Source organism: Giraffa tippelskirchi, chromosome 3 (genome assembly GCF_054371585.1).
Source record: "Giraffa tippelskirchi isolate mGirTip1 chromosome 3, T2T-mGirTip1v1.2.pri, whole genome shotgun sequence".
NCBI lineage: Eukaryota > Metazoa > Chordata > Mammalia > Artiodactyla > Giraffidae > Giraffa > Giraffa tippelskirchi.
Genome location: NC_137277.1, coordinates 19,020,530 through 19,162,513, shown reverse-complemented (window position 1 = coordinate 19,162,513; position 141,984 = coordinate 19,020,530). Strand labels below are relative to the sequence as shown.

General features: G+C 47.4%; 4 protein-coding genes and 3 long non-coding RNA genes across 10 annotated transcripts; 3 read left to right on the top strand and 4 right to left on the bottom strand.

Annotated features, from left to right (window-relative positions):
• Positions 1-20,297: 20,297 nt before the first annotated feature.
• Positions 20,298-34,496, bottom strand: LOC145541283 (uncharacterized). The gene is made up of 4 exons (XR_014078917.1): positions 34,402-34,496; positions 30,783-30,946; positions 24,052-24,367; positions 20,298-20,560 (listed from the first exon to the last, which is right to left on the bottom strand). It is a non-coding gene; the product is annotated as an uncharacterized LOC145541283 (long non-coding RNA).
• A 50-nt stretch (positions 34,497-34,546) lies between these two features.
• Positions 34,547-37,741, top strand: LOC145541282 (uncharacterized). Its single transcript, XR_014078916.1, has 2 exons — positions 34,547-34,748; positions 37,118-37,741. It is a non-coding gene; the product is annotated as an uncharacterized LOC145541282 (long non-coding RNA).
• A 22,014-nt stretch (positions 37,742-59,755) lies between these two features.
• SOST (sclerostin) lies at positions 59,756-65,215 on the bottom strand. The gene is made up of 2 exons (XM_081577326.1): positions 64,387-65,215; positions 59,756-61,739 (listed from the first exon to the last, which is right to left on the bottom strand). The coding sequence occupies exons 1-2, from the start codon at positions 64,601-64,603 to the stop codon at positions 61,318-61,320; spliced, it is 639 nt and encodes a 212-aa protein (XP_081433452.1). The 5' UTR covers positions 64,604-65,215; the 3' UTR covers positions 59,756-61,317.
• A 7,829-nt stretch (positions 65,216-73,044) lies between these two features.
• On the bottom strand, positions 73,045-87,761 carry DUSP3 (dual specificity phosphatase 3). Of its 2 annotated transcripts, XR_014078914.1 has the most exons (7): positions 87,601-87,761; positions 87,358-87,404; positions 86,176-86,315; positions 82,811-83,037; positions 76,216-76,735; positions 74,368-76,043; positions 73,045-73,677 (listed from the first exon to the last, which is right to left on the bottom strand). XR_014078914.1 is itself a non-coding variant. In XM_081577321.1 (5 exons), the coding sequence occupies exons 1-5, from the start codon at positions 87,668-87,670 to the stop codon at positions 76,530-76,532; spliced, it is 690 nt and encodes a 229-aa protein (XP_081433447.1). In that variant the 5' UTR covers positions 87,671-87,761; the 3' UTR covers positions 73,045-76,529. The 2 variants fall into 2 exon arrangements, 1 of the variants encoding a protein (XP_081433447.1); XM_081577321.1 differs by having other exon boundaries at positions 73,045-76,735.
• LOC145541280 (uncharacterized) lies at positions 76,675-78,573 on the top strand. Its single transcript, XR_014078915.1, has 2 exons — positions 76,675-76,755; positions 78,123-78,573. It is a non-coding gene; the product is annotated as an uncharacterized LOC145541280 (long non-coding RNA).
• A 76-nt stretch (positions 87,762-87,837) lies between the features above and the next one.
• On the top strand, positions 87,838-91,266 carry CFAP97D1 (CFAP97 domain containing 1). Of its 3 annotated transcripts, none has more exons than XM_081577322.1 (6): positions 87,838-87,989; positions 88,538-88,608; positions 88,868-88,986; positions 89,949-90,072; positions 90,579-90,635; positions 91,143-91,266. In XM_081577322.1, exons 1-5 carry the CDS (start codon positions 87,866-87,868, stop codon positions 90,633-90,635), a joined length of 495 nt encoding a protein of 164 aa, XP_081433448.1. In that variant the 5' UTR covers positions 87,838-87,865; the 3' UTR covers positions 91,143-91,266. The 3 variants fall into 3 exon arrangements, with proteins under 3 accessions (XP_081433448.1, XP_081433450.1, XP_081433451.1); XM_081577324.1 differs by having other exon boundaries at positions 89,949-90,076; XM_081577325.1 differs by lacking the exon at positions 89,949-90,072.
• A 9,711-nt stretch (positions 91,267-100,977) lies between these two features.
• On the bottom strand, positions 100,978-127,754 carry MPP3 (MAGUK p55 scaffold protein 3). The gene is made up of 19 exons (XM_081577320.1): positions 127,579-127,754; positions 126,708-126,764; positions 126,349-126,467; positions 126,107-126,184; positions 125,129-125,209; positions 124,746-124,883; positions 121,117-121,198; positions 119,544-119,629; positions 117,763-117,837; positions 114,176-114,372; positions 112,046-112,110; positions 110,423-110,443; positions 109,814-109,855; positions 108,207-108,371; positions 108,034-108,114; positions 106,578-106,671; positions 105,915-106,023; positions 104,172-104,294; positions 100,978-102,064 (listed from the first exon to the last, which is right to left on the bottom strand). Exons 2-19 carry the CDS (start codon positions 126,730-126,732, stop codon positions 101,888-101,890), a joined length of 1,758 nt encoding a protein of 585 aa, XP_081433446.1. The 5' UTR covers positions 126,733-126,764; positions 127,579-127,754; the 3' UTR covers positions 100,978-101,887.
• Positions 127,755-141,984: the final 14,230 nt, after the last annotated feature.

Genomic DNA, 141,984 nt, shown 5'->3' with positions numbered 1-141,984 from the left:
CTTTGTTGGAGGAACTAAGGAGATGGGGCAAGAGACAGTGCTGGTTAAGGGTGATTTCAGATGGAGGGGGTTTGGCATCCAGAGAAATGGGATTATTGGAGTTGGGAGTTCAGTTCAGCTCGCTGGCAGGCAGATGCTCAGATCTAAGAAAGGAAAGTGTGGGGACCACAGTGGGTTTCTTCCAGCCAGCCCCTCCTTGTCCTTCCAGGCCACAGCACAGCCCAAGGCCCTGCACTGACTTTTCCTGGTCTGGTCTAACCTGATCTCCACACTGAGACCCAAGGAGAATTCACTTCCTTGCTGCCAGACCCTGTTCTAGGGCTCATCTCCACCTGGAGTCCCCCAGAGACTCCTTGCCAACCTGAGAGAAGGAATCAGGGCAAGTTGTTTATTTGAGAGTTGTGTGTGTGTGTGTATGTTAGTCACTCAAGCATGTCCCACTTTTTGCGACCCCATAGACTGTAGCCTGCCAGTCTCCTCTGTCCATAGAGTTCTCCAGGCAGGAATACTGGAGTAGGTAGCTATTCCCTTCTCCAGAGAATCTTCCCAACCCAGGGATTGAACCTAGGCCTCCTGAGTTGTAGGCAGATTTACCGTCTGAGCTACCAGGGAAGCCCTTATCTGAGAGGTGCTCACAGCCGCCCTTATCTGAGAGGTGCTCACAGCCAACTCCAGCAGGAGAGTGGGGAAGAGAGGCAGGGAAGGGAAGGCAGCTTACAAGTGCTGTGTTATCAGCCTGGAGAATGTTATCACGCGTGGGTGATGGGGGTTTAATCTCACTGGGGGACTCAGGGAGCCAGTGGGGGAGCCATACCTCAGAGAGATCTGCCTGAAGGACAAGGGAGCTGGAGTATTTATACACCAAGTCCATTCTGTCCTTGGATGAATGTGCTAAGGGAGCTGGGAGCATTCATGCTGTGGCACTTCTGGGCCCTCAGACAGTCACAAGTTAGGTCCTTTGGGGCTTCCCTGGTGGTTTAATGATAAAGAGTCAGCCTGCTGATGCAGGAGACACAGGTTCAATCCCTGGTCCTGGAAGACTCCACGTGCCTTGGCGCCCCTAAGCCCGTGTGTCACAACTTTTGAGCCTGTGCTCTAGAGCCCGCGTGTTGCAGCTACTGAAGCCCTCATGCCTTGATTACTTACTGCTCCGCAACAAGAGGGGCCGCTGCGATAAGTCCTTGCACCGCAACTAGCCGGTGCAACAACAAAGACCTAGCACAGCCTAAAACAATTTTTAAGTTTTCTAAAAATTATTAGGTCCTTTGGGCTCCAAGATGGTGAGACGCCGAGGGATATGGGCAGGGTGCCCACAGACTCTGCCTCCGTGCTTTATGTGTGTATATCAATCCTCAGCATTCCCATTATGTGCAAATCAGAGCCCCCACTTTATGGCAGGGACACTGGGGCATGGACAGGTCATATAACTTCCCCAAACTGGTAAGGCTCAGCTTGGAGTGGCTGAGCTCATGCCTTTTCCTTAATAAAAAAGAGAAGAGTCCAGGGATAAGCTGCCAGGCAGGCTAGGCAGGCCACCAGCTAGACTTCGAGGATGGCTGCCACAGCCACTGCTCACCTCTTTTTCACAAATTTTCACTTTCCCTCTTCCCCTCAATTTGGATCTGTTTCCCAGGAGCTCTCCTGGGAGCTCCCTGAGCCACCTCCCTGTCCCTGAGGACCCAGGATGGAGAGAGGAGTCACTAGACTGGAGCAGGACCCCAAAGAGCCATCGAGAAGAAGCCTTCTGGCTCTGTGGCTCCTGAAGCCAGGAGGGGTGGCGGGGGCTGGTGGCTGAGAACAGGAGACCCTGTGGGGGGGGGTATTTGGGGGGGTCCCCTCGCAAACAGTCGCTGTTTCCTTAGTTTCTCAGAAAAGAGGAGGGGGTAGGGGGCGTGTAGTGATAACCCTTGGAGGAGAGTGGCTTCTTTTCCTGACTGAGGTGGGTTTGTGATGGCTGTTGTTTGGTCACTTGATCATAAAGAATACACCTGCAATGCAGGAGACGCATGAGATGTTAAGTTCAATTGCTGGGTCAGGAAGATCCCCTGAAGGAGGAAATGGCAACCCGCTGCAGTATTCTCGCCTGGGAAATTCCATGGAGAGAGGAGTCTGGCAGGCACAGTCCACGGGGCCGCAGAGTCGGACACGACTGAGCAACTGAGCCCACATGGAGAATGATGAAGGCATAGAATGGAATCTCTAGTCAACCCGTGATGATCACATACCATGAGTGAGAAATAAACCTTGGTTATTCAAAAAAAAAGAAAAAAGCCTTTACTCCCTTGCCTTTTCTGGCTTCTAGAAGCCGCTGCACTATTCTAACCTCTGTTCTCTTCTTACTTCTCTTGACTCTCCTGCCTCCCTCTTTCATTTACGAGGACCCTTTGGATATTGCACCCGTTGAGGATAATCTCCCCATCCTTTGTTTAATCACGCCTGGAAAGTCTCTCTTCCCGTGTAGTAAGTAATATATTCTCATTAGGGCAATGAGAGGATTAGGGCATCTTTTGAACTTCATTTTTTTTTTCAGCCACCCATGCTGCTTGCGTGGGGAAGCCTGATGTGAAGAACTGACTCATTGGAAAAGATCCTGATGCTGGGAAAGATTGAAGGCAGGAGGAGAAGGGGATGACAGAGGATGGATGGCATCACCGACTCGAGGGACATGAGTTTGAGCAAGCTCTGGGAATTGGTGATGAACAGGGAAGCCTGGCGTGCTGCAGTCCATGGGGTCACTAAGAGTCAGACATGACTGAGCGACTGAACTGAACTGATGCGGCTTGCATGTCTCCCAACGTGATCTTAGTTTCGCAACCAGGAATCGAACCCACACCCTTGGCAGTGAAAAAGTGGAGTCCTAACCTTTGGATGGTTAGGACTAACCTAGGTTAGGTTAGTCCTAACCTCTCAGTGGTTAGTTCCTGGGATGTGGACATCTTTTAGGGGTTGGAATAAAGACCAGAGTTTCTTGTCTCATTTATTGGCCTTGGGCCGATTTTGGTGACTGTGACCAGGAGTAAGGCATGTCCCCTCTCTGGGCCTTGGTTTCCCCACCTGATTGCAATGAAGATGGACCTCTCTAGCTCCTTCAATCTGCTTTTTTCACTGGGGGAGTACCTTGGGTGCCAGGGTATAGTCATTCTATTTCAAGACCTGCCAAAGGCCCACGGCGGTGTGTGCTATGCCATGTGTGTATATGTTTAATTTTTTACATTTGGATGTGGTCCTAATCCAATAAATGCTTAGGAGGTTTCTACAGAAGAGATTAATTTTTACTAGAAAAAATATAATTGGTGGATGTTAAGGCGACTGCCCTGACAAATCCACCTTGGCCATATATCTGAAAAAGTAAAAGACCCGATATGCTTGCACATAAATATGCCATCCTCCCCTCAGGCCCCGGCAAAGCACTCCAGGGAGGTTTCCCTTGGTGATTTATTCTTCATTAATAAGCTCAATGCTATATTAGGATCAGATTTATGACTTTGCCTTTCCAATATTTCTGACACTTCATCAGCCAAGAATTACAAATGAAATCTTGAAGCTTTGTCGCTTCTTCCAGCTGGTGTCCAGGATGGGGAGGTCTGAGGAACAGGGCACAGAGGCAAGTTTTAGAAGAAGGGACAGTCAGCTTGACTTTGGATGACTTTACTTTGTTTTTAACTAATTAATTGTGGGCTGTGCTGAGTCTTCATTGCTGCGCATGGGCTTTCTCTAGTTGCGGCAAGCAGGGGCTACTCTTGGTTACAGTGCATGGGCTTCTCATTGCGGAGCATGGTCTCTAGGATGCAGGTTCAGTAGTTGTGGCACATGGGCTTAGTTGCCCCACAGCATGTGGACTCTTCCCTGACCAGGGATCAAACCCATGCCCCTTGCATTAGCTGGCAGATTCTTAACCACTGGACTACCAGGGAAGTCCTGGGTGGCTTCAGGATTGGATGCAGCTTGAGACGTGAGCAGATTCAGGCTGGAAAGTTGTGATCACAACCACAGCAGTTGCAGTGATGCCAGTGACGTTTAGTAGAGGCCAGCCTTGGTGCCAGGCACAGTGATTCATTCATTCATTCGACAAATACTTATTGGGCCTTTACTGTGTGCCAAGTGCTATGTGAGTTGCTTGATGACTGAGATCCAGCAAAAGACAAAATGAAGCAAAGACGAAGATCCTGGCCCTGATGTGGACGATGCCTAGCGGAGGTAGGGGATGCTAATCAGAAAAGTGTAAACATGATAATAGTATGTTTGCAGATGATAAGGGCTTTGCCTTAAGACAGAGTAAAGGGAGCCAAGCATGCAGGTCATGGTGTTAATTAAGGAAACGCTTCAACTCATCGACTCAGGGGACTGGGATCATTCCCATCTCACAGATGAGGAAAGAAGTGGCTCAGGTGGACAAGGAGCCATGCGGTGAGATGTAGGGACAGTTTGCAAAGTGCTGTCTCAGTCCTCAGTGTCCATTCTTCCCTTGGCTGCACACCGGAATCCCCTGGCGACCTGAAAAATATTGTCACCTGGGTCCCACCTACAGAGGGTCTGGGTGCAGAGTGGGACTTGGAAGTGTTTAAAGGGCCCACTCGTGATGCTATTGCACCACGAGGACTGAGAAGCACCAGCCTCAGGGTCAAGTTCAGGTGTTAAAGGCAGAAAGGACTGCCATTGAATTTCATTGCTGCCTCTCCACTCTCCATTTTCTCACCTGTAAGATGTAAGATGTGGGTAAAAATATTTGGTTCCAGGACTTCCCTAGTGATCCAGTGGTTAAGACACCACACTTCCATTGCATGGGGCATGGGTTCTATCCCTGGTCAGGGGACTAGGGTCCCACGTGCTTCAGGGTGCAGCCAAAAAAGAAAAACATTACTTTCATGCCCTGAGGATGGCATGAGAGTGGCATGTGGTCACAGTGCTCCAGTCCCCTTGGCCTCTCCTCCATGTCAGCCCTCCACTCAAGGTGGCCCTCCTGACCCTAGAGTGACTCTGTTATTTCACTCCTGGAGCCAGAAAGCAGACCCATGGTCACTCTGTAGTGCTGACCAGTGAGCGCCTTTAGCAGTCACAGTAGCCCGCAGTGATTTCTGCTGATGCCCCCCAGCATGTAAGGTGGCAGGAGGGGCCTCTGTCAGTCACCCCCATTCTGTTCATAAACTCACAGTGGGTTCCAGCATGGATGGTGGCACCCTCTTATCTACCCACCCCCTCCTGTGACAGAAGGGATGAACAGATATATCTCAAAAAGTTTAAGGTGCTGGGCAGAAAGGGCAAAATGGTGGGTGTATGTGTGAGATATGTGTAGGGAAGGGCAGATAGAAGGCAGTGACAGTCTGTGACTGTACTGCTGGGCAGTGGCTATTCAACCATGGCCAGGGAGGCTTCCTGGAGGAGGAGGTACTGGTAGAGGCTGAAGAAGTGAGGCTGGCTATGGGAGTTTGGAGGGTGTTGTGAAGGGGACTCACTGCCAGCATCCCCCACCCCAAAGAGGACTCCTTCTATTCCTCCCCTCGTTCTTTTTCCTCCAGGGGGTGCTCGCTCTGCAGGGGAACAGCTCAAATACCAGCAGGGAGGCGGGAAGGGTAAGATAGAGCCCAGCTAGGAAGAGCCAGGGAATACAGGTGGAAAGAGAAGATGGTTCCAGGCTGTGTGGGCCTGGATACCAGGCCTATGTGCACTTGGACTTGATTGCTGGGAAGCCAGAGAAGCTTCCTGAATAGGGGAAAGGGCAGAATGACAGTCCCAACTAGGGGGTGAGGGAGGAACTGAGTGGCAGCTTGTCACATGAGAATACTACACAGATGTTCCTGCTAACGTGCTTTGTGGCTTGAGGTGTCATAACGGCCCAAGCCTCAGACTCAGGCTTATTTGTTTAAAGGGAGGTTATGGTGATTGGGAAGAACTAATTAGGTAAATAACATGAAAAGTGCTTTGGAAAGCATAAACCACAGTGTGAGTTCTGTTGTTGCTAGTGTTTGAGGGACTCATCGAGCTAGTCTCTGCTGGTTGAGAACCACTGCAGTAAAAAAGAAAGAAAAGAAAGATGTTTGTGTCTTCTGCTCATGGACTAAAATTCATTGACATTGATCTAAAATGACCAATTCCATATGAACATTTTCTTTATCAGCTGCGACTAAATATGATATATATATATGTATACACACACACACACACACACACACACATATTTGACTGCACTAGGTTTCTTAGTTGTGGCATGTGGGACCTAGTTCCCTGACCAGGGATCAAACCCAGGCCCCCTGCATTGGGAGTGCAGGGTCTTACCCACTGGACCAATAGGGAGTGCCTATTAGCTGCCATTTTATTTTCTAATCATGGACTCAATGGATGTAAGTTTGAGCAAACTCCGGGAGACAGTGAAGGACAGGGAAGCCTGGCGTGCTGCAGTCCATGAGTTCCCAAAGAGTCGGACATGACGTAGCAACTGAACAACAACAACAAATCAAATTTAAGGTGCAGGTAGATTTACTTTTGTAAATAGGACCTAATAGATTTAGTTTTGCCAGCAGCCTAAAAAGTTCCACTGGCTCAGACAGGAGCAAGACACCAGCTGGAGGTGCTGCAATGGACAAGGTCTTCTGACCAGCACTCTGGCACCTGTTTGTTTCTCAGCTAGACTGCTGTAGAATTCCCTGAGCTTAAAAACCAGATTCCCCCCTCTCTCACTCTGAGGTTCTATTTCTCTAAGTCTTGTATGAGGCCCTGAAGCCTGTGTTTTAAAAACTTTACAAAGATCTTAGATGACCATCTAAATCTAATATTTACAATATTTCCCCTCATTCTTCATTGTCCTCTTAAACCACCCTGGAAATTGTCCTGCTTGGGTGCAGTTCTAAACCTGGCCACAAGATGTCGCTTTTCAGCCACAATTCCCCACCGTGTGACCGGGCAGGGAGGCAGGTGCCTTCTGCGGAGAAACGGTGGTCTTCCCCGAAGGACCAAGGCCTCCATGTCCTGGTTCCTTCTCGAAGTACAGCTTCTCCATGGATGTGAACTGTCCTCGCTGCCAGCCTGCCTTGCCTCAAACAAAGACTCTCAGCAGACAAGAGCTGGGAGCAACCAACCGAGCTATTACTAGTTCCTGTTGTTTGTTTGGGCTGGAGAAAGGAACGGCAACCCACTCAAGTATTCTTGCCTGGAGAATTCCAAGGACAGAGGAGTCTAAAGGGCTACAGTCCATGGGGGGGCAAAGAATCGATCACGACTGAGTGACTAACACTTCACTTCATCTCATCGTGTTTGAGGCTTCCCTAGGGGTTTGGTGGTAAAGAGTCCACCTGCCAGTGCAAGACTCTTGGGTTCGATCCCTGGGTCGGGACGGTCCCCTGGAGAACGGCATGGCAACCCACTCCAGTATTCTTGCTTGAGAAATCCCATGGACAGAGGAGCCTGGTAGGCTACAGTGCATGGAGTCGCAAGAGAGTCAGACACAATGACTAAACAAGAACAAAATTGTGTTCGGAGCCACCAAAGACAAAAATATTAGAGCTAAAAGGGACCTCAGAGCAGTGCAGGGTTTTCAACTTAAAAAAAAAGATGTGGTCTTGAACAATATACTTAGTTGTATATTGTTGTATCTCTGCCTTAATTTCTTCTGTAAAATGGGATAAGAATATACACTGTGTGTATAGTTGATATGAGGACAAAGAGAATGAATACATGTAAAGCACACGGTCATGGCCTCCGTCAATGGAAGCTTTTGTCGTCACTATAGTTTTACATATGGGTTCCCCGAAGCTCCATGAAGGGAAGTGACTTGCCCAAGGTAATATAGTCAGGGCGTGTTGGATCTGGGGGCTCCAGCTCAGAATTCCTGCTTCTCATTCTACCACTATCCTCAGTGCTCTGATTCTTCCTTTAAGGAAAAGTCAAAACCCCAGAAGATTGTGATTCTTTGCCACCCCATGGACTGTAGCCCGCCCACCAGGTTCCTCTGTCCATGGGATTCTCCAGGCAAAAATACTGGAGCATGTAGCCATTCCCTTCTCCAGGGGATCTTCCTGACTCAGGGATCAAACCTGTGTCTCTTGCATCTCCTGCATTGGCAGGTGGGTTCTTTACCACTGAGCCACCAGGGAAGCCCAGAAGATAGCACAAATGATAATAAAAGATGGCTTTTGAGGAAGTTGAGTTCTGCCTGAAGAGGGGAAACGGCCTGATCATGGCTTGAGGACAGGGTGGTGAGTTCCCCTCTGGCCTTTCTCTGGTTTGTGGATGAGAATGAAACCCCATCTATGGGACCATGAGAAGCATAGTGGCTGCGCCATCCAGGAGTGCAGTGAGGATCAGACCAGAACATCAAAAAGACTTGTCAACGTTCAGTGTGATCAGAGAGCCACCAACCCTTAGACTGCAACCCCCCCATCCCTAAGAGAGGTGGACCCTCTCAGGAGGCCATGAACCCAAGATGTGGCACCAAACTGGGATCCCAGAGACCTCAGCCTAAATCTGGTTCTACTGCAATTTGCTCTTTGTCAAATCATTTCCTTTTTGTCAGCTGGGGGAGTTGAATGAAATTATTTAGGGGGTTTCCCTCTGGCTCTAATAATCCTTATGTGCTCACCACATTCTCTTCGATTTAGTCCAAGAAAAGGTTAAGTCTTGGCAGTCCCCTCCCAGTGGTGGCAGCCCCTCTCCCTCTTTGGGCAGGAAGGTCAGGGGTGAGGCCAATACAAGAGGCAGCCACTGTTGCTGGAAATGATAACATTGACTTCCTAGACTCACACTTGTCCCCTCTGCCTGGAGCCTTGCCTGTGGTACCCTCATGAAGACGTTGGCTAGGAGCAGGAGAGCATCTCAGCCCTTCTCTGAAATGGATACTCTGGTCGTACCCGCTCCAGGCTGGTCTCATTTGCCTTCTTCATTTTTAGACACATTCCAAACTTTTCAGCAAATTACAGTGTTTGCCAACTGGCCGTCTGGAGCCCAGGAGAGATGCTATTTATAGGGCACTGGGACGCCATCCCAGAGCAGCCTGTAAGAAATTGGGCCAGAGTGGCTGGGGGTGGCGTCCTGCTCCCTAGGGACAGGCTGGAGCTCTTGGAGTAGACTGGCAAAGCTGAGAAGCCCATGGCAAGGCCCACTGGCACAAGTCCATACTAGGGCCCTGGGGTCTTCCCTCTGTGCCTTGCACATCCAAGGGCTCTTTGGAGACTCCTGAGAGACTTGGAGAGACAGAGGTACTGCTATGACTGCTGGGCAAAGTCAAGGTTAAATCTCATTATGGATCCACTCTTGTTCATGCTGATCGCTGCCCCATTTCATTCCATTCACTCCCTCTCTCCCCCATCCCTCAGGGCCTGGGCATCAGCTCTGTCGCCACCTGGGAGTGTCAGGTCACCTTGGTGAACCTTGATTTTCCCCATCTGTGCAGAAGGTGGATCTGAGCTCCAAGTGTCCTTCTAGCTATCCATGTGAGACAATGGCAGGTGTCTAGTACACAGCAGGTGCATAATGAATGTGTTTGTGTTCCCACCCTCTCCAGTGCTGGGCATGAGGGCACACAGAGAAGAAATATGAATAAATGTGGTTGTTGTCTTTGAGAGGTGGGGCACAGGTCAGCTGGACATGCACAGGACACAGCATGCCCTCATGTTTGTCCTGGACCTTGTGAATCGCAGAGGGATTTGTGCCACATGCTGCTCCCTATGAAGTGTGGCCATGCCCTTTCTTGCTTTCCTTCTTTGGCTGCATCGGGTCTTAGTTGTGGCATGCGAGATCTTTGTTGCAGCGCAAAGACTCTTTAGCTGCAGCACATGGGGGCCATGCCCAGTCTCACGGGAAGCACTGCATCTCAGAGAGGGTGAGGATTGGCAAGTGGGGAGGTAAGTGGGGAAGGAGCTGAGACCTCCTGGTGCCTTTTGGAGGCTCTGCTCTCCATTTTAACATGCTTTCTTGGAACTTCTGCATGCTGGGTCTCTCCTCTGTGGGGCCCCCCGCTTTCCAATAAGAACTCAATTTTCCTATGCTCTTTCTTCTCTCTTCTCACCCTTGGAAAACTCTTCCCGCTCCCAGGAAAGGATTTGGTTTGGTTGTTTGCACCATAGCTCACGCCCAAATTACTGTGGGGTCCCAGGTGCTCAAGAGACTTGGCATGGTGCGGGAGAAGACTTTGAGAGTCCCTTGGACAGCAGAGAGATCAAACCTAAAGGAGATCCTAAAGGAGATCAATCCTGAATATTCACTGGAAGGACTGACGCTGAAGCTGAAGCTCCAGTATTTTGGCCACCTGATGCGAAGAGCCAACTCATCGGAAAAGATCCTGATGCTGGCAAAGATTGAGGGCAGGAGGAGAAGGGGGGACAGAGGATGAGATGGTTGGATGGCATCACTGACTCAATGGACATGAGTTTGAGCAGACTCCGGGAGATGGTGAAGGACAGGGAAGCCTGGCTGCTGCAGTCCGTGGGGTCGCAAAGAGTGGGACGCGACTGAACAACTGAACAACAACCCAGGTGCTGGCTCCATTTCCCACTGGGGAAATCAAGGCTGCCCTTCTCTGCTAGGAAGGGGTGTGGAAAGCCAACTGTTAAAGACCTTTTTTGTTCCAGATAATCTGATTTTTTTTTTAACCACACCATACGGTATGTGGGATCTTAGTTCCCTGACCAAGGATCAAACCCGTGCCCCCTGCATTCGGAGCCTGGGTCTTAACCACCAGAACGCCAAGGAAGTCAACATCTGTTTTAAAGGGAAGCTTTAACTGTTCTTACATTATAAGATTTTTTCTTCTATCTTTTCTGTGTTTTCCATTTTTCCATGATGAGTATGCATTATTTATTTATTTTGCCAACAAACTTGACAACTTAATTAAGGTGAATGATATCAAAGACAAATTATAAAAATCAACTCAAAGGATAAAATCTGAATAACCTAATATCAATTAAGGAAATTTAATCAGTAACTAAAAACTTTTAAACAACGTAAAAGCATACATTACTTTTACAATTAAGAAGAAAAAGGAAATTTTCATCTAAAAGAACAATCAGACCCAAGGCAAGATATACTTAAGTGCCAAGCAGCCAAGTGGCAGGAGAGGCCACTTGGTCACTGAGGCTCTGAGTGGCCCCACCTGGAGGGAGTGGTGGGAAGGAAAAGATCAGGGAGGGTGATGGGGGCCCCCTGGGGGGCTCCAGGGGCTGTAGGCTCCAAGAAGACGGAGGTGGAGTCTGCTGCATACCTCGCTGCTCCTCAGCACCCTGGACAATGGCTTGCTCGCAGTAGGCCCCCAGTAAATACCTGTTGAGCTCAAGGCAAGGTGAAGACGGAGGTGAAAATGTGCCGGCGGTCATGGCAGAGGAGAGGGTCCCATTAAGCTGGAGGGGAGGGTCTACCCAGGGGACGAAGGTGACCTGAGACCCAGCTGGAGAGGCTCTTCAATGCTGGCCCCAGGAGTGTTTCTCCGTCTCCAGGAGAGAGCAGCCACCCAAGGTGGGGGCTAAGGAGTGCCGTTTTGAAATTGGCATTTTATCAAAATGGAACTGGTGGCCCAGGGATGCAGACCTGTGAACTTGAATGGACTCTGGTCATGGGGAGGGAATCTACAGATCTCCTGGGTCTCAGACAGCCTCTAAGAGCCCCTCCCCTGGGGATGGCCTTAGTTTAGGCCAAGTCTGGAGTGTGAGGCTGCCTTGGGGAACACGGCTAAGAAGGGAGCTCGTGACGGAATGCCAGGGTCCCAGAGAGAAGATGGGGCTGGAGAGCTGGGAGTCATTCCCACCTTGAGAGTTGACTGAGGGGAGCAGGAAGTGGAGGGGTGGGTGTCAGGAAGGCCCAGTGAAGGGCTGGGGGAGCAGAGAAGGCACTGGGGGTGTTGGAGACACAGGAGGGGAATAAGTGTAGGGAAGGGTCACCGAGGCAAAGGGTGGGGAGAGCCTCACAGAAAAGCAGGAAGATGAAGCTGGGAGAAGGCCCCTGGACACTGGCCGGATTGTGGCCCACAATGGTCCTCTCCTTGCAGGTCTCAAAGCAGGGGGCTCAGCCTGGGACCTCCCCACCCCTCTGCCTTTGCACGTGTTCTTGAGCTCTTTCATCAGACAGCTTACGAGTTATACTAGATGATGAGAATAAAAGTCCACATCCTTCCCACAGAGTCTGGCCCCAGCACCCTTCCTGAGCCGTCTTGTGTCACCCCTCCCCTTCCACTGGCTCCTGCTCCTCCAGCCTCAGACTTGCTCCTCCAGGAAGCTCATTCCTGCCTCAGGACCTATGCACTTGCCATTTCCTATGACCAAAATTCCCTTCCCTAGATAAAACCACATGACTCGTCCCCACTTCCTTCCCCCAGCCCCCTTATCAGAGAGTATTCCCTGGCTGCCCTAGCTCAGCGGCACCCACTGCCCTCTTCCTCTTCTCCAACGTTCCTTTTCTTCCTGTCTCTATCACCCCCCGACATGGTGCATTTACTTGTTGGCTGGTTTCTGTTGTCGCTGCCCATCTTAGTCAGCTTTTACTGAAGCAATGCTGTGTAACAAACCACCCCAGGACTCAGGGGCTTAAAACAACAGCATTTCTTTTTCTTGTTTGTGAGTCTGTGGGGCCGCTGGGCAGCACAGCTCTAGGCTGTAGATCCGGTGCAGATCCAAGTAATTCTTCATTGTCCTTGGGCCAGTGGGACTTAGCCTTTCCATGGTGGTGAATGGCAGGAACTTAAAAGCCAAGTTAAATGTCACAGCACATTTAGAGATGCTCATAGTGGTGTTGTTGTTCAGTTGCTTAGTCGTGTCTGACTCTTTTCAACTCCATGGACTGCAGCACATCAGGCTTCCCTGTCCTTTATTATCTCCCGGAGCTTGCTCAAACTCATGCCCATTGTGTTGATGATGCCATCCAACCATCTCATCCTCCGTCACCCCTTTCTCCTGCCCTCAGTCTTTCCCAGCATCTTTTCCAATGAGTCAGCTCTTCGCATCAGATGGCCAAAGTATTGGGGCTTCAGCTTTAGCATAAGTCCTTCCAATGAATAGTCAGGGTTGATTTCCTTTAGGATTGACTGGTTTGATCTCCTTGCTGTCTAAGGGACTCTCAAGAGTCTTCTCCAGCACCACAGTTAGAAAGCATCAATTCTCTGGCACTCAGCCTTCTTTATGGTCCAACTCTCATATCCATACATGACTACTGGAAAAACCATAGCTTTGACTAGACGGACCTTTTTTGGCAAAGTGATGTCTCTGCTTTTTAATATGCTGTCTAGGTTGGTCATAGCTTTTCTTCCAAGGAGAAAGCTGCTAACATTCTACTGGCTAAAGAAACATCATGGCTAAGTCTAATATCAGCAGAGTGAGGAAATATATACCCCTCACAAGTGTGTGGATGTATGGGTGGGGTGGGTGGCAGGGTGGGAGGGGAGTGACTCTTTCCACAACCGCAATCCAAACTATCACATCCCCTGGGAACTTCCCTGGTAGTCCACTGGCTAAGACTCCAAGATCCCAGTGCAGGGAGCCCAGGTTTGATCCCTGGTCAGGGAACTAGATCCTGTCTGCCACAATAAAGATCCCATGTGCTACAACCAAGACCAGTACAGCCAAATAAATATATTTTAAAAACTCCTAAACTGTCACATCTTTCAATAGAACATATACAGGGGCTGGAGCTGGGGCCCTATCCAAGTTTTATCCCCAGCATCTAGAATAGTTCTCAGCACATAGTGAGGGTGCAATAAACACTTGTTGAAGAAATGTATAAACTAGCCACTTAGCATTCAGATGACAAAGCTGCCCCTCTCCTCCCAGCTCCTGTGCCCAAAAGGTTGGTTGTCTCCCCATCTCCCTAACATAGCTCCCCTCCCCCCACCAATCTGGGCCCAGGGATTGGTGCTGTCACAGGAGGCATGGGAGCCTCTTGTCTCCCTTGGGCTCCCAATACCTTTCAGAACCAGTATTCTCCGCCTGCAACGCACCTGGACTCCATCCTCTGGGATCCCCTGGAAGAAGTTTTCAGGGCTCCCTAAGCTTAGCCAGATCTTACATCTGCCTTCACTTGCCCTCCCAAGCTTGGCCTTGTTTTCTGATCATAGCTTCATTCCTCCTATATGACTGCTGGTCCTGGCCAGCCGTGAGGCAAGGGGCAAAGGGGACCTGTTTCCTGAGACCTTGACTATTGAAGAGTTTGTCCAGCTGGATTGAAACAAAGAGCTGCTATAAAGGATGGTATTGGACAATCAGTGGAATTAGAAAATGGACTGGAAATTAGATCATAGTATTGTGTTGGTATTCAACTTCTTGAGATTGAGCATTTCCCCATAGGTATGTAGAAAAATATCCTTGGAGTATTTGAGGAGGGGGCAGATCATGATCTCTGCAACTTACTCTTAAATGGCTTAGCAAAATAAAAGACTAAGAATAGCGGTGTATTTTATTATATTAGATACATGTATGCACAGCGAGAAAGAATGAAAGCAAATATGGCGAATTGCTAAGAATGGGAGAATTTAGGTGACAGGAGTTTGGACATTTTACAACATTGTTGCAACTTTTCTGTAGGACTGAACATTTTCAAAGTAAGTTTGATAATAAAAACAAAAGCTGACAGGTGGAGCTTTTCAAACATTCTCGGAGGGAGCTGGTTCCCCCTTTTTCTGTCCTGTCCTTTTCTCTCAAGCATTCCTACTCCCCACCCAAGGGCTCAGGCTTTTGTTTACTAAACACCTCAGCAATGAGCTCTCACCCCCTGATTCCATCAATTATAAATGTGCTTGCAACTCACCACAGGGCAATTTGTGATGGACTGTGGTTTGTGGTGAGAGTAGCACCATCCAAGTTCACCGCAGCCTCGAGTAGAGGTGAGGGTTGGGGCCAGACACAGGGCTGTGGGGGTGGCAGGGGCACCCAGGTAGCCCTGCCACCTTCCTGTTTGTCAGCCGAGAGAGGCTGAGGAGGGCAATGAGCAAGTGGGTCGCTGCTCAGGCTGGCTACTGCTGCCAGGCCAGTCTGGGCAGGTCTGTGCCGCCAGAGCCAGAGGCTTCTCCAGAACCTTCTGAGGTGTCCTGGCTGCTGGGAACCACGGAAACACTCCCTCCTTCATGTATCAATCTGTTTAATCTGCACAACAAACCTAGGAAGAGCTATTGTTATTATATCCATTTTGCTGACGAGGAAACTGAGGCATAGAGAAGTTAAGAAACTTCCTCAAAGTCATTGGTAAGTGACAAAACCAGGTTTTATTCTCTTAGCCATTATGCCATATTTGCTAAGTGGTTTACATTAATAGATACTATGTATGTTTAACAGACACCTAATGATTCTAAGTCATGAGTAGCAACAATTTCACTGCTGCTACTCATGATTTATAATCAGGAGGGACTCACCTCCCTGCTGATAATGTCTTTTCCCAGGTCAAAGCATCTATTAGCTCCTACCGTCACTTTATAAAGTAGAAATCCGTAATCTGTCATACAAAGCCCTCTTTCCTATCTAATTTCCTATTTCTTCTTTCCCCTTTCTGGTAATAGCCTTTTCCCTACCAGCCTTACAGGTAGTGCAAAGGAAGCTGACCTCACTTTGCCATGCTGCAGACCAGTTACATGACCAGGCTTGGCCAATCAGGTCACAGAATCCCCCAGCCATAGTGGCTGGTGTAAGGAGGGACACATGACCTGCCAGAGCCAATGAGGATCTATTCTGGGACTTCTCTCTGAACTCTTAGGAAAAGAAAACCTCTCCTAAAGATGGAGGGTCTGGGAGACTGAATGTGAGCCAAGAGTTCCCACAGCCACTGTTCGTTCCAACCTCCAAACAGTTTTCACTCTTTCGAACAATTCCAAATCTTAGTTTTTCCCTACATTCTTCCTTTCACCAATACTATCATGGCACTGAAGGGCTTACGTGGTTTCTCAGATTTATAGAATTTCACCTTCTGGCTTCCCTGGTCACAGTGACAGTCTGAGCCCTGCTTGCTTTCTGCTGATGGTGGAGAAGCCTTTAGCCCACCTGCCCTCCTTCCTCGGTTAGTTCTCAGACTGCAGTGCACTGCCTCGCTCTTCTCCCACACAGGTAACAAAAGAGAGAATCAGATCATGCCCCTAAATATTGCAGAGGCTGGTGGTGAGGCGGAGAGAGCCCAAAATTAGGGTTAGAAGACTTTGGTTCAAGTCTAAACTTTGTGATTTATGAACGGAGTGTTATTATGCATGATAGTTAATCTCCCTGAGGCTCAGTTTTCCCATCAGTAAAATGGGAAGTGCCAAAGGTTAAAAGAGATGTGGTCTTTTGAAGTATTCTCTAAACTACAGGGCACTATGCTTCCTGATTGTTGCCTCAACAAGATAGAGATGGGTTTTCCCTCACTCTGGGTGTTTTCTAACTTCTGGTCATTGTGAGATGCGTGGCTGAGTGCAGGTCTTTCAACACCCAATTGAGGCTGTCTTCTGTGTTTCTGGAGCATTCCCAGCCAGTGCCAACCACATATGGACCCTGGACCAGAGTTTGCAGAATGAGTGAGTACGTGAGAATGTGTCAGAAGACAGATGTAGACACTGTCTTGTTTTAGTTAACATTACTCTAAGGGGCCATTCTTGCTACAGTAATATTGCACAGAACCCAGAAATTCCAGCATGTGAACTGAGACCATGTTTGTGACTTAAAGTGACCTTAGAATTCTCTCTTACCTTAAGAGTGGACAGAAAAATCATGGGTCTTCAAGGTTTTTATTCAGAAAGAAGGGAGATTCTCTTATGAGAGAAAATTGAAAGGAAAATGAGGGACAAAAATCAAGTCGTATTTTGATGATACTAGGAATTGTGCTTGTTCAGTGTGTCATTTACACCTGCCATCACAGAAGTTAGGAGGGCACCTGGGAGTCTAAAAATTATATTCATAAGCCTCTGAGGCCATGGGAGCAGGAGGCGAGGGGGTCCCTTGGCTAAAATTGTGTCTGAAACCCCAAGAGTCTTCCTAGCCTCTCGGCCCCTGTCTCTAGGGACCCCGTCCTTCAGTCTCACTGCTTCTCCCATGGACTGCTCAAAGTCTGAATTGGTCCCCCCCAAGCCCCTCCCCCAGGCCCCAGTTGTGGGAAGGGGAGCCCCTGAGCAGTAGGCCAAGCCCTGTTCGGCCTGGACCCAGATTCCCATCCATGGGGTGGTCTTGGCAGTGGCCAGCCCAAGAGTGCTAATTACTGCCAAGGTACGAGGGAGCTGAGGTGGATCCCCCAGGCCCCCACCTCCATGTGGGCAGTGAATGGCCCTGGCCCCAGATAAGATGGTGTCAGCAGGTGCCTGCCCAAACCCTGCTGGGTTCCCAGGCCCCTGGAGCCCTCTCATAATAGAAGCCATTTGCCCCACAACCAGTGGGTGACCAGGTTTTTAATCTTGGAGGCCCCTTGCATCTCAGCTGGGAAGTGGATTTGTCATTCGGGGAGGGGAGGGCCCGTCTGGGAAGAGGGCTTCTCAGCAGAAGGGGGTCGTCCTGGAGCAACATGTCTCCATTCCAGATCAGTCCCCCCACGTCCCTCCAACCTTCTCCAAACCCAGAAGACAGCTCTGCACCTCCTCGGTGTCTCTGACACACCCAGCAAATGCCTGAGTTCAAAATCAGGGCGGCTTATTTTGTACTAACTCTGATACATGTCAGATTGGGCTGCTTCTTGGCTAAATCCTCACTCTGCCTTCCTTGAAACTCTAACCTTCTGCCTGTCAGCAACTGCCCTGTAAAGACCCTCTCCCAGGCCACTGAGAACCTGCCTCCCAGCTGTCAGGAAAGGTGAGAAGAACACCAGGCCCAAACCTGCCTACTCTCTGCCACAACTTGCTGTGTGATCTTGGGCAAGTCACTTCCCCTCTCTGGGCCTAAGTTTTTAAAAGCAGGGGCACGGGGACTTCCCTGGTGGTATAGTGGCTAAGAATCCACCTGCCAATGCAAGAGACACGGGTTCGATGCCTGGTCCAGGAAGATTCCACATGACATAGGCAACTAAAGCCTGAGTGCCACAGCTACTGGAGCCCATGTTCTAGAGCCTGTGCTCCATATCAAGAGAAGCCACTGCAACGAGAATCCCACGCACCACAACGAAGAGTAGCCCCCACTCGCTGCAACTAGAGAAAGCCCACGAGCAGTAGCACAAACCCAGCTCAGCAAGAAGTAAATAAATAAATAATTAAAAAAAAAATACGGGGACGGACTTGGAACTTCTTAAGTGTCCAGTATGTACCGTGTTCTCGACATGCATGATCCCACACAAGCCCTTGCTAGTGACCTTGTGACACAGCCTTCTTGTTCTCAGCTTATAGGGGAGTGGATGCTGCCTGGCAGAGATGAAGCAGTGGTCACGGGCCACACAGCTAGTTGGGCGGTGAGGGCCAGGATCTGAAGCCAGATCTTTCAGACTCCACTGCCTGAGCACTTTTTCGTCCTCAGTGACCTCCAGGTGATCCTGAGGACACCTTCCAGCTGAGATTTCAGCACCTCGGGTCCTTGCCACCTCTCCGTGGCCTTTGCAGTCTGACTACCTAGTTCCTTTTCACTAAGAAATTGCTCCTCCCATCTCCTCTTTCCCAAATTTGGGGGGATGTCCAAGCCACCCAGGGTTTCACCTCTAAGCCTCCGTTTCTTAATCTGTAAACTCAGCTTTCTAGGGAGGGTTGGTAACCTCAGATACCACCTCCTCAGTGAGGTCTTCCCTGACTACACTGTGTGAACCCAAGCCATCATTCTTGCAGGGGTCGGATTGTTTTATCTTTATTTGCTCCCCACCAGCTGTCTTCTCACTACAATGGAAGTTACACAAGGGCAGGCACTTGACCTGGTACTTTCACTGTTATATCCTGTGTGTTTGTGTGCTCAGTCGTGTCTGACTCTTGGCAACTCCATGAACTGTAGCCTGCCAGGCTCCTCTGTCCATGGGCTTTTACAGGCAAGAATACTGGAGCAGGTTGCCTTTTCCTATTCCAGGGGAATCTTCTTGTTCCAGGGATTGAACCCGAGTCTCTTGCATCTCCAGCATAGGCAGGTGGATTCTTTACCACTGCACCACCTGGGAAGACCAGTTATATCCTATATTAGCACCTAAACCATGCCTGGCACCTATAGAGCTCAGCATGTATGTTGAGTGGACAAATGAATGAATTTATAACAATACAGCTACCAGTTCTGGAAGGTTTACTATGAGCCAGATGCCATGTCAGTCTTCACAACAGCCCCATAAGGAAGGTCAATTATACCCATTTTACAGATCCGGAACCTAAGTCACTCAGAGGGTAAATAACTTGTCCCACATCTTATGGTCTGGCTTTGAACCTCTGCCTGTCTGACTCTGGTGCTCATCAGGTTGCTTTGTCAACTCAAAAGTGCCCTAAAGCTCAAATGACTTATATCAACAGAGCTTCCCCCAGCCTGCTAAGACCTGGGCCTCTGATATCCATGGAGCCCTGTGTGTACCTGGCCCTGTCCTAGGCCTCTTGCTCTTGCCAAAGGAACAAGCACTGAGACCCCACAGAAGTCCCGAGTACAGCGACCTGGATCTTTTCCCTCTCGTGGGCAACGGTCCAAAATTGAAAACAAACACTTTAAAATAAAAGCCATATTAAAAAACAACCCCAAATTTCTGCCTTAAAATATGGTGAGCCAGGGGGCAATTAGCAATTATGCTGTATTTTATTATGAGAAGATGAAATTCTAATTGGACTGATTTGAATTCCACACACCTCCACAGATTGTTTTGGGAATTAAGGTATCAGTTGTATCAGTAATTATGGTTTACCATTAAATTACCCCCCCACAGAAAACTGTTAAATTGTCTGTGACAGGGTTTAAATTTAGCCCAGACCCATGTCCAATGAAGACTGCGCGAGTCAATACAAGCCACCCGGAAACCACTGGGTGCCCTGTGCCAGGTGGTAATTAAGGGTTGAGGTTTCCAAAGTTTTACCTGAGACAGCAGGGACAAGCCCCGGGCTGCAGGACACTCACGTGGAGGGCTTGGCCGCCCCCCCTAGAGCAATGTTCTAGGAGCATGCCAAGCTCTGCAGGGCCAATACCTGAGCTGCAGTAGGCATTCTGGAAAGCAATGTAGTTTCAGCTGATGGGTAATATCGATACTTTGGTGAGGTATACCAGCACAGAAAGAGCCCAGGAGCAGTGGAGGACAGTGTATGGCATAGAGACATTGCAATCAGACACTCTGGGATTGAGTCCCTGCTCTACCTTTTAGGGAGGAAACTCAGGATAGCCACTTCATCTCTTTGAGCCTCTGTTTCTTCATCTGTCTAATGGGTATACTCCCCTGCCTCATGCTTGGGTTATTATGGAGATAAACTGAGAATAGCATGGTGACAACAACCATCTATGGTCCCCTTGTGATGTGCCAGCCATGTGCATTCATCTTTAATCTCTATGACAAACTTATGAGTTGGATAAAAGTGCTGTGTTGGGAGGATTGTTTGACTGAAAGTCATTGACCTGGGATCCAGTGAACTTAACCAAACTAGGGACTTGTTGGAGGGGCAAAAGGGAGCTCACAGAATGGAGAGGGAAGTTGAGAAGAGGCTCCAAGCAGTCAGATCCAGTGAGTGCCATGGGCCTCAGGACTTGGAACTGCTCATTATATCCTCCTGAGTGCCCTAGAGGAACCAAAAAACTCTAGTCACCTCCCCCATCCCCGGGCTCCCATTCAAGACCCCAGTTGAGCTGTAGAGGCCCCTTGACCCTACAGGGGCTGGGACAGCAAGAAGAAGTTTCCAAGGGCAGGCACCTGGGTTTCCCACTCCTCAAGACAATACAAAGAGCACGAGGGCACACTGGGGTGCTGGGGAATGGACACTGGGCACAATTCTTACCATCCCCATTTTATAGACACATAAACCAAGGCTCAGAGCTGTGAAGCCACTTGCTTAAGTTCACACGAACAGTGAGGAGAAGAGTGGAGACTTGGATCCATGGCTCTCCTAGGAAATGGCTTCCTCCCTTCAGTCCCCAGTCTGGACTTTTCCAGGGCAGGACTGGACATTAGCGTCCTTGTTCAGTACTGTGAAGTCTCACGCAGATGTCAGCCTGGGTAAGAAATCCTCGGAATGGAGGGGCTGCTACCCTCACGCAACTCATAAGACCAGCCTGTCAATGAAAGAAACTTCTCTCTGATATTTCCATGTTCAAACACACAGCTGTCAGGAAGCATCGGGAAGAAAGAGATTTAGAGGCTTTCAGATGATCAGGGCTTATTTTGAGGTGCAAAAGGGCTCTCCCCTCTCTCCCCTCCAGCCCTTGATATCTGCTGTTTCTTCCACCTGAACTGATGTTTCCCCATCAGAATTTTACAGTCCTACATGTTCTTGAAAGCTGGGCCCAAATTCTACTTTATTGAAGAAATTTTCCTGATTCCTCAACGAGGGCAGACCTGTCCTTCTTCTGGCCTTTACAGATTTGCTGTCATGGCTCTGGCCATGCTCTACACAGAAGTAACAACATTGGATGTGCATTAAATTGTACTGAGTCTGTTTTATATTCTGTTCTATAAATGAGGAAATTGGGGCACAGAGGTTAAGTCCACTTGCCTATGGTCATAATACTATTAAATGAGGTGGCTGGGTTAGCACAAAACCAGCATGATAGATGCCCTCTGCATCTGTCCCTCTGTCTGGAAGTGCCATGAAAGGACCCAACCAAAGAAGGAGGCTGTATTTTCTCCTTTCAAGAATCCCCCCTCCCCACAAAAGATTCTGTGGGCAGTTCCTCTCCCTTGAATACAGAACTAAGAAGTGGTAATAGGAAAGTGACTTTTTAATACCACGATGCAAAGGAATGAGTTCTGCTGGAGCCTCCTTGATGTGACCTGATAGAGCAAAGGGTAAGACAAGCCACACCCAATGAACTATGGATGGGGTGGGAAGATGGAGTAGACAGGGAATCCCACAAGTCCTTGCAGAAGATAATCACTGGCAGGACAGGACATGCATGCTACTTCTGGCAGCTTCGGTGGTGGATACATGGGCTCTGGTTCAAGTCCTGATTCTACCAATTTCCTAGCTGTGTGACCTTGAGCAAATCACTTAACTTCTCTGATCCTCAGTTTCTTCAAGCAATCGTGATGATTCAAGGAGATAATAAATATGAAGTGAAAAGTGAAAGTGTTAGTCGTTCAGTTGTGTCCGATTCTTTGTGACCCCATGAACTGTAGCCTACCAGGCTTCTTTGTCCGTGGAATTCTCCAGGCAAGAATACTGGAGCGGGTAGCCATTCCCTTCTTCAGGAGATCTTCCCAACCCAGAGATCAAACCTGGGTTTTCTGCACTGCAGGCAGATTCTTTACTGTCTAAACCACCAGGGAAGAACCAATAAATATGAAGGGTCCTGTATAAAGGTTGTCATTTCCTAAGTTTTTGAGAAAGAGTGGCTATTTTTACTGCCATACGATTTGAGGCTTCTTCATCTCTGACACAGCCCCCAGCCCACTTGTGTGCCCTTTATCCCTACCACACCAGGCAGCCATGATGACCTGAGCATGCTCTGACTTTGTCGTGCCTCCGTGCTTTAGCACATGCTGTTCCTTCTGCCTAGAATGCCTTTCCCTTTTTTCTCCCTGTCTTGAGTCCACCTACTGTATCTTAGACCCAGCTAGATGGTAGCTTCTCTGTGATGCTGTCGTAACAACTTGGCCAGCCTACTGCTCCCTTGGCCGTTAGCCCCTTTAGTTGAGCTCTGACCACAGGGAGGATTAAATGGGATGATGTCTGAGAAAGCCCGTGGACAGTGCCTGGCATGGAGTGGGTGCCCATAAATGACAAACAGATCTGGGATTGCTTTCCCACCAGCCTCCCTGCCTGGCTGGTGCCTGGCTTCCTCATGTCCATATTCTAGCACCAGAGTAACACTTGGCAGATTCTCAGTAACTTGAAGTGAAAGTTACTCAGTTGTGTCTGATTCTTTGTGACCCCAAGGACTATACAGTCCATGGAATTTTCCAGGCCAGAACACTGGAGTGGGTAGCCTTTCCCTTCTCCAAGGGATCTTCCCAACCCAGGGATCAAACCCAGGTCTCCCACATTGCAGGCGGATTCTTTACCAGCTGAGCCACAAGGGAAACCCTTAGTAACTTAGACATTTGTCATTTGGCGTGCTGTTCAGCATCCCACATTGGTGTGTGGAGTCTCCTGTGGAGTAGGCCTGGTAGGGTGAATTGGGGATCCCGCCCTAGAAGCTGGGGAGGCCACATCCCTCTGCTTCTGTCTGGGGTTGAACATGCGACCCAGGTTTAGCCAATCGAACCCCCTCCGACCTGCCATTTTGCCCAGAATTCACACTTGGTAGTGACTTCGATAGTGGTGACAGGAGTGGCCAGTGGGGGTGGTAACTGGGCAGTACCCTCCTAACCCCAGTTCCTGAGGTGTGATGCTGACTTGTTTCCTCTGGCCTCCCTTGCCCATTCTATCCTGGTATCCAGCCTTCCTGAGCCTCCCGTGCTCACTAATATTCCTCCAATCAACTCCTTGGCTGCTTCTTAGCCAGTATCAGTTTCTCTCAGTTGTAATCAAGACCCAAGTCAGGTTCAGAAGGCGATGGATATACAATTGAAATGGATCAATATGTATTTCTGCGCATGCTCCAGGAAGCAGGCCCTGGGCTGGGTGATGGATACACAGTTGAAATGGATCAATATGCATTTCTGCGCATGCTCCAGGAAGCAGGCCCTGGGCTGGGGAGCACCATGTTCAAGTGATGCGTAAGACACCGGCAGCACCCCCAGGGGTCCTGATGTCCCAGGGAGACAGATGATGCACGAGACCGTGAACAAGGCATGAAGTGAAGCTGGGTTTCACTGGGCCTTTCAGACATTTGGAGGAGGGACGTTGAGTCCTCACCGGGTGGTGCCATCACAGAGTAGAAAATGAGTTAGACTCTGAGAACTGGAGGCACTGGGACAATGTTCCAGATTAGGGACTTGAGCTGAAGGGACTGAAAACAGCTGAGTAAGATGGAGGGGGAGGGATGCCTGCTAGCAGGTGGTGCTTGTGGGGAAACAGCCCACAGCAGGAAAGGACTGACCTAAAAGTGAGCACCCAGGTTCCCTATTTACACCCATTTTCACCCAGCAGGGACTAAAGGTGAGCCCCATTACCAGTCTGTGGAGCCCGCCTGTCTGTGAGCTTCTGCTTTGCTGAGGATTGTCAGGGAAGGAGCCGTGCTGGGATTCCATGAGGTACCAGCAGCGTGATCTCCAGGTAGCTGGAGTAATAATGGCTTCCCTCTGTCCTCTCAGGCAGGGCAGCCCATGAGCAAGAACTTCACCTGAGGAGATGGGGATCAGAGGCACAGCTGGATCTTGGCATCTTGGGATGGACAAGTCTGATTCTGAGCGTGACACCCTCCGGGATAGTGTGGTGACTCTCCAGCGGTCCTTCAGGAAGCAGGCCCTGAAGACAGGAGCTGTGGACCTGCGGGGTCAGAGCAAAGCACAGTGTTACCTGGATCTGGGCTCTCCCTGGCAGGTAACAGTGTATCCCAGGAGTTTTCTGACTCCCTGTCCTGCCCTCTCCCTCCCCCGTCAGGTGTTCAGATCTGTGTCACTTCCAAGCCTCTGCCTCACTGTCACCGCAGGGTCCCTCCCTCCTGCCAGGGCCACTTTCTGTCCATGTCTCCATGGTGCAGCCACGGGAGGAAGACGTGGGAGCATAAACCATACTTTGTTGAGGACTTTAGGGTTTTAAGGACAGTAACGATGTGGCTGATCCGTCCAGAATTTGGTCTTGGTCTTGTCAGAAAAGTTGGGACCCACGTTCTCTGAGTGGATTGTCCCAAGAATACATGGGTTACTACAGAGGAGAAGAAATCAAGTCTGTCTTCCCTTTGTCCAGCTGGCCCCTACAAGTGCTTTCTTCTCACAGTGTTGCCAGGAATATAATAAAACAGTGCAAGGATGTCAGGTGGGATGACACCAAGAGTGACTATGGGAGAAATGACTTCAGTAAATCGGAGAGTTGGGGTGGAGACAACATGTTTTGTCTTCCTCTCTTTGTCTTTGTAAACACAGAAATTTCCACCATCACTGAACCCAGCAAGGACCTGGATGGTCTGTGAGATAGGAGGTTTCTCCTACAAACTCTGCTGCACCCCCCCTCCCACCCCAGACTGTCACAGAGGCATTATCTCTGCGGCACAGAAAACAAAGATGCCAAGAAGCCAAAGGTGCAAACAGCTCCCATCTCATGATAAAGCTGCCTCAGCAAATCCTGCTGATTCAGGGCCAAAACTGGGCCAGTTCCCAGGTGGCCCTGGCAGGAGGAACTCTGAGGATGGACACTGAGGGCTTGGGAGTGACAGCTCTGAACAGCTGACAGAGGGAACAGACGAAGCAGGAGAGAAGGTCCAAAATCCAGGAAATGTGCCCTTCCTGAAACTACCGACACTGACACTCGGGTGAGGCTCTCCTACCCCTCACTCCTCATCTGTACTTCTACCCCACCCCCACCTGCAGCTGCCCCTAGGGACCTGCTTCCTGACCCCCAAGGTCATGTCCTTTTTATGTGGCTAAGGAAGCACAGTGTACACCTTTGGTGAGCTCCTCCTTTTGAACTTATAAATCATCAGACACAACCCTTTTGGAAATCAATTTGGCAATAACATCAAGTGACATAAAAATGTTCATCGCCTTTGGCCCAATAATCTTCCTCCTGGGAATTAAGCCTAAGGAAATAATTCACCAGGAAGCAAGAACAATTCTGTATCTACAGAGACATTTACTGTGATGTTATTTATGATAGGGAAAATTGGCGCCAACATAGGGGGATGGTGCTATAAATGATGTCGCATCCATCCAATGAACTATTCCGCTACCAGTAAGGATGGTACATGGGAAAATTGTGTAACCACAAGAAGCACTGTTTAGAAATGAAAAGCAGGTGGGAAAAGGAGCATAGGATTGTATACATGCCATGATTATTCCAAAGCTGACAAGTGTATATGTAGGGGTGAAGATTCACCCCAAGCTAGAGACATCACAGTAGCTGTTGAGGGACTTCCCTGGTGGCTAAGACTCGATGCTCTCAATGCAGAGGGCCCTGATTTCATCCCTGGTCAGGGAACTAGATCTCAAAGGAGACAACTAAGAGTTCTCCAGCTGCAACTAAAGATCCGCATGCGCAACTAAGACCAGTGCAGCCAAATAAATAAATAAATAAATATTAAATAAATAAATATTTTATTTAGTTTTAGTAGCTTTTGTGTTGCATATAGGGGAGGGGACGGCAGGTGTAACGGTATTTCCGTTGCCCTCTTCCATGGATGTAGAGTCCTATTGAGAAGTCATTTTTGGAAAAATTGTAATTTGTCACTTCGGGTTTTGGCTTTCTTTCTTGCCTCATGGGAGATATTCGAAGAACCCCATCTCAGACCAAGTCTTGTTTTCCGGCCCTTCCTCCATCCCCCTTTCCTCCCCCAAAGGAAGATTTTGTAGCCGCCCCCCCACCCCAAGTCTCCGTTTGCAGTCTCCCACTTTGCTCTGAGCTGTCGGTGGCAGACAGAGCCTCGAGGCACTTTTTCATGATCATAATTCAAATTACCCGTTTAAGTCGGTCAAATGAAAAAATAGCCGCTCCGCCCGCACGCGGGCCCTGGCGGGGGCGCCGGGAGCGCCGGGGCGGCTGCAGCGCGCTCCCCGCGGCGGCCCGGCCCTGAGCTCATTTCCTGGGGCGCGCGCGCCGGGCTATTTCAGCCTGGCGCTGTGCAAACAGGACAATTTACTGCGGCCAAAAGGCGCCCAAATTACAATCGTATCACAGACAAATATCCGCCACGCCAGGCCTCCAGAAGCCGGGAGGGGCCTCTCTCCCAGCGCGGGGGCCGGGGAGGTGGGGGGTGGCGCGGGGTCAAGCGGGTCCGCGGGGCTCAGCCGGGCCGGGACCGCGGTCCCCACTGCGCCCTGGTAGCATTCGCCAGCAAGTGTGCCCCCTCTCTGGCAGCAGGAAAGGAGACCCGGAGAGATCGTTCCTAGCTGGGCTCCAGTACAGAAAACCTTGTCTCTTGGATGGGTGGGTGGGAGTGGGTGGTGTTCTCCCTGATTTAGGGCAGCTTTTTCTTTGGCTGCTTCTCTGCCCTTAGGATGAAAGCATCCTTCCATACAGCCACACGAAGGTTCAAAATCGTATCTCCAGGACTTCCTTGGTAATGCAGTGGTTACAGCTCTGCGCTTCCACTGCAGCAGGCACATGTTCAATCCCTGAATGGGGAAGTAAGATCGCGGATGCCACACAGCACAGCCCCCTCAAACAAAACGAAACTCCAGAATCGTTATCTCCTTGCTCAGTACTTCTCTATCACTCTTGGAGAAAAGTTCCTAATCTCTATCGTGATGGTCAAAGTGGATCCCTGTCCCCTGCCCAGTTCACCTGTGCAGTTAGCAACCTCCATCCCCTCCCCTGCCACCGCCCCCCCAGCAGGCTTTTCCACAATCCCATGCCTTATCATTTCCCTTTCCACTCTGCCAAATGTTTCCTGTTTTCTCTGCCAGGTGAACTCTTGCACATTCTTCAAGATCCAGCTCATAGGTCACCTCCTCCAGGAAGTTTTCCTTGTCCTCCAGGCAGAGTCAGCCCCTTTCCCTTGCTAGCTGTGTAGAAGTATATGCTACTTCTCCCAGCCTGTAATTATCTGCTTGCTGGCCTGGGCTCCACTGTCCTGTTGTTCACAAATATTCCCTCCTCCTCTCTGGAGAAGAAAACTACTTCTCTGACTCACTGGCCTCACTCAGGCTTGACCATGTGACTTGCCCTGAGCTGTGAAGTGGGACTCATGAGTCAGTGAGGAACAGAAGCTTCCAAGGCTAAGTATGGTTCACCATGCTCTCTTTTCCCTCTGCTGCAAAGGATGGCAATGCCCCATCCAGAAACCGCGCTGCCATCCTGGCACTGGAGTAAAGGAAAGTGGAACTGACTCATAACATACATGAAGCATGAGAGAGAAATGAACTTGACTGTGATGCACGAGGCCTCTGGGACCGTGGAATCATGTGTTACTGCAGCATAAACCAGCTGATCTTGGCTTCTCCGACCTTTGCCTCTCTGCCCCGGCTTTACCAGCACAAAATCAGGAATCTCATCTTACTCGTATTACAGGGCGGACCTTCAGCCCATGTTCTTTGAGTGCCTGATAATATTAATAGGTAAGGTTTGCTGAGCACTGATCATGTGCTCGGCACTGTGCTGTCCTCTTGCCAAATGTCACCCCATTTCATCCTTTCAATAGCACTAGGTAACTACTCTTACATAGAATTTGCAAAAGAGAAGAGGAGTGGGACTTCCCTGGAGGTCTAGTGGTTAAGAGTCAGTACTTTCTGATGTGGATGAACCTAGAGTCTGTCACACAGAGTGAAGTAAGTCAGAAAGAGAAAAACAAATATCGCATATAAATGCATATACGTGGAATCTAGAAAAATGATACTGACAAAACCTATATGCAGGGCAGAAATAGAGACACAGACATAGAGAACAGACTTGTGGACAGAGAGTGGGAAGAGGAGGGTGGGACGAATAGAGGGAGTAGCACTGACATATATACACTACCATGTGTAAAATAGCTAGCTAGTGGGAAGCTGCTGTATATAGCACAGGGAGCTCAGCTTGGTGCTCTGTGATGACCTACAGGGGTGAGATGGGGGTAGGGGTGGGAGCGGGAGGGAGGCTCAAGAGGAAGGAGATATATGTTTACATATAGTTGATTTATGTTGTTGTGCAGCAGAAACTAACACAACAGTGTAAAGAAAGCAATTATATTGAAATTTAAAAAAAGAAAAATGCTGCCAAAAAAGGACTTCCAATGCAGGGGGCACCCATCCAATCCTTGTTCAGGGAACTAAGAGCCCTCATGCCATGGGGCACAGTGGGATCTAAGAGTCTAAGGTGCACGATTTAATCCACTGTAGGGTTCCAGTTTGCAGCCCCAATGGGAACCAATACCCAGGACACATTCCGTTCTCTCTCCTCCCCATGGGTACCACACCATACAATCCTTTGCTGAGATGTGACAGAGGAAACACAATCATTGATGCAACCCCCCTGCTAGCTGCTGCAAAGTCCTGGCAGAAAGACAAGATTGGCCTCAGAACAAGAGGAGAATAATGTGGGGCAGCTGGGCGGCAGCTGCCCCCTGAGATGGATGGGCATAACTTTAATTTATGGATGCATCTTGTTTGGAGAGTCCCCCCCCTGCCCTCTTGGCTGCCCCTACCCTCTACCCCTCCTCTTTGGCTAATAATGAATGACAAGCAGTGGACATTATTAATTAAACTGCCCCAGTATCCAGTGTAAAACCCAAGGCCACATGCAGAGAAGGCATTCAAAGTATTTTTGCTGCCCCCGCTCAGGGCACAGGCCACAGACTCGTTCCTGCCCTGGCTAGAGCAGGCCCTGGAGGCCGCAGCCTCTCACAACAGGACTTCCTAGGAACTCTCTGGGCTCTGCTTGGTCAAATAGAAATCAGCAAGACAGGCCACACAGTAATTAAACTCTTGGCATTCTTTTGACAAAAATGATTTCTCTTGGGATATTCCCACAGGCCACTGAAGGACTGTCTGGGGCCTGCAAGCTCCCAGCTGATTACCAAGGGATTTTTGAAGTTGGCCTTGACTGGGGATCAAAAGGGGATGGGGAGTTCAGGCTGTGAATATGAGGGTGGGAAATGCTTATAATTAAATTTATCATCTGGTCATTCAGCTCAAAGCACCAGCTCCTGCTTTGTCAGGACCAAGATAAAAAAGAGGCCTTCAAGGCCCATTCATTTATATTCCTATTGTTTGTTCACTGATGTTTCTTTAGCATCTAAGAGCCTGGCATATAGTAGGTGTTCAATAAATACTTGTTGACTGATCAGCCAGTGATGTGTTGATGCCAATTCTTCACAAAAGCAGCAATCAGGAGCATTTCATAATGAAGGTCCTAGAGCCAGCGGCTTCTGTGTTTGAAGCTACAAGATTATAAATGTGTTGAAGATGAGGCCTGTGTCTTATTCAACTGGCTGTCCCCAGAACGAGGCATGATGCCCAGCCCAGGACTTGCATGCAGTGGCTTCTTTCTTTTTTCAAATTTTATTGAAGTATAGCTGATTTACAACATTGTGTTTAATTTCTGCCATACAGCAACATAATTCAGTTATACATATTCTTTTTCATATTCTTTTCCATCATGGTTTATCACAGGATATTAAAGATAGTTCCCTGTGCTATATAGTGGGACCTTGTTGTTTATCCATTCTACATATAATAGTTTGTATCTGCTAATCCCAAACTTCCAGTCCTTCCCTCCTGCATACCCCCTCCCCCTTGGCAGCCACAAGTCTGTTCTCTATATCTGTAAGTCTGTTTTTGTTTTGTAAATATGTTTGTGTCCACATTTAAAGTTCACATATAAGTGCTATCACATAGTCTTTGTCTTTCTTGTTTTTTGAGGAACCTCCATATCATTTTCATAGTGGCACACAGTGGTTTCTTAACAGGATCTATTGGCTGAAGGGCTCACATTCCAGATCTGGTCTGGCAAAAGTCCATTAGACATGCCCTGTGTTTCTCTAAGTAGTTCCTTGAGCTGTAGCAGCAGTAGCAGCTACAAAGTCAAGAAGTCTGGGAGGTCAGATCCATAGTGAATGTGCTAGTTGGAAAGGCCCGAGACCTCAACCAGCTCCTGATTGAAGAGAAAGAAGAAATGAACTAGTTATAATTGGGGGCAGGGGGAGGATGCTTCTAAAAACACAACTTTATTTTCCTATATCTCTCTTTGAGAGCCCATCCCACCCGGTAGCAGCAAATTTAAGTTACTTGTAATCAATTTCAGCTGAACTCAGAAATTTAAGATTTAAGTTTACCTGTTCAGGATTTTCTCATCTGTCTCCCCAGAGCAGCTCCTTAGTTCCAAGGGCTTCTGTGGCTTGGGACAGGGAGCTGGAGGACAGAAGGTGCTGAGCCACGGCCTTTGGTATGTGTCTTCATCAGCTCCAGGGGCATGGTCACTCCACCTCATTGGTGTCTGCTAAATCCACATCCTTTTTTCAGTGACCATCAGTCCATGAACTCTGCCTCCTCCTCATCCTGCCCACAAGACTCTCCAGGACCACTGCCTTGCCCAGCATCTCCCATGGCCTCCTTGGGACCTTGGGAAAGCCAGGTGACCCCTTATTACCCCCAAGGCCCAGGGAGGCTCCCATTGCCTCTGGATGCCATGATAAAGAAGGGTTCCCAACAGATAGTGGATGCACAGTCCCCTCTGCTCTGGTAGTTTCCAAACTGGTTGGTGCCCACACTCCATTTTGACCTTTGTCTCTGTTGTGAGCTGTGGCTGCACATAAAAGGGAGGGTCACCAGCAACACAAAAGGGAAGAAATTTGATACTGTAGGCTTTTATACCCTGAATGTCACATGGGGAAATGGAAGATTTAAAAAAGTAGAAAAGACTCACACTGATTCCGTGTAATGTGAGTGAGTAGCGGTATCAGGCCAAGATCCTGGGACTTGGTAAACCACTTCTGAACCCTCCTCCTAAACCAAGCCCCATCCCAGGTTCTATCACAAGCTACTGCAACTGATGGGATATGCACAACAGTCTTAAAAACATGGCCACAAATTCTTTGACATTCTTCCTCTTGAGATGTAGGGTCTATGTCTCCTTTCCTTGAATATTGGCAAGCTTGTGATTGCTTCAGCCAAGAGTACAGAGAAGCGATGCTATGTAATTTCCAAGTCTAGGTCATCACAAGCCATCAGCTTCTGGCTTGTTAACTGGGGAAGGGAATCCTTGTGTTTGTAGTCCTGAGACTTCGTGTAAGTTCAGTTATCCCAAGGCCACCATGTTGTGAGGAAGCCCAAACCATATAAAGAGGCCATATGCATCCTAGCCCAGGCACCAGACGTGTGAGAGAAGCCCCCAGATGACTTCAGACCTCAGACTTTCGAGCCACCTCCAGCCATTTGAGTCTTCCCAACTAAGGCCACTGGCATTGTAGAGCCAAGACAAGCCACCCCATTGGGCTGGAATCCAGTTCCTAACCCTCTGAATCTGTGAGCCTAATAAAATGGGTACTGTTTTATGCCACCAAGTTTGGGAGCTTTTGTATGTAGCCATTAGATAACTAGAACAGCGTAGGATCCCCTAGTCTCTGAAATCTATGCCTCTGCCACCCATTAAGCCAGCCTGCCACAAGACCACTAAGAAGGCCAGTGAGTGTGTGGTGGTGACCCTTGTTCTAGGGAACTTGAGTGAATGAAGTTGTTACTGTGTATGGCTGGTAACAAAGGAATGTATATTCTAGATGGAATATATATTTGGAGAAGAGACCCTAGAAGTATCTTAGGGAAGTAAAGGAAAGGAATAATGACTCACTGACAACAAACTCCATTCCTAGTCCTGGCCATCCTCATATCATTTATTCAACAAAGGACAACTGCTAAGTGCTAGGCCCCACTGGGCTCTACGACATGAACATAGACTTGGAGCCTCACAGTTCTCACAGTCCAGCAAGAGACAAACATTAAACAATTATTTAATGCATGCACTTTGGGTGAAAAGTGTGGGGTGTCCTGAGAGTTGGGCAGAGATTTGTTTCATCCTCATAAAATCCTTCTGAAGTGGCCACTATCAGCTCTTTTTTGCAAAGGGAGGCTGAGACTCAGAGAGGTTAAGTGACCTTCCCAAGGCTAATCAGCAAAGGCGATATCAGCCTGAAGAGAAGCCTGAGTAAATCCCTCAAGTGCAGCCAGAAAAGCACAGGCACAAATTACCAAGGCAGCTGGCTAAGTGGGAGAGATCTGGGCCAGTGCCCTCAGACTGGCAACCCCTAAAGGAACAGTAATAACCCTGGGAAGGCAGGGGTGCCTCTGAAGCCAGCAGAGTCACTCCCATCTTCCCAACAGAAGGTGGTCTTCTACCATGAAGGATGGACAGGGCTCCTAAATCACCTTCAAGTTCCTGGGCAGCCACACTCATCATCTGTTAAATGGGGCAGGAAAGGCCAGCTGAGGTATCACCATCCAGAGGCAACAACTGGGACCGCTAACCCCTGCCTTATTATCAAGAGACCAGGGACCAAGGGAGAAGCATTGGAAGATGACACAGAACACCCAGAGTCTCCTGGAGATACCATATGTGCTCAGTCATGTCCTATTCTTTGAAACCCCATGGATCGTAGCCTGCCAGGCTCCTGTTCATTGGGTTCTCCAGGTGAGAAAACTGGAGTGGGTTGCCATTTCCTCCTCCAGGGGATCTTCTAGATCCAGGGATCAAACCCACATCTCTTGCATCTCCTGCATTTGCAGGTGGATTCTTTACCACTGTACCACCTGGGAAGCCTGGAGATGCTATAAAGGAGTGAGTTCCATTCCTTGGGGTATGGAAGAAGCATCTGGAGAACACATCAAATGCTTGGCTCCCTATCCCTGCCCTTGCCCCTACTGAGAGATTTGAATTCATTAGGCCTGGAGGGAAGCCCAGGCATCTAGATTCAAGTTCCTCCTGGTGTTCTGATGCACAACACACATACCCCAGCCTTTGGGGACCACTACCTTAGAGAATACTCTCCTGTGCCCTCGGCAGACAGAAGAGAAAACTGAAGCCAGAGAAGGGATCATCAGCACAGGCTTAAGGCTTCCCTCCCCTGGAGAGGGCAGATGGGAGGGTCTTGTATGGACATTTAGCCTCTGCGTCTGCCCCTGCCCCAACTCCAGCTTTGTCAGATTTCAGGGGGAATCCTATCTTCCTCCTTTCATTGAAAGGGGAGCTTAAACTCATGGGCAGGGGGCTCGGATTGGCTGGGTATGAGTCCCAACTCTGCTACTTACCAGCAGTGGGCCCCAGTAGCTTTGAAAAATAATCAGCAGACTATTTTTGAAATATATTCTGAGATGAATTTTTAATAAAGCCCTTAGAATACTCAAAGAACAGGGAGAACTAGGACACTCAAAGATGCATGCAGGTGATTAAGCAAATAAATCATTAGACAAATTGGTCTCAGGATAATGCTCCCCCTCTATCCATGATATTGGGCAAATTACTGATCCATTCCAAACTTCAGTTTCCCCACCTGTAAAATGAGGTTAAGAAAACCTATTTCACAGTTTTGTTGTAAAAACATTGCAAGGAGATAAATGCCAGGTAGATAGTAAACATTCAATAAATTCGACTTCCCTCCCTTCCTGAGCCTTCGGACCACACAGAGGCTGCCCCTGCCCTTGACTTTGGCTTTAAGGAGCCTGTGGTCACAGAGAGGATTTCACACTGGAAGTACATGCATTCCAAATTGACACCTAACTGTATATTTTCTGGTGTAAACTATACGTCGACTCTAACTTTAGCCTGGGGGAGCGTTATTATTTGTTTCCCTTTCATGAAAGCTGTAATAGAGGGAGAGAAAACCCTGCCTCATACATTCCAGTTTCTAAAATACACAGTTTCCTGGGATATTATTTAAGTCTATTTTAGCTCTGGAGTCTCACCATCTCAGTGGGGTGCTTATTTAAGTTTTGGGTGGGCTCTGGAAAGGCCTGGAATGTCTCAAAGGTGGGGAAGAGATTCTTCCCATTCACTGACTGGAAGAATCTGGGGTCTCTGCAGGTTCTAGAAGATTCTGGAAGCTTCCCTAACATCAGCTGAGGGATCCCAGCAGAGGGGCCGAACTGACACCTATTCCTACTTCTTGTGACCTGAACCTATGACATGACCCGGGCTTCTTCCTGGTTTTCCCAACTTCTGCTTTGGCTGGAGGCTCCAGCTTCCTCCCTTTCTGATGATGGACATAGGGCCCGGCTGGGCCTCCAGAAGGATAAACAACTTCTGCCAAATGGTCAGTGTCTACCTCCCTCTACCTATTTCCTGCCCTCCAGTGCTGTTCTTGGATCAAGATCATCCCTGGCACTCAATGGCAGGTCCTTAAGAAGGTCCCGCCTTGCTAAACATCCTCCCTAGAGGACTTTTCTTCCTGACCCTGTGGCCAGTGCTGTCCTTAGCAGTGGAGGGTGGAATGGGGCAGCATGCTGGGGTTCTTGCCACTTGTTCTGATTACAAGTTGTAAACTCCTATTCTGGAATGCCACACTAGGGTTCTCCAACTTCAGCGTGCAGAAGAATCAAGTGTGCTTTTATGTATTTATTTGGCTGTGCCACCAGGTAATGGTGGGACCTTAGTTCCCCAACCAGGGACTGAACACAGGCCAGGACAGTGAAAGTGCTGCGTCCTAACCACTAAACCGCCAGGGGAAGTGTACTCTTAAAAGCACCCCCAAGGGATTCTGAGGCAAGTAGACATTTGGAGAAACAGTAGTTGATAAAGTTGCTAGAAAGATGTTCCAAGTTTCTGGGTGTCTTTGAACTGTTCAAAGTGAAAAACAAGTAGGCACCCTTTATGAAGGCAGATTGGAGGATAGGAGAGCCGTTCCCAAGGAGGGTGGGCCTCTGAGCTCATTAACAGCAGCAGCCAGGGACTTGCCTGAAGAGCCAGTGGTTAGGATTCCAAACGTCCACTGCAGGGGCTGCAGGTTCGATCCCTTGTTGGGGAACTAAGATCCCACATGCTGCATGGTCTGGGGGGGCCTCCCCCACCAAAAAGAAAACAAAAGAGCAGCTAACTCAGAACAGCACTGAGCGCCGGGCACTGTTCTATGTGCTTGTGAACCACAGCCCCGTGACGAAGGTGCTCCTCTTGTCCTCACTGTATGTGAGAGGAAACAGGCACAGAGAGGTTGAGAGCTGTACACAAGGGCCCGCAGCTACCCGGGGGCCCACGGACACCAGCAGTCGGCTTCAGAATCCTTGCTCTTCCCCACACTCCAGAACCAACTCAGGAGTCCGTGCCTCTACTTCAGAAAGGACCCCGCAGGAGGGTGAGAGGACGAGGGCAAGCAGAGCCCGGGTAGGTGACGAGGAGGACTGTGGGGCTGGACGTCGATTGGGAACATTTCAAGATCAAGAGATGTAGTTGGCAGAGTAGTTCCCCTCCCTCAGAGGTCCACATCCTAATGCCTGGAACCTGTGAATATGTTACCTTCCATAGCAAAAGGGACTTAGAGATGTGAGGAAGGATCTAGGGAAGTGGAGAGCATCCTGGGTTATCCAGGGAGCCCAAAGTGACCACAAAGGTCCTTCAATGTGTGAAAGAGGGAAGCAGAAGGGTGAGAGTCAAGGGATGCGGTGTGAGAAATCTCAGACAGCCATTGCCAGCTTTGAAGAGGGAAGGGGCCATGAGTCAAGGAATGCAGGCCATGTCTAGAAGATGCAAGGGGCAAGAAAAGTGTTCACCTGCAGATAGGAATACAACCTTGCTAGCATCTTTTTAAAATTTTATTTATTTATTTTTTAATTAATTGATTCAATTGATGTATTTATTTTTGGCTGTGCACGGGCTTTCTCTAGTTGTGGTGCGCAGGCTTCTCGTTGCGGCAGTTTCTGTTGTTGCGGAGCACAGGCTCAGTAGCTGTGGCACACAGGCTTAGTTGCTCTGAAGCATGTGAAATCATCCCAGACCAGGAATGGAACCCGTGTCCCTGCATTGGCAGGCAGATTCTTAACCATTGGACCACCAGGGAAGTTCCCCTGCTGGCATCCTGATCCATTGTGGACTTCTGACCTCCAGAACTGTAAGGTTATAGATTTGTGTTATTTTACGCCACTAACTTTGTTACAACAGCCTTGGGAAACTAATAACAGGAAGAAAAGGAGCTGTTAAGAGAGATTTAGCACTTTGCTTTGAACAGTGGCTGAAAATAGACGAGAAAACAGGAAGATGATACCCTAGAGTGGAAAGAGGGAGAGACAGTCTCCCCCAGGACTGGAAAAGAGTGGGCCTTCCAAACAGCTCTCAGGAGTTTGTGTTATAATGCCTTTCAAGAGAGAGTAGAAGTAAATCAAATTTCTGTGCTGTGTCTTCATATAGAATATTTCTTGGGGAAGATTTATAATGAGTCATTTGTATGTTTTATGAATACTTGCTTCTCCTGGTCTTCCAAATATCTGTTGGAAACCTGGGGTTCAAATCTCATTTAAAAGCTGACATCATTTACCTGGCACATTCTTTAAAATGTACACAAAATATCTAGGGAGACTTCATCATGACAGTTAATGGCAATCAATTGCTAATATGCAATGAGTGTTTGCTCTTTGCCAGATGCTGTTCCAGGCACTTTACATACATTGTTTCATTTTGGTTTTTAAAATGAAGGTTTATGAGAAGATGAATAACAGGATGAGTAGCTGGGATTCTGGAAGAATAATCCAGCAGCCATGGAGACTGACTACAGTCCCTGACTCCAAGGGCCCCTGGGCCATTCGGTTTCAACCATGACCTGTAATCCTGGACACCAAAGATGAGAAAGAGCAGCCAGAGAGCATCCCTCATATATTGGTAGGATTGAAGCCATCTCAAAGTAGGCAGCCAGGGAGCTGCAGAAAATACTCACTTCCGGGAACAAAAGGTCAGTTGGTTCTTTCTGGTTCACCCTCTGCAGACAATCAAGCATCTGGAGCCCCTTTTCTAAAGCTTCCTGTGCTCTCCGGCTTTTCTTCCCAGCAATAAACACTGGGAAATTGTATTTCGACATTTCTTGAACACCCCCGGTGCTGCGTGCTTTTTCTCTATGGATCTGATTTAGCCTTCACTGAAGCCCTACCTGGGGTAATGACTTAATCCCTGAGCTGCCTGACTGGAGCCATGAAGTTCAGATGGATTTTGCAAGACAAAAACCTAAATCTATTTTGTGGTTGCCGATACACATTCTGACTTCACCACATCCGCGGTTATTCCAACCACAAACACAAAAGGTGCTATAAATTCTTTTCCATGCGGTATTTGATTGTCTCTGGTATTATTCACTTCTTGATAAGTCACCCAGTCAAAACAGCCAGTTCAGGTCGGTCACTAATCCCAAGAGCCCCATTGTGGTGTCCTTGACGGTGCTCCGTCTTAATTGTTAGCAGCAGGTTTTTTGTGTGTTTTTTCTCTCATGAGCTCTGTTTTCTCATTGACTTTGATGAGGGAAAAAAGTTGAGAGAGATATTATTGAGCACTCAAAGAAGCAGCAGTCTTTTTTTTAATTTAATACTTTTATCAAATAATAGTCTTTAGAGAAAAGAACACAAAGTACCTATAATTTCATAATGTTTTGGTGTGTTTTCTTTGAGTCTTTTTTTCTCTGCACACACAGATGCTGAAACTTAACTGGGATTATCTGTTATATGGCTTCATCCTTGGTTCCAGAAAGTAGTTTGAACTATTACTACTCTTGTTTTTTTTTTGGCTGTGCCAAGTGGCATGGGAGATGGTTCCCTGACCAGGGATTAAACATGAGCCTCCACAGTGAAAGCAACGAATCCTAACCACTAGGCCACCAGGGCATTCCCTACGTGGCTGTAAATTTTGTAGACATTCTTTTTTTTCTTTTGCATAACTGAAATTTAATAGAACATTGACACAAGGGCATAATTTAACTAAAAAGCAAAGCTTAGGAAGTTTTACAGACATTTCCATAGAAATACAAATCTCTATTGGGGAGCTGTGAAACTGCTTTCCACTAGGACTGCGTTCACCCTTTTACATTCCAACCAGCAATGTGTGAGAGTCTTAATTCCTCCACATCCTTGACAACACTTATTATTATCCTTTTTTTTTTTTAGATTATCGTCATCCTGAAAAGTGCAAGTGTTAGTCACTCAGTCATGTCCGACTCTTTGGAGCCCCATGGACTGTAGCCCATTAGGCTTCTCTTTCCGTGGCATTTTCCAGGCAAGAATACTGGAGTGGGTAGCCATTTCCTTCTCCAGGAAATCTTCCTGACCCAGGGATCAAACCCACATCTCCTGCATTGTAGGCAGATTCTTTACTGTCTGAGACCCTAGTATGTGCCTAATGGTATATCATTGTGGTTTGTTTTATATTTACTTAATGTCTAATAATGTTAATCATCTCATCACATGCTTATTGGTCGTTTGTGTATCTTTGGAAAAAATGTCTATTCAAATCCTTTCCTCATTTTTAAATTGGGTTATTTATCTATTTGAATTTTAAGAGTTTATTATATATTCTTGATGCTAAATCTTATCAAATATGTGACCTGCAAATATTTTTTGTAGTTTGTCTCTTCGTTTTCTTTTTTTTAAAAAAATGTGTGGTTTTTTTTTTTTTTTTCAATTTTTGGGCTATGTCACGTGGCATGCAGAATCTTAGTTCCTTGGCTAAGAATCAAACTTGTTCCCCCTCCAATGGAACCACAGAGTCTTAACCGCTGGACCACCAGGGAAGTCCTGTCTCTTCCCTTTCTTGATTGTGTTCTTTGGTACACAGAAATTTTAAATTTTGGCAAAGTACGATTGATGTATTTTTTAAATTTTGCTGCTTGTGCTTTTAGTGTAATATCTAAGAAGCTATTTTCTAATCCAAGGTCATGGAGATATACATTTATGTTTCCTTCTAAGAATTTTATACTTTTAACTCTTACAGTTAGGTCTTTGACCCGTTTTTTAGGTTAATTTTTGTATATGGCATGGAGTACAGGTCCAGATTTATTCATTTGCCTGTGGCTATCTATTTGTCCCAGCACCATTTGTTGAAAAAACTATTCTTTCTCCATTAAACAGTCTTGACACCCTTCTCAATCAGTTAATGCAATAGTATCAAAAAGAATAAAATATTTAGGGATAAACTTAACCTAGGAGGTACAAGAACTTGTACACTGAAAACTGCAAAATGTTGCTGAGGGGAAGACACTAAAAAATAAAAAAAAATCTCATGTTCATAGATTGCAAAGCTTAGTATTATCAAGATGTCAACACTACTGAAAGCAATCTATAGATTAAATGTAATCTCTATCAAAATTCCAATAGCTTTTTTTTTTCAGAAATTGAAAAATCCATCCAGAAATTCATATGGAATCTCAATGGATCCTGAATAGCCAAAATAATTTTCAAAAAGAAAAAAGTCGGAGGTCTTACATTTCTTGATTTCAAAAGTTACTACAAAGCTACAGTAATCCAACAGTACGGTAAAGACATTTAGCACAGACATCTAGACCAATGGAATAGAATAGAGAGCCCAGAAACAAACTCATATATATAGAGTCAAGTGATTTTTGACAAAGGAGCAAGGACCATTCAACGGGGAAAGAAAAATCTTTTCAACAAATGGTACTGGGAAAACTGGATATCCATATGCAAAAGAATGAAGTTGGACTTTGACATTATGCTGCTGCTGTTGCTTAGTCACTTCAGTCGTGTCCGACTCTGTACGACCCTATGGACTGCAGCCCGCCAGGTTCCTCTGTCCATGGGATTCTCTAGGCAAGAATACTAGAGTGGGTTGCCATGCCCTCTTCCAGGGGATCTTCCCAATCCAGGGATCAAACCCAGGTCTCCTGCATTGCAGGCAGATTCTTTACCGCTGAGCCACCAGGGAAGCCCTTCACATTATACTATATTCAAAAATTAACTCAGGTCAAAGACCTAAACATAAGAATTACAACTATAAAGCTCTTAGAAGAAAAGACCATGGAAAAGCTTCATGACATTGCATTTGGCAATGATATTTTCTTGGCTATGACACCAATAGTACAGGCAACAAGTTCAGTTCAGTTCAGTCGCTCAGTCGTGTCCGACTCTCTGCGACCCCATGAATTGCAGCACGCCAGGCCTCTCTGTCCATCACCAACTCCCGGAGTCTACCCAAACCCATGTTCATCCAGTCGGTGATGCCATCCAACCATCTCATCCTCTGTTGTCCCCTTCTCCTCCCGCCCCCAATCCTACCCAGCATTAGGGTCTTTTCCAATGAGTCAACCCTTCGCATGAGGTGGCCAAAGTATTGGAGTTTCAGCTTCAACATCAGACCTTCCAATGAACACCCAGGATTGATCTCCTTTAGGATGGATTGATTGGATCTCCTTGCAGTCCAAGGGACTCTCAAGAGTCTTCTCCAACATCACAGTTCAAAAGCATCAATTCTGCGGCGCTCAGCTTTCTTCACCGTCCAACTCTCACATCCATACATGACCACTGGAAAAACCATAGCCTTGACTAGATGGACTTATGTTGGCAAAGTAATGTCTCTGCTTTAAAACGTGCTATCTAGGTTGGCCATAACCTTCCTTCCAAGGAGTAAGCGTCTTTTAATTTCATGGCAACAAACACAAATAGATAAATTGGACTACATCAAAATTAAAAATTTAAGTGAATTAAAGGTCATAATCAGAGTGAAAATGCAACCCACAGAATGGGAAGACAAAATAAAAGGATAAACAAAATGAATGACAGATGAATAGATAAACAAAAGGTAGAATACAATGGAATATTATTCATCTTAGAAAGGAAGGAAATTGTCACACAGGCTACAACATGAATGAACCTTGAGGTAGGTTAAGTGAAATAATAAAAAAACAAACACTGTATCATTTATATGAGGTACCTAGAAGCAGTCAAATTCATTGAGACAGGAAAGTAGAAAGATGCTTGCTGGGGTTCAGGGGAGGTGGAAAATGAGAAATTATCGTTTAATGGGTATAGAGTTTCATTTTTGCAAGATGAAGAGCATCCTGGAGATGGATGATGGTAACGGTTGCACAATGATATGAGTGTACTTAATGCCATAGAATTGTACACTTAAAAACAGTTAAGGAACTTCCCTGACAGTCCAGCGGAAGACTCCATCTTCTACTTCCACCCATGGAGGGAGCAGGAGTTCGATCTCTTGTCAAGGAACTAAGATCGTGCATGCCGAAAGGTGTGGCCAAAATGAAAAGAAAATGGTTAAGATGGTAAAATTTATGTTATTGGTATTTTGCCACAACTAAGACATTTTAAAAACCAATTGACTGCATATATATATGGGTTTATGTATATATATGTATGTAAGGGCTTCCCTCATAGCTCATTTGGTAAAAAATCTGTCTGCAATGCAGGAGATTTGGGTTTGACTCCTGGGTTGGGAAGATCCCCTGGAGAAGGAAATGGCAACCCATTCCCATTCTTGCCTGGAGAATCCCATGGACAGAGGCCTAGCAGGCTACAGTCCGTGGGGTTGCAAGAGTTGGACACGACTTAGCAACTGAAAGAAAAAGTGAAAAGTGAAAGTGCAGTTGCTCAGTTGTGTCCAACTCTTTGTGACCCCATGGTATGCAGCCTGGCAGGCTCCTCCATCCTTGGGATTTTCTAGGCAAGAATACTGGACTGGATTGCCATTTCCTTCTCCAGGGGATCTTCCTGACCCAAGGATCGAACCCAGGTCTCCTGCATTGAAGACAGACTCTTTACTGTTTGAGCCACCAGGGAATCCACTTAGCAACTAAACCACCACATATGGGTTTATAGAAGCTTTCAAAAAAATACTTCAAAGGACATCTTTCAGATATACAAGGAAAATGCTATCCTTAGTTCAAAATAAATCACAAGAACACGTCTAAAGTGAAGTTCTAGAACTGTGGTGGTACTTTCTAGAACTTTCAGGGTTGCATTCTTGTCACCTTCCCAAGGCATACCTGTTGGTGACTTTTGTTTAAAGAGTAGTTTCGGACCAGCAGCATCAGTATCACCTGGGAGTTTGCTAGAAAATCTTTGGCTCCAATCCCGATGCAATGAATCAGAATTTCTGGGGCTGGGGTCCAGGAATCTGTTTCACCAACTCTCCAGGTGATTCTTTGATCACCAAAATTTGAGCGGCAGTGAACTTTTCCTGTAAAGGGTCAGAGAGATCATTGATGGAATCAGAGTAAATATTTTGGGTTTTGTGGGCCTAGAGACAAAAATCAAGAATGTTATGTGTGTACTTTTGTAACAAGGGAGTAAACAAATTTTTCACAAATTTTTATTGACAAAATTTAAAATATAATCATAATATTCTGGAACAATTTTTTTTGTAATACAGGTTTACTAATGAGAAGAATGGATTTTGAGGGGATAACTTTCACTGAATTGGAATTCATCAATTCATTTTCAAATGTTCATCTGTATAAACCATTCTTAGCTCACAGGCTGTTAAAACAAACAAAAAGCAGAAAATAGGCAAAGGCTCAGATCTAGCCTGTGACCATACTTTGCCAACCCATCCTAGCACATGGTAACCTCCAGTGTGTTAGTAGCTTGGCTAGTACTGCTTGCTTTCATCCTAGTTTTAATTTTTTTAATTAATTAATTTATTTTTGGGTACACTGTGTCTTCGTTGCTGCACATGGGCTTCCTCTAGTTACAGAGAGCAGCGGCTACCCTCTAGTTGCTGTGCTTGGGGCTACTCATCACGGCGGCTTCTATTGTTGCAGAGTGCTGGCTTCAGTAGTTGTGGCGTGCGGGCTCTAGAAGGTGGGATCAGTAGCTGTGTTGCACAGGCTTAGTTGCTCCAAGGCATGTGGGATCTTTCCAGACCAGGGATCGAACCAGTATCCCCTGAACTGCAAGGTGGATTCTTCACCACTGGACCACTAGGGAAGACTCCCTAGTTTTAATTAAAATATATATATTTATTTATTTGGCTGTGCCAGCTCTTAGTTACAGTATGTGGGATCTTTAGTTGCGGCATGGAAACTCTCAGTTGCGGCATGTGGCATCTAGTTCCCTGTCTAGGGATTGAACCTGGTCCTCCTACATTGGGACCACAGAGTCTTAGCCACTGGACCACCAGGGAAGTCCTTCTAGTTTTATTTGAACAATTACCTCTCTCTTGTTTCGTGGAATTCTGATGCGACTGTTGTCCCAGCTAAAGCACTCAGACTTGTACCCCAGGAATTTGAATCCGGAAGAAGTCATCAGTGGGGGACAGCAGTGGCCACAGAAGCCTTCTGATGGCAGGGCCCTGAATTAATTCCTGCCATGAGGATCACACTGCAACGTCAAGGCCTTGTGGGATTTCTGAGAATAAAACCCCATCTGCCCCTGCTCTAAGACCTTTGAAGAGTGTGCTATATCCATTTTATCAATTTCGTTTAGCAACATCTACTAATGACCTTTAAATCCTGTGCAAATGTATTTGAAGTGGCCCCAGGGGTTACAAATCCAGATGTTCTCTCTCCAGCAACAGCATGCTGCCCCACTGCCTGTGGGATTTTCCATTCTGCTTGCTATTAAACATTTATTTATTGCATATTAATATGTGCCCGGACAGGGACATTTTTCACAGTCTATTTGGGTCATGGGATTGTAAACTGGTACCTGTCAGCTGGAAAGCAATCAGGCAGTCTGTTAGGGAACCACTGAAATGTCCCTCTCCTGGAAAAAAAATAATCCTAAATAGAGAAAAACCCACCTGGGCAAAGATGTTCAATGTCCAAGGTGGGCACGACCACCTGCGTTGCATTCCCTCTGTCCTCTGAGTGGAGGACCCTCAACATAATTAGACTCTCTGATTATGGTGTATTCTCTAGGTATCATTGTAATGATCTATGATGTTAAAAGACTCTCTCTCTGGACTTCCCTGGTGGCCAAGTGGTTAAGACTTCATCTTTCAATGCAGGGGGTGCAAGTTTGACCCCTGGTGGGTAAACTAAGATCCCACACACCTCCTGACCAACAAACCAAAACATAGGACAGAAGCAATATTGTAACAAATTCAATAATGACTTAAAAGCAATTTTTTTAAAACAAAAAATGAAAGACTCACTCTCCAGTAGGGATGACGGCAGAGAGGGGAAAGAGGCTGACAGGGCCAGAGAACCCCATCCACCATATTTATAATAATGAAAATATTATAAACCATCAGATGTTCCAAATGCTGACTTGCACAGCCAAAGGTGTGACCCAGGGCAGCATCCCAGGATCTGAGCCTGATGGGGGAGGTACTCAAGCAAAAAGGCATGAGATCTGAGGATGGAAGCCATATTCAGCCTGAGAAGGTACGTCAAAGGCCAGTTCTAGAGAAGCATTTTGAATTACCTTATTTTTTTTAAACTGTGTATGAGCATGGGGGCTGTCTGGAGAGCCATTGTCGCAGGTCTAATATTCTCAGTGAGTCTCAGATTTAGACTTCTGCTGTTATTTTCAAATGCAGTTGCATGCTTAGTCCCAGAGAGCAACTGTGACAAGACTGAAAGAGGACATTTGTCACTTGGCCTTGATCTTGTCTTCCACCCCTGGACAGTCAGTACCACCTGTGATGCATTATGGATTTGTACATTCCTTGTGAGTTTCATGACAGTGTCCCAGCATATTATTATCTGATAAATGTATCAATCTGTTCAGTGTAAACATTAAAATAGTTGGCAATCTTTATAATCCTCTTGTGTAATAGCTTCTGTTTGTAATGTACTAGCAGTCTCACATGGATGGGAATTCAGGTTTTTCCTGAATTCTCTGAGTTGTCAGTTCTGAGGGATGAGTATGACATACCAAATGGGAGATAAAGGGAAAAGTCTCTAGCAGTGAGAATTCAGGAAGAGGTCAGAAAGTAAGGGACCAGATTGAGAGGACCAGGGTTTGGGTCCGGAAGCAGATAGGACATTGTGACTAACGGGTGAGTCAGAGGACAATAGTCAATTTTTAAGGAAACCATTGCCCACCATCCCAGTGGCCTGGGCAGCCATCAGGAGTAATGGTTATAAAGACTGTGCATTGGGACTTTGCTGGTGGTCCAGTGGCTAAGACTCCATGTTCCCTATGCAGGGGGCCCAGATTTGATCCTAGGTCAGGGAACTGGATCCCGCGTACTGCAACTAAGTATTCGCGTGACACAGCTAAAGACACCGCGTGTTGCAACTAAGACTTGGCTCAGCCAAATAAATAAATATTTTTTTTTTAAAAAGAAGGCTCTGTAACAACATGGAAAATGCTTACATTGTCATGAAGAATACAGAACTTTATGAACCTGCCATCATATACACAAGAAGCAAGACTAAGGAATTACACCTGAATGCAAGCTGTGCTTGTGTTGACTGGGAGGGGTGGGGTTATTTGCTCTGTGTTTAATTTAATTTATTTATTTTCTGCTTCAGATCTTAGTTGCATGATCTTTTGTTGTGGTTCACCCACTCTCTAGTTGTCCCACAGCATGTGGGATCTTAGTTCCCTGACCAGGGATCGAACAAGTGTCCCTTGCATTGGAAGGTGGATTCTTAACCACTGGGACCATCAGGGAAGTCCCTGCTCTGTATTTTAAATAAAATAATGGCCTAGGTTGGGAGGTAACTGAGTCAGCATTCCATCCAGCAGCCTCCTGGAAGAAGCCAAGGACACGCCAAATTCCCACCACCTGGCTGAGAAGATCTGGAAGGGCAGAGAGTCTCCTCCCCTTCTCCTGGGGCCCTGAGTCACTTTCTTTGAAGGACCAGGCAGATGTTGAAGCTGGCAAGGCCCGGCTCTGTGGGAGCCAGCATGCTCTGGCTCCTGCCCTGGTGCCAGCTCCTTCACTGTCAATCTTCTGCAACCTTGAGGCTGGCTGCCTCCACCTGGCCCATGTTGGCATGCCCAGCAAACTGGGCCCAAGGTGCCTCCAGGACACCAGATCTTTATCCCTGATGTGATAGGGAAAGAATTTACTTCCTGTTCCAGCTCCCTGGGAGACCCGCAGGGGAGGTCCTCAGAGCCTGCGCTGCTGCGGCACGTGCTCTGGGCCCCACCCATGGGCCTGAGTCCACCCACCATCCCCTCAGCTTTTCTCCACTGATGCCTTCTCTGAATGTCTCAGCATGGGTTCCCAAGTCGACAAGAAGATTTTCTAGCGGTCAAGATGTTGTTGGGCCTCTGTGTCCAGGCTGGGCCCCTGGTAGGGCTCCGTACAAACTTTACGTGTGTCTCCACAACCTTTTCCTTGGCGCCCCCATTTCCAACCCTTTAGGAAATGTGGGAACTTTTAAATCCCGTAGTCTGGCATCAGCGCTTTCAATGAAAGCTGAATAAGACCTGTAGGGACTTAGAAATATTTTGACAGTAAGTGGCTTTCCTTGTGGCTCAGATGGTAAAGAATCTGCCTGCAATGCAGGAGACCCAGGTTCAATCCCTGGGGCAGGAAGATCCCCTGGAAAAGGGAATGGCAATCCACTCCAGTATCCTTGCCTGGAGAAGACCATGGACAGAGAAGACTGGCAGGCTACAGTCCATGGGGTCGCAAAGCATCAGACATGACTGAGTGACTAACACAAGCATTGTTAATAAAGTCTGTAAAAGTCATTTATTTTTCTGTTACAAGAGATAGAACTTTCCTCTATAAAAAAAGTCAAACTTCTTCTTAAAATAGAGCTCAGGGATGTCCCTGGCAGTCCAGTGGTTAAGACTCTATGCTTCCATTGTAGGGGGCATGGGTTCAATTCCTGATTGGGGAACTAAGATCCAACATGTGTTGCAGAGTGTGGCCAAAAAGGAAGAAAAACAAAAAGGCTCAGCCCAAACAGAAAGAGTCAACCTCCTGTGGTGGGACTGCCAACATTAGAATCATTCACCATGTTTGCTACAAAATGCAGGTTCCTGGGCCCAACTACATAACTACCCAGTCAGAACTCAAGGAGGTGAGGACTGGGAACCTGAATTTCGAACAAGCTCCCCAGGTTACTCTGAAGCACAGCAAAACAAACCAGTGGCTGGGTGTCTTCTGCGCTGGAGTGCCTGGCTTCCTCCCTGGAGCCCCCCTACACCCTACCCTGTGCTGGACACAGGCTCGCACTGCAGGCTCCTTGTTCCTTAGATACTCAGTGACCGGGGGATGAGAACGACACTGCAGGCAAAGGGAGGTGCCGTATGGGTTTGTCCCAATGTCCTCTGGGAGCCCAGAGGAGAGCAGGAATCTCAGAGAGGAAAAACTTCTCAGGGATCTTCAGATCCTGAAGTCTACGTAGAGTGAACCAGCTCAAGAAGGGAGCAAGCATGGGCTTTGCAGATCAAGGGCACAGGAGGGGCAGGACATGACGGGGAAATGTAAATAGGGGCCAGGGCACCAGAGGAGAGGAAGGAGAGGAAGCTGGGGAGATGAGGGGCAGATCCTTCTGCTGGCTTGTATTATGGAAACTTAGTTAATCTGGGAATGAATGACACTTCCCAGAATCCCTTTCTCCATATAGGTCTGGGGTAGAGTAGATCAAAGGGGAAATTTTGTGAGATTTGGAAAAGTGCAGTGAAGCTGCACTGACTCTCAGCACTGTGCCTGTCAGAAACGAGAGGGACAGGGACCAGAGGTGTGCTGGTCCCTGTCCCAGCGCTGGCCTTGTGGAGCCACGGCTCCCACCGATGTCCACACTAGCTCGCATTGCAACCCCTTTGGCGGCTGGACGTGCTTGGTTTTTCAAGTTTCCCTGCAAGCTCAAACTTGTCAGCCACTCAAACTTGCCACAGTCTTGGTGGCAAGACTGGTGAGTGATGTTTTCTCTGATCGTCCAATTCCCCTTTCAGAATGTCATTTCCCCAGCTCCTCCCACTGTGGGGTCTCAGGCCTATAATAAACCCCTTATTCCCATATATCCTGCTTCCTTGGCTGGATCCTGATCAATACAATTTTTATCATGAGTCCCTTTTTAAGAGCAAAAAAAAAAATCTCTGTAAGCATCTCCCCCAACACACACACACACATACACACACACACACACACACACACACACAGCTCACCTGGGGTAGACCTCTTAATATCCATATCTCTCACACTCAGATGATAGGAGAGCTGTGCCCTCCTCAGGCCACCTGCCAGGAGGAGGCGGAGGTGGGTCCAGCCCCTCCGCTCCAGGTCTTATTTACAGGTCTTAGATGGCTATCCCTTGGTTTGTCTTCCTGGAACGCAGTCATGCTGCTTGAAGACAAGGGCAGACCACAGGATGCCTGGGCCTCCTCCTTTCCCAGGGATCTCAGGACTCTGATTCTGGGAGATCAGAGTCTCCTGGCTGGGCTCCCGAGGCAAACCTGGGTCAATTTTATATTCTTCCAGTTTGACTGCTCCTGCACCTCCAAGTCACAGAATTTTCAAATCAGAGTCTTCTCTGCGGCCCTGAGCAAGACAACCTGCCCCTGTCCTCATGAAGCTTCCAGTATAACAGAGAAAATAAGCAGTAAATTGGCCATAAAAGGACACCATGCCAAGGGCACAAGTAGGGAAAGTACACTCTGCCCTGAGAATTCACGGGAGGGTCCTGGCCCAGGTTGGGAAACTCGGTGGCGGGAGAACTTCCAGGAGAAAGTGATGTAAGCTGAGGCAAGAGTAGCAGGTGATGCAGGAAAACGCTTGTAGGTGAGTGACCAACTACGTCAAGGCCAGAGGTGTGAGAGGGTGTGGGTCTTGTGGGAATTAAGAGGGGCCCAGCGAGGCACCTGGGAGGTTGCCGGGCTGTGGGAAGAGAAGGAGCTGGAACTGGGAGGTCTGATCAGTCTGGCCCAGGGCCTGCTGAGGTGAGGACTCACCTTCATGAGTGGTAAGTAGAGGAGGGGCAGGATTAGATTCCACGCCTTTGAATAACTGACTTGGAGGAGGTTAAGGCCAGAGGCCTGGAAAACCTTGGAGGTGGGGACAGGGGAGAGGGTGGCTAAAACAGGGGATGGTGCTGGAGAGAAATGAATGGATTCGAGGGCTATTAGGCCTAGAGAAGGAGGTAGAAGCCACACACATGGTGGTCGTGGTTGGATGGAGGGAATGAGGGGGCAGGGATGTCCCAGGTGTCTGGCTGCAGCTCCCGAGGGGCTGGAGGTGGCCCGCTGGTCAGCCAAGAGAAAAGTGCAGAGTGAAGGAGCCCCACTCTGACTTCAGAGGGTACTCCTGGGTCTCCCCCAGACAGCACACTTGACCAGGAGAACCATGAAATGGATTCTATGAATGGTATTGTTATAAAATGAAGTCTGATGAAGGAGTAAGTGCTGGCGATGGGGAAGGGAAATACAGTGATTAAGGGAAGGAAAGCATCTTGTGCTAAAGAAACAAAGAATGAGAAATAGAAAAGCTTAAAACATTTTTCCAGGTCTGGGTCTCTTACCCACTCTCGGGGAGGAGGGCTGTGTGAGCTGACAGCTGCTAGGCTGTGACTGCGATCCGGTATTTAAACAATGCCTGCAATAGTCCTCTTAACATGGGTGGTAGAGGGTGTGTGCTGGCGGCCCCCTTGCCCCTTGCCAGTTCATTCATTTGCAAACATTTTCTGAGCCCTGCTGTGTGCCAGGCTCCTGGTCTCAGCACAGGACACGGTGGGGAGGAGGCCAACTCAGCCCCTGCCTGATAGAGCTTACAACTGGGCAGCCAAAGCAGACACTACGTGACACTAATGCAAAATGACACATTGTGAGAAGGGTTGGAAAGAGACCAGCAGAGTCCTGTTCCAGATGGGGAGGTCAGGGCAGGTCTCGGAGGAGGTGGCATCTGAGCTGAGACTGGAGTGCAGAGAATTCAGGAGGAACATTCCAGGCAGAGGGAACAGCATTGTCATTAGCTACGAGCAGGTGCTTTTGAGGAATTCAGTGTGGGTGGAGTGGGGAGCCAGGTGGAGGTGAGGGACAGCTGGAGAGGAGATGCAAGCTAGCTGTGCAGGAATTGGAATATTTCTGCAAAGTCTGGACCAAATGACTTCTCAGGGCCTTTATTACCCAGGATTTCAGTGACATTTCTTTAAATTAATTTTTGCTGATGTATAGTTGCTTTATAATGTGTTAGCTTCTGCTGTACAGCAAAGGGAATCAGTTATACGTATACAAGCATTCCCTCTTTTTTAGATTCCCTTCCCATTAAAGTCACTGCAGAGTCAGTGACATTTAGAGAACCACCCTGACCCCATCGGTCATAAAAGGCTTGGGAGTGTATTTCCAACTCCAACTCTTCTTTTAAGACAAAGACATCAGGCTACCATGAACAGGTGACCCGGAAAACGTCCCTTGGTGCCCTACAAACTGTCCAGCAACATTTTTAGAAAATGTTCCCCTTTAGAACCCTCTTACACTGTTGGTGGGAATGCAAACTAGTACAGCCACTATGGAGAACAGTGTGGAGATTCCTTAAAAAACTGGGAATAGAACTGCCATATGACCCAGCAATCCCACTCCTGGGCATACACACCGAGGAAACCAGAATTGAAAGAGACGCGTGTACCCCAATGTTCATCGCAGGACTGTTTACAATAGCCAGGACATGGAAACAACCTAGATGTCCATCAGCAGACGAATGGATAAGGAAGCTGTGGTACATATACACAATGGAATATTACTCAACCATTAAAAAAATACATTTGAGTCGGTTCTATTGAGATGGATGAAACTGGAGCCCATAATACAGAGTAAAGTAAGCCAGAAAGAAAAACACCAATATAGTATACTAATGTATATATATGGAATTTGAAAAATGGTAATGATAACCCTATATGTGAGACAGAATAAGAGACACAGATGCATAGAAGAGTCTTATGGACTCTGAGGGAGAAGGTGAGGGTGGGACGTTCTGGGAGAATAGCATTGAAACATGTATATTATCATATGTGAAACAGAACACCATTCCATGTTCGATGCATGAGACAAATGCTCAGGGCTGGGGCAATGGGATGGCCCAGAGAGATGGGACGGGGAGGGAGGTGGGAGGGAGGTCCAGGAAGGGGAACACATGTAAACCCATGGCTGATTCGTGTCAATGTATGGCAAAAACTGCTACAATATTGTAAGGTGATTAGCCCCCAACTAAAATAAATAAATTTATTTGAAAAAAAAAAGAAAAAGAAAAAAAAGAAAATGTTCCCCTTTAGATCCAATTTCTCCTAGCCAAATTGAACAGAGAAAAATAAGTCCCTCCAAATAGCGATCACCAGCCAGCCAAGAGAGTCATTATCTTAAATTGAGGCTGGTTTCTAAGAAAAAGGGGGAAAAACACCCCAAATGCCACTCGGCCAAAACCTCACACCCCACCCACCCTCAGTGCATACGTGAGGACCGGTGGCCCCAGCATTCTCTTTGCAAGAACAGGGCTCAACACCAACCTCTGTGTGAAGGAAGGAAACAGGCAGAGGAAGGCAGGCCAGAGATTAGAGAAGCTGACAGATGTAAATAGCCTCAGAGGAGCCACGCTGTCCCGGCGTTCCTCCCCAGGGAGCCTTTTGTACCAAGGAATCTGGTTGCCCGAACGAAAAATGATATCATTTATTTCTTTAGTCAGAGCTGAGCTGTTTTCTTCAGACATAGAAATAACCTCACACCACAACACCAAATTGTTGGCCAAGTGATAGAGGTGTCTGTAATTTGCATGCTTGATAATTTCCTGGGTAAACAACCATGGCCTTGGTTTTCTTGGGAGGGGCCCCGCTGCCCCCAGCAACATTGCAAAGCTACGGAACTTGAATGAAGGAAATGCTTTTGGAAAGGTTGGCCCAGAGCTCTTGCCTGCTGCTCAGCTGGAAGGATGCTGGAGTTTTCATTGCTGCTCAGATCATGCCCTACTGTCCAAACATCCATTAATTCAATAAACAAGTATTAAGCATCAACTCTGGCCAAGCCTGTGCAAAGGCACTGGGGCTACAGATGTGCAAAGGCTGGGACCCTGCCCTCCATAGACTCACATTTGATAGAAGAGGTAGCCAGGTTCAGCCCATGTTATGTTCTGTGATGAGGTGTGTACATGGCATGGTGGTCTGCCCCCATAAGGAGGCAGCATTTGAGACTTGAAGGTCAAGAGGACTTTCTAGACCAGAGACGTGGAAGGAGAGTGTCCTAGGCACACTTATCAGCCTGGGTGAAAGCCAGTTTTCTAGGAAAGGGGTTTGTAGTGGATGCTGCCACATGAGTGTGCCCCTTGATGGGAACGATCTTGTCCAGTTTCGAGAAGTAAGAACAAATCTTTTAGAAAAGAATTAATTTCTAGACTCCTACTTCCCCTTCAGATCTCCATCCCCTGATCCAGGGTCTCAGAATAAACATATATACTTCTACACATGTGTATATGTCTGGGTTAGAGCCACGGCAAGAAGGAATAATCAATGTGTACACGTTTGCATTTTCCCAAGCCGAGCTAGTCCTTGCTTCCAATCCCGGCTGAATTTTGCGGGCATCCACTAAAAGAAAGCTGAGGACCTTTTTATATATGAATTTCATAACATATGTGTGTCCTAGAAAGAAGGCATCTGTCCAATGCCCACAACTTTAATCAAACCTATCTTGTGCTTTAAGAATAAAGGCTTGAATAGTTAATTAATAATTATTAATTAATTAATAAATAATTACTTTTTAACAGATTTTTTTGTGTGGACCATTTTTAAAATCTTTATTGAATTTGTTACAATATTGTTTCTGTTCTCTGTTTTGGCTTTTTGGCCACTAAGCATGTGGGATCTTAGCCTTCCTGACCAGGGATCGAACCCATAACCCCTGCGTTGAAAGGTGGAGTCTTAACTGCTGGACCGCCAGGGAGGTCCCATGTGTGTATGTTCTCAGTCACTCAGTCATGTCCAACTCTTTGCGACTCCATAGACTGTAGCCAGCCAGGCTTCTCTGTCCTTGGAATTTTCCAGGCAAGAATACCGAAGTGGGTTGACATTTCCTACTCCAGGGGAATCTTCCCGGCCCAGGGATTGAGCCCGCATCTCTTGCATCTTGTACTGGCAGGCAGATTCTTTACCACTGCCCCACCTGGGCAGCTCAAACCGCTGGACCACCAGAGAATTCTCTACATAATTAATAATATGCAAATTATTCTTTTCTGGGAGTCACTTGGTCTTTAACATACAGAGACAGGAGAATATACAAAGAGAGAGTCTCTCTTTTTTATACACACACAAGCACACACACACACCTCCCTACTATAATTATAATTACCATGCTGGCTTCCAGATCAGGGGTTAGCAGCCTTGGCATGGAGACGCCTGAAAGGCACCCAAGGCAATTAGTGGTGTCGCTTCTCCACCCCCTCCATACCTTCAGGGCCTTTGCACTTGCCGTTCCCCTCTAGGCACACACATCCCACCTGCCCCACCCCATCCTTGTGTGGCTCACTCCCCCACTGCATTTGGGTTATATCTCAAATACCACCTCCTCAGAGAGGCCTGGCCTGGCCACATCCACAGTGCTCTGTCTACTCACCAGCTTTATTTTTCTTTACAGAACTTTTACTCCTGGGCATCATGCTATGTATTTCCTTGTTCTCTAACATCCACCTCCCTGCCAGCACTAGACCGTGAGCTTTGAGAAGCTCCGTGATGGCGACCATGTGCCCAGAACCTAGGGTGATGCCTGGAATGCTGCCGGCACCCAGTCAATTTCAGAGGAATGAACGAATGATTATTTCTCTTCTCCTTCCCATGTCCATCTTCTCCTTTCTCCTACTTCCCCTCCTGCCCCCATCTCTCCTGCCTCCGCCTTCAAACTGCTGGCAGGATCAGCCCTCAGGTAGGTGTCAAGAAAGTGAGGTTTGTGGTCTGGGCTCCTCTTTTTCCATCTCTTTTTCCTACTGTCCCTCCTGGGTACTAGTCTCCCACCTGCAGTTGCCCACTGCCAGCTCTGGCCTTCTCGATGGGCAGGACCCAAGCTCAGGCAACCCAGGCAATTGGAGGGAAATTGGGAACTGGGGCCGAGGGAGGTTGTAAGAAAGTCAGGACTTAGTCTCCAAAGCAGCACTGCCAGGCTGGTGGAGAACAGAATACCGCTTGGGGCACCCTTTGGCACCTGCGATTCAGCTCCTTCCCCCTTTAGGGGGATTCAGCCCCTCCCCCTTGCCAGTGGATGCCCCCTCTCTCCTGCCATGATAGACAGTATCTACCCCTGCCCCCACCCTTCTCTCCTTCCTGGCTTCTGCTTCCTTATGTAATAATCATAGCTAGAGAGAGGCCACTGTGTGCCAGGTCCCATGCCAGCATCACCACCACTCCCCTCCCAGCTCCTTTGCCTTCTACTGCCTCTCCTCTCTGAGTCCTAGCAGCCTTCAAAGCTCAGATGGAGCCCACCCCTGCCTTGTTTCTTCAAGCCCCCCACCCCCTCCTGACTCTGCCACTCTGGTGGCAAATGGTCACATACTCCACGATGGTACCTAGTGCCCTTGTTTTCCACTTGACCCTGAGCAAGGTTAGAAACTGCTTGAGGGTAAGAGCTGTGTCTTATTCTCAGAAATCCAATATGAGATAATCTTGTCAAGCCTCTCCCTCCTCCCACCATCATCCATACATCCCAGTCCATTTCCATCCACCTAATCTCGTGCATGTGTGTAAGTCACTCAGTCATGCCTGACTTTTTGTTACTCTATAGACTTTAGCCCGCCAGGCTCCTCTGTCCATAGGGATTCTCCAGGCAAGAATATTGAAGTGGAAGACTATGGAAGACAGTATGGAAATTCCTTAAAAAACTGGGAATAAAACCACCATATGACCTAGCAATCCCACTCTTAGGCATATACCCTGAGGAAACCAAAAGTGAAAAAGACACATGTATCCCATTGTTCATTGCAGCACTATTTACAATAGCTAGAACGTGGAAGCAACCTAGATGTCCATCGACAGATGAATGGATAAAGAAGCTGTGTACATATACACCATGGAATATTACTCAACCATAAAAAGAGTGCATTTGGGTCAGTTCTAATGAGGTGGATGAACCTAGAACCTATTATACAGAGTGAAGTAAGTCAGAAAGAGAAAGATAAATATCATATACTAATGCATATATACATAATCTAGAAAAATGGTATTGAAGAATTTATTTGCAGGGCAGCAGTGGAGAAACAGACATAGAGAATAGACTTATGGACATAGGGAGAGGGGAGGAGAGGGTGAGATATGAAGAGAGTAACATGGAAACTTACGTTACAGTGTGTAAAAAAGATACCCAACGGGAATTTGCTGTAAGTCTCAGGAAACTCAAACAATGGCTCTGCATCAACCTAGAGGGGTGGGATGGGGAGGGAGATGGGAGGGAGGGTCAAAAGGTAGGGGATATATGGCTGATACATCATGAGAAACGCTGGGCTGGAAGAAACACAAGCTGGAATCAAGACTGCCGGGAGAAATATCAATAACCTCAGATATGCAGATGACACCACCCTTATGGCAGAAAGTGAAGAAGAACTAAACAGCCTCTTGATGAAAGTGAAAGAGGAGAGTGAAAAAGTTGGCTTAAAGCTCAACATTCAGAAAACTAAGATCATGGCATCTGGTCCCATCACTTCATGGGAAATGGATGGGGAAACAGTGGAAACAGTGGCTGACTTTATTTTTGGGGGCTCCAAAATCACTGCTGATGGTGATTGCAGCCATGAAATTAAAAGATGCTTACTCCTTGGAAGGAAGGTTATGGCCAGCCTAGATAGCATATTTAAAAGCAGAGACATTACTTTGCCAACAAAAGTCCGTCTAGTCAAGGCTATGGTTTTTCCAGTGGTCATGTATGGATGTGAGAGTTGGACGGTGAAGAAAGCTGAGTGCCGCAGAATTGATGCTTTTGAACTGTGGTGTTGGAGAAGACTCTTGAGAGTCCCTTGGACTGCAAGGAGATCCAACCAGTCCATCCTAAAGGAGATCAATCCTGGGTGTTCATTGGAAGGACTGATGTTGAAGCTGGAACTCCAATACTTTGGCCACCTCATGCGAGGAGTTGACTCATTGGAAAAGACCCTGATGCTGGGTGGGATTGCGGGCAGGAGGAGAAGGAGACGACAGAGGATGAGATGGTTGGATGGCATCACTGACTCGATGGACATGGGTTTGGGTGGACTCCGGGAGTTGGTGATGGACAGAGAGGCCTGGTGTGCTGCAATTCATGGGGTCGCAAAGAGTCGGACACAACTGAGCGACTGAACTGAACTGAACTGATGGCTGATTCATGTTGAGATTTAACAGAAAACAACAAAATTCTGTAAAGCAATTATTCTTCAATTAAAAAAAAAAAAAGAATGCTGGAGTGGGTTGCCATGCCCTCCTCCAGGGGATCTTCCAGACCCAGGGATCAAACCCGCATGCTCTTAGGCAGGCAGATTCTTTACCACTAGCACCACCTGGGAAGCCCACCAAATCTCATGAGGAAAGAAATCCTATAGGAACTGAACAATGACTATGCAATCATGATGCATACGAGGTGCCTACTGTGTGCTGGGTACTGGGGGTGCCCTGGGAAGCAGCGCCAGACAAAAGAGTCCCTGAACCCAGGGAGCAGCCCAGGGAAAGGACCAGCATTTAGAAATGGGTAACCCTAGCCACTCCACAGAAAGTTGTGTCTCTTAATAGCAGGGGAGCCAGATAGTTTATTGTCCAAATCAGGACATTTTTGAAACTAAAAAGAGGAGCTATTAATAATTACATTGAGCCCGTAGGTGTCCTGGACAAACCACGCACATGATTGCATTAAAAGCAACAGTCCCCCTGTCTTCTGTCCCTCTGGCCACTAAAGGCACTTTGGCTACTGGTCAAAGCTGCCAGATCTGACCCCCTCTGCCTGCCCTTGGACGAGGGAGAACACAGAGGATGCGCTCCAGGAAGGGGGAGGGGCGAGCAGGAAGGACTGCAGGGCCCAGAGCTAGAATCAGTGATCAGAAACTAGGGCAAGCCTGCGTCTGGGATCAGACACAGGTAGAAGGGGTATGGGATACGGCACCAGCCTCCAGCTGCCACGTCTGGGAGCTCAGCTCACATGCAGGTGGCTTTTGCAGGCTCTCCACCCTCCCCAGCTGCCCAAGTCCTGCCTGCTTCAAGGAAAATGGGTTCCTGTGACTTCTCTGAGTTTCTTCTGCTCTGCCTCCTTGTGCAAAGGTGGTCTGGTCTGTACTTGTGATATAGGTAGAGCCCCCAAGAAGTGTGTGTGTCTGAGACAGAGACAGAGAGACCTATTAATATTTCCTGCTGTCCTTCTGTCTGTCTGACTCTCAGACTATTAATACAAGCCCCATGTCTGGCTGCACCCCCAAAACGTAACACTCCCACAGTGCAACGCTGCCCTCCCAACTGAGCCTGTTGTCTGTTCCGTTTCTGATCGGCGCCAGGCTCGTAGACCCCATGTAGGTAGAATATAACTTTCCATAAATAACCCTTAACCCGACCTACAATTTAGCCTTTGGGTTTTTTTTCCCCTCGTGGTAATGGGATTATAGCCTGGGTCATCCCTCCTAAATCTCCGGGTCCCAGAAGCAGACCCTAGGTGTTAACTCAGGGTTAGGGGGTTGGTTTGAATCCTCTGTTCCCCCACACTGCCTCGCACATGACAAGGACTCAGTACACATTAAGGAACTGAGTCTCCTCCGCCCACGAACCTTCAGCCTCAGTGACTTGGCTGGGGCCATGCCCTCTGCCTAGAATGTCCATGCTTCCTCCTCTACCTGGTAAACTGCTAAGCCACCCATCTGAAACCCTCCCTAAGCTTGATCCCTCATTCCCACTCACCACAGAGCAAATTACTGCCTGTAACACTTGGTCCCTGTAACACTTTGTACAGAACAGTGTGACCTGATTATTTGCCCACGTGCCCACCAGGCTCTGAGCAGCTCGAGTGGGTGTCAGGGTAAGGATCTGAGCCCATGGCTGGCTGTGGGCAAAACATTTAACCCCTTGGTGCCTTTGTGTCCTCATATTCAAACACCAACCTGGTTCCAGAGTCCATTGCCCACCCAACTGTGCCACATCACCTCTGGGGGACTGGATGGTGCATCCATCTCCCACCTGAGCTCGTGTTCTGGGCCCTGGGACTCTTCTCACGATGCATGGATTCTCTGCAGGGTCTCACTGAGGTCTCCTGGGGGCCTGGAGGCAGCAACATCCACTGACACCTATCAAAGGCTTGTGGATGGTGATAACGGGTTTAGGAGGGCTTATTGGGAGTTAAGGGGGAAAATTACAGGGAAGATCTTGGGGTGGGGTTACCTCAAAATGGGCTGGATTCAAACCTTTGCAAAGGGTCATCCCTTCTTATGGCAAAAGGAAAGTATTTCTTGAGTCTCTGTTAGTGCCTAGCACTATGAAGTGAGACAAGAGTTTTGAAAGAAGCACAAGCCATGGTCCTTGCTTGTGAAAAGTTTACATTTTCATCACGGAGGCATAAGATTCACATTTGGGAAAAAGTTTGACTGAGCTTCTGTGAGCTGGTCCTGATACTTGACTTTGTGTCTATTCTGGTACTAAACATGGCTTGGCTGGGAGGGACAGGTGACCCATGAAGGAATGCTAAATGGAAGACATAGAATCTGAAGTCAAAGGAGTGACAGAGACAAAGGGGCCGGACATCTGGGGAGAGGGGATCAGCAGGAGTTAGAATATTTCTGGAAGGTTCAGGGAAGGGGTGACAAGGAACATGAACCCCAAAGAAAGAGCAGGAGTTGTTGGGGGTGGTAAGCAAGGGCAGTAAACTACAGGTCGGGACAGTCTGGGGCCACTTGGGAGTCATTAAGGGAGTTTGGGAGAGTGAGGGATGGGGATCAAACAGTCTTGTATGTCAGACTGAAAAGCCTGAACTTGATCCTGGCTAGGAGGAGCTATTGAAGGATTTTAAATATTTTTATTTATTTGGCTGCACTAGGTCTTAGTTGCAGCACGTGGGATCTTTGATCTTCATTGTGTCACTTGGGATCTTTCGTTATGGGATGCAAACTCTAAGTTGCAGCATGTGGGATCTAGTTCCCTGACCAGGGATTGAACCCAGTCACCTTGCATTGGGAGCAGAAGTCTTAACCACTGGACCACCTGGGAAGTCCCGAGGAGTTTTTGAACAGAGGTATGACATGAGGAGAACAGTGTTTTTGGAAGACAGTGTTGGGGCCAGGCTGTGGAAGGGAGACTAGGCTGAGGTTAATACAATGGCCGAGGTGAAGGGATGAAGTCTAGGTTTGGAAAGGAAGGGATGAACATGACCTTTCAAAGGAAGGATGTAATTGCCACAAGGGCTACCATAACACTGTCAAAGGTGCCTCCCAGGTTTGAGCTCTAGTGACCAAGAGAAGAATGTTAACGTTGACAGAAATGACCACATGTGGTTGACAAAACAAGACCACATCCTCTCCGCAACAATTCGTTGTCTTTATTAACAATGCCTCTGGATTCTGAAAGAACAGACTGGTATTTCATAAAGCAATATTAACGTTGTCATTCTCTACAAGGAAAACTTTTGCATAAATAACTTAAGTGAGAAAATAAATATGTAACTTAACTCTTTAGAAAAAAAACAAAAACTGCTACTTTCATTCTTGTGGACAAATTCCACTTAAAAAGATTGCAAAAACAACCAGCTGGGCAGGCTTTCACATGGCATGTGCTTCTGTTTAAAAAAAAAATTTTTTTTTAAGCAATTAAAAACTGCACAGAAAGTAAGTGGTGCCTGGAAATGATTTTCCAAAAGATTTTTGGATGGTAGCTATTAAGCTTTGCGGTTTCTCAGCATATATACAGCACTTGTAATTTTTTCCCCAATGATATTATTTTAATGTAGGCTATGCCATCACACGTAACAGCAGTAAGAAGCTCTTTTCCAAACAGAAATGTGTCCTTGAGTGGTAGGCAGGAGGAGAGTCTTGAAAGGGACCCTCTGGTCTTTGAACGGGTGGAGGCTGCTCACTTGGGCCCACAAGCCCAGTGTGCTGTGACCTTGGGCTTCTCTATGAAAGATGACCTTAAATAAAATATGGCCATGATGGGGGGGGAGGGTGCTCTTTGAGTACAAAGAGTAATCTCTGTGCCTCCCACCACCCTTGGGACCTTCCTCTCTTATTCCAATGGATGATGCTGTTTCTGTGTCCTTTGTGATGGAGAGTGGAGGTAGCAAAACATCTGGGATCCCAGGCTGGGACACACCACAGCTTCTCCCACGAGTCTGTCAGCCATAAATAGACTCTTTTCCTTTTTTCATCTTTGGCTGTCAGATCAGAGGATTACAACTCCGAATTCTGGAAGCGACCCCATCAATGATTCAATCCAAACTCTCCTCTGCCCATTCAAAGGGCACCCGAGTCCGTGGAATCACGTGACAGCAGATTGCTCCAGATGCTTACCCCACCCCCACTTCCATTTTACAAAGAGGAACTCGAAGTCCAGGAAGACCAGAGCGTAATCATCCGAGATCACGTGGCACGCTGGGGGCAGGGGTAGGACTAGAAACCCCATCTAGGGACCCAGTCTTATGTTCTGGGCACAAGGCACTCAAGGCTTTTCTGCCTGGCAGAGAGGTGGGGGAGGGGGAACCGTATCGAACTCTCTTAACCAGTTCCTGGGCTTCTCTACTGCTCCCTTAAAACTCCAGGGCAATGAAATGCTTCCTTTTCCGCCTCCCCTCAAGTGGGACCATCAAAAGTAGGCGGCCCCGGCGGCGCGGGGCTGCGTGGCTCAGTGTCTGTGACTCTCAGCGCCCTCCCCTGCCCCCGGGACCCCCTCGGCACGAGCGGGAGGTGGGGAGGTGGTTGCTGACCCCGGGATCCACCAGGCCTGCAGCCAGGAAGGTCTCAGCACCCCGCCCCGGCCCCGGGTTGCAGGTATTAAAAAAATGAAACACAACCGATCAAACCGCGCGCAAGGGGCGGAAACCTGGGGCGCCTGGGTTGGGGGCCGCCCGCGGGGCGGCGGGCCAGCTCTAATAGGCGTTCTCCAGCTCGGCCCGGTTGGCTTTGGTGCCCCGGGCGCGGGGCCGCAGCTTCCGGCCGGTCTGCGGCCGCGCGGCCTCGGGCCCGAAGTCCTTGAGCTCGGACTGGTTGTGGAAGCGAGTGAGGCGCTTGCACTTGCAAGAGGCCACCAGGCGCACCTTGCGCGCGCGCGGCGCCGCGCCGCCCGGACACAACAGCTGCACCCGCTGCGCGCGGTAGCGGTCGGGGATGCAGCGGAAGTCGGGCCCGCTCGGGCGCCACCACTTGCCGCGGCCGATGGCGTTGGGCAGCAGGCGCGCCGGGCCGCATTGGCCCGAGCACACGAGCTCGGTGACCGGCTTGGCGCTGCGGCACGGCCCGTCGGTCACGTAGCGGGTGAAGTGCAGCTCCCGGCAGCTGTACTCGGAGGCATCTGCGGAGAGAGGCGCGCATGAGGGCGGCCACCCGGCCCGGCTCCCCCCAAACCACCCCCGCCCGCCGTTTCCAAATCTGCCTCTCCCCGGACGCTTTTGCCCCTGGGGGTCTATTATGGGAAGGGCCCAGATACTCTGGAGCTGGTGGAAAGATCACTGGTCTACCCTCTCGCCCTAAAACTTTGGAGTCAAGTGACTGCTTCAGTTTGAATATCAGTTCCATGACTGTGTGACCTTGGACAAGTTGCTTAACCTCTGCGTGCTTCCTATCTGTAAAATGGGTTGTCTTGAAGATTCAATGAGCCAATCCTTTACCTATATAATTAAGGGAACGCTGCCTGGAACATAGTAAGAGCTGGAAGTGTTGGTGTTATTACAGTTATTATTCCTCTCCAAGGGGGCCCTCTTCACCAGACTTAAGTCACATCTGTCCCACAGGGCCCCTGGCCTCAGCAGAGTAGTTATTAGCCACACCTTTCGAATGGCTCTGACTTCTCCCAAATTCCTTTTCTAGCAGGTTGGGAGGGGTGACAGGTTGCAGAGGGGATGGAGAAAGGAGTAGGGGTTAATTGACGGTAATAAATCAGAGCAGCTACTGAGGAGGAGAGGGATGGAAGGGGAGGTGGAGAGGAGACTGAAGTCCTTAGACTTGAAAGGAGCCGATGGCAGCACCTCCAACCCCCTCATTATCACTGAGGCCCGGAGAAGGGAAAGCTCTTTCCGGAGAGGCAGAGCTGGTCTCCTGACTCTGCACCTCTGAGGCCCCTGCACCTCCAGGTTCCCGCAAAGTGGAAGTTGTGTGCCTGGGCACCGTGGGATGTTGGGCGGAGGGGTGAGGGGGTGGCCAAAGGGCTGCCTTTTACTACTTTTACTACCGTTCCTTCCCTATCACGGGCCCGAGATCTGACTGAAAACCTAAAGCTTCAGTTGCCACAAACACTTATTAAGTACCTGGTGTGTACCAGGCACTGCGCTGGGCGCATCTCTTTTGTGCTATTCTGTGGACACCCAATGGTGGCATAGACCTGCTCCCTGGGCGGGGGAAGACTGGGCTCTAAGGTCTGGCTTGATGCCTGAAGACACCTTGATCGTGTCTCCTACTATGGACTTAGACTGGTAGGAGCTTTTTTAAACAGCTGGTCCTCATGTGAGCACCTGGACATCCCCAAGGGTCTCAGAGGGACAGTTTCAATGTGACACAAAGGGATGAAAAATAGTCCTATGACCAAAACCAGAGAGGAGACAGAGAAGGCCAGCCCCCCACGCCCCTACCTTGGAGAACAAGCACAGCAGCGGGGGATGTGGGGGATTGCCTTCCTCCCCCGGCTGGCCTTTTGGTTTCTGGTCTGGTTTGGCACCCTTGCCCCTGCTCCTAGGCCCGCAGGGGTGTTGTGTAGGGGCGGCCTGTTTGCCCAGGGAAGGAGGCTTGGGGCTTTCCAAGAACAGTACCCCTAGGTCAGGTGCTTCCTCGGCACAGGGTGACTCTGGAGCACGTGGCTTCCTCTGCGCCTGTGGCTTTCATGGGAACCCAGAGAGGTGGACGTCTTGGGTTCCTTACAGCCTATCTCTTGAGTTTACTTGATCTTCCCTGGGCAGGAGCAGGGGAGAGGTACGCCTGCTCTGGGGTGCCCTCTGCAGAGGCCCCATTCCCAGCTGGTTGGGAGGTGGGGCAGGGTGGGATGCCAGGGTCGGGGTGGTGGACTCCTCTCCCACCTGGACTGCGGCCAGAGGGCCTTCCTCTGAAGCATCATTCTGGCCCCCGCCCTCAGCCATTCCTGCCAGCTGCAGAGCCAGCTGCACACACTGCCCCGCAGGCTTCTCTGTGCAGACCCAGCCAGGGACCCAGGTGGGGCCTCTGCCCTTCCACTAGGGTCAGGCTCCCTCCCAGGAAGGAGGCAAGGCTGGGTCTAGGGTGGGGACTCAGGACAGATGGTGCCACCTGTGTCCATGCCCGGCCCCAAGGATGCTGCTTCCCCTCCAGGGCCCCCATCCAGGTAGCTGCAGCGCCCATTCCTTCAAGGGCCAGCTCACTGGGTAGATCATGGGTGGTGGGGGCTGAAGGGGTGCCCCTCTGGCATCCCTTTCTCGCTGCTTTGCCAGGATTTGCTGTGACTTTTGGCCTCCGACATCCCCCACGCAATCCCCCCCCCAGGGCTGTCTTGTAATTGGGTCAAACTGGCTTCAAATCTCAGCTGGCTTAACAAGCCACTTCATCTCTGAAGCCTCCTTGGGAGGAGGAACTTGGGAGTTCCCTGGGGTGCGGTTCAGGCATAGTCCATGTAGCATCTGCATCTAGCAGGTGTTCACAGATGTGAAGCTCCCTTGCTTTGTCCCCTCCCCAATGGTGTCAGCAGTTGGACCCTACGCCTCTCTTCTCAGGAGGGGATTCTTTGAAATCTCCTTTCTGAGCCCCTGAGCCTGTCCCAGTGCTGCACCCTCACCACCTCAGCCTCCTTCCTGCTCTGGGCTTTCACTCCCAGGACCCTGTCAGCCCCACGCCCTTGCACTTGAGTTCCAAGGATACAGCTGACATGTCATCTTTCCCTGGCCTCCTGGCAAAGTTGTCCGTCCACTGGTGCTGGTAACAGTCCCAAAGAGAACCTTCCCAGGACCCTTACGCTAAAAATACTCTCCTGTGTCACATACCTTTGGTCTCAAAGGGGTGGTGGGGAGGTCTCCCTCCGTTCTCCGCGCGGTTCATGGTCTTGTTGTTCAGCTCTGGCAGGGGCTCGGGGTACTCGCCCAGCTCAGGGATGATTTCCGTGGCATCATTCTTGAAGGCCTGCCACCCCTGACCCTCCACCACGCGGAAGGCTGCATGCACCAGCAGGCAGACAAGACACAGGGCAAGAGAGAGCTGCATAGTGCCAGCTGGAGGAGGGCACTCAGCCTTCCTAGTAGCACAGGCTCCCGTCCCCAGCCTGGACACGTTTGCCTTTTTAAAGCCCCCTCTGCCTCGTGCCAGCCAATGAGGACAGGCTGGGGCAGGGCTGGTCCCATGCTTCCCTCAGCCCAGGAGGAGGGAACGGGGTGTGCTCCAAGCAAGCCCTCCCCAAAGACTCCTCCTCGAGCTCAGAAATCTCCCAAATTGCTGCCGGTGCCCCCAGGTGACCCACGGTGAGGGGGGCGTGTGAGGCATGCCTCCCACGTGCAGGCAGCTGCAGTTTTCGGATATCAAAACGAACTCCAGCTCCTCATCTCTACCTCTCCAGGCCCCTCAGGCTTTCTCAAAACAAACTTGGGACCAGCTTAATGAAGCAAACTACAGCTCCAAGTCCTCCGCAGGTCTTAGCCAAGCTGATCCCATCTCTCAGGCCAAGTTCATTTGTCACCCCACCAAAATAAAACGGCCCCTGGCATGGACCCAGGCAGAGGCAGAAGGCAGCTTTTTAAGAACTCTCATTGGTCTACATGTGGCTCAGCATCAATTATCCTGACCAAGAAGGCCCCTCTTGTCATCATCCCTCTGGAAGGCAAGAGGGAAATCTGGAGGGTCACAGCGAGGGCTTCCACTTCCGAGGGGGCAGGGATTCTGGTTTCCAGGCCAGGGTGAGAGGTCAACAGGCTCTGGTGATGGAGACAAGGAGGAAACCTTGGCTCAGGCTCCTTGGGGATCTTGTGCTTGGTGACAGGCACTTCTTGGCAGGCTTATGTGCCAAAGGCAGTTATTTCCCGGGCCAGGCTGTGGGGAGAAGTGGAGAGCACAAAATCTCTTTTCTTAGCAAAAGTGGAAGCCAGCATTTTTAGTGCTGACATTTTTTTTTTCTTGTTTCCCAGCGCATTACATTCTTCAAAACCAGCCTTGAGTCCTGTGTGGAAAACCTTATTGGTGCAGAGCATGGGATGGATGTAGTCGGTGAAGCCGTACCAGGTCCAGCTAGCCACAGAGAACTCAGAAGGAATTGCTACCTTTCCCTGGTGGCTCAGATAGTAAAGAATCTGCCCGCAATGTGGGAGACCTGGGTTCCATCCCTGGGCTGGGAAGATCCCCTGGAGGAAGGTATGGCAACCCACTCCAGTATTCTTGCCTGGAGAGTCCCATGGACAGAGGAGCCTGGCAGGCTACAGTCCATAAGCTTGCAAAGAGTTGGACACGACTGAGCGACTAAGCACACACACACACCCTGGAAAAGAAGGAGGGCCTGGGGAGGGGGAGGAAGAGTCACACCTGAGGTGAAGGAAAAGAAAGGAGCACCCGCGGAAGCTTTCGTGGCAGACGGATTGTTTGAGGAGGCACACTCGCTCCAGGCCCCGAAGGAGGCTGGGAAGTGGGCTGTGGTATTTGGTGTTTTCACTGGGCAGTGAGTCAGCACACCCCACCTGCAGAGCCTCTGCAGAGCCTCTGCCACCTGCCTCGACTTGTAAGTCACTGTGTCCATCCGTGGCCGTCTGCCCCTCCTTTCCATCATCCATCACTCGACACATAAATGCAGCTGCTCTGACAGTTTTACAAGCCAGACAGAAGTCCCTGCAGGAAGGGCCCCCTCTGATACCTGCTTCCTAAGTCAGTTTCCTTCAGGGCAGACGAAAACAGCTGTGGCCATTGTTGCGGGCGATCTATCTCTCCCAACAGAGCTGGCCGTGTTGTGAGAAGGGGGCCTTCCGAACCCTCTCCCCTTGTCTGTGACCTTCCAGCCTCCTTTTCCCTGACTCTGGAATGTGGACCGTTAACCCTATTGTGGCCAGACTTCCTGCCCTGGAGTTCGGAGAGGGCAGTTCTGATGTCTGGATTCCTTGAACTGGAGGGACTTGATGCTGGAGCCCCACCTGCTGTTGGGATCTGCAGCTCATCCCTAGGAAACGGAGACCGTGGGGACCATCCTTGTAACACTTCTGCCACCTGCTGGAGACGGGAGGAGGAGCCAGCAATCAGGATGGCAAGGCACGGGATTTCATCATTTGAAACTGAAGTAATGTTTTAGAGAGAGTGCAGCTGCTGCTGCTAAGTCACTTCAGTCGTGTCCGACTCTGTGCAACCCCACAGACGGCAGCCCATCAGGCTCTGCCGTCCCTGGGATTCTCCAGGCAAGACCACTGGGGTGGGTTGCCATTTCCTTCTCCAATGCATGAAAGTGAAAAGTGAAAGTGAAGTCGCTCAGTCGTGTCCGACTCTTCGAGACCCCATGGACTGGAGCCTACCAGGCTCCTCCGTCCATGGGTTTCTCCAGGCAAGAGTACTGGAGTGGGGTGCCATGAGTGAGAGGGAGAGAAAAGAAGGAGAAGGAAGAGAAGAAGGATCCAGTGGACTTGAACCTGTAAATTATCTCCATTCTTTTGAATCACTCTCTGCCAAGGTATAGCCATGCTTTTCAAAGAATGGCTCAGTGAGAACCTGCTGTGATGCCATCTGCTTTTTCACTGAACACTGATTCAGTTTTGTATTTATTCAGTCCACAGACCTGTCATTGTTCAAAGCTAGACAGTACTCCCCAGAGTTAAACCCTCAGGGTTTTAGCTGACTTCTGTCATTGGTAGTTGAGGTTATTTCCGATGTTCCTCTATCCTCAGCAGGGATGCTATGAACATCCTTGGACAAAGTCATTTTTTGAGTTAAACTTTTTATTTTGGAGTCATGGTCAATTCACATGTACTTGTAGAAATATAGAGAAAATTTCCTATTCCATCTGCCCATTTTCTCTTGATGATAACATCTTGCAAAAGCCAGGATACTGACATTGATACAGTCTACCAGTCTGATTCAGATTTCCCCAGTTTTATTTGTAGGCGTGTGTGTGTGTTAGTTCTATGCAACTTTATCATATATTGGTTCAAGTAACCACCATCACAGTCAAGGCAAAGAACAACTCTGACTACAAAGATGCCTCTCATTGCCCTTTTATAATCATGCCCTTCTCCTTCACTTCTAACCCTACGGCACCATGAATCTGTTCCCCATTTCTACAGTTTTGTCATTTCAGGTATATAAATGGAAACAGTCAGGATGTAACCTTTTAGGACTGGATTTTTTCACTCAGCCTCATTCCCTGGAGATTCATCTGAGCTGTTGCATGTATCAACAATCTGTTCCTCTTTATTGCTGAGTAGTCAACCCTAAAGGAAATCAGTCCTGAATATTCATTGGAAGGACTGATGCTGATGCTGAAACTCCACTACTCTGGACACCTGATAAGAAGAACTGACTCACTGGAAAAGACCCTGACCCTGATGCTGGGAAAGACTGAAGGCAGGAGGAGAAAGGGACAACAGAGGATAAGATGGTTGGATGGCATCACTGACTCGATGGACACGAGTTTGAGCAAGCTCCAGGAGTTGGTGATGGACACGGAAGCCTGGCGTGCTGCAGTCCATGGGGTTGCAAAGAGTTGGACACGACTGAGCAACTGAACTGATTCCGTTAAGTATTTTTTCTTACCTATAGGGTTATTTCTGAAGTGAATGCTGGGTCTGAGAGCGTAAACAGTCCCCAGTTTCAACAGTGACATACAAATGGGCATGTGTCTAGTTTGCTCTCGCTGCTGAAACAAAGTACTGGAGACTGAGTGACTTAAACAACGGAAATTTATTGTCTCATAGTTTCTGGAGGCCAAAGTCTGAGATCAGAGCATTAGCAAGGTTGGTTCCTTCCAAGGGCTTCAAAGAAGAGTCTGCTCTGTGCCTCTCCCCTCATTTCTGGGGCCTCACTGGGAATCTTTGACATTCCTTTGTTTTGCAGAAGCTTTGCCCCCGTCTCTGTCTTCATCTTCACGTGCTGTTCTCCCCGTGTGCCTGTGTATGTCCTAACTCCCTCTTTTTATAAGGGCATCAGTCATGTTGGATTATCACCCACCCTGATGACCTCATCTCAACTAATTATATCTGCAACAACCTTACTTCCAAATAAGGTCACATTCTGAGGTCCTTGGATTCAACATATGAATTTTGGATTCACAGTCAATCAACAATTCAATCCATAACAGCATGTTTTTCCACGAGGCTGCCAACCCTGAGTATGGGTGTTAAATTTTTTTTAATTGAATTTATTTATTTGGCCACATCATGCAGCATGTGAGATCTTAGTTCCCTGACCAGGGATTGAACCTGTGCCCCTTCAGTGGAAGGGTGGAGTCTTAACCATCAGACCATCAGGGAAGTCCCTTAAATTGAATTTAATAATTTAAATTCAATTGTTAGTAGTTGAATTTCTAGCAAGGCTGTTTTACTACATGATGATTTACTGGTTTTTGTTTCTACCAAGCTGCCTATTCTTAAGTTCACATGTCAAACATTTAATGAAGCAAGTCCTCAGGCACAATGAACTGATATATACTCCTCACCCAGGAGCTCCAGTATCAGGGAAGGAATGAATTCTTCATCCACATAACCCCAATACCAAGTAGAAAGTGATTGGTGCCACTAAGGAAAGGTTCAGATACATTCTTTTAAAAGGACAAAGTGTTTGGGGCCTTTAGAGAAAAGAACAACCTCTTCTTGCTGGGGTGGATCTGGGAAGATGTGGCATTTGGACCAGACTTTGAAGGACAGGCCAAATTTGGAAAGTAAGTTATGCTCCTCTGACTCCTCAGACTTGTAGAATATTTAATCTGAAAGTGTTGGCAAAGCTAAGTTAGTTTCAGTCTCTACTTGGTTCCCAAGCCCCCTATCCCTAATTCATGGAAACTGAGGACTCTTAGTGGCTGCATTTTTATTTATATTTTTTAAAATGTTTTTTCCTTATCTGTGTTTCTCTAGTCTTTTAAAAATATTTATTTTGATTTATTTGGTTGATCTGGGTCTTAGCTGTGGCACGTGGGACCTCTGATCTCTGTTCCTGGTTGTGGGATCTTTAATTGCAGCATGCAAATTCTGAGTTGCAGTATATGGGATCTAGTTCCTTGATCAGGGATCAAACCTGGGCCTGCTACATTGGGAGCGTGGAGTCTTAGCCACTGAGAAGTCCCTTGGCTGCATTTTTAAACAGATTTTGCTGCCATTTTGCTGCCACAGATCAGTGGTAAAAATGGAGGATCTGGATTTAGAGGGCAATCTCTGTTTATAGACAGTAGTCTGCCTTGAGGGAAGTCCAAATCACCCTGTCTTTATTCACAGTTGAGAAATCATTCTCTGTAGAGGGCAGGGTCTCAGGACAGGTGGAAATCTACTTGTTGGTTCAGCAGCTCCCAAGGGATGGCACTAAAGAGCCTGTGTCACTCACCCTCCTGCTTAGAACAGGCCAGTGGCTCCCCAGCCCCAACACGATTAAACCTCCACTTCCTTCTGCCTGGCAGAGCAGGCTGTTTAAGGTGGGGCCCTGAGTCATCCCCAGAACCTAATTGCAGAAGGCCCTGCAATTACACTCTGCCTGCAGGAAGGCCCCTCTGTAAATCCTTGTTTCACATGGTAAATAAGGGACTTTCCTAATGGTCCAGAGGTTAAGAATCCGAGTGCCAGTGCAGGGGAAAATGAAGTCACTCAGTCGTGTCCGACTCTTTGCAACCCCATGGACTGGAGCCTACCACACTCCTCCATCTATGGGATTTTCTGGGCAAGAGTACTGGAGTGGGTTCCCATTTCCTTCTCCAGGGGATCTTCCAACCTAGGGATCAAACCCAGGTCTCCTGCGTTGTAGGCAGACGCTTTACCGTCTGAGCTACCGTGCAGGGGACTCAGTGCAATCCTTGGTCTGGGAAAATCCCATGGAATTAAGCCCGTGCGCCGCAACTACTGAGCCCATGTGCCACAGCTACTGAAGCCTGTGCACCTAGAGCCAGTATGCAACAAGAGAAGCCACTGCAACAAGAAACCCGCGCACTGCAACTAGAGAGCAGCCCCCACTCTCTGCAACTAGAGAAAGACCATGCGCAGCAACGAAGACCCAGCACAGCCAAAAAAAAAGAAAGAAAGGTAAAGACGGAGGTGGGGGTGGGGGGTACCATCCTAATAGGTATAGGGACCACTGCAATAGGGTTGTCTAGTGGGGAAGACAGATTGGACTCAACTCTGAATATAACAAGGAAAGTGAGAATTTACAGCCAAACAGCAAGGGGGGGTGGGGTGGGCGTGGTGGTCAATGAATGGAAAATTACCAAGAAGACACATCGGAGGTGAGGGAGGATTCTGGCAAAAGGAATCTAACGAGATTCTTGCTGAAGGCAGGCCGGGGTGGTCAGACGTCACCTGGGGATGGTGCGGGGTGAGGAACCTGATCAGGTATTGAAGGTGACCAGATATGGAGGATGGGGAATTCAGGCTAAACTGACTTGGCAGGATTCTTGCTAAAATGAAATAATACAGAGATGACCGTACAAGTCTGAAAGACAAGGAAGGCCTAGCTGAAGAAGGGTTCAGCAGGGCCTGACTAATGAAGTTGACCAAAGAAGACTCTGTCACCCTTTGTGTTCAGAAACGTCTGTCCCCTCAGAAGCGATTCCTTCCCTTCTTTCTGCCCTCCTCCTCCTCCTCAGTGTGGCCCCCCAGGCGCTATATGCAGTCCTCTGGTTCATGGGCCTTCAAACTAGATCCCCCAGAGCCCCAGCTTCCACAGAGATAGCTCATGGTTTAAAAATCATGTACATTTTAATTAGTTAAAAATATAATAGGGAATTCTCTGGTGGTCCAGTGGTTAGGAATTGGTGCTTTCACTGCCAAGGGCTCAGGCTCAATCCCCGACTGGGGAACTAAGATCCCACAAACCACATGGCCAGCCTAAGTAAATAAATAAAAACATAATAAATACACACATTATAACAATGTGGTATGCATCTGCTTTGAATGAACTGGAGATAACCCACTCATGGTATTGCCTGCAAATTAATTTGTGCATTTGAACTTCTTATAAATGGGATCATCAATTCAGAAAGCCATAGCTCAGAGACTGTCTTTTTTTAAAAGTTAGCTTGGACATTTCCACACCCATGAAATTACACAAGGGAGCACAGAACATCCTTCCTTAGTTCTGAGTATCAGGCTGTGCCTGACACTGTTCCACCCCAACGGACAACAGAAATTAACTGGATACCAAGCGGATAAAACACTGTGATTATCATTCATGAGTCTCATTTTATATTTGGTGCTCATTAAAGCAGACTGAACCTTTAAAATAACAATATACAGAAATCACAGTTTGTCCACACACAATGGATGCTAGGTAGCTGGTAAAATGAATGGGAATATAAGAAACAGGGTACAATATATTGTTTAGCAAAAAAAATCAAAGTGTAGAATATTTTCCATTTATGGGGAAAAGGATATCTACATACACACATGCACTTCCCTGGTGGCTCAGTGGTGAAGAATCCACCTGCCAATGCAGGAGACTCAGGCTCAATCCCTGGGTTGGGAAGATTCCCTGGAGAAGGAAATGGCAACCCACTCCAGTATTCTTGCCTGGGAAATCCCATGGGCAGAAGAGCCTGGCAGGCTACAGTCTATGGGGTTGCAAGAGTCAGACACAACTTAGTTGACTAAACAATAACAACATACACACATGTATCCATACATGCGCGCTTGCACATGCATGGCGCTTTTCTAAAAGGATATACTTAGAACTGGCTTTCTCTGAGGGAGAGGTATTGAAGGTTTGGGGTAAGGTTTACTAAACCTTTTTTGTATTATTTGAATTTATTACTGTTCCTATACAGTATTGCCTTTTTAATTAAAATGTTTAAGTTCCATTTTAAAAATGTTGCCCATTTTATATATCAGTGCTTTTGTATCAAAATATGAAGATTAGGTTGCCAAAGAGTTTTGAAAATACTGAGCTAGTCTAATTGCCTCCTGCTGTAGATGGTGAGCTGGAGACCAGAGAGGCTCTTTTTCTGCCTAGGCTCTTTCTGTCCAGAGGAAAGTCACCCAGTTTTCTCTCAGTTTTTTATTCAGAGGGGGAAAAAAAACAATGCTTCTCATAAAAGAGTTAGTGCTAATGGAGGAATTTAGAAAACCTCTAGGGGCAGGGGATGTTTAGGGACTGCCTGTTTGCAGGCTTACTCACCTCCTAAAATGCCACACAGTCATCTTCATGTGAGGTGACCCTGAGACTCACCCCATCCTTTCTTAGGAACATAAATCTTACCTGTCTCATTCGCGGTGGTGGGCCACTCCAATCAAGAGTATTCCAATCAGTTACACAATTAATAAAGCTGGAAGTTTTAAAAATTAAATAAAAAGATTATTCCTAAGCCAGGAATTTTCTGGTACTGGAGAGATGTTCAATAAATATTAACTGCATGAATATAATCATCACAGAACCTATAACTAGATCAGGAGGGTGAATTTTTAAATGATGATCATTAGAAAAAGCAAACATAAAAGCTAAGCATAAAAGTATAAAAGAAAATCAACTATAATAAGAAGGACAAACAAAGACCATTTCTTCATAATATATTTATTTTGGTTACAGTTTTAGTGTTTTAACACTGATTTGTGATATGACAGACATTAAACTTATTTTGTTTTAAACCAGTTTAATACCTTTCCCTTTTCTGTCCAGAAAATTGATGCTTTCACAATCAAATTACCCTAAAAGCTGACAGCAGGTAAGTTAAGCTTCCAACCAATCTGTTCTCTCAACCAGAGATGGCCTCTCTTTCCAATCAGGATAAAATCTTGACTTGGAAGGACCATCGTTGTCAGCTCTTCAGTGATTCTTGATGCCGGTTTTATGACAGAAAATTTCCTGCGAGAATAGCTAACATCTTCATATTTTAAGATCAGTGCTTATTTCGATTAAAACATTAGCATCTTAACACTGTGACACAAAAGGCACCAACATTTTCCCAAGCATCCATCACCATGGGTGGAACACAGCGCCACCTGCTGGTCATCATATTGTTACACACTATAATTTCCAGGTGGCGGTCCAAGTCAATGGGGATTCTTGTAACCACGTGATGGTGTCAGAGCCAAAAGGGACCTTAGAGGTCTTCAAGTTTAGTCCCCTTGCTTGAAAGATGGTGATTTCTGCTCTCCAGCTAACTTGGAGTGGCAGGGAAACAGACCAGCCTGTGGAAGATGGACTGCTTCAGAACTGAGAAGAAAACCATTTGGTGCTCTCATCTGGTCTAGATGGGGTCTCCCAGTCAAAGAAAGAGACCAGGTCAGAGGAAGGGATTGAGGCACCCTGAGTTCCTACTCCATCACTTCCCGGTGGCACAGGGGGAAGCTGTCCAGATGGGCATGTGTTGGCTGTTACACAACAGAAGTTGATTCTGTTTTTACTCAAAGAAGGAGCCACATCTCGTGAAGGAAAGATAGGGTTTCTGGGACTTGACTATGAAGAAATCCCAAGTTATCAGCAGAAAAGTAGCCCCAAAGTGACGGCAGTAATTCTCCCCATGGCCTTTTCTCCAACATGTCCCCACAAAGAGGCCTTCAAGAGGTCCTGTCAGCAGACCTAAGTAGCTGAGGCTGTCCCGTGTGAGGACCACTGCCTGGGTATGGGGAGAGGGACTGCAGCCCCAGCTCCTGAGCCTCTTCCAGAAGTGGAGCAGAAAGCTCTGACTTAGGGATGCTATGTGTTTCCAAGAAGAGCCACACATTCTAACCCAACTGGGGACCCACACTTCTTATTTTTCCTGCAGCAGGCCCCCTCCCCTCCCCCGGCACCACAGCTTGAACTGTTGTCCTCTGGCTACAAAGCTAACTGGCCTTCATGCACGGGAGCTGGGTCAACAGCATGCGCAGCACACCTACCTTCCTGAGGGCTCATTTCTTGAGGAGGAGTGTAGTAGGAGAGGAAGAATTCAGCTTCAGAGAGCAGTCAACCTGAAGTTTCACCTCAGCTCTGCCTTTGAGCTGGGCAGCCCTGAGCACCCCACCCCTAATCACTCTGAACCCCAGTTCCTTTCCTTAAAGGTACCGATACATGAATGAGCCCGACACCAAGTTAATAAGGTTATTGTGAGGATCAAGTTAGATGAAGTAGAAGCGTTATCGGGCCTCTGTGAGGGACACAGTGGGGAAGAAGGCTGTTTCACTTGGGTGGGTCTATGGGGGCAGCCTGGTATCTGAAAAAGAAGACAGATTCTAGTCTGTTCGGGGCTGCTGCAGTCACAGAGTAAAGGGGACATCAGGCTGGGTGGTGCTGCTTCTGTCAAGATAGAGATCATAACCCCTGGGTGTTAAGCCCCAAGGCACACCTGCCTCTCCTCCACCTAGCTGGAAGCTTCTGGTCAATTCTCAAAAAGGTACATTTTCCACCTCCACATGGTCAGAACCACTGCCTGAATTGAAACTTAAAACTAAATTTTAAATATTCAACAAAAGTCCCTGATATTTCATTTCAGGTAAGACTCCTTTGCAAATCCTTGCAAGGGACCCTACCACCAAGTCAGGCTTCTGGGAGCTTGATAGACCCACCAGAACAACGCCCTGCATATATTTGGTGCTCAAGAAAAGAAAAAACAAGTTTAATTCCACAAACTTTTATCAGACATCTATGTGCTAAGTGCCAGGGGGCAGAACTGAGGACCACCTTTCTGCCATTAGGGAACCTGAAGACGACGGCACCGCATCGTTTGCCCTGATGACAATCATGCCAAGTGCTAATAAGACTGTGTTCAAAACAAAACTCCTCTATTCTGACAAACGTGTACACACGTTGAGTGTGAGTGTTCATGGCTTCCAACATCATCCTAAAAAGTCCTTGCAAAGGCTATTTCTTTTTGTTTCTTTGCTCTACCATCAATAAAGGTGCCATTTGGATGTTCTGCCATATTTCCTTTCTGCCTGGCTGAGCCATTTTGGCTGCCAAGGCTCCAGGACATTTTCTGGCAGCAGAGAGCTGTAAGAACTACCTGTGAGTAGACAGGGTGTGAGCCTGGGCCCGTTCAACCCCGTTTGTCCAGCCACTGGCTATGCTGCTCTCACACACACACACAACACATGTGCTATAATTGGCCAATTTCCTCCTCCTGTTCTTGGAATAGCAACTGAGACAAAAAGCAGTGAGCACGAGTGGCTTGGGCTCGGCAACACTATAATTTAGGACAAAACCCTTGTAATTCTCCAAATGGTGGGGTTTTTAAATAGGCTGGACTTCAACACCCTGTTTTCTAAAAAAGAAAAATAAAACTCTGCCTAAGGAACTACTCTTCTAACGGACCAAGGGACTGAGAGCCGAGTATCCCTAAAAGGTGGATTCTGAACTCAAACCTTCTAAGGAGTCACATTTTTCAAACTATTGATCTAGGAGAGTCCTTCAAGGAGGGCGATGTGTTTGCCCATACAAGGGCCTCTTTGTTTCGGTATCTTTAATCCTAAGGAAATTGTCAAAATGCAGTTACTTTATGAGAATTTCCACCCACGGACAACTGACCCCAGCCAGCTTCAGACCTCATGACGTGTCTCTGTGAGCAGGGCGTGGACGGCTGTGAGGACATGGGGGAGACAGACACAGTGAGGGGAGAGGGGCCCTCATTTGCATAGTTCCTTTACAGAGCCCCACTCAGGAAAGGGCCCAGGGGTGGGCGTTTGGAGAGGGGGGTGGGGGAGGTCAGGAGGGGTCCCTGTGAGCATCTCAGGCCTTACACTTCCACAGACCTCTTGCCCTGGGTCGTCCAGGAGAAGTACGCCTGTCACAGGCCTTCCCCGTCTGGGCCCCCACCTCAGGGTGAGGACATCATAAACTGCAGGCACAGGACACGCCAGGGAGCAGGACGCCCTCCTCAGCAAGCTGCTTTATATGCTCCCCAGGGGGAAAGCGGCCCAGGGCTGTGTTGGGACAGACGTGTGGGCAAGTGCCTGGTAATGCTGGGAGCAGGGTACACTGTGTTTCCTAAACATGGCAGCTTGTGACATCACAACCAGGGACCCCCACCCCATCTGACCTCTAGAGAAGAGGCAGTGGGGGCGCCCTAGAGTTTCAATTTTCCCTCCTTGACGAGTCTGTCATTGAGCTGGCAGAGCTGGGCCAGGAAACCGTCGTTGGGGCCGATCTCACGGTTCTGCCTGACGATGCTCAAGGCAGACTTGACATCCATCTTCTGACGCATCATGAGGTACGCGATGACGAGGGTCGGGGAGCGGCTGTAACCCTCACGGCAGTGGACCAGCACTCGGCCTGTGAGAGACGGGGACGCGGTGAGCTGGGGCTGGCCTGCCACACCTCATCTCCAGTCAAAACTCTTCCCAGGAAAGGCACATGCAAATTACACTGCCAGGCCATCCTGGGCCCACCAGAATGGCTAAGACAGAAAAGATAAATACAAAACACACAAAGCACTGTCCATGATGTGGAGCATAGCTAGGACATTGATCTGTGGCTGGGGAAAGTGAAAAAGAAAGTGATAGTTGCTCAGTCATGTCCGACTCTTTGCTAGGACTTTGATCTGTGGCTGGGGAAAGTGAAAAAGAGAGTGATAGTCGTTCAGTCATGTCCAACTCTTTGTGACCCCATGGACTATATAGTTCATGGGATTCTCCAGGCCAGAATACTGGAGTGGGTAGCCATTCCCTTCTCCAGGGGATCTTCCCAACCCAGGGATCAAACCCAGGTCTCCCACATTCCAGGCAGATTCTTTACCAGCTGAGCACCAGGGAAGCCCAAGAATACTGGAGTGGGTGGGTAGCCTACCCCTTCTCCAGCAGATCTTCTCAATCCAGGAATTGAACCAGGGTCTCCTGCATTGCGGGTGGATTTTTTACCAGCTGAGCTACCGTGGTTGGAGGAGGGGGTGTAAATTGGCACACGGCTTCGGGAAACCATGTGGTGGGATGTACTCAAGCTGACCATATGCATCCCCCAGGGCCTGGCAATTCCATCCCAGACCCACGCCAGATAGGACTGTATACACACGTCTGCTGAAAGAATCCCACCAGGATGTCATAGGCAGCACTAGTCACAATAGCCCCAAACTGGAAACTCCCAAAGGCCCGTCAACAGACGAGTAGATAAATACTAAGTCTGAACAGTCTACAACTTCCCAGATACAAACTGGATGAAACACACAAACAGAATGTGTATGATCCCACAGAGTAGAAGAGTCAGGGGAATTCCCTGGTGGTCCAGTGGTTAGGACACGGGGCTTCTACTACAGGGGGCACAGGTTCAATCCCTGGTCAGGGAGCTAGATCCAATATGCTGTGAGGTGTGGCCAAAGACAAAACTGGAAAAAAAAAAAAAGGGCCAGCAAAACTGAGCTATGTGGTTAGAAGTCTGGATAGTGGTGTGGAGGTGGGAGATACGACACTGGGAGGAACATGTGGGGGTTCTGGGGTGCTGGTCAGGTTTAGTTTCTTGATCTGGGGGCTGATAGTGAAGGACAGGGAAGTCTGGCATGCTGTTCATGGGGTCGCAAAGAGTCAGACACAACTTATCAACCGAACAACAAAAACACGGGTGTGTGCAGTGCACTGATCCACACACTGCGATATGGGTACTAACCTACATGAATTTTCTATTTCAAGCAAAAGCAAAATATGAAAACCACCCAAATGTCTATCAACAGGTAAATGAATAAACAAACTGTGGAATGTCCATCCAACAGAACACTACTCAGCATTAAAAAGGCATTCCTGCTACGTGCAACAGCACGGAAGAAACAAAAGAATTATGCTGAGTGAAAGAGGCCAGACCGAAAAAGCGTACATACTGTGCAACTCCATTTACATGAAACTCTACAAAATGTACACTAATGTCTAGTGATAGAAAGCAGATCAGCGGTTACTTGGGAATGGAGGAGAGAGAGGAGCAGAAGGGAGAGGTCACAAAGGGACGCGAAGGAAATCTGTGGGGTGATGGGTAAACTCACCATCTTGGGTGAAGTTTTATGGCTTCACAGATGTATAGATATGTCAAAACTTACCAAACTTGACTATGTGTAGTTTAGGGAATGTCGATTAATGCCTCAACAAAACCATTTCAAAATAAAAGGACCATGAGTGTCAAATACAAACAGAGAATCACAACAATGTATGTATGTGTTAGTTCAGCTATGTTCCACTCTTTGCGACCCCAAGGACTGCAGCCTGCCAGGCTCCTCTGTCCATGGAATTCTCCAGGCAAGAATAGTGGAGTGGGTTGCCATACCCTCCTCCAGGGGATCTTCCTGAACCAGGGATCAAATGTGGGAGACCCAGTGTACATTGCAGACAGCTTCTTTAGGGTATGAGCCATCAGGGAGACTACTAAATCCACCTCCTCCCCCTGCCTCTGACATTACCCCCTCGTTCCCCTCCTCCCTCCAATCCAGCCAGCCAGCCCCTTGGCCTGGGAAAAGTGAAAGTCTTAGTTGCTCAGGCGTTTCTGACTCTTTGCGACCCCATGGACTGGGGCCTGCCTGCAACACCTCTTTTCCCAGGTGTTTGCTCCCATGTCCTAGGAAGGTCTTTCCTGCCCACCTTCTAAAGCCACAATCCCACTCTCTATACCCCGTCATCCCCTTTCTCCCTGCTTTAGTCACCCCCTTCCCCTGACGGGCCACACATCTTTTTCACTTGTTTATTGTCATCTTCCCCCAAAATGTAAGCTCCTCGAGGGCAGGGATGACTGTCTGTTTTGCTCCTTGTTGTATCCCCAGCATTGGATGAAGGAAGGAAGGGATGGTCAGGAGAGGCCAGAGCATCATCAGCAAGGTTCCCCCAATCTTTTATCAAAGTGGGGAGGCCCCTCGAGCAAGAAGCCTTGGCTTCTCTTATTCCTACCCTCTCCTCACACAGAGTGCTCAGTTCAGGTCTTCATCATCTCTCATCTCTGCCCCTTCACCTCCAAACTGAGCCTTCCCTCCACCAACCTGCACAACATCTGGAGGGAGCTTTCTCAAATATAAATGTGACCTGTCATCATTAGTCGGGTAGTCTAGTCACCAAAGTGTTACCTACCAGGTAACCACCCACAGCCCCAACACCTTTCCAGGCTATTTCTCACCTCTGTGCCTTCGCTCATACTGTTCCTCCTACCTGGAACACCCTCTCCCTCTTGGCTACCTGGCAAACTCCTACTCATTCTTAAGACCCCAGCTCAACCATTTCCTTTGTCAGCATAGGGACTGAGAACCCCAATCCTTGAAGTCATGGGAATCTGGGTTTAAATTTTAGCTTGCTGGTTGTGATGGTTACATGTGTCAACTTGGCTTGTCTGTGACAAGCTTGGTCAAACACTAGTCTACAAGAGATTTTGTAGATGTAATGAGCACCTCCCATCAGTTGACTTCAAGTAAAGGAGATTACCCTTGATAAGGTGGGTGGACCTCATCCAATCAGTTAAAGATCCTAAGAGCAAAAAACTGAGGCTTCCTGGAGAAGAAGGAATTCTGTCTGCAGAAGTCCTGCCTCAGTTTCCAGCCTGCCCGACAGATTTCAGATTTGCCAGCCCCATGATCACATGAGCCAATCCCCTAAAATAAATAATATATGTATATTCATTCTATTGGTTCTGTTTTCCTGGAGAACCTGGACCAATACCCTGGTTATCACCCTATGACCCACCTAAGAATACTGTGCTTTAGTTTCCTCCTCTGAGCTAATATACCCATGACCCAAGATGGCGAAGATTCAGGGAAGAGATACGTAGAAGCCTCAGACTAGTGCCTGGCAGACATGAACATTCAATAAATAAATATGAGCCAACACTACAAGTCTTCTGCTGGTACCTGCTGCATCCTCTTCTACAGCAGTCCAGCCCTGTTTCTGCTGGTCACACACAGACCAACCCTCCTCTGCCAGAGTGTGAGTTCCTTAAGAGCAAGGACTATAGGGTACTGACTCTGAATACCCTACAATTCCCAGCATACACTAAGTGTTCAATAAATATTTGCTGATCAGCTGAGTGAATGATTCCCCACCAACACCTCTGCATGGGCATTCCTCTGAAGGAAACCTGCTGACCCAGAGTCAAACAGTCTCTTCTATTCCCATGACCCTAGCCCCAAAACATAACCTTATTTTCCCAATGCTCTCAGGGTAGAAATGGGGAGTTCTCCATGTCCCTGCCCAGTCACTCTCTGGCCAACGGACCCAAAGTATTCAGAGTAGGGCTTTCCGTGCTCCCGGCCTGGCAATGGGACACTCTGCAGAGCAGCTGCCTCATTACCTAGAACCTGGAAAAGACTCAGCGTGCACAGAACTCATAGAGCCAATAAGCAAGGGGAGAGGTCAAAGTCCATCCTTCTAGGCCCTGCTCACACACCACCTCCTCCAGGAAGTCTCCCTTGATCTTCCCAGCTGGAAGTGACTGCTTCCTTCTCTGAGGGTCCCTGGCCAATTCCCCCACCCCAAAGTGATGGGCCCCCAGCTCCCTGGAGCCCTGCACAGTGTTGGAGGCCAGTGTATTTCTGTTGGCTCACTTGATCAATCAATCCTATAAGTATTTTCACTGGGCATTAGAACCCATGGAATTTTTTCCTGTCGCTGGTTCAGTACTCCAGTGTACCTGCTACATGCCTGATCTATGTCAGGTGCTAGGGAGACAGACAATGGACACAGTAGATAGACCCAGACCGCGGGCAGGCTTCATAGATGAATGGACACTATGTCCAGAGCTCAAGCATGAGGCAGGGTCTGCCAGAGGATAGGTCAGGAAGATATAGAGAGATCCTTCCAGACAAACGACCCAACCCACGTGGGCTAAGGCAGGAGGTCACACGAAGTCCGAGTACGTTCCCAGTTGCATGGAAAGAGGAAACCGTCAGAGAGCTCTAAGTTCCCTGAATGAATGACCAGTGGATACACGGGAAGAGCCAAATCCATCCCCTTAACTGGGCCCCTCATTCTTGTCTACAGTGGAGCTCTGTATAGCTGGAGAGGAGGCATGTGATGCATACGAGGCTGGGGAGGACCACAGAGGACCTGATGACAAAGACTGAAGATATCCCAGGCAATCAAACCTCCCTCCTGGGCCCCAATTGTGTGATAACCAGTGGCTAGTAAACTCTGTCTGCTGGAAATCATTGCTGTAAGGAGGCTGCTGGGATAAGTAGCATCAGGGCAGCAGAGACAGGCTAGAATCCGGGGGACAGGGCTGATCATGCCTCAGTGGGAGTCGTTCCTCCTAGTCAGGTTTGCGTCGGGAAGAAAAAAGGGGCTGGAGAAAGTGGCAGGAAGGTAAAGACAGCTGCTGAGGGAATCAAGCTAAAAGCAGAAAGGGCAAGCGGCCCAGCCTGCTCAGCTGCTGTCTGCCCTCTGGCCTTCTAGGATTTCTCTCTGGCATGCCTCACCTGACAGCCAGCACTCCAGCAGTTCTGCTTCGGTCCTGCCTTATATTTTGGACCTGCAGGAAGCATTTAAAAACTGGGCCAAAGTTTGCTGACTCCCAGCCTAAGCCAATCAGGGCTGCTCCCCTCCCCTCGCCAGGTAATGCTTGTAACCCACCTCTCACCAGTGAGGTGAGGGGGACTCCACTGGGCGGTTTCTAGGGACTGTTTTATTTGTTCTTAGGAAAAGAGAAGGGGCATCTCTGGTGGTCCAGTGGCTAGGACTCTGTGCTCCCAAAGCAGGGGGTCCAGGTCCCATCCCTAGTCAGGGAACAAGATCCCACATGCTACAACTAAAGACCCCATGTGCCCACATATTAGACTGAAGATCCTACATACTGCGACTATGACCCAGCGAAGGCAAATAAGGAAGTAAATATTTTTAAAAAAAGAAGAACAGAGAGAAACGTGAGGAAGAGATGGCGGCCTCATCTATCACTGCACTTTATCCTGTTGGGAGGTGGTAACCAGATCTACCACAGCCGTCTTGGGACCATCAGGGGAGTCCCCAACACTGAGGGCGGCAGAAGAGTCCTGAAGCCACCAGAGAGCTACTGCATCAATCAGCCCTGGAGCTGGTCACCTCGGGATTTCTTTTCACAGAAAATAATAAATCTTCTTTATTGCAGCTATCTGAATAGGGGAGGAGGGCTGGCAATCAACCCTCAGCCAAAGTCAATGCAAACAAGAGGGCCCCGAGGCGGCCATACCTTGTGTCACATGTGGTCACTTAACAGGCAACCAGGTGAGCAGAGAGAGACCCAAAGCTCTCGGCCATTCACACAAGAGCCAGAAACCATCAGGTTTTCCAAGAAGAGGCCTGTCATGTGCTTGTTTTCTAAAAAAGTCAAGTCCAATCTGCCTCCCAGTAAAGCAACTCTACTCCAATAAAAATTGATTTTAAAAAAAGCTGCCTCCCACCGTCTCCTGGGTGGCAGGTCCCTTACCGTTCTTCTGAGCCAGAGCCTGGTCGATGAAGTCTGCTGCCTTTTCAAAGTAGGCGCTGAGGTTGAACTCCTGTGTGTCATTGGCTTTGATGCCCAGGTAGGTGATGCCGGAATCCTTGTAGAAGTTGGCATTGGTGTTGACGTGCATGAAGGACCTGCCCTCAGCCGCATTCAGGACATGGGTGATGCCCAGCTTCTGCAGCTTGGGGATGTCCTGAGCCACAGACCTGGACAGGAAACAGCAGCAGGGGAGGATCAACTGACTACCTGGCAGCCCTCACGGGAGGAAGATGCAGAAGACCCTAAGCCTCTTGGCTCAGAAAGGAACCTTCCGTGCTCTGGCCCCTGTTGGCTTCTCCATCCTCAGCTTATGACCCTCTGCCCTCACTCCAGCCAGCTCCAATTACCTGCCACAAATAGCCTGGGGGCTTTAATGCCCACACTGTTCCCGCTATCTGGAATGCCCTTCTCCACCTTCTTCATAAAGGTGTACCCTCTCATATCTCACTTCCCTTGGCAGCATTTCCTGATCTCCCCTTCATCCAGCATCGTGCTCTCGATACTGTGGTGGTGATATCACCAAGAGGCTAAAAATGGAGCCAGACTCCAGACAGCCCTGTCACTTATTAAGCTTGAACAAATCACTTAACCTTTCTATGCCTCAGTTTCCCTGTCTCTAAGATGAGGATGATAACAGTACCTATTCCTGGGGCTGTTGTTAGTGTTAAATGAGCTGTTCCATAGACAGAGCCTGACACTGTGGTCAGGGCCACTATCCTAATGCTTGATTGTGCTTATTTGTTTGGATGTCCAGGCTGTGAGCTCCTTGATGGAGGAACCATGTCTGCTTCATGTCCATATGCCCTGCACGTGCCCTGGTACCTGGCACACACAGTAGGTACGGAAGGAGTATGTGGTGAATCAGTGAAGAATGAAATCAGCACAGCCCAGCAGCCTTTTTCCTTGGATTATAAAGTATAGCAGCCCCCTTCCAACCCCTAGAGGGATCCTTCCTGCCATAGTCCACTAGCCACGTCTCTGAAGCTTTCCTGGGTGAGTAAGCACTTGGGGAGCCAGTGGAGGTTACAAAACATTTGATCTGAATAGTCAAAAGGCTGCTTTATTTCATCTCACAACAACATCTCAATTCAAACAGCAGTTTACACTTTACACAAGGCCTTCTCCTGCCTAATCTTGTTTGCCTGTCACATCAGCCCTGGGAGGAAGGAAGGACGAAGCTTCAACTCTGGCCCGACAGGACAGACGAAGGATGTGCATATGCTCTCAAGGGCTGCTGCATGGCAGGGCTGGGAGGAGGCCTCTTTTCTCCCGACACAAGGCCTGCTCTATCTTCCCCCTCACTCTGCTTCTCATGCCCACATCAACCACAAATCTCACGAGGCAGAAAACGGGGCTCCTCCAGGTTTCACTCTGCCCTGTGAGCCCTGATCAGGGGTCCTGATTTTGCTAAAGCATGCCTGACTGCAAGGGGTGGGGGAGAAATAGGTACTCAGTCAATCCTCCCTGCGGAGCACTCCCCATGCCCCTGTCTGTGTCAAGGTCAGATTTGCTTAAGTGTTTTCTACAGTGGCCATTGGCATGTGCCACCCTTAACCACCACCAGATGTTCACATCTTTGGTTTCCACCTTGGAAGTGGTGACAGCTGACTGAGCCAAACTGCCCAAGAGAGCAGGGTTTCCAAGAGTGCCAAGGCCCCTCGCTGCTTGGGTGGATGGAGAGGGGCTTATTCTCAGAACTCGGCAATTACTGAGGACTCTGGATGAGATTCTGGTACCCTTTGTTAGCTATCAGGACACTGCACGCAACTGTAAAGTAGTGGCTCATTAAAAAGGCTCTAAAATAACTCTGAAGAGTCACTGCCATTCACCTTCCTTCTCCAATACTAAGTCAACATTCAACAATTTTACCATCGCTCCTCTGAAGGATGGCTTGTCTGGTGGCTCAGACAGTAAAGAATCTGCCTGCAATGCTGGAGACCAGGGTTCGATCCCTGGGTTGGGAAGATCCCCTGGGGAAGGGCATGGCTACCTACTACAGCATTCTTGCCTGGGAAATTACATGGGCAGAGGAGGCTGGTGGGCTACAGTCCATAGCTGCGCAGAGTCAGACACAACTGAGCAATTAACACACACACTGTGAATGAACCTTGTTCAGTGCCTGACACCAGTGAGGCTCCATATGGTGAATGAGTGATAGATGGACGAGGTTGGCCTGCATGAAGCTGGGACCTGCCTTCCAGACACCCTAGTTCTGTGATGACCCCCATTTTTGCAGCAGTCCTTGGCAAAGTAAGCGTCAGGTCCTAGTCCAGGACCTGGGATACAGACATGAACAAGATATTGACCCTAACCTCACAAGCCCTCACCTGCTCTGGGCCACCATTTCTTCCTAAGAAAAAGCAGAGAACCGGGTTAGACATGCGGTCTCTGGGCCCGTGGAGCTTAGACCTCAGGGTCTCATGAAAATCCAACCTGCACCCTCTGGAGGCTACACAGGAATGGGAATCTATTTTTTGCTTTTGGCTGAGATTTCAACACCTCTCAGAATGGCTATCACTAGTTCTCTCCCGCTGCTGAGAAATTCTTACTAGTAGCTTGACTATGAGAAAATCGATTTGCTAAGAACTCCTAAGTGATAAATAATAAATGCATTTCCTGGTGGCGAGAAGGTCGGCAGCCTTTTCTAAGTGATGGCTCAGGTCCTCAGGGGTTTTATCATTGGGTCGTTCTAGAATTCTAGGTAAATCAAACCCTAAATGGAAGGTAGGCGGGAGGAACGAGGAAACCTGGGCCCAGATCTCTGGACCCCCAAGTTTGGGATATGTCAATTCTCCGATCTAAGCCTGCCTCGCCGGGAAAATTCCACGCCCGAATTGTGACGTCAGCCCGTTGCCATGGCAGCGAAGGCAGACATTCCGCGGTGACCTCACTGCAGAACCAGGCAGCTGTCACATGACGCGCGGGCCGGAGACCGGTCGGGCGACAGAGGGCCACCTGTTAAGTGAACCTGGTCGCCCCGACACCGCCCAAGGCCGAGCACCTAGAGGGTGGAGGCCTCGGGCCGGACGCCGGCTGCCCGAGCGGCCCCGGGTCCCCACCAACCAGGGAAGGGAAGGACAGAGCTGGGAAGCGGCGGGGTCCAGCCCCTCCGCCCCACGCACGAGGGTGGGCGGTGACTCCAGCCCCCGCCCAGCCCCGGTCCCGGCCCCGGCTTCCGGAGGAGCGACCCCGCCCCGGCTCCCCCCACCCGCGCCCGCCGACACCCCCACCCCAGCCCTCGGGTGGGCGGGGCGCCCCAGAGAGGGGCCGGGGGGGCGTCTCAGGGCCGGAGAGAGGCGACTCACGCGTTGCCCACGTAGATCCTGGGGGTGACCTCGTTGCAGGGCTGGCTCGGGAGGCTGTAGCAGCCGCTGCCATCCGAGAGCAGGTCGTTGAGATCCTGCACGGAGAGCTCGAACGGGCCCGACATGGCGGCGGCAGGGCCCTGCACGCCGGGGCAGCCGCGAGCGAGGGGAGAGCGGCCGGGTCAGCTGGGCGGGGGCTCCGGAGCCGGGACCCGCCCCGTCCCGCCCCGGAGGCGGGCCCGCAAGGCGCGGGAAGCGGCAAAACGCGGGCGCCCAGGCGCGCTCAGCTCCGGGAAGTATGCGCGCCGCTTGGCCGCCGGCGGACGCGGGGAAAGACTTCTGGGCCTGAGTCCCTGGCGGAAATGCTACCACCCCAGAGTTTCGGAGAGTCCTCTTCCCAACCCCCGCTGAGGCATGGAAGTGCAGTAAGTCCACTCGACTAAATGCAGGGCGCAATAAAAGTTTTTCTTGACCGGGGATACACCCAAGTGTCGCTTAATTTTCTCAGGATTACAGGGACACCCAGGTTCCGATTGTGAGCTCTGACTGCCTGCTGCGGACCGGCAGCGTTGGCTTCACCCGGGAGCTGGTCAGAAATGGAAAATCTCCGCCCCAACTCAGACCTGCTGAGTGAGGATGTGCATTTTACAAGCCCCGCTGGGGATCCCTACGAAGGTTAAAGGCTGAGAAGCCCAACCTGGGGGCACATTTCTTCCAGCCTTCAATGAGAGTCGGCATCGTGCCTAAAGCTTGGGCTCTATGCAAACAAGCATGGCATTCTGGCCCTGAGCAGTGACTTAACCTCTCTGAGCCTGTTTGTTGAAAAAAAAAAAAAAATGGAGGTAATAAAAGCACCTAACTCCTAGGGCCTTTTGAAAGATTAAATATAACATTCCAGGAAAGCGCCCAACTTTACATAGTGAGCACTAGGTAGGTGTTCTCCCTCTCTTCAACAGCAAACGTGTAGCGCACCCAGTAGGTGCTACAACCTCGTAGAGCAGCTGCCAGCCCACTACAAGCCACATGATGTCAGCAACTCATCATTTACTGAGGTCCTGCTGCCAGCAAATGACCATCCTTCTCCACTGGCATGAAAATGGCAGATCTCCCCACCCTCCAAAGCGCAACTGTGGTGCTGGGAATTTAGGAAACCCATATCCCGAGCCCAGTTCTGCCACTAACTTTCTCTAGAGCAGTTTGGTTGTTGCTCTGGACTTCAGTTTCCTCATCTGCAAAATGAAGAAATTGAATCAAATTATCATTAAGGATCTTGTATTGATATCTCCAACAGCTGTAGTCTCACACCTTCAGGGAAACCATTGCAGTGGAGACTAAACTTACAGCCAGAGGTGTATAACCAAGGCTGGTTTTCTCCAACCTCCCACCCCCACCACATGCCTTCCCACCCTTTCCCAAACAACACACTTTTTCCTGCTGCTGTTGGTGGCACCTGCATTCCAGGCAGGTGGGAAATCTTCTGAGCCTCAGTCCTCATCTTGACTTGGACCTAGGTTAACTTTCAAAAGAGAAGCCCAGGGACAGCCAGGCATGCTGCACTGCTCCTCTTTCTTCCCCGGGGACCTGTCACTGATGTCATAACTGGGTAGCTATGACAACCCATCATGGACCGCTAAGTACCTCACAGAGGAGCCTGGGTGCCTCATTTCTGAAATGAGACTAGGAAGAGAAGATGAACAATTCCCTGGATTATCTGGCCTACCCTGTAATTGTCTCTAATCATAGACAGAGCACATCCTTCAGGAAGAAGCTGGACTTTGGCCACTACGCATTTCATAAGAATAGAATACAAATAGGTATGTGGAGCAATTTAAATTGGACACTGACTAGGATTCTGAAAGGGCTCACCTTAGAGATATTGATGGTAAACCAGAGCAGTACACAGCTTTGCAATGATATGGCCTCATCTGCTGAGTCTGGTCAAGAGGGCATTAGCGTCAGTGACAAAATTTATCTTCCACCAGGGAGTTCCTTTGATGGAAACACTTATTTAAGCTCTTTAAAGTCAAAAAGCTAGACAGAGGCTGAGACTGCAGCATTCAGTAGCCAGGCTAGTCATATTGGGAAAGGGTGGGAGAAAGGTTCTTTCATTAGCTTCAAGGAACATTTATGTTTGTAAATTTTATTTTTCTCAGCCCTCATCATGTTTTCATGTCTGCTCAAAACTCTTCAAAAGATGTCAGTTTGGGAAAGTCAACTAAACCAAGATCCCTGAACTGAATTGGTTCAGAATTCAAACTTGTAATGTTTTAATCAGTGTCATCGTGTAGAATGTGAGCAGAGTCTCTAAGGCTACTAAGAGGATACTTGTGACATAACATTGCTCTCTTTCCTTCCTCTCCAGTGAAGCCTACTGTTGATACCAAACCTCCAGCAGCGCACACACATCACATTTTAAAATTGAGCAAACTGCAGGTATTTGTTCTTGCCATCTGCAGATGTACCTTGTCTATGTCCCAAAGAGGTACAGTTTCCCAGAGCCTTCTAAATACCCACCACTTTCCCCTCCTCCCCATACACCACCCCTGGATTCCTCAGCCCTGCTCCCAGTCTCCACTGTAGCCCCCAGTTTGCCCCTTTCCCATAATTGCACAGAAGGGGGATGCTCAAGCATTGTGAGAGGAAGCATCATGTAGCGATGATGTCACCATGGTGGGGTGGGGTTTCTCACCAGGGTGAACAAAAGAGAATCGACAAAATCGAATACGAAAACAAGCAACTGTGTCAAAAAATCGCCAATGCCCACCGAGGCCCCGCCAAGGTGGATTGCTGGAACGAATATTTTTCCAAGAGGTAGTATTATTTCTCTTCATTTCATTTTCCGCAAGTCAAAACTGACTTCCCCCTTGTTGGGTTTTAGTACTAGAGGCATACTTAAGGAAAGTTATCCTGAGGGATAACCAAAGAGACCATGTTAAGGAGAAAGAAAACCACCCCAAACAACAACCTTTCTCTAACGTTAAAGAGCTAACTTTTATTCTCTAAGAGACTCTTTGGAGTCCTATTTAGAGTTTGTCACAGGAAAGTACTTTTGTAAAATGGTGATGATAACTGGGATTTTAATATAGCATTCTTAAAATTGTTTCTGCAAATATTTGCTGAGCAACTACTATGTGCTCAGCACCAGGAACACAGAGGTGAAATGAGATGTATATTTCCTAACCTCAAAAAACACAAGGTCAGAGAGAGGGGACATTTATGCAAATAATTATGCAGTATGACCAGGGCTACAAAAAGAGTGTATACAAGGAAAGATGAGTGTTTGTGTATCTCTGTGTGTCAGTGTGTAGGGTAGAGTGTCAAGATGTCTTTCCTGATCCTTGTGTATCTAAAACTGAGTTGAAAGCTGAGGGGAGTAAGGTGAACCAAAACTATTACCAGCTATTTGTGATTTCTGGGTAGACAAGATCTTCATCACCTAAACCAGAGATTCTCAATCCTGGTTTCATATAATAATGCTTGGGGAGCTATTGCAAAATGCTAATCCCCAAGCTCCATCCCAGACCAATAAAGTAGAATCTTCTAGTAGGCTGCAGGGCTGAGAACCACTGGTCTTAACCTAAAAAAGCTTTGCACGTTTCCCAGAATGTGGTCTGGTTCAACAGGTTCTCAGGGCTCCGTGGAACAGCAGGCTCCCTGCACTCAGGCAGCCTGGAATTTCTGACATAATAACTTCATCTTCCCCACTCCCATCTGGAAGGAGAATTTTATTCTTCACCTATCTTAGGATTTGTTGTTGTTGTTGTTTGTCCCAGCTTAAACAGAGAAACAAGGAACCGGGAGCTAGTGAGAATCACTGTGGAAAACCAGGGCATTCTGAAGAGGCTTGGTGATCGCAAACCACACTATGACCGCAAGTCGTCGGAGTTAGATTGGCAGGCACGTGGGTACTCTGTGATAGTTTTATTCACTCACAGAATCTGGCTGTGTTCAGAGGAGAGTCAATCTCAGGAGAGACCCCTAATTGTTGAAGGACAAAATCATGAGGAATGTAACAATCTGTAAAAGAAAAACTGCCCAGAGCCTACAAAGCTAACAACAGGAGCAAACCTTTCACAGCTAAGGACATCTCCTTGGTAGCAAAGCCATTATGTGACAGCTTCAGAAAATATCTGGTAACATCTTCCATCATCCCTTAATTCATTTAGGTTGAATGAGCAAGCAAAGAAGATGAAGGGTATACAATTCAGTATGTAGTTGATTTGTTTCATGTAGGGACAATCCTGCAAGAGGAGGAAAAAAGCCATCTTCAGTGTTTTTATAAACTTCCACTCTCTGGCTTTGGTCTGTAAGCCTTTTCTAAGCCCCATAGCATTTAGAACTTCAACTTTCACACCAGCACCTGGGCATTGACATAAATCTTTCTGATTTTTTTTTCCTTCAAGAATTCAAGGCGCTATATCAGAAATACAACCAGATATCTTCTCTCCCGAGATGAATAGGTATGTCTTCACATGGCTTCTCTTTATCAGAGAACATGGTAATCACAATTGATGCCAAAGCCCTAAAACCCATGTAGATGGGAGAACGAGGGGCCCAACCAAGGGGTGAATTTTGCTCTTCTGTAATATTGATTGGCCATCCTTTCAGGGACTAGACTTCCGTCTTTGTTTCCTCTCTCGTTATAAGTAGAAAATGACTGCCTTTTGTCACCAGCTTTGAGGCTTTATGTGAGTCTAAGGGGAAGTGATTTGTTTCAGTAAGACATAAACAGGGGGTCTCATGGCTTTAATATTATGCTGAAGTTACATTACGGGTCTCTGTCACTGTTGAAAAGTATTATTGTGTTGGCATTTTGTATTATTTCATATTATTAGTAATGACTAAGTTCCCCTGCCCTGCCACTGCCCCTAGGGAGAAGGATAAATGGACACTCTGGCTTTTCGAAGAATAGTTCTGTATAATTGATGGCTCTCCATTTCTCTCCCTTTCCTCTCCTTGAATGCAAGGTTACTCACCATGGAAAAGACAAGAGAAGGCCCTAGGATTTCTTAGCTGCTTAAGATTTCAAGGCACTCCTAAGTGGCTGAATGCTCAATCTTAGGCTGCTACAATAAAGCTTGGAACATAAAATGAGTAAGTTACATGTAAAATACCCAAAGGCATTAAGTTCCATCCCCAAATGGAGACAGAATGGGGCAGGCAGAAGGAAAGATCCAACAAGCACTTTTATTGGGGGCTATGAAAAATCTTAATGAGAGAGAGAAAGTGACAGCTTTTTAAAGCATACACCATTACCACCACCCCAAGCGGGAAGAATACGTTGGGTGAGATGATTCAGCCACAAGCTCAGTTCTGTGGAAATGGAAAACAAAAAGCACATGAGGAAATTAAAGTTCAGACAACACAGAGAAAAAACACCATTAGTTTCTCTGTAAATACCCAGGATTGGAAAAGAATGCTTCAGTGAGATTTTCATGGACTCCGTTCATTTGTAGGGAGAAGCAAGATTGAAAATGTCAAAAATATCTCAAAACACATGACAAGACAATGTTGCATGGCTTCTGGGATTGGTCATGCTGGTTTTGAGGCTTTTTAAACATTTTATTTTGAAGGAGAGGAGATCTTATATGTTCTTATCAGAAATAAATGTTTTATTTTAAAATAATTAGATTTACAGGAAGTTACAAATAAATGTATGGTGAGGCCTCCTGCGCCCTTCACCCAGCTTCCCCCAATAAGATGGGGGAAGATAAGATGTTAACATCTTATCTAAATATAGTACGGTGTCTCTCCAGGAAGTTGACATTGGTACAATCTATAGAGCATATACAAATTTCACCACTTATACATGCACTCATTTGTATGTGTGTGTATAACTCCATGCTGTTTTTATCATATGTGTGGTTTTGTATTAATACAAACACATTCAAGACAGTTAACTGTACCATTATTGAAAATACTGTACCACCCCTTTTGGCCACAGCCAGCCTCTTCCTCCCAGCCCTAAACCCTGGCAATTACTAATCTGTTTTCCATCTCTATAATTATGATGTTTCATGAGTGTTACATAAATGGAATCATGCAGTATGTAATCATTCTTTTCAGATTGTTTTTTCCACACCATATAATTTCCCTGAGGTTCATCCAGGTTGCATGTGTTGATAGTTCATTCCTTTTATCGCTGAGTGATATTCCATGGGATGAATGTACCACAGTTTATTTAGCCATTTACCCATTGCAGGATATTTGGGTAATTTCTAGTTTTTTGACCATTATGAATAAAGCTGCTACCCACTATTATGCACAAGTTTCTGCATGAAAATAAGTTTGATTTCTCTGGGATAAATGCCCAAGAGTGTACTTATGGGATTATATGATAAGTCCATTTTAAGAGAAATTACAAAACTATTTTCAGAGTGGTTATACCATTTATATTCCCACCAGTAATGAGTAAGCCAGTTTTTTCATATCCTCATCAGCATTTGATGTTATCACCATTTTTAGTTTTGGGCATTATAACATGTGCAGTAACATCTCATATGGTTTTAACTTTCATTTTTCTAATAATTAATGAAGTTGAACATCTTTCATATGTTTATTTGCTATCTGCATGTGCTCTTTGGTGAAATATTGGTACATTTGCCCATTTTCTAATTGGATTGCTCTCTTTAATATTGAATTTTGAGATTTCTTTACACATTCTACACCCAAGTCCTTGGTGTTGGATATGTGATCTGCAAAATATTTTCTGTGTAATTTGTCTTTTCATCTTTCACAGTGTAAAGCATTTAAATTTTGATGCCATTCAATTCATCAATGATGAACTTGTTCTGTATCTTGACTCTGTCATGCCCATCTCCTGGCTGTGATACTGTGTGTAGTTTTGCCAAGTGCTACCACCTGGGGGAACTGAGTAAACAGTACACAGGATCTCTCTGTATTGTTTCTTTCACACATGTCAATGTATAATTACCTCAAAATAAAAAGTTTAAAGAAAAAAAGTGTGTGCAAATACAAATTCAATTTTAAACTGATTCCAGTTCATCTCATTTTGAGGAGCCGTTCTTCTAGACATCCTGGTGAGAAGCCTGGCAGTCATCCTTTACTCCCTCTCTTTCATCCCTTCCTCCTCCCTGCATATTTTAAATCTACCCGTCCTCTCAGTCTTTGAAGGTACTACTGCCCATTTCAGGCACTTGTGCTTTACAACTGGTATTATTAATGGAAAAATACGCCCATATCACTTTCTAACTTTACACTTTCAATGATTTGCCATTCCTCCCAGAATGAGCCACACGTTTCAATACGGCATACACAATATGGGCCCCCCACGATCTTGTTCCTTCTGTCTTAGAAGCCTCTATCAACAGGAATTTTTATTTCAAGCAACGTAAATTGACTTTGTCTGATTTTAGTGAAAAAATATATAATTTATTGAATGAAATAACTAACAGTATTTGCTAGAAAACTGCAGGACCCAGCTTCAAGTGGCACATTCAAGGAACAATGCCCCAAGTCTTGCTGTAGAATTGGTCTGTGGTGCTGTAGCTCACACAGTTGCCCCTGTTCTACCTGGAATGGAACTGGATCTTCCTGACCTGCTAAGTTTTCCTTGATCTGAAGTCTTTGTGTCACTAGCTCTCAACTCCAAGTCAGTGAAGGTGTATCTGACTGGTGTAACTTAGATCATATGTACCCATTCCTTATCTGCAAGGGAGGTTGGAACATGGGTTCTGCTTCTCATTCTCACCAGAATAGGAAATTTTCCCCTAGTTACAATAAGGTTCAGATACTAGAATTTCACAAAAATGACAAATGCCTGCAACCTTACATCTCATCATTCCTTGCCTTTTTCAACGAACAGAAAACATGTTTTCTTCTCATCCCATTCATCTGTTTTCCCCTCTAGCCAGAAAATCCATAGTTCTATGTCTTTATCTGGACAACACCTATACATTATTTATACAAGAGAGTGGTCCATTCTCTAGGAAGTTTCCATGAACTGTTAAGGTTATATCAGGTATTCTTTCAAATGATTTGGAGATTTTCCTACTGTCTTTCTGTGACTGAATTTGAGTCCATTATGGTCAGAGGACATACCCTATAGTTCCAATTCTTTTAAACTTGTAAATATGGCCTACCTAGGTGGATATTTCATGGGCATTTGAAAAGAATGTATATCATGCTGCCATTGAGGGGAGTGTTTTATAAATGTCAAGTAGATCCTCTTATTTGATGGTGTTCAGTTCTTTTCTGCCCTGGATAACTTTCTGTTCTAATTCTATCAGTTGCTGAGAGTAGAGTATTGAACCCCCAAATTCTATCTGTAGAGTTGTCTATTTCTTCATTTAGCTCTATCAGGTTTTTCTTTCTTCTTTTTGGCTGCACTGAGTCTTAACTGTGGCGCATGTGGGCTTTTTTTTTGTGGTGTGCGAGGGGTTCTCTTGTTGAGGTGCTTGGGTTTCTCTTGCTGCAGTGCGTGGGCTGAGTTGCCCCGCAGCTTGTGGGATCTTAGTTCTCTGACCAGGGATTGAACCCACGTCCCCTGCATTGGAAGGTGGGTTCTTAACCACTGGACCACCAGGGAAGTCCTTAGCTCTACCAGTTTTTGCTTCATGTATTTTAAAGCTCTGGTGTTTGTTGTATACGCATTTAGGATTGCTCTACTTGGTGGAGTGGAGTGATCCTTTTACCATCATATAATGTCCTTCTTTGTCCCTAGTAATTTTCTTTCTCTGAAGTCTATCTGATAATAATATAGCCTTTTTAAATTATGCTTTTAAAAAAACTGTTTGCATAATATATGTTTCCATCCTTTCCTACTACTTATGTATACTTGTAGATGACATATAGTTGGGTCATTTTTTAAAAAATTTATTTATTTTTGGCTGCTCTGGGTCTTCGTTGCTTTGTGCAGGTTTTCTCTCGTTGCTTTCTCTAGAGCAGGGGCTACTCATTTTTGTGGTGCAAGGGCTTCTCATTGTGGTGTCTTCTCTTGTTGTGGGTCCCAGGCTCTAGGCATGGCACTTCAGTAGTTGAGTTGCTCCACAGCATCTTCCTGGGCCAGGGATTGAACCTGCGTCCCCTTCATTGGCAGGTGCATTCTTATCCATTGCACCACCAAGGAAGTTCAGGTCATGTTTTTTTTTAATCCACTCTGCCAATATCTTCCTCTCTTTTAGAATATAATTATCTTATGTATTTCCTCTATACACACTGAACACTGCATCAGATGGTGACATAACTTTTGTTATCCAGAAAATATGGATAAAGAAACTCAAGAGGTGAAGAATAACCTATTTACTTCTAGTTTTACATATTCAGTTGTTTTTTTCTTTTCTGAATGTCCCAGCCTTCTGCCATTTTGTTAGTCATTCTTTAAGGGTTGGTCTCAAGAAATTCTGTTAGTTTCCCTTTACTGGAGAATGTCTTTATTTCCTCTTCATTCCTGAGGGATAGTTTCATCACATTTAGAATTCAAGGGTGAGAGTCTTTGCTGTCAGCACTTGATAAATGTCATGTCACTTTTTCGGGCCTGTACAGTTTCCTTTAAAGTAATATTAAAATAGAATTTGCGTTGGTGTTCCTTCCCGTTGTTTCTCCCTGTTCTTAAGTTTTTGGTTTTGGGGTTTTTTTTTAGTCTTTAGTTTTCAGGAGATTAATTATGATGTATCTTGGTATGGATTTCTTTGGGCTTATCCTATTTTGAGCTTATCAGCTTCTTGAATCTGTAGATTTATATCTTTCACCAAACTGGGGGAATTTTTGGCTATTATTTCTTTGAGTACTTTCTGGCACACTTTCTCCTCTCCTTATGGGACTCTGATGATACAAGTGTTAACTCTTTTGTCTGTAAGGCTTTTTTCCAGTTATTTGTTCACATTGCATAAATTTTATTGATCTGTCCTCAAGTACCCTGATTTGATCTTCTGTCGCTTCCACTCTACTACTGAGTCTACTATCTGAGTTTTCAATAAGTTTATGCTTATATCATTTCCATATAGTTATTTTTCATAACTTCTATTTCTTTGTAAGATTTTCTGTTTTTAAAATTTTTTCTAGAGAGGATTTGTTATTGATTGTTAAAGCATTTTTATTACAATTGCTCTAAATTCTTATTAGATAAATTCCAACATCTGAATCATATCATACTGGTATTGGTTGATTTTTTTTCCTTATTTAGATTGGGGTTTTCTTGGTTTGTGTTATGTAGAGTAATATCTCATCACATTTCTCTCTTGTATCCTGGATATTTGGGTGATTATCTTAGGGGTCTCTTAATCCTATTTAAATCGTCTATTATAGCAGATAGAGTCCAGTTTAGGTGTTGGTATAAATTTCTGCTTCTTTTATGTGTCTTATTTTCAATGAAGTATGGTTTTCTGAGCCTTTGCAATACTATTCTCGTCTGCTTATTCTTTGGGTACTGCCAGGACTCCCACTCAGTCCCTTCTGGTGTCTTCTGCAGTGTGGGAACATGCTTCCCTGGGCTGTACAGTGTCGCTGGGCTACCTTCTGCAGAGGGGTGGGCAGACACTGCTGGGCCTGGGTCTCCTTTTGTCACTGGGTGGAAGGCAGGGAGACATAAGGCTTCACTCCTGCTATGAATGAACTGGGCCACCTGCTGGTACCCTGGTGTGGAGCTAGGGTTGGGGCTCCCTGGTAGGTCTCTTCCAGGCTTCCTTCCCCTTTCCTGTCCTTTGGCAGAAAAAGCAAACTTTTCTTTCTTTCTTCCTGCCTCACTACCCCCTTCTTTCTCTTCCTTTCTTCCTCTGTTTCTTTCATTCTTTTTCCTTCCCTGTCTCTGTCTATTGGTGGTTCTGGGTTGTAGGCCTTTCCGTATCTCAGTTGGGTGTGGGAGATGAAAAGAAAGCCCAGGAAAGTCACCACATTGTCGTTCCTCAAATCCTGAGTTTCCCTACTCAACCCATTTTCTTTCCATCTTTCAGAGTCCTTTAATCATTGTCTTTTTAATAAATTCCTAAGGTTTTAAGTTGTATTTGGAGTTGTGGTGGTGGTGTGTACACACATGTGTGTGCTCAGTAGTGTCCAACTTTTTGCTACCCCATGCAACGTAGCACGCCAGGCTCCTCTGTCCTTGGAATTTTCCAGGCAAGAATGCTGGAGTGGGTTGCCATTTCCTCCTCCAAGGGATCTTCCCAACCCACGGATCAGACCCACATCTCTTGTGTCTCCTGCCTTGGCAAGTGGGTTCTTTACCACTGTACCACCTGGGAAGCCATTTAGAGTTGAAAGTGAAAGTAACTCAGTCATGTCCAACTCTTTGCGACCCCACGGACTATACAGTCCATGGAATTCTCCAGGCTTGAATACTAGAGTGGATAGCCATTCCCTTCTCCAGGGGATCTTCCCAACCCAGGAATTGAACCCAGGTCTCCCACACTGCTGGAGAAGGCAATGGCACCCCACTCCAGTACTCTTGCCTGGGAAATCCCATGGACGGAGGAGCCTTGTAGGCTGCAGTCCATGGGGTCGGGAAGAGTCGGACATGACTGAGCGACTTCACTTTCACTTTTCACTTTCCTACACTGGAGAAGGAAATGGCAACCCACTCCAGTGTTCTTGCCTGGAGAATCCCAGGTATAGCGGAGCCTGGTGGGCTGCCGTCTATGGGGTCGCACAGAGTCGGACACGACTGAAGCGACTTAGCAGGAGCAGCAGCAGCTCCCACACTGCAGGCAGATTCTTTACCAGCTGAGTCACAGGGAAGCTGAAGAATACTGGAGTGGGTAGCCTATCCCTTCTTCAGCAGATCTTCCCAACCCAGGAATCGAACCACGGTCTCCTGCATTGCAGATGGATTCTTTACCAACTGAGCTACCAGGGAAGCCAGATTTAGAGTTGAGGAGGAGGGAAAAAATGATTCTACATCATCTTGCTCTGAAACCGTAAGCCTGACTTTTAAAGGAAGCAATGGTTTGAGACTGTATTCAGAGGATAGGAAAAAAAAAATAGATTCATATTGACTCCACCAGATAGAGAAATGCTGCTTATTGTTTCTAAACTATATGATTCAAGAGGGCTTTGTGCATATGCTAGTCAGTAGTTAATAAAAAAGTCAACAAATGCTTTTTTTTTTTTTTGGCACGTGATCCTGTGATTGGTGGCATAAATGGTGTAACACTGGGTAAGTGGATATAAAACTGTGATGAGTCACATGTCTTAAAGCATGTATGTATTCAATGGTAAAAGCACAGTTGGCCAGTGTTTAACATAGCTAAGCATTGTCTGTGAAGGACAGATGGTTGTAATTTTTAAAAATCCACTTCCTGCAGGGAGTGGAGTGGATGACAGAGAAGGTTAAAATTGCTGCATCAAGGATGGCAAACAAGATTAATTCACTTGCCAGTTCTGCTCAATTGAGACCAGATACTATATCCTGAATGGAGAAGGCAATGGCACCCCACTCCAGTACTCTTGCCTGGAAAATCCCATGGACGGAGGAGCCTGGTAGGCTGCAGTCCATGGGGTCGCTAAGGGTCGGACACGACTGAGGAACTTCACTTTCACTTTTTCATTTTCATGCATTGGAGAAGGAGATGGCAACCCACTCCAGTGTTCTTGCCTGGAGAATCCCAGGGACGGGGGAGCCTGGTGGGCTGCTGTCTATGGGGTCACACAGAGTCAGGCATGACTGAAGTGACTTAGCAGCAGCAGCACTATATCCTGAAATATCCAAAAGCAGTATCTACACTTGGCAAGATAGTGCTGTGATCAATTAGTGATGTCTGCTGTGGGTGTAAGAGTGGGTGGTGGCAGCTTATTGGCCCTACCCCTCTAACATCCTTGACCTAGAAAAAAGCCCTCCAGAGCTCACCATATTCTCTCTGGTTGGAGACACAAGCAGAGACCTTACCAGCTATTGAGGGCCCAAGTGGGAGAAAAGGGACATCCTGAGAGGTATAAAATAAGTAGACTTCTTGGTGTGAGACCCAGAAAGACAAACATGCAAAAATTTTTCCCAGAGACTTGGAATGTATGTGCTATTGGCTAGAATGGAGTAGGAACTGAATTTATATATAGTCCACCAATATATATTTGTAAACAGGTTTGTGTTTTTTTTTTTAAAAAAAAACAAGACTTTTATTTTTACGAACAGCAAAAACACTTTACAAATGACCTGTCTCTGGGGCCCTATCCATTCTACTCTCACAGATTTTGTAGCAGGCAAACAGCTGTCAACACAGTTTGCCTTCAGGGTGAGGGGTTGCTTAGACAGGAAACAAAAGCAGGCATCACATTTTAATGCCTTGCTTCACAATACACATGAAGAGAAAGATGAAGAGATGAAATAGTCATCTGACAATCATTAAGAAAATATTAAAAATAACAAAATGCTAAGTTGTTGACATTTTTTAAAAAAAGCACATCTGTTATTCAACCATTGTGCTCCTACAGTGGGGGAGAAACCACCCAGCTGGGCCTTGCTAAGAGTTGGTTAGGATCTCCACCAAGGGGCCACCCTAGAGGACACCCTAGAGGACTTTTCAAGAGGAATTTTGATTTACATGTTTTTTTGCCTGAGGGCTGATTTTAACCCTTCCCTCCTGTATAATGGGGCTTCCCTGGTGGCTCAGAGGTAAAGAATCTGCCTGCGATGTGGGAGACTCAAGTCTGATCCTTGGATCAGAAGATTCCCTGGAGAAGGGAATGGCTACCCACTCCAGTATTCTTGCCTGGAGAATTCCATGGACAGAAGAGCCTGGTGGGCTGCAGTCCGTGGGGTCACAAAGAGTCGGACATAACTAAGCAACTAACACATTCACTTTTTTCTTTCTCCTGTATAATATACACAACTTGGTATGTGCCACTCAGCTTCAAAGAGCAGCTGCCTTCCCCACCTGGTTCTATGTGGAACAGCTAAGACTAATTTAACTTGGTAAGAATCCAGTACTTTGTAAATGCAAAGAAGTCCTCATCCTTTTGCTAGAAAGGTCTGAAGAATGTGATCCTGTTCCGTGGACCTACCAGGTTCATGAGCTATGTGGGTTGACCAAAAAGTTGGTTTGGGTTTTTCTGCAACATTGTAATGGAAAAATCTGAACCAACATTTTGGCCAACTCAATAGAAAGTGGAAAAGTTATCCTTGTGTAAGAAGGCAAAATGGAAATTTCTAAACAGGCAGCAGATCTTCTCCCTGGTGCTTCGCACTTTACCTCGCCTTCTTTTTTTCTCATGAGGAAGAGCTCTTTCAAGAGCTGTAAGCAGCGTCTTTCAAGTCTTAGAAGTTGCAGCCATACTGCATATTATTGTAAATTCTAGCTGAGAGCACATTCCTCACTTCTAAGTCAATGGCTTAACAGGCAGACTCAGTTATGGGGCCACAAAAGTGAGGCAGTATAGTGATTAATGAGCATCGCTGGTATTAGAGTTGGACTCTAATATTATGGCTTTGGCATTTTTTAAAGCTGTGTGAACTTGAACACATTATTTAAACTTTCTTAGCCTTGTTTTTCTCATTCGTATAATAGGGGTGATAAGAATCCTACATCAAGGAATTCCCTGGCAGTCCAGTGGTTAGGACTCTCACTGCCAACAGTACTGGTTCAATCCCTGGTTGGGGGACTAAGATCCCACAAGCCATGCTGTGTGGCCAAAAAGAAAAAGAACACTACATCATAGGCTTGGTGCATCTGTCAAAGTCATGTAGGTAAAGGCCTTAGCATAGACTACTGGCACAGAATAATGGTTTATATACATTGGCTATTAAAAAGAAATCATATCTCTGAAGCTAAGATGTATCTCAAATCTGTTGTGATATGAAACACTTTTGCTCAGAGACAACCCATCAGGCCCACACTCAGAGTCTATATACTTAGATTTTGACGATCAGGACTGATTTATTGTGGTTTAGACATAGATTTGACGGGTGTGGGGGGTGGAGGGCGGGGACCATCTGTTTTTCCATGACCTAGCATGTCAGGAGCTCCTATAATCTGAAGGAAGGGACAGGTGATAACCAGGGCAACTGTCAGTAACAAGAGAGACAAGTGACAGAACAGAATAAATCAAAGCAAGCAAAGGTCAGTTTTTGGAGTCTGAGGATATATAGAAAAGGCACAAGAAGCCTTACATTCCACAAGAGTCCCTGAAGACACCACCGTATCATAGAATAGTACAATAACTCATGGTGACAGGGAGGCATATCTTAGTCTGTCAAAAAAGTTTGTGAATGCTCACTATTCAAGAAGACAGAGAACCACATTTTCCATTGCCGGGCAAACACAAACTTTCAAAAACCTTAAAAAGATCAACATTTTAGTGCCTGAAGACAGATGAACTTCAATTGCATGTTAAGTCCTCTTGGGTAAAACAACTCAACTTTGGACAAAGCCCGATGAATGAAGTGTCAGTCTGTTTATAAAGCTTAAATTACCTCTGCAAATTGGTACTGCATACATTCACCACCACCTCCCCTGCCAAAAGACAGTGGCTACTCAACTTTGGTACAGAGAATCAGGGTCAACTTGCCTGTGATACTTTAATGAATGACATGTGTTATATTGTGATATATACCCCCTTTTGACTCATGTTTTCTGCTCCAAAGGGGTACAGTGAAAAGCAATGGACAAAAACCAATGACAAACAAGACTTCCCACAGAGACTCTTCTTGAGGATGGAGTTTATGGAAAATTCTGCCCCTCATTTGAGATTCCTTGATGGTAGCATGGGGTAGGCTGGGCCAGGTGGTCTTCCAGGTTCCCTCCAACCTGGATGTTCTAGGATACAGTTACCTGACCCAACTAATAGGTACCCAGTGAGTGTCCTTGCTCAGCCTCTCTAAGAGCGCTCTGAGCTGGCTGTACGCACTCTGGAGGTCCTCCTTTACCAGCACAGCATCCACCAGGTACCCGTAATGCTGGTCTATGAAGGCAGCAGAGGCGGCCATCTCTTGCTGCTCCTCATCCTGCAAGGAAAAGGGGTAGTTAGGGAACAAGTGGGTTGTTATCCCCCCGACAAGTAATGGACCTACAACCTTTGTCCTGGGCACTGTTGCAACCTCTGATTTTTAGGTGATAAGTGGATGAATATGGCCCTTGAATAATCAACTGGGTACACAAGAACAGAGTGTAGTGAAGCTAGCCTATCCAACGTCCAAGAAAAGTTCATGAGTTGTAGCCATAGTCACTGTTCAGTCATTCAAAAGATATCTACCAAGGACCTGTTAGCTGATATGAAGTGCTTTGGGTAGATGCTGAGTCTATATCTGTGTGTATATATATGTCACTATCACACTTCCTGTCTGAAGGTATTTCCAAAGTAGTACAATTATGGTGCATGGCAATTTGGTTAAAATAATTACAGGAAAGAACCATAAATAGTATTTGCTATACAAAAGCCAAGCAAGCATTTCTGGAATCGACGAGGGTAAAAAGGAAAAGAAGTAATTTGAACGCCCTCAGAGGGTACCTTAATTCACCCTGTAGAACTCAGTTCTTCTTTTCATTTCCTCAAACCAGAGCTAAACACTTGCACAGTAGACAAAGGAGAGTTATTTAAGAAAGTCTGGGACAAACCAGACCTTATTTCCTTAGGATACCTGACTTTTTCGATCAGATTGCTTTCCCGACACCTAACACTAAAGTATAGACAGCCAATGAGCCCCTCTTCACCCAACCTATGCAACTGTCTGCATCTTCATTCAGAAATACCTCTAGTAAGTAGAATTCCAAGCAGGCAGTTCAATGAACTTGGGTTTTGGAAGACAGGAAAGTGGCAGGATCCTCTCTTAAGTAAAACTGCAAAGTGAAATTTATCACTGGCATTCATCCACCTCCCTTTCTATCTCTTTCCAATCCTCCGTTGCCTTTTCTCCTCTGCTTCTAGGGCTCAGTGTTTTCATTCTGTCATGAAAGGGGGTGAGCTGTCCCCCTAAAAGAACATTCCAGAATATTCCCCCCTCCTCTTCTGTCACCAATCAAAACCAGATTCCTACTTCAGTGACAGTGTCCGTACTTTCAGAAAATATGTTCTAAAGGGCTAGGAAACAGTTTTTGCCTGCTACCGCAAAGATAGTAGAGACCTACAGGAAGGCTGAGATGATATCTTCTTCTTACTTCTAATCCCCTAGGAGGGGGAAAGAAAAACTATTGAGTTGGCCCAAAAGTTCGTTTGGATTTTTCCGTAACATCTTGCGGAAAAACCGGAATGAACTTTTTTCCCAACACAATAGATTAAATTGAGTCAAGCTTCCCAATTCTTTATGGTATCTTGTAGGGCTCCTCTCCTACTCAAAAGCACCCTGCAGCATCCCACTGCTGCGCTTGGATCTGACATCCTGCTTATCCCACCCCCTTACACACACACATCCTATAGAACTGTCCACCACTTCTAGAGTTTCCACTCCGCCAGGGACCCTCACAATTCATCCTGGAAGCATATCTATTCGAGAAATTATAGAAGGAAAATTTTTTTTTGCCCCTAAATCCCTCTATCCTCCTAATAAATATCTGTCTCTTGAAAGAACTCAAGTAAATCTGTAATGGAGTAAAACGTGTGACGTTTATTTTGCAGCCATCAATCCCTTGAACCCTTTTCCTGACCTGTAAAGGTGGAACTCAACCACCTACGGCTTCAGCAAGAGAGCCTCAGCCCTGAGTAGCATGTAGGGAAGACTCCCCCTGCTGCCCCTAGCCTCCATCTTGGATTAGCTTGCTGGACCTGAAGTTGGTGTTTCAATTAAAAATTATTCGGGTTTGACTTAGGAGTTCAACAAATTATTGTGGTTTGTCACACTCAGATCAGGTGCCTGAGAGAGGTCAGTCCCTTATTTTCTGAGGATGCTCATGCGAGGGGGTGGAGGGTGGGGAACACTGGTTAAGCCACCCCTGTGTGAATCGGGTGGCGCTTCCAGCTGCCCCAACTTAAGCCTTCCAATCATCACATGACATCTCAGTCCGGGCAACAGGCAAAAATGGAAAGATGGTCTCATGCAGACGGTACGTCTACCCACATGCAGCTGTAACAGGCCCTTTTAGGCCTTGGGAGATGAAATGATCAACTGGAAAACTTACAAGTGGGGCTGCTGTGTCCTCACAAGCTGGGGACATGGGTGGTGTCTTCCTTTTTTCCTGAACTGCAGGCTTTACAAATATAACATAGGGTTTAAACTCTGAGGTCCTCAGTTGTTGCAGTGCCTGAAAAAGAAAGTTCAGGAATGTTATATACTTTGAGAATATATTATTGTGAAATGTATTTCTCGAATGCTCAATAACAGTGTGCTTCATCACATCACCCCAATGACAAAGGTCCTGATTATATGGTCATTTGACAATTGACTTCAACCACACAGACCACCTGCTCATTTTTCCCACTCTTCACTGTGACATTGGGCTCAGCTGGGCCCTGGAGGCTCACTCGCTGAGAACAGAGGTTCCAAAGCCTCAGTGTGAGAGCTGCCATCTCTCTTAGCTCTGCCCACCCTCCCCCAAGCTGTAATTAGCCTTCATATGCCCTTCTTTGCCTGCTTACTCCTGAAGGAAGAACCAGCAGGATTCAATGCGTGTATCTATTTAGTCAGACGTCATCAATTTGGATTAATGCGAAATTTGTGCTATCACACAGGCCTCCTCCTTATGATATTCAAAGAAGAAAAAGTCTGTTAAGCAAATGAAAAGACTAAGAGATCCCTTGAAGTAAACTGTAAAGACTTTAGAAGGTTTTCCATATGCAAATTGTCCTGTTAATTAGCTCATTTTATTTATGATGTGAGGGCCTCTATTTGGACACACTGGTATTAAACTGCTATATATAGAGTTTGCATCCCCCCACCCAAATCATAAAATCACTTCTCAAAAAATTTTTGAAATTCAGACTTTTAATTTTGACTACAAACTCCCAGGAAGTCCAAATTAGTGAGGATTTTCCTTTCTGGACATAAGGTACTTTTGGGAATCTGTTTCAAGTCTAGTTCTGTAAAATAAAACCTTCCGTTTACATGATAAAATCAGAACTCTATTTCCACAGAGGGGAAAAAAAATGCCCAGAGTGAGTTCAAAGCTTAGAAGTTTTTCTCAAAGACAAGGTGAAAAAGATGGTTAAGCCCCTGCGGGGTGTGCGGGACTGGAAATGTTTCTGAAACGCTTCACAAGGTCAAGTCTGCCCTTTTTCCCTTTCAAATTGCTCTCCTGACTGCCTCCCTCGGTGGTCCTCTAAGCCACTGACTTCACTTGTCCTAATTGGGAAGGGGGTGACCTAGCTTTCACTGGTGCATTTATATCTAACTGACTGTCCGGAAGAGCCTGGCAGGCTACAATCCACAGGGTCACAAAGAGCCGGGCACGACTTCACGACTAAACAACAACACTGACTGTCACATCTAATGGACCAGTTGGCGCCATCATCTGCTGCATGATTTACCACATGCAGTCTATCCCAGGTCTGTGGGTCACCAAGAGAGTCTCTCCAATTAAGGGAGTTTCTGCATAGAGGTGCACATTTTGGGGTACAAAAGCTTTCATTAGTCAAAGGGATACCCAAGGAGATATTTGAGGTTTTGTTTGCTTTGGTCGCACCACATGGCAGGCAGGATCTTAGCTCCCCAATCAGGGATCAAACCTGCATGCCCTGCAGTGGAAGCACGGAGTCTTAACCACTGGATCACCAGGGAAGTTCCAAGGAGACCCAAGGAGATGTTAACATTCACTCCTCTGGAATAAAGAGCCCCTGCACTGAGGATGAATGTTCTGTAAAATGTATAGCCCCCTAGTTTACAAATTCCATTAATGGGAAATTCCTAACTGGCCCCAGGAACTCACATCTGGCTCCACGTCCACCAAACAAACTTTGTTTTTGGCCATCACAACCCGAATGGCTTCCAGGCTGGTTCCGTAGAGGTTTTCCTTATATTCACCATGCTCCAGGAACCTAGAACACCAACCACCACAGGGGAAAAAAAAGGCTTTCAGCTCCCGAGCTCCCTTGAATTCGCCCAGAAGGTGAATGCAAAGTGAAAGTCGCCCAGTCGTGTCCGACTCTGAGACCTTATGGACTATACAATCCATAGAATTCTCCAGGCCAGAATACTGGAGTGGGTAGCCTTTCCCTTCTCCAGGGGATCTTCCCAACCCACGGATCGAACCCAGGTCTCCTGCATTGCAGGCAGATTCTTTACCAGCTGAGCCACAAGGGAAGACCAAGAATACTCGAGTGGGTAGCCTATCCCTTCTCCAGTGGATCTTTCCAACCCAGGAATCAAACCAGGGTCTCCTGCACTGCAGGTGGATTCTTTACCAACTGAGCTATCAATGGCTGGCCACGATTACCACCCCTGCCCCAGCCCCACTTCCTCTGCCTTTTCCTGGGAAGGCCTCTGCCTTTCCCCTCCTGGGAAACCTTCGCAGGAGGTCAAGTGGAAGATTGGCCAGATGAAGAGACACACAGCTGCACGGAGGCCCCACTGGCCCATCAAGACGACATACTTGTTGTGATGCAAGTCGGCCTCAAATGTCTGCTTAGAGACGAAGTGATATTCTACTCCTTCCTTCTCATGGCTCTTCCGGGGCCTGGTGGTATCTGTGGAAGACAGAAGGACCACTGGGCAGAGATGTCATGTCACAGCAAAGCTGTGCTCTCCTTCCTTTCAGAGGTTTGTCGCTGATTTGTGTACAAACACCCACTTCCCTTCATCGAGGGTCCCTGTGTGCAGGTACGCCGTTGATTGGCACAGCTCTGTGATGTAGGCAAAAGGAGTCCCCAGTTTTGCAGGTGAGGAAACTGAGAGGTACAGAGGTTAAGCCCCGTGCGGAGGTCCCAAGGCTGGCAGGGAGCAAGGTCAGGCTGAACACTCACTGTCTCAGGCCAAGAATATGCCCCTAACCACTCAGCAAAACTGCCTCACTGATGCTGTGGGTTTTTCAAGAATTGCTAAAGGAATTCCTAGTCCTCTAAGTTTTTATTTCCCAATTGTTTTTCTTTTTTTAAAATATTTTAGTTTCTTTATTTGGCTGCACCAGGTCTTAGTTGTGGCACACAGGATCTTTTATCTTCACTTCAGCATGCAAATTCTTAGTTGCAGCATGTGGGATCTAGATCCCTGACCAGGGATCGACCCCAGCCCCATGCATCAGGAGCTCAAAGTCTTAGCCACTGGAGCATCAGGGAAGTCCCTCCTAATTGTTTTTCTTTTTGAGAGTCAAAGAGGCAAAAACTCAGATGCCCCTGCTGTATGCTTTTAGTTCTTTATTCAATTATTTCTCATTTTTAGAGGAAAAGAGATATGAAGACAGATAGTCCCCTTATGGACTGGATGTTTCTGCACAGCTGGTTCTTACACAATTTTAAAGCACATAGTGTTTTCCCTCTGATTTCCATAATAGAATCAAGGTGCACACCTCTGGGGAAAATCAGATTCCCCACAGAACAAGGAACATACTCAAAGCAGTACACAGCTTTTTCCAGAGCATTCTGAAAGAAAAGAGGGGGTCTCAGAGGGCAGCCACCCAGGGGATGCTCTGTGCTTTAACATGTGACCTCTTTGTCCAACCTCTGGCAAAGCTGCTAGAGTCACTTGTGACCATGTCCTTGTGTTAATACTTCTATTCATTCACTGATTACATTCCGAACACCTTAGATGAGTATATGAGACCCTCTCGATCAACCCAGCCTCCCATTCAGCTTCATACCCCCCCAATCACCCACACTAAGCTCCTCACTCCCTCACACTGCTACACTGGGTCACATCTTCAAACCTTTGCATTTGTTCCCTTGATATAGAGAACTCGTCCTTCTCTGCCTGGAAAACTCCTATTTACCCTTCAAAACCCAGCAAAAAAGTCACTGCTGCTGGAGTCAAGGCCCCAAGAAATCTTCGTGTGCAGACACATGTGCATGCATGCACACATAGACACACACACACACACACTCAGGTCCTCTTACGTGGAATGGCAACACCGAAGTGCTGAGGGTTCTCTGCCACCACCTTCTGCTTCAGCTCGTGTAGTCGGGCTCCCAGAGACCCTGAAAATCAAGAAGGCTGCCAGGTCCCAGCTGGGCTCCCTCCCTTCCCCGCCAGGGAGGAAACCAGCCCATTCTCTGGAGATGTCACCTACCGATCAGAACCACCAGGCGGGGCCGCTCGCCAGGCTGGTGCTGGTACCTGGTCACCTCCTCGTAAGTCGGCAGCTCTGGAGACTCGGCCACTGCAGACGTCTTTCCTTCCTGCGGGCTTCCCAGTCTCTCTCTGCGGCCCAGCCGGAAGCTCCTCCGAAGACCAGCTTGGAGAGAAGGGCAGGGGGACACTGTGGCATTTGTCCCAGCATCTCCCTATAGACTTTCTCTACCTGGTCAGACCTGGAGGTGCGACTGACACCCACTGGCCTCTCCCAACCACCTCCTGCTGCAGGATGCACAGTAATATGATGAAAGGGGGACCACTTGGCATCCAAAATTAAGGTTCAAGGCTACTATCTTACTTGGCATGTGACTGACCTCAGACAAGTCATCACCCCTCTGAGCCTCAGTTCCCCTATCCATGAAAGGAGATACAAATCTACAAAAGCAATGGGTGCTCCTAGATTGGATCTTGGGTCAGGGGAAATGCACTAAAGGACATTATTGGGACAAAGGGGAAAATGTTGATATGAACAGCATAAATTTTTTTAAAAAATAAAATGAAAAAGAAATTCCCAGAATTTGATAATAGCCCTGGATTATAAGAAAATATCCTTGTCCTTAGAGAACACATGCTGAGCTATTTAGGAGTGAAGGGACATGATGGCCACAACTAGCTCTCACATGACTCAGGGTGGAGGATTAAATGTGTGTATGTGGGACTTCCCTGGTGGTGCAGTGGTTAAGAATCTGCCTGCCAAGGCAGGGGACATGGGTTCAGTCCCTGGTCCAGGAAGATCCTATATGCCTCGGGGCAGCTAAGCCCATGCACCACAACTACTGAAGCCCATGCACCTACAGCCTATGCTCCACAACAGGATAAGACCCTGCAATGAAAAGCCCTCACACCACGACTAGAGAGTAGCCTCTGCTTTCCGCAACTAGAGGAAGCCTATGTGTAGCAACGGAGACCCAGGGCAGCCAAAAATAAGTACTTAAAAAAAAAAAAAGATTTATTAGTCTTAAAAATGTGTATCTGCAGAAAAAGAGAATGATAGAGATAATACGGCAAAGTGTTAATGTCTGGTGAACTGAGGTGTAGAATATATGGGAGTTCTTTGTACAATTCTCACAGCTTTTCAGTAAGCTTGAAATTACTCCTGAATGAAAAGGTTAAAAACGCTTCGCCTGTCTCTAAAGGCCTTTGAAAAGCTTTACCAAAATAAGAGAAGCAAAGGTACTTCGGAGACTGGTAAAAGGTCCCACTGCTGTATAGGGGTGGAAGAAACACTGAATCAACTACAACTGGGGTTGTGGTAATAATAAAATTGGTACTAAGGTAGGGGTCCTTGTCCAGGGCACTGCTCCCAGTGGCTGGATGAAAGCTGGGGACAGGCCGGGGACCCTAGGGCCAGGGCAGGCTCAGCTTGGCCTCTGGCCAGCAGAGACTGAAGGGAAATGTGGGTCCCACAGATTCAGCTGCTCTTGAGGGGCTCCTGGGTCTCAGTCACCTCTCCCTGACCCAAGAGCCCGAGATGGGCTAGGTTATGCATGGGTGGGGGAGGGGTGTTAAGGCAGGGGCGGGGGAAGAGCCCCCATTACTTACCCACGTAGTGTCCTTTGAAATACCCCTCACAGTCACAGGTCTCTGGGAACCAAACAGAGAGAGGGAGGCCGGTGAGCCAGGCTGGACACATGCCCCAGCCCAGAGGTACCCGGCCGCGGATGGCCAGGCAGGACCCTCTGGGATGGAGTCTCAGAGGGGCTTGGGACAAATACCATGTCCCAGTCAGCCCTAGGTAAACAAATTCCTCTGTTTCACCCAGTGCTCCATGCTTAGGCCACAAACAGCCCTTCCAGACCTGGTAAGGGTTCGGGGTCAGCAGGCCCCATTCCAGCCCCTCTGAGTTAGGGCCTGTGAGAATAAGGAGGGGAGATACACTCGCCCTGCCCTGCCCTCCTGTCTCCTGCCCGCTGCCCAGGCAGGTCATGTGACCAGCCCAGCCAGAGTCCGGGGAGGGCTGGGCCCGTGTCCCCACCAGCTCCGCACGCCTGAAGGAGCACATCAGTCTGCCTGGCAGAACCAGGAGAGAGGTGCCAGGAGGGGTACCCCAGGGGCACAGCCCCCCAGGAGGAGGGGGTGGAGGGGCTTGTTCGGACAGTCTACAGAAAAGGGACCTTGTCCATGCGCACAGGGGACAAATACCAGGCCTACCTTTGTCACGGGGCTCATCATCTGCGGTTTGCACAGAAGACAGATGGAGCGGTGTTAGCAGAGGGGAACCGGGGGCCCCGCCGCCAAGAGGCAGCCACAGTCTCAGGTCCTCAGAAGCCCTCCATCTGTCCCCTCCTTCTCTCCTCCAACAAACCTGTGATCTGAGCTGCGGTGCATTATTAAACCAAGACTTGCTCTAATTAGTCTTCCTGTGTGTGTCTCATTAGCGGCCCAAAGAAAGCCTGCTCATTACTGGCGTAAGTAAGCAGCCTCAGGGCCAATGTACTCAGCAGCCCCTCTGACTTGAGAGCAAGTCTGGAAAGGCAGCCGCACAGCCCAGGGAGCAGCTCACTGAAGGGTGTCTGTGGCGGACCGGGACCTGCTCCCACTTTTCTGGGGTTTGAGACTCGCTTGGGCAAATGCAGATGCAGGTGATGGCAGAGCACAGAGCAGGGCAGCAGGCCAGCTGTGCTCCAGTCACCTGGGGTGGTTCTAACCCCCCAACTTGGTTCTGAGCCCCACTATCGACCCCCGGCTAGAGAGGCCATCCCCTGACGTTTCTTCACCACCAGGGGTTCTAACCTGGGGGCTCTGGAACCCTGTTCCCAACCCCACTCCCTTAACTATCTTGGAAAAAAGGATGACCCTGACTCCACTACAAACCAGAGCTGTCGCGATGATTAAAAGGCAAGAAGGTAAGTGAATGTGTTTTGTAAAAGGTAAGTGCTGCACAGAGTAAAATTCCCAGGTAAAATAGAAGACACTAAGTTAAATGTGAATTTCAGATAAACAATAAATAATTCCTTAGTATAAGTATGTCCCAAGCTTTTTTTTTTCTTTTCCCAAGCTTTAAACTTTTTATTTTGTTTGGGGGTATAGCTGATTAACAATGTTGTGGTAGTTTTGGGTAAACAGCGAAGGGACTCAGCCATACATATACATGTAGCCATTCTCCCCCAAACTCCCCTCCACCGCATCCAGGCTGCCACATAATGTTGAGCAGAGTTCCATGTGCTATATAATAGGTCCTTGTTGGTTAACCATTTTAAATGTAGCAGTGTTTACATGAGAATGTCCCAAATATTGCATGGGATATACTTATATTAAAAACCGATTCATTGTTTATCTGAATTTAACTGGGCATCCTTTACTTCTATTTACCAAATCTGGCTGCTAACACAGAGGCATGAGATCACTCACAGCCATCTCCAACCCCTTCCAGCATCAGTGGTTCTTACGTTGTCAGGGTCAGGGGGCCCCTTGGGGATCTAAGGAAAGCCATGGAGCCTCTCACAGACAGACTTCACAGACACAACACAACACACACCTACAGTCTGCACCTGATTCTGCAAGCGGCATCACCATGCCCTACAGTGTTATCTATGGGTCCCCAATACAGCAGCTCCTCTCCAGGGAATAGCTCCCCGCCACCTACCCCCATCTCTCCTCCTCACCCCTCTCCCCAGCCCCTCCTCCCTCAGGAGGCCTGAGAGCTCAGACAGGAGTACCCCCTCCAGCCCAGCGCTGGCTTCTTCCCCACGTGACGTCCCAGGGTCCTAGGGTCCTAACCCCAGCCCCTCCCTGAACTGCTTCCCTGAAGTGCCACCCTGCCAGACTACTCACAGGGGGGCTTCTTGAGGCTCTGGGGACTCGGCAGGGTGCCTGTGGCTCTCCGGTAGTTCAGTCGCCTGTGGGGACAAAAGGGGATAGGCACGCTAATGAGCTGGACCAGAGAACCAGTCAGAGAGAACCTCCTGGAAAACTCAGGGAAACCAAGGCCTGGATCCCACAGTGGGGTACAGCCTGGCACTCTAAAGGCCTCCTGCCTTCACACTGAGTTCCAGTGAAGAGGGACATTTGCACTGGTGCTCACAGGTTCATGAGGAAAAAACTAAGCTTCTTGTTCTGAAAGAAGTTTGCCCAGCCTAAGATGGTCAGTCACACAGAGTGGGTACAGCCCAGTCCATAGTCAGTGGTTGGTTGTTACTTTCCCAAAGCTGATTCTCAAGGAAAGGAAGCCCCTTTTCCATAGTCACCCGGCCTCCCCATCTCTGAGGAAGCCGGAAAACAGCAGAACAACTCTTAGGAGAAGTCAAGGGCGAAAGCGACTCTAATTTAATGCCCTAACCACCCTCCCCCCCAGCCCAGTGGAGAGCTCAGCCTGGCACTTTATTCAATGTGGCCTTCAGTGGAGAAGCAGCTTCCAAGGCCTCATCTCTGAGCTGAGAAAACACCCAGGGCTCCTGGAGGTGTCTAGATTTCCACAATTAAATGCAGCTAGAGAGCCTTCCCCCATGACCTGTGAAGCCAAAGATGCAGATGGGTCTGAGGCTGCCCTGAGGAAAAAGAGCAGTGGTCTTCAAACTCCAGCCCCTCAGAATCACCTGGAATATCTGTTAGAACACAGAGCTCAGACTCTGGCCCTGGGGTCTCTGATTCAGTAGGTCTGGGGCAGGGCCCAGGCAGGGACTAGTTTTTCTAACAAATTCCTAGGGGATGCTAATGCACACATTAGCATGTGGTCTCCTGGGGACCACACCAGGAGAGTCACTGAAATGGATGAACCCTGAGGTTTGTAGATACAGCGTCATTCCACACGCCCAAAATGGAAGAGGGCTACAAATCTCAGGTGAGGCATTGCAGGCGTAAATGCCACACCCTCTGACCCAGGGTTTACACTTTTGGAAATCTAGCCTAAGGAATCAATTTGAAATATGAGGACCAGACTATGTGCAAGATAATTATTACAGCCTTATAGCAGTGAAACTTTGAAGAGACCTTCAAAGTACAGCCACAGGGAAGAAGAGAAGTCACTTGAGGCATGACCTTTCTTCCATGAAGCCTTCCTTGCTGGCCCAGTCTTCCTGCTAGGACCTGGTATCCTCCACCCTCACGCCCATCACATTTATATAAAGTGTTCGTCTGAACCATGTGTGACTTTTCAGCTAAACTGTCAGCTCCTGAAGGGCAGAAACCATAGTTGCTGCCTGTGAATAAACAGTACATCTCCTGATGAAATATTGTATTACTATTAATTAATATTATATTGCAATTAACTGGGCTTCCCTGCTGGCTCAGATGGTAAAGAATCCACCTGCAATGTGGGAGACTTGGGTTGGGAAGATCCCCTGGAGAAGGGAACGGCTACCCAGTCCAGTATTCTGGCCTAGAGAATTCCATGGACAGAGGAACCTAGCAGGCTATATAGTCCATGGGGTCGCAAAGAGATGGACATGACCAAGTGACTTTCACTTTCACACTCTTCACTATTAATTAATAGTATAGAATAAATACTATTATTCTATAGTAACGTTGGAAATGCTCATGTCAAAATGTAAGTTACCAAAAAAAAGAAAAGGCAAATTCTATACGCACCACTCACATAACAGGCACAGGAAGGAAATAAATTATGCTGTTTAGATAGTGGTGAGACTTTGGGTAACTTTCTTTTCCTCACCCTCCTCTCCTGCATTTTTATATTTTATTTTTCAACTTGCTCTAAGTAGGCATTATAAAATATACATTAATTTAATAGTACAGATTTACATATATCGACTAAAATCTCAAACAGCCATCACCACTGATGAGAAGAGAAGAGCCAACACAAGCACAATTGGTACTTTGCTTAGAAAAGGACAACCCATTGCCCCCCCACCACGGGGGGTATGCTAGCAGAGATTTGGGGCTCTGTCATGTACTTCTGCCTCTGGCCACTCTAGAAACACACCCCCTTAAAATACACCCCAGACTCACCTTTCCTGGAACTGCTTGGAAGGGATGAGGCCAGCTCGAAGGTTGGTGTCCCCCACTCGCTTGGCCTGCCACCACGTGGGATCATCCTGACTCACCACCTCCAGGACCTGCCTGCGCTGGAAGGGCAGGCCTGCCTCCTGGCAGGGAATGGCCCGGTCTTCCCGAGGGTTGTAGTGGAAGAGGGCCCGCATGAACACCTGCAGGGGAGGAGCTAGGTGAGACAGCCCGAAAGCACTGACGTGTCTATGCCATATGGAAGGCCGAAGGAGGCTGTTCACAATTAGGAAGAATAAACAGTGTCAAGAATAGAAGGCTAATCAGAAACCCACCACACCTATTTTCTTACTGTTCTTCAATCATTTTTAATATCCCACTTGGGAAATCCATCAAGAATCAAAAAAATGGGGACTTCCCTGGTGGTAAAGTGGTTAAGACTCCACCCTCCCAAATGCAAGGGGCCCAGGTTTGATCCCTGGTCGGGGAACTAGATCCTCCATGCTGCAACTAAGAGTTCACCTGCCACAACTAAAGATTCCGCATGAGGTCGCAGAGAGGATCGAGGATCTTGATTGCTGCAGCTGGGAGCCGGTGCAGTCAAATAAATAAATAAATGCTTTAAAAAACATCAACTTGCTAAGCTGTTTAAAAAAGAAAGAATCAGAAAACGATTCATGGATTTCCCTTTCCAACCTAAACATCTCCTTATTAACCTGACCTGCTGTCCTTACAATAGCCTCTCAGCCTACACAAAGCAACCATTAGTCTTGGGAGCAAAAAAAAGCAAAGGCAAGCACAACTTCTAACTCAAATGTTATTTCTGATATGCTAACTGCCCCCAATGATGTCAGCAGCCATCTGTTAAATGAGTAGTCTAGATGTTTTGATAAGAACACAAATATCAATGAAACTACTGTTACCAATTCTTCATCATCACTTTTCAGTGGGTAATTGACAGTCACGTCTTTGACAGCTCAGTCCTGCCTCATCAGTCACATACTTGGCCAAGCCCAGCTCTCTTCTGTACCCAGAAGCCATCCCTCTAGAGAACAGGATGGGAACAGCATTTGGTCCCATTTCTTCATTCTCTTCTATACTTCAGTGGCATGGATTTATTTATTCCTACTTCCAAATCATTATGGCCCAGTTGCTTTAACAGCAAATAGGGCGGAAAAAAGGCCAGAGGTTTTCCTTAGACAAATTCAAATTCTTTAGGTGCCAAGCAAAGGAGATTCAGTTAGACAATAGTACAAATTTTCTGGCCATATATTAATATTATGAGGACAGGGACCCTCATTTAAGCATACGTCACCAGGCTCCCAGGCACTCAAAAGAAGGCCAGCCCTGATCTAGCATCTAGCTAAAAGAAAAATATTCAGAAAGGATGGACTATGAGACAGGCTACCCATTTTGTCCTCCAGGAAAACCAAATCATCTCCCTGTATCAAGTTAGAACCTGCAAAAGCTGCATATCGAGACCATACCAGCTTGTCCCAGGAAGAACAACCTTCCATCAGGTATTATGTGTGCCCTGGGATTTAACTGAAGGCGCAAATAAGAAATCATCATATGAAGATGATTTCTTCATTTGTGTAAAAAAAAAAACCGTCAAAGACATTGTCCGCTATTAATTGCCATTCATCAAAATATTTATTGACATCTACTCTATGTCAAGTGTTTTCATGCCCTATCTTTCATGCTCCTGGTCCTGGGAGGTGGGAGCGGAAAATTAGTTTTCTTGAAAACTCAGCATGCTTCTTTCCATCTTCCAATGAGAAGTATGTAATTCATTGTTCTCCTTTTTGCCTTGGCTGCCAGAAAGTTCAAACCCAAGTTTACTGGGAAGTCAGAGTAATGCCTCTTCCAACCTCCCTACCACCACTTCAGCTCAGGGCTTAATAATCTCTCACCTGGGCTTTTACAAGAGACTCCTACCAGGTGCCCTGGACCCCATCTCCACCCTCCTCCGCTCACTGCCTTAGGGGGAGCTTTGTAAATCACAAATGTGATTTCCATCACTTCCCTCTCAGAACCAAACAAAGAAAGAACACCAAAAAACTAAATACCTTTAGGAGCTTCTCACTGCCTATGAGGCTGTTACTTGGCTTGTGGGGTGCCTTCCCACATTCCCCAGGGGCCTTACCTTTTCAGTGCACCCCACCCTGACAGCCTAAAGGCTTCCTCCAGCCAGTGGGATCTGCTCTCCCCTAATCCAGCACAGAGGAACTGCTGGGAATTAACCCCTGGGGTACAGCCTGGTGGAAGTTAGTGTCTAGATCCCCCCGCCCACCTCTCCCAGCTTTTAGGAGGAATGGTGGAGGCATGGTCTACAGGGGACACTGAATTCTGAAGCAGGACTAAGCTTTGGTTGTCTGCAGTGGTAACTTGCTGAGAACATACCCTTTGTAGCACTGGCTGCCTTCCCTTCCCCAGCCTTATTCTGGTGTTTCCTGGGGTCACTGCCAAATACACAATTTGCACTCAAATTCTTGCATCGGGGTGGGCTTCTGAAATCTAAGCAGGGATTATGCTAAAATCCTGAACAAACCATTCAAGGACATTCAGAAGAGAGCCTTAACCTACCTCCCCAGCACAACCCCCTGCTTGGAGCCCCACACAGTGCGCTTTCCAATGGACCTTATACTCCTCTCTGCCATGTCCGTGAGTCCCTGCCTATGCAGACCCTTCTGTCTGCCCTTCTCTTCTCCCTCTTCTTCTAGGCTCACTGCCAACCATCCTATTATGTGCCACCTTCCAAAGTGCCTAGGGACTTCCCTGGTGGTCCAGTGGTTAAGAATCCACCTGCCAGTGCAGGTGACACGGGTTCAATCCCTGGTCTGGGAAGCTTCCATATGCCTCGGAGCAACTAAGCCCATGTGCCACAACTACTGAGCCCTAGAGCCCAATGCTCGGCAACAAGAAAAGCCATTGCAATGAGAAGCTCGTGAAACACAACTAGAGAGTAGCCCCTGCTCACTGCAACCAGAGAAAGCCCATGTGTAGCAACGAAGACCCAATGCAGGAAAAAAAAGGGCCTAGAATTCTGCTGCAGTCCATGGGGTCACAAAGAGTCAAACATAACTGAGTGACTGAACTGAGAACTCTGCACAGAATCTTCCTGAAGCACTTATCACGTAACAAGGAGACACTGGGTTCCTGGCCTCCCCTACTGAAGCAGGAAACCTCTACGCTATTAATCATCCTGGTCTCCAGCATCTGGCAGGGCGCTTGGCACAGAGCAGGTGCCCACCAAAGGTAGGCTCCACCAGGAATTAAACAAATGGCAGTTACTTAATTGGGCCTGAAGCCGGAACATTTGGTATCTTCTCCTCCTCTTCATGGCCTGGCTTTTCTACTTCAATTAGAAGAACTTTGTCTTTTATTAGTAAGCTACGTCAAATCCTGTTTAGAAGAGATGGGGTACAAACAAATGAATCACTTGGTGACTGAATTACAGGTCTCTACCAAGCACTTGCTCCAAGGACCAGATGGATGATCTCTTCCCGAGTGACTGTTTCAAAGACAGGGCTGGAGTCCCGCCACCCCCACCACCTCCCCTTCCCACTCCCCTGCCTTCAGCTCCCCCATACCTTGCTGTCCTTTAGGCGGTCTTCCTCCTGGGTGGCTGGGATGATTTTCAGAGTGATGGATCCCTGGGACTGTGCCTGAAAGGAGACAGCACACGACCATATCATCTCCCAGGTCTAACCTTCCAGGACATCACATGTTACCTCCCAGATCTGGAAACTCACATGCAGAAGGAAAGTTGGATGTGCGGCCTCCCCTATGACCCGCCCTTCCATGGTGGCACCCAGATGAATTAACTCAAGCATTTTTATGGGACAAAGGGACAGAACACTTTTCTCTCTCTCGTTTTTTTTGTTTTTTTGGCCATGCCACGCAGCTTGCAATATCTTAGTTCCCCGACCAGGGATTGAACCTGGGCCCCGGAGAATTGAAGGCATGGAGTCCTAACGACTGGAGCACCAGGGAAGTCCCCAGAAGATTTTAAATGAGAACTCGAGAAAAATGCATACAACAAATACAGCTCTCCCTCTCCCTCCTGACCTCTAGTGCCCCCAAGAGCCTTGGGTTATTTTCATATCATCGTTCAATTTCATTTTCCTCCTTCCTGCCTGATTTGGGGCTGGTTCCCAACCAGCACTTCCTGTTGACCTGCATCTTCCCCAGTCTCAGGTCCCCCTCCCTTCTACCAGAGACAGATCCTGCACCCCACATGGGGGCCCACTAGAGCACATCTCACCCAATGCTGTCCCTGATCCCCCCTCACTCTGGAACATGGGAGGCTGGTGCCCAGAACCAGGGGAAGAGGAGAGGGGGCAAAAAGACTGAAGGGTCTGCCTGCCACCAGGGTCCCCTGTAGCGGGGACCTTAAAGAGTGGGCCTCCGAACTTGAGATCTCATCCCGTTTATGCCCCCCCAAACCATTAGAAGTTAGCAAACAGTGTCGTGTTGGGAGAGGATGCCTGAGGATTATAGAGGTCAGAACTATGACAGGGGCTTTTTAGAATTTCAGTTTTGACTTGAATTCCCAGAATGGACTGAGAAGGTTGTTTCTGTCCCAGCACTGGCTACCCTAGAATCCCCTCGCAGTTGTGCCTCTTCCAGATGTTTACATCCTAATGATAACCGTGCCCTGGTTGAGAAACCATTTCTACTCTTACTGTACAGGAAAGGAAATCAAAACTTGGTGATTTGATGACTTGTCCACCAAGGTTGCACAAGGCACCCCTAGTGGCTCAGTTAGTAAAGAATCCACCTTACAATGCAGGAGACCTGGGTTCGATCCCTGGGTAGGGAAGCTCCTCTGGAGAGAAATGGCAACTCACTCTAGTATTCTTGCCTGGGAAATCCCATGGACAGAGGAGCCTGATGGGCTACAGTCCACGGGGTCACAAAAGAGTCAGACACAACTTAGAGACTAAACCACCACCACCACCAAGGTTGCACAATTGTAACATGATGGAAACAAGATTCTAACCCAGGACCAGCTGACCCCAAAGCCCTTGCTCTCCTGTGCTACAGCCTTTTACTCCATATTCCTCAGCTCTTTGGAAGAGGGGACCCTTTTGAGAGGGTCTTCTAGAAGGGTCCTCAGGAAACAAGGCTGGGGGTAGGGAGGATGGCTATGCTGAGGACAGGGTCTGAGAGAGGCGGGTGGTCTGGGCACTCGTCTCCTTCTGTCCCCGACACCCCCCACCCCAGTGCAGGGCACCCTGTTAAGGTCACTAGGCCTGCAGTCTCCCCATGAAAACAGGGAGACTGGGCTAGATCAGCCCTGGCTCCAGGAAGCGCCCTGCTCTGGGTTTCTGAAGAACCACCGCACCCCCAGCTCACACATGGCACGGACCAGAATCTGGCTAATCTCGTCAGGCCGCTTGTGCAGGACTGTGATCCCGTTCACTTCCCGGAGCTCATCTCCAACGTGGACCAGGCCTAGGAGACACAGGGGCTGACCGTCAGCACAGCAAGGGGGCCAAGGTTCCCAGAGCACGAAGTTCTAGGCACCTCTGGCACCTGCCTACAGAACCCAAGCAGAGGAGATTCAAGACTTAAAGGTAGTGAACAGGACTGGGATGAACTTATCCCCAGGTATTCTGGGTGGCTCACCTCGAATCACAGCCTCACAGCAACCTGGTGAAACCCCCCAGTTTACAAACAGCTGAGATTCAGAAAAGCGATGCAGCTTGCCCAAGGCCACACTGCTAAGGAATAATGGATCCAGTGCGCAGACCCAGTTACTTGGCTATAGAAAGCCTATGTTCCTTCTGCTGTCACCTCTGCTTCTTTAAAAATATCACTAACTCTTCCCCTTCCTGGGTGTACAGACATAACTCCAAGGACATCCTTCTCCAATTTTACATGAAAACTGCAGGGCACCAGAGAAGATGGAGTCAAGAGTGTTAGACACACCTGTCTGTTGGCCTCTGCTTTAATGACAAGCATCTCTGCATATGGGGCCCTATTTGCCACTCAATATGGACACCGGTCCAGAAGCAGCAGCATCACCCTGGAGGCAGGAAGGGCTGCAGAAGTCTTGGGCCCACCCAAGACCTAGTGAGTCAGAATCTGCATTTTAATAAGACACTCGGGCCATTTCCGTGCTTGTTAATGGGAGGCACTGGTCTTAGGGCTCCCACCACAATGGTCCCCAGACTTTTGGGGGCAACACTCCCCTACACCAGGAGATCTGCCTCCCAACTTAGTTCCTCCACACACCAGAGATTCTTTTTCTTTTAACTTTTTATTTTATATTGGAGTATAGTTGATTAACAATGTTGTCAGTTTCAGGTGTACAGCAAAGTGATTCAGTTACATACATACATGTAACTGTTCTTTTTCAAATTCTTTTCCCATGTAGGATATTACAGAGTACTGAGCAGAGTTTCCTGTGCTCTATACAGTAGGTCCTTGTTGGTTATCCATTTTAAATATAGCAGTGTTTACACGTCAATCCCAAACTTCCTATCCTCGCTCCTGCCCATCCTCTCGGGTGACCATAAGTTTGTTCTCTAAATCTGTGAGTCTGTTTCACAACAGGGATTCTTAACCTGTTTTCTACTCAGACAAATCTGGGACGTGAACACCCTCCCCGCAGTAACTGAGGCTGGCTAAGGCAACTGGGGTGTCAGGAAAGAATGTCTTGCTCCCCAAGTTAGGATTTACCTACCTAGCTCAACTACCAGAATCCCCAGGCTAAGCCAGTCCACAAACCCTCCTGATCACCCTCAAAAGGCTCCACGCCTGACCTATTTTCAAACAACTAAATTTTCTACTGGGCTTGGGGAGGAGAAGAGAATTCTAGTCCCACTCCCAGAAAGTAAAGCACATCCCGAACAGGTGAGCCAATGGGAGAGGGAAAGGAGACCCATGACCAAAGGAGGAGTGCTGGGGGGACCATGGCCATCACTGATGCCACTCACCGCTCCGGTCTGCTGCACCCCCTCGCATGATCCTGGCCACCACGACAGCCCCTGAGTGCTCATCCCGCCGGATGGTGGCCCCCTGCATCAGAGACAGAGTGGGCAGGCCCCTGAGAAGCAGCCTCAAATCTCAGACTGACTCTCTGGACCCGAGACAGCCTCCCCCTCCCACCCCTGTTCCTCCCTCTGCCACCCCAGTGGGGACAGCCCAGCAGGCACCTTGCCACGCTGAGGACAAAATAAAACCAACATCTCAAATCAGTATAGCACAGCACTTTAAACAAAGCACGATTGTAATGCTGTCACAGCCTCATGTGACAGTAAGAGACAGGGGCACAGGGAAGGTAAGCAACTTCAAGGTCACCCAGCTTTCTGGGATGCCAAATGCAGTGTTTTCTCTATCACATCACAGCCCTTGCCTCTTGCAAAGACATTTAATCATGAGGAGAATACGTGCCAGCAAATACTCAACCTGCCTTGAGCCAATCACGGGGCTACCAGGCCTTCTGTTGTTGCCAAGGGGAACCACCTATGCCCCAGCCGGAGCTTCAGGACCAGGACTTGGCCCCCAAAACACGGCAGAAATGATGTCTAGGATGAGAAGGGTACTAACGAGCTCTCAGCAGCAGTCAGGAGTTGGATGGCCCTGGGTTTGAATCCACTCTGTCATTTACTAAGAACAATGGCCTTCCTTTAGCAAGGAAGCCCCTCATCTCTGCAACTGTTTCCTCTGGGGTGTGGGAAAGCATTTGACTCTCGGGGTTGTTGCAAGGTTAATATCAGATAACACAGTCCAGGCACTTAGTACACAGTAAGCACTCAATATGGGCTTCCCTGGTAGCTCAGCTGGTAAAAAATCCGCCTGCAATGCAGGAGACCTCGGTTCAATTCCTGGATTGAGAAAATCCACCAGAGAAGAGACAGGCGACCCACTCCAGTATTCATGGGCTTCCCTCGTGGCTCAGACGGTAAAGAATCTGCCTGCAAGGCAGGAGACCTGGGTTCAATCCTGAGTCAGGAAGAGCCCCTGAAGCAGGGCATGGCAATTCACTCCAGTATTCTTGCCTGGAGAATCCCAATGGACAGAGGTGCTTGGCGGGCTATAGTCCATGGGGTTGCAATGAGTCAGACACAACTGAGCAACTAAGCACAAGTGTTCAATACATGCTAACCACTAATTATTGGCTGTAAGTGCAAACACACTGGCACACTTAATCATTAACTTCATTTGAAGTCCATAAGATGAATGTTGCTGGAAAGAGAGACCAGCAGCTAAGAACTCTGTGGCTTCTTGCCCCTCAGACCGTCAAACTTGCCAGCATCTCTGTCCATCCTCTCCTCCTTTTCCCCAGAGGGGATCCTCCTGGCTAGGCTGGTCCCTCCATCTCCTTCCCTCCCTCTCCTGCATTCTCAATGCCCCCTCCCCAGTGGCTCCTTCTCCAGGTCCTAAAAATATTATCAAGCCTGTCCCATCATTAAAAATGTGGCAATCTCATCCGGTGGATGCCAGTCTCCATTCCTTCGGAGCAAGCTTCTCAAAGAGGCAGCACACATCTGCTCTGATTCACTCCCTGCCGACCTCAAGTACACCAGCAAAAGGACCAGCGACCCGCGAGCTGCCATTGCAGTTGCTACGCTCAGTCTCGTCTCTCTGATCTTTTGATTCGCCCTTTCTCTGGAATGCTCTCTTAGCCTGGGCCCTGGTGACACCTCTCTCACGGTACTTCTCAGTGACCAACCGGTCTCCTTGGCTGAGTCTTCCTATATCTGTCTTTTAAATGTTGATTAAAGGGCCAGCACTTGGCCTGTGTCCTCTCCTTGTCTCTTTCTATACACGCTTCACCCAGGTGGTCGCAGCCTCTCAGGTGGGGTTGTAACCCCTTCTGGATGCTGGCAGCTACCAAGTCTGCATCTCTACACACCTAAGCCTTTATTTCCTGGACATCTCCACTTGCGGGCACCCAGGTCTCTTGAATTCAACGGATCCTAAGTTTCTCTTTATTCCCCCTTTTGAATCACGGTCCCACTGCCCACCTGTCATCCTAGCTGGACACCTTTGCCTTATATCCAAGATGCCTCCCCAGACTCCTGCCCAAACTAGGGCAGTCACAAAGTGACATTAATTTTATTTCTGATGTATTTCTTGGATTCCTCTTCCCTCTTCCCACAAACCAAGGTCAAGCTCTGTCTCTGAACCATATGTATTTGGCCCCCACTCTCAAATAGGTCCTCTGCTTCCGATCTCACCCTCCAGGTGACTTTCTACTTTATAGCCAAGATGATCTTCGAAACTGCAAGTCTGACCATTTTATTTCTTACTTAAAACCCTTCAGTGGCTCCCCACTACCTTCAGAGTCCAGGCAAGCAACTGCGGGTGACAATCCAGTCTTTATTCTCTCCTAATGATCTGGCCTCACCTCTGTCACACTTGACCTCCAACTTGGTCAGTTCCCTGAATCTACCACGCCGTTCACCTTCCCATGGCTCTGCTCATGCAGTTCTACTGGTAGAATGCCCTTCTTCTCCCCCTTCCCTCCAGAAAAACTCTGTTCTTTTTTTTAAAAAAAATTTAGCATGGGCATCACCTCTTCCAGGACACCCCAGTTACTACCTCCTGTAAACTCTCAGAGGGCAACGACTAAGTCTGCTAACTTTTTTGGCTTTGCCATGGAGCACGTGGGCTCTTAGTTTCCCAACCAGGGATTGAACCTGCAGCCCCTGCATTGGAAGGATGGAGTCTTAATCCCTGGGCCAATAGGGAACTCCACGGACTAAGTCTTAATCCTCTCTGAATTGCCTGCACCTAACATGGTGCCTGGCACACAGGAGGGTTCACGATGTGTTTGCTGAGTGGATGGATGACTGCCCCCATTTTGAAAGTAAAGAACCAAAAGCAGAGAAGAACCCTGGCCAGTTTGTAGAAGCAGTTCATCTGAGGTCACTTAGTGAGAGTTGACAGTGAAGAAGGCCAGCTGTGGTATTCTCTAGGCCACGCCCTCAATTCTCTGGACTGCTTCTACTTCCCTCCATCTAATAAACAAACCTGTCCCTTAGCTAGGTAAATCAATGCTGAACCGGGACCAAAATGATAACAATCTGTCAGCTGCAAAGAAGAATGGCTGCTACCCTGGGTTTCCTCAGAATTCAGAATAGAGGTTGGCCAACTTTTTCTGGAAAGGATCAAGTGTAAATGTTTTACGCTTTGCAGGGAACATGGATTCCGTTGAGTCTGCCATTGCCATGTAAAGGCGGGGCCCCCAGATGACATGTAAATGAACTGGATGGCCAGGCACCAATAAAACTTTATTTACAAACACTGACTGAGTTGGGTTTGGCTGTTGGATCATAGTTTGCCAACCTCTGGTTCACAGCATGATGATCAGGGCTGCCCTGAACAGTTGCGCAGGTTCTCGACTGCACAAAGGAGCTTGGCCACAGCAAAGGGAGGCTGAATCTACCCAAAGAAAGGAGTACTCTGCACACAGTGGTGTCACAGGGACTAGTGGCAGCCCTGACAAAGCTGCCATCACTTACTCCAAAGACTGCAGTGGGGGGGTCCCTTCCTGGGTTTCTCAGTGGGTGAGTGGGAAACAGGGAGAGCATGGGGAAGACCGGTGAGGAGCACATACCAGGGGTTCCTTGTTTTTCACCAGGCGGACAATCTTCACTGATTCTTCATCAAAATCCTCGTCAATATTATCGGGCAGAGGGGGAAGAACCGGGTCAAAATTCTTCTGGGCGACTGTGTCGTGTACCATAAGCATGGCCTGTCATGAAAGCAAGACAACAGAAGGGCTAGCCTCCAAAGCACACGGGGGTCCAGGGGACCTGGCCAGGGGGCAGTGATTTGGAGTCCCGGATGTCATGCCAGAGAGATGACCTCCCTAGACACTTAGGCTGAGGAACTCTAACTCAGAAATCTCCTTTCCTCAGTCCCAGGGCCAAGCACTCCTCCTATCCCCATCCCGGGAGACACAGATGCGTGGGTGGGCAGGGACTGCGGCGTGACTACCCTGAGGTGGGGGGTAGACAGCAGCTGGAGCAGCTCCCTCTCGTCGCTGTGCACGGAGGTGGCCTGCAGCTCCTCCATCACCTGCAGGGGAAGGAGACAGAAGGCCACAGATGGCTGCAGGTGCTGCGAGCCTCCTGCGAGTCACCCAATGAGAAACCCTGCTCCCTGGGCCTCCCAGCCACAACTACAGGAGCACCAGGGGGCATTGGACCCTCAGTCACCCCAGGACTGTGGCTCCCAGGGAAGTCATTCCAGGGATCAGAGAGCATGAGCAGCCTCTACAGGCTAATCCTAATGGGGGCTAATTTATGAAGGCTTTCCTGGGTACTGTTTGCCTCACGTGGATTAACTCTCACAACAAACTAGATGGAGCAGGTACTATTATTTGGCCATTTCACTGGTGAGAAGTAAATGAGAGATTAAATATTCTGCCCAAGGTCCCCAAGGTAGTGAGTGGCACCACCAGGACGTTGAACCTGGGCTTATCTAGCTCTATTGTCTCTACCTTCATCATATTTTCCAGATGAGGAAGTTGGGGCTCAGAGAGGTTGAGTGACTTGTTTAAGGTTACAGAGCTAATATTAGAGGCAGTGCTGAGCCTAGGAGCCTAGGAACCTAACCTGCTCCTAATAGCATCTCACAGGCAAGAAAGGCAGGGAATCTGCCCCCATCCCTCGCTAGGCTATCTGCTGGGGTGACGTGATTTTATTCAGAAACAGGCTTTAGTAATCAACTAGGACAGCTTTTCCAATCATGTGACACAAAGGACAGGTCTACAAGAAATAAGGAAGGATTCCTTTAAAAAACAAGAAGCCTGCCTATTAGGAGGCCCAGGGAAGAGGTGAAGGGGAGGAGACTTTCTTCATCTTGGGGCTCCTGAGCCCTGATGGTCCTTTGCTAAGCAATGGCAAGCAGGCCAGATGAAGGAGCTAGGGGTGGGAGAGGGGCTGAGGCCAGAAGGAGAAACTGGGGGCTTACATCCTCGGCGAGGGCCACAGCGCTGTGCAGGACGGGGGTTGGACTTTGCCTCTCGTAATAGCGAAGCTTCTCGTGAATCTGCAAACACAGCGGAACTCAGGCTGGGGCCTCCTAAGACAGTTGCCCAGACGTACCCTGGATATCACACAGCCCACAGCTGTGAGGATGCCTGGGGCTGCAGACCAGGTCATTCAAAGGGCAGCATGAGGGAAAAGACCTTTCTGGGGCAGAAAGGACTTTACCTTCATTAAATAACTGAGGCTTTTTTCACTGAAAACATCCCTCAGGAAGCCCATCTCTTCCTTGTGGTTGGAGTCAGGTCTCAGCTGAGAGGTCAGCAGTGCCAGGGTTTCATGCAAACCTGAGGACGGAGGGAGAAAAACATAGTCAGCCAATGCGGTGAGTACTTCCTGCCCCATGGGACCCCCAGCGGACCCTCCAACAGTACGTCAGCCCTGCCCGGGGCACATTTTCTCCCCTGGCTCTCATTCCCAGGGCTCCCAGCCAACACTGGTAGCAGCTGCTTTCTTTGCTGCCCTGGGTTGCTGGGCAGACTCTTGTCTTCAAGACCGTGGCAGGCCCAGCCCCGGGAGACACTCACCAGAGTCCTCAGACAGCACTGGCATGTCTGTGCTGCTTGGATCTCTGCCTGTGGATTCTGGGAGAAAAAGAGAGGGGATGGGGTGGGATGTGAAACTCTGGCAAGCTTATTCATTCAACAGTGATTACACGTGTACTGTGACTGTCCATGACCAATCTGGGGACAGAAGGGATGGGAACAAATTCTCCACTCAGTTTTTTCAGAGAGGAAGGAAAGAAAACCAAGGTTGCTGAGTGCTCCCAATGTGTCAAGCATTGTCCTGGTGATTTCATATGACATTTTTCTTAATCTGTTCAAAGCCCTGAGGAATGGCCATTAATATTTCCATTTACCTGATGAAGAAACAGAGGCTGTGGAGAGGGGCGTTCAGTAAATTGTAGATCAGAATCTATACTCCATTGGCCCTTCCAGGCAGGTATCAGGTGAGAAGTTGTCCCTGCCTGACAGCGGGTGCTCTCCTCCACAGCGCCCCCCTCCTCTGTGGCCTTCTGAGGGGCCTCTCTCAAGTCTCCGGACTGTCAACAAGTACCTGGCTGGGCCTACAAGCCCCTCCTTCCCCACCATCCCCAAGCCCCAACCAGAAGCGATCCTGCCCCCAAAATAGAGCGTAGAGAGGAGGTGGAGAAAGGAGAGTCGTGTCTACTATGCCGGCGGGGGGAGCCCTATCTCGGCAGGCCCCCCAACGTGTTTTGCAGCACGTGGATCTCAAAAAGTCCTCCTTCAGAAGGGGATAAGGAAGAGTAACGATTCATTCATTCCGCAAACATGGAGCCAGCCCCACAGCGCCCGCCCGAGTCCCGCGGACACCAAGATGCAGAAGAATGGTCCCCGGCCCTCCAGCCACCGCCCCGCCCCCCTCCGCCAGACTCACCCTCTGGCTCCTTCGAGCTGTGCCCCCCACTCCCCCAGGCAGCCAAGCACAGACTCCGACTCGCTTTGGGAAGGAACCTGTGGGACCAACAAGGAGCGCGGCTGGGAGAAGGCGAGGCAGGACCTGGGGGACGCTGGGGGCTGTCTCGGAGGATGCGGGCCGGCAGGAAAGGAGCGGTGCGCAGGGAGGAGGGGGTGGGCGCGGAGAGGAGGCCAGGGACGGAGGGGCGGGGACTGAGGCCCCCCCACCCCCGCTCTCACCAAGCTGGGGTGGGGGGGTGTTCCCTGGTGGGGGGGTGTTCCCTGGGCCGCGAGGCTGCCTGAGCAGGAGAGGCGGGTCTCAGCCCATCCTCCCCTCCTGCCCGGCCCCTACGGCTCCAGGTCCGTGGTCCATCGCCCGCGCCGGTTCCTACCTGGGCGAGCCGGGATCTCAGCTCCAGACCCGGAGCCGCGCGGGTGCCGGGAGCCTAGGCGGCCACTGGCTCCGCCTTCCCGGCCCCTCCCTGCCGCGGCCGCGCGGGCGGGGGTGGCGGAGCGGGAGGAGGCGAGGCGTGGGGAGGAGGCGTGGGGAGGAGGCGGGGGGAAAGGGGCTCGCGGGGGGAGGGGGAGGGGCGGAGGGCGCCCGCCGCGTCTGGCACCGCCAGTCCCCTGCCGGCCCGGGCTTCGCTCTCCTGCGTTGTACCCCCCTCCTCCGTATCCTCCCACCCGAGCCTCGAGGAGCTCCCTGCCTTGTGTCCCCAACCCGGGCACACAGCCAGCCTTCCCTCCGCCCCCGTCGCCCGCACACTACCCACCCCCGCTCCCCCCACCCCCGACACACACACACACCGAGTGCTGAAAGGTGGACGCTTGCTTAACACAGATTTCGATTTTGCAAACATTTATTGCGCGCCTTCCAAGTGCCAGGCGCTGTGCCAGGGGCTGGGGGTTCCGCGAGCACCCAGGCAGGGATCCTGGATTTGAGAGACTCCCAGGCCCGGAAAGGAGGACCAGTCAGACGCGAGGGCAACTCGCTGTAACAATACAACGATGCTGGGAAAGATTTATCGGTGAGCGGGGCCCTGGGGGAGCGGAGAAAGGAGAGAGGAGAAGTCGAGTCGGGAAGACTGCAAGGCTCGATTCTGCCCCGCTGTAGTAGGCGGGGGTGGAACTGCCGGGAAACGGCGGCTCGTTTGCAGGGGCTTCTCCTGGGGGACCTGCTCTGAAATAGCCCTGACGATCACTGACTTTTATAGTGCTGTCTCTACGCCCGAGATACTCCTCAGACCACTTCGCATCGCATTAACTCCTGAGCTAGAGACCATTATTATTTCTGTTCTGTGACTGAGGAAAACTGAGGCTCAGGGAAAAGGACGTGTCTGGAGCGAGAGGGTAGGAGCTGCGGGATGAGTGAGCAGGTGGTTGTGGGTATTCGAGGGTGAGGAGTGAGCCAGTGAGCCCCCTCCCCGCGCCCCCAGCACGCAGCACGTACCCGGAGCGTGGACCCAGGGATTAAGCATGGGAGTCCGTCCAGCGCTTCGTCATGGAAAGGAAATGGATCCACAGGCCCCCACAGCCCGCGGTGCCTGGGGAGGCTGTCAGTGGCAGAATATGTCATGATCACATTTCCCCTCCTTCCTCAAAAATTATCTACACCAGTGCTTCTCAAAATGTAATGTGATTACAAATCATCTGGGGGTTGTGTAGGGCTGGCGTGGAGCCAGATGCTGCATTTCTAACAAGCTCCCAGGTGATGTGATGCTTCTTGTCTTAGGACCTCACTTTGAGTAGGGAAAGACTACTTGAGACACGTTTTTACCAGGGATGCTTAGTCAGAGAGATATCACGAGCTGTCTAATATAGGGTCAGCTGACTTTTGACATGAGAACCAACAAATGTGCCAGAAAATCTAGATATTCTGGGATGGAGGAGTCAAGCCCAACCTCACACCACATACAAAGTTCAGTTTGAGAGGGACCATAGGCATAAACATAAACTAAATTGAGAAAGCTTCTAGAAGAACGCATAGAAGAATATCTTCTCAATCTTTTGGAAGCCGATGATTTCCTAGAAAAGACATAAAAAGCACGGACTCGAAAAAATCTGACAATCAAAATTTTAAATTTCTGTTCATCAAAAAAACACTGTCAGGAAAATAAATAGGCAAGCAGCAGACTACTTATAATTTATATATGACAAAAGATTTGTGCCCTGAACAAAGAACTCCTGCAACTCCATGATAAACAGGACAAACAACCCAACCAAAAATCAGGCAAAAGATATAAACACATGCTTCACAAAAGATGATGTATAAACAGCCAATAAGCAAACATATGAGAAAATGCTCAACCAACATTATTTGTCTTCAGGGAAATGCAGAGTAATCCACAAGCAGGTACCACTTTGCATACACTGGAGGGTTAGAATGAGGAACACATGAGAACCGGGAGCATTTGAAACCCAAACCGCCATATTACGAGTATTTCACTGTACAGTCACCTCCAAAAGCTGTTTGGCAACTTCTTCAAAAAGTTAAGCATACATCTCTCCCATGATCCAGCAATTCCACTTCGAGATATTTGTCTGAGAGAAATAAAACCTCTGTCTACAACACCTGTACTAGAATCTTCAGTACATCTTTATTCATAATAGCCAAAAAAGGGAAACAATTAAGGATGTCCATCAACAAGTGCATGGATAAATCGTGGTACATCCTACAGTGGTATATTGACTCATCAGTGAAAAGAGACTATCAACATTATTCAAAGATTATCCCCACAGTGCAACAACATGGGTGACTGCCAAAACAAATTATACTGGGTGAAAGAAGGAAAACATGAAAAATACATACTGTTTGATTCTTGTCGGGTTGTGATCTTGATGTTGTCACTGCACTCAGAGGCCTTGATTTGGCTGGCCCAGAAACTCAGTTTATTATTATTATTATATAAATTACCCCCAGAAGAGAAATACTAACAGACTGACTTTAAGGGGAGGTGTCAAAGAATTGTTCCCTCAAGAAGTACCAGATAGTTCTGCAGAAGAACTCTACCAAACATTTAAGGAACAGTTATCCTGAACTCTTCTAGTACACAGAAATAGAAGGAAATCTTCAAAATTCTTATTATGAAGTGAGCATAGCATTGACACTAAAACCTGCCAAAGAAAGCAACACACACATGCATCAACCTTAGACACCAGTTTCATTTATTTAAAAAAAATCTTAAAAACTATATTGGGCTTCCCTGGGGGCTCAGACGGTAAAGAATCTGCCTGCTATGCAGGTTCAATCCCTGGGTTGGGAAGATCTCCTGGAGAAGGGAATGGCTACCCACTCCAGTATTCTTGCCTAGAGAACTCCATGGACAGAGGAGCCTGGTGGGTTGCAGTCCCTGGGGTCACAAAGAGTCGGACATAACTGAGCAACTAACTTAAAAACTGTATTAGCTGACAGTGTCACCAAAACACCAGAAGAATAATACAAAAGCTCAAGTAGAGTGTATTCTAAAAATGTTTTAATACTTGGAAATTAAATGGCTTAATATCTGGAAAATGTTAACTCTATATAAGGTAATCTATTAATAGAATAAAAAGTGAAATTTTCATATTATTATGTCCATAGATTCTCAAAGGCATTCTTATATGATTTTTCAAGTATATCTTTCAGGGAATTCCCTCACGGGATCCCACAAGATGCATGGCAAGGTAAGCAAACAAGCAAAAAACTTTCAAAAATATATATCCTCTCCTACATATATACCCAAAAGAAATAAAAACGCAAAAACTTATACAAGAATGTTGAAGCAGTATTATTCATCATAGCCAAAAGTGTAAAAAATCCAAAGGTCCATCAATTGATAAAGGGATAAAGAAAATGTGGTATAACCATACAATGGAATATTATTTAGCAATAAAAGGAAACGAAGGGACTTCCCTGGTGGTCCAGTGGTTAAGAATCCACCTTGCAGTGCAGGGGACACTGGTTCGATCCTCGGTCCAGCAAGATTCCATATGCTGTGGAGCAACTAAATCCGTGCACCTGTGCTCTAGAGCTGCTCCACAACAAGAGAAGCCACGGCAACGAGAAGCTCACACACCACAACAAAGAGTAGCCCCTGCTGGCAACAACTAGAGAAAGCCTGCGTGCAACAAAGACCCAGCACACCCCAAAATAAAATTCATTAATTACTTTTTTAAAAAGGAAATGAAGTATATGTGCCACAACATGGAAGAACCTCAAAACATAATGCAAAGTGAAAGAGGCCTGTCCCAAAAGACCACATATTGTATGATTTCAATAATATGAAAATTCCAAAATGGGCAAATCTATAGAGGCAGAAAGTTGGGAGGATAGAGGTTGGGAGGGATTGATAATGAGAGTGAAGTTTCTTCCTAAGATAATGACAATGTTCTAATTAGATTTATAGCGATTGTTTTACAACTGTGAATATCCTAAAAACCATTGAATTGTACACTTTAAATGCATGAAATTTATGGTATGTAAATTATATCTCAAAGTTGTTTTTGTAAAAAGTAAATGGTCTATATCCTCCAAATAAAAGACAGAGACTGTCAAGATGGATTTAGAAAGACTTAACCATATGTTAGCTAGCAGAAACTTACTTTAAACACAAAGACACACGTGTTAAAACAAAATGAATAAAAAAAAAGAGCTGGGAAGTACTGAAAACTGAATAAAGAATAAGAAAGCTGAAGTAACTACATTAATATAAGGCAAAGTGTTAGGGGCTCAGTTGTGTCCAACTCTTTTCGACCCCATGGACTGTAGCCCACCAGCCTCCTCCATGGGATTTTCCAGCAAGAATACTGGAGTGGGTTGCCATTTCCGTCTCTAGGGCATCTTCCCCACCCAAGTATCGAACCCATGTCTCCTGCATTGGCAGGTGGATTCTTTACCACTGCATCACCTGGGAAGCCCCAATATAAAGTAAAGTGGACCTCAAAACAAGGACTACTGCCAGGGATAAAGGGATAAACTGATGAGGGATCAGTTAATCAAGAAAATATATCAACCCCAAATGTGTGTGATGTAATAGCCAAATCTCAAGGTGCCTAACCATCACCAGAGTAATTTAACATCACTCTTGGTATGTTGGCCAATATGGGTAAATGAGAAAAAGAAATAACAGGCACAAATACCATAAAGAAGGAGGCAGCACAGATGATACATGTTATGTAGAAAACCAAGGGAACTGACTAAAAGTAGAAATAGAAATGATGGGAAAATTAAATAAGATATCATTGGACACAATTGATATTAAAATTCAATGAGTTTTCTATGAACAAAAAGAATTATAATTCATAATGAAACTAAAATATTTAATCAACCAAGATTAGATTAAATACCAAGTTCTAAACTGCATAAGAAAAGTAATAATAAAAGACCTATTGATATATGGTAAAGGACAGACAGAACAAACTGCAACTCAGGGAAAAGCACAGTTCGATACCATAAATACATCAACTCATTCCCAGGTAATCTCTAAACCCAGTGAAACCTCAATTAGAATATAAAGAGAGTTTGCAGAAGGAACTCATTAAATGGTACAAAAATTCATCAGGAAAAATAAGCATTAGTGAATAGCAGGAAAATTCTGAAAAAGAGAAGTTATGGGACTGGACTTGTGGGTGGGAGTGGCACTAGCCCTTTCAGACACAAAACATTTCTGAGATGAAAACTATTTTTTAAAATTTTGTGCAGAAGAAATGATCAGCAGCTAGACAAATAGAACAGAATAGAAAGTACAGAAATAGTCCTCATGTATATGGTAATTTAACTTTTAAGATGACATCATAAATAAGTTGGGGGAGAGAAATTACTTTAAAAAAAAAAAGATAATGTAACTACATGCAAAAGAATCAAACTGGACTACTTTCTCACACAAGATACAAAAATTAGCTCAAAATGGATTTAAGACAAATGAATCCATAAAACTTCCAGGAGAAAACCAAGGCAGCATACTCTTTGACGCTGGTCTTTGCAATATTTTTTTGGATATGTCTCCTCAAGCAAGGGAAGCAAAAGCAAAAATAAACAAATGGGGCTACATCACACTAAAAAGCTTTTGCACAGCAGAGGAAACTATCAACAAAAAGCTGCCTACTGAATGGGAGACAACTTTTGCAAATGATACATCCGATAAGTGGTTATTATCCAAAATATTCAAAAATTCATACAACTCAACATCAAAAAAACCAACTCAATTAAAAAATGGGCAGAGAACTAGAATAAACATTTTTCCAAAGACAACATGTAGATGACCACAGGCACAGGAAAACAGACCCTATGTCACTAATCATCAGGGAAATGAAAGTCAAAACCACAATGAGATATAACCTCACACCTGTGAGAATGGCTACTATCAAAAAGACAACAAATAAATGTTGGCAATCATGTAGAGAAAAGGGAAGCTTCATGCTCTGTGAGTGAGAATGAAAATTGGTGCAGCCATTATGGAAGACAGTAAGGAGGTTCCTCAAAAAATTAAAAACAGAATTACCATACAATCCAGCAACTCTACTTCTGGGTATTTTTCTGAAGAAAAAAAAAAACACTAATTCGAAAAGATATACGCACCCCTATATTTAATGCAACATTATTTACAACAGCCAAGATATGGAAGCAGTCTAAGTGTCCATCAATACATGAATGAACAAAGAAGATGTGGTATATATGTATATATATAATATATATAATGAAATATTACCCAGCCATAAAGAGAATGAAATCTTGCTATTTGCAACAACATGGATGGACCTAGAGGTATTATGCTAAGTTAAAGCCAAACAATGACAAGTACTATATGTGAAATCGAATGTGAAAGTACGAATGTGAAATCTAAAAAGCAAAACAAATGAACAAACCTAAAACAGAGAAAGACTCAGATGCAGAGAACAAATAGGTGGATAGCAGAGTTGGTGTTCCCTGGTGGCTCAGACAGTAAAGAATCTGCCTGCAGTGCAGGAGACCTGGGTTTGATCCCCAGGTCGGGAAGATCCCCTGGAGAAGGGAATGCCTACTCACTCCAGTATTCTTGCCTGGTGAATTCCATAGACAGAGAAGCCTGGCGGGCTACAGTTCATGGGGTCACAAAAAGTCAGACATGACTGAGCAACTAACACTTTAACTTTCAGAGGGGAGAGGGTGGAAAAATGAATGAAATATGCGAGAGAGATTAAGAGGTAAAAACTTCCAGGTAAAAAATAAATGAGTCAGGGAGATGAAATGTACAGTATGGGGAATATAGTCAATAATATTATAGTAACTTTTTATGGTGACAGATGGTAACTAGACTTACTATGTTGATCATTTTGTAATGTATGGAAATATCAAATCCCTATGTTGTGCACCTGAAATTAACATAGTGTTAGATGTTTGGATGAATGAGAATTAAGAGCTGGAGAGCTGAGGAAAGGGCCGAGCCCCAGGACAGAAAAGGTGACTCAGGTCAGTGTTGGCCAAGACGATTGGAAGCCCAGCAGGGTCACCGACCCAGGGCTTGATCAAGACTCTCCAGCCAGGGCAGCTACAGATGGAACAGGAAGATGACTTGATGCCAGAGGAATGAATGCCTTGGGGTGGGGGGGTTTATCTTTGAAGAGAGAGAAGAGTATAGGAAGCACACATTTCAGTGGTCCCTGATCCTCAAAGAGGTGACAAAGAATCTGCTTCAGGCTACAGATCTGCATCCTTTGGTTTGGCATTCATCCTGGACACTGAAGGGAACAGGGAATAATTCCAAGAGGAGAAATGGGCTGATTCCCAGACATGGGCTCACCAAGAGAGTGAGTCAGAAGGTCTGAATAAAGGGCGGGCTCAGCCAATTTACATGTCAGTGAGAATTAGGGAAAGTACTGTAACTTTGCGGAGTGGGGAGGAAGTGAGATTTTTCTTTTAAAGGAGTTATTTATTTATTATTGGCCGTGCTGGGTCTCAGTTGCTGTGCGTGGGCTTTCTCTAGTTGTGAGGAATGGGGGCTACTCTTCATTGTGGTGTGTGGGCTTCTCACTGCAGTGGCTTCTATTGTTGTGGAGCACCGGCTCTAAGCCCTAGCTCAGTAGTTGTGGCACACAGGCTTAGTTGCCCCGCGTCCCCTGCATTGGCAGGCGAATTCTTAAACACTAGACCATCAGGGAAGCTCCCCATTTTTTTTTTTTTTGAGATTTCTGACAACTTTTCCTCTTTGTTGTTTTCATTACTCCATCTCCAAAAAAAAAACAACACCAAAGTTTAGATTTGTGAAATAAAATATCCTCACAGGGCATAAACAAAACAATTTCACAAATTAATAAAAAGTAAACATCTATGTAGCCACCCCCCCAATGAAAAAATAAACCCTTCCAGTCCCAGAAGTCCCCGAGTGACCTCTGGAGAGCACAACATCTTCCCACAAAGACAGCCACTACCCTATCTTGACTTTTATAGGAATCACTTCTGCTTTCCAGTTTTTCCATGGAAGTATATATGTGTGCATGCATGCGTGCTAAGTTCCTTCAGTCATGCCCTACTCTTTGTGACCCTACAGACTGTAGCCCGCGAGTTTCCTCTGTCCATGGGATTCTCCAAGCAAGAATACTGGAGTGGGTTGCCATTTCCCCCTCCAGGGGATCTTCCCAACCCAGGGTTCGTACTCGCATCTCTTATGTCTCCGGCACTGGCAGGCAGGTTCTTTACCACTAGCACCACCTGGGAAGCCCGAGTATATATATCCAACAAAATGGCATTGTATTGTGACATATGTTATCTGTTTTTAAATTTCATCTAAATGGAATCAGGCTTTTATATGCCTGGCTTCTTCTACTCAACATTAGCTATTTTTAACACATTATCTATGTTGTCTGTAACATGCATGACACGTGCATGTAATGTGCATGACACTCTGTGGGTGTGTCTCTTTGCTCTTTATGGCATCTTTTGATGAACACTTTTTCGTTTTAACGTGATCTGATTTATCAGTCTTTTCCTCTGTGGCCTCTGCTTTCTGTGTCTGGTTGAAGAGCTCTTTCTCTACCCTGAGGCCATGAAGATATGCTCTATAATCTTTTGAAAAGCTTCATCATTTTTCCTTTTACATTTAGTCTTGTAATCTGCCTAGACTGACTCTTGTGTATGATGGGAGGCAGGAATCAAGTCTCATATTTTTCCTACATGTCCCAATACTGCTTACTGAAAAGAATACCCCTCCCCCATTGCTCTATTGTGCCACCTTTGTCACCCCTCTAATGTCCATATGGTACCTCCTTTGGACCTAGGGAAAATGGATCATGCCCCAGGACACAGGCTTTAGCACCTCACATATTATAAGCAGCAAACACCTGTTAAAAAACACTGAAGGTCCGGTGGTTAAGAGTCCGCTTTGCACCGTAGGGGATACAAGTTCGATCCCTGGTCTGGGAAGATCCCACATGCTACAACCACTAAGCCCATGTGCCGCAACTACTGAAACTCATATGCCTAGAGCTTGTGCTCTGCAACAAGAGAAGCCACCTCAGTGAGAAGCCTGCGCACCGAAATGAAGAGCAGCCCGATGATGACAATTAGAGAAAGCCTGTGTGGAGCAACAAAGACCCACCACAGCCAAAAAAGATTAAATAAATAAATCTAATACAAAACAAAACACCAAGTGTGTTTCTTCACATTTGGAACATTACTGCCTGTGTGACATCCTCTGTTTTCTTTCTTCCCATGTCTCCAATAAAACATATTGATCCCCCATTTCCCATATTCTCATTTCTCTATTTCCCATCCTTTTGTTTCTCTCTCTGCTTCATCCTGGATCGTTTCTTCTGATACATCTTTCTGTCTATACATCTTTCTACACTATAATCATTTCAGCTGTGTCTAATTTGAAACTCATCCATTGAATTCTTAATTTAAATGATTGTATTTTTTCAGTTCTAGGATTTTATGCTGCTCTGTTTCAAATCTGCTATGTCATTTTTTATACTTTCCAGTTCCCTTCCAAAAATCTCTAGCCTAATTTTTACCTCCTTGAACATAGTGAGGATGGTTGTGTCAAGGCTGTTCCTCCTGTTTTCAATATCTGGACTCTCCAGAGGTCTGTTTCTGTTGTCAGCTCTCTCTGCACACGCTCACTTATGGAGTCCTGTCTCCTCATACATCTGATTATCCTTGATCATATATTGGGTTTTATTTGAAAAAAATTTTTTTAAATAATTGGAGGCTTATATTGATGCTATTTTCCTCCGGAAAGATGTTTCATTGGTATCTTTATGATACCTAGAGGTAGGGGCCAGGAGGATGTTACCAGACCGGGACCATTTTATTATATTTATTTGAGTATAGTTGATTTACAGAGTTATGCCAGTTTCTGCCGTACAGCAAAGTGACTCGGATATATATATATTTATATATTCTTTTTAAAAACATTTTTTCCATTGTGCTTTATCCCAGAAGGTTGGATATAGCAGTTCTCTGTGCTATAACGGTAACAGTTTGCCTCTATCAACCTCAACCTCCCAGTCCATCCCTCTCCCTTCCCCACTCCCCCTTGGCAGCCACAGGTCTGCTCTCTATGTCTGTGCGTCTGTTTCTGTTTTGTGGATAGGTTCATTTATGCCATATTTCTGGCTTACTTCACTGAGTGTGATAGTCTCTAGTTGCATCCATGTTGCTGCAAATGACATTATTTCATTCATTTTTAATGGCTGATAGTATTTCATTGTATATATGCACCACATCTTCATTACCCATTTATTTGTTGATGAGCATTTAGCTTGTCCATGTCTTGGCTATTGTGAATAGTGCTACTATGAACATAGGAGCGCATGTATCTTTTTGAATTATAGTTTTGTTCAGATATATGCCCAGGAGTCGGATTGATGGATCATATGGTAATTCTATTTTTAGCTTTCTGAGGAACTGCCATACTGTTTGCCATAGTGGCTGCACAAACTGACATTCCCACCAACAGTGTGGGAGGGTTCCCTTTACTCCACATCCTCTCCAGCATTTGTTATTTGTAGACTTTTTAATGATGGCCATTCTGACTGTCCCCTTCATGGATCACAGCCTTGTCATGGCAAAGGGGCTTGAAGAACTCAATGAAGCTATGAGCTATGGCATGCAGAGCCACCCAAGACAGATGGGTCAAAAGAGAGATAAGAAAGCCTTCTTAAGTGAACAATGAAAAGAAATAAAGGAAAACAATAGAATAGAAAAGACTAGAAATCTCTTCAAAAAAATTGGAGACATCACAGGAACATTTCTTGCAAGAATGGGCACAATGAAGGACAGAAACGGTAAGGATCTAACAGAAGCAGAAGAGATTAAGAGGTGGCTAGAATATACAGAAGAACTATACAAAAAGGTCTTAATGATCCAGACAACCATGATGGTGTGGTCACTCATCTAGAACCAGACATCCTGGAGTGTGAAGTCAAGTGGGCCTTAGGAAGCATTATTACAAACAAGGTTAATGGAGGTGATGGAATTCTAGCTGAATTATTTAATATGCTAAAAGATGATGCTGTTAAAGTGCTGCACTCAATATGTCAGCAAATTTGGAAAACTCAGCAGTGGCCACAGGACTGGAAAAGATCAGTTTTCATTTCAATCACAAAGAAGGGAAATGTCAAAGAATGTTCAAACTACTATACAGTTGAGCTCATTTCACATACTAGCAAGATTATGCTCAAAATCCTTCAAGCTAGTCTTCAGCAGAACCTGAACTGGGACCTTCCAGATATACAAGTTGGGTTTAGAAAAAGCACAGAAAGCAGAGATCAAATTGCCAACATTCACTGGATCATAGAAAAAGCATGGGAATTCCAGAAAAACATCTACTTCTCCTTCATTGACTACACTAAAGCTTTTAACTGTGTGGATCACAACAAACTATGGAAAATTTTTAAAGAGATGGGAATACCAGATCACCTTATCTGTCTCCTAAGAAACCTATACAGGTCAAGAAGCAACAGTTAGAACTGGACATGGAACAACAGACTGGTTCAAAATTGGGAAAGAAATACATCAAGGCTGTATATTGTCACCCTGCTTCTTTAACTTATATGCAGAGTACATCATTTGAAATGCTGGGCTGGATGAATCACAAGCTGGAATCAAAATTACCAGCAGAAATATCAACAACCTCAGATATGCATATACCACTCTAAGGGCAGGAAGTGAAGAGGAACTAAAGAGCCTCTTGAAGAGGGTGAAAGAGGAGAGTGAAAAAACTGGCTTAAAACTCAACATTCAAAAAACGAAGATCATGGCATCTGGTCTCATCACTTCATGGCAAGCAGAAGGGGAAAAAGTGAAAACAGTGACAGATTTTCTTTTCTTGGGCTCCAAAGTCACTGAGGATGGTGACTGCAGCTATGAAACTGAAAAATGCTTGCTCCTTGGAAGGAAAGCTATGACAAACCTAGACAGCGTATTAAAAAGCAGCGACATCACTTTGCTGACAAAGGTCCACGTGGTCAAAGCTATGGTTTTTCCAGAAGTCATGTATGGATGTGAGTTGGCCCATAAACAAGGCTGAGTGCTGAAGAATTGATGCTTTCAAATTGTGGTGCTGAAGAACACTTGAGAGTCCCTTGGACAGCAAGGAGATTAAACCAATTAATCCTAAAGGAAATCAACCCTGAATATTCACTGGAAGGACTGATGCTGAAGCTGAAGCTTCAATACTTTGGCCACCTGATTGGGAAGAGCCAACTCATTGGAAAAGACCCTGATGATGGGAAAGATTGAAGGCAAGAGAAGGGAGCAGCAGAGGATGAGATGCTTAGATAGCATCACCAACTCAATGGACACGAATTAAGCAAATTCCAGGAGACAGTGAAGCCTGGCATGCTGCAGTCCATGGGGTTGCTAAGAGTTGGACACAACTTAGAGACTGAACAATAACAAATTCTGACTAGTGAGAGGTGGTAGCTCATTGTTTTGATTTGCATTTCTCTAATAATTAGTGGGGATTTCCCTGGTGACTTAGCAGTAAAGAATCCGCTTGCCAATGCAAGAGATGTGGGTTAGATCCCTGGGTTGGGAAGATCCCCTGGAGAAGGAAATGGCAACTCACTCCAGTATTCTTGCCTAGGAATTCCCATGAACAGAGGAGCCTAGTGAGCTACAGACCACGAGATCACAAAAGAGTTAGACAGGACTTAGTGACTAAAACTACAAGAACAATAATTTGTGACGTTGAGCATCTTTTCATGTGCCTACTGGCCATATATGTCTTCTGTGGAGAAATGTCTGTTAAGGTCTTCTGCCCACTTTTGATTAGGTTATCTGTTTTTTTCATTGTTGAGTTGTATGAGCTCTTTGCATATTTGGAGATTAAGCCCTTGTTGGACCAGGACCATTTAAAATTCAAGTTCAAAGCTTGAAGTTTCCTAGGACACCCAAAAGACAGGAAGCTGAGTCAAGTCCATGGTGGCTTGGTTTATTTGCAATTCATCCTCTCCCAAAGTGCAACGCTTTGAAGTCTTAGACTAATATGATAAAAAGACATACATAACAGATTCCTCACCTTTAGAGGGCCCTACACTCTTGGCTCACTTCTTCTGAATCAGTAAATGTTCCCAGAGACAAAGGCACCTTGCCTGCATAGCTCATCTTTCTGGGTTTTCTTACTTGCAGACCTCAGCTTGGTAATCCCTCATGCTCTTGTTAGCTCTTCACTGCTTGCTTTTTTTTTAACAAATAAACTTTACATTGGGGAATGATTCTAGATTTCAAAAACTTTGCAAAGTTAGTACAGAAAATCCCCGAATACCATTCATTCTGTTTCCCCTAATGTGTGTTTCCCTATCTTACATAACCATGTACATCGGTCACATCTAAGAAATTAACATTGATGTTACTATTAACTAAACTCCAGACTCGAATAGTATTTCACTAGCTTTTCCCTGGTGGCTAGTTTCCCTGGTGGCTCAGTGGTAAAGAATCCACCTGCCAATGCAAGAGACTCAGGTTCAATCCCCAGGTTGGGAAGATCCACTGGAGAAGGAAATGGCAACCCACTCCAGTACTCTTGCCTGGGAAATCCCATGGACAGAGGAGCCTGGCAGGCTACCAACCATGGGGTCTTAAAAGAGTTGGACACAACTCAGCAACTAAGCAACAAGCAACAAGCTTTTCTAATATTCTTTCTCTGTTCTGGGATCCAATCCAAGATACCACATTGCAGTTAGCCTTCAATGTTTTTGAGAATATTTAAAAATATGTCTGTTGCATCCAGCTTCTGAGAGAGGATGGTCCTAATTACTTCCATTCTTACATTGCTGCTCTCCCCCATTGTTTCACTGGCATTCCTAGAAATGAAAAAGAAAATCCTTTAAACAGTCAACATAAGCAGTTTTCAGATTGGTACAGTGGAGGAAATTGAACAACTGAGTTTGCACTGGCTGGGGACAAGGGAGCGGTAAGTGGAATAGA

Excerpts from the sequence above, each read along its gene's own strand:
- SOST (XM_081577326.1), bottom strand. The coding sequence starts at position 64,603 with ATGCAGCTCTCTCTTGCCCTGTGTCTTGTCTGCCTGCTGGTGCATGCA. Across the intron at positions 61,740-64,386 it reads CCACCCCTTTGAGACCAAAG|ATGCCTCCGAGTACAGCTGC; the intron begins GTATGTGACACA and ends CTCTCTCCGCAG.
- CFAP97D1 (XM_081577322.1), top strand. The coding sequence starts at position 87,866 with ATGAACAATTCCCTGGATTATCTGGCCTACCCTGTAATTGTCTCTAAT. Across the intron at positions 88,609-88,867 it reads TAAAATTGAGCAAACTGCAG|GGTGAACAAAAGAGAATCGA; the intron begins GTATTTGTTCTT and ends GTTTCTCACCAG. Across the intron at positions 88,987-89,948 it reads AACGAATATTTTTCCAAGAG|CTTAAACAGAGAAACAAGGA; the intron begins GTAGTATTATTT and ends TGTTTGTCCCAG.
- DUSP3 (XM_081577321.1), bottom strand. The coding sequence starts at position 87,670 with ATGAGGACTGAGGCTCAGAAGATTTCCCACCTGCCTGGAATGCAGGTG. Across the intron at positions 87,405-87,600 it reads ACCAACAGCAGCAGGAAAAA|ATGAGGAAACTGAAGTCCAG; the intron begins GTGTGTTGTTTG and ends TTCATTTTGCAG. Across the intron at positions 86,316-87,357 it reads ACCAAACTGCTCTAGAGAAA|GGCCCTGCCGCCGCCATGTC; the intron begins GTTAGTGGCAGA and ends CCCGGCGTGCAG.
- MPP3 (XM_081577320.1), bottom strand. The coding sequence starts at position 126,732 with ATGCCAGTGCTGTCTGAGGACTCTG. Across the intron at positions 112,111-114,175 it reads TCCAAGCAGTTCCAGGAAAG|GCGACTGAACTACCGGAGAG; the intron begins GTGAGTCTGGGG and ends TTGTCCCCACAG. Across the intron at positions 104,295-105,914 it reads TGGTGGACGTGGAGCCAGAT|GCACTGCAACAACTGAGGAC; the intron begins GTGAGTTCCTGG and ends TTTCTTTTTCAG.